We start from the raw sequence: 142,207 nt of genomic DNA, 5'->3' as shown, positions 1-142,207 counted from the left end.
TCTTTTGATTTTCCCATGATGTCAAGCAAAGAGGCACTGAGTTTGAAGGTAGGCCTTGAAATACATCCACCGGTACACCTCCAATTGACTCAAATGATGTCAATCAGCCTATCAGAAGCTTCTAAAGCCATGACATCATTTTCTGGAATTTTCCAAGCTGTTTAAAGGCACAGTAAACTGAGTGTATGTAAACTTCTGACTCACTGGAATTGTGAAACAGTGAATTATAAGTTAAATAATCTGTCTGTAAACAATTGTTGCAAAGATTACTTGTGTCATGCACAAAGTAGATGTCCTAGAAACCGACTTGCCAAAACTATAGTTTGTTAAGAAGATATTTGTGGAGTGGTTGAAAAACGAGTTTTAATGACTCCGACCTAAGTGTATGTAAACTTCCGACTTCAACTGTATATTATGATCAAGGCCAAGATCTACTGTATGTCATAAATCGGGTTTCATTTGGCTTTATTTTGATGAAAAGAAGTTAATAATTCAAAGCAAACTTCGTATCTGAACAGCGTGACATTATTCTACTGACTCGGCAGGAGACCCAGACTGCTGAAGAGGATGATAGGTAGAAGTAAAGGCCCAGACACAAACAACACTGCTGTCTGTGGTAGAAGTAGAGGCACAGACACAAACAACACTGCTGTCTGTGGTAGAAGTAGAGGCCCTGACTCCAACAACACTGCTGTCTGTGGTAGAAGTAGAGGCCCTGACTCAAACAACACTGCTGTCTGTGGTAGAAGTAGAGGCCCTGACTCCAACAGCACTGCTGTCTGTGGTAGAAGTAGAGGCCCTGACTCCAACAGCCCTGCTGTCTGTGGTAGAAGTAGAGGCCCTGACTCCAACAACACTGCTGTCTGTGGTAGAAGTAGAGGCCCAGACTCCAACAACACTGCTGTCTGTGGTAGAAGTAGAGGCCCTGACTCCAACAACACTGCTGTCTGTGGTAGAAGTAGAGGCCCTGACTCCAACAGCACTGCTGTCTGTGGTAGAAGTAGAGGCCCTGACTCCAACAACACTGCTGTCTGTGGTAGAAGTAGAGGCCCTGACTCCAACAACACTGCTGTCTGTGGTAGAAGTAGAGGCCCTGACTCCAACAGCCCTGCTGTCTGTGGTAGAAGTAGAGGCTCAGACCCCAACAACACTGCTGTCTGTGGTAGAAGTAGAGGCCCTGACTCCAACAGCACTGCTGTCTGTGGTAGAAGTAGAGGCCCTGACTCAAACAACACTGCTGTCTGTGGTAGAAGTAGAGGCCCTGACTCCAACAGCACTGCTGTCTGTGGTAGAAGTAGAGGCCCTGACTCCAACAACACTGCTGTTGTTGAAGTCACTATTGTTATTTACTGCTGCTCTTTAATTATTTGTTTTTCTTATCTCTTACTTTTTTTGTACTTTTCTTTTGTTGGTATTTACTTAAAACTGCATCGTTGGTTAAGGGCTTGTAAGTAAGCATTTCACTATAAGGTGAAGAAAAAAAAATCCCTCCCACTCTTTCTCTCTCATGCTGTTGCTTTAATATAATATGTGGAAATGTTTTGCTCCTCTTATCCTCCCTGTTGTATTCGGCACATGTGACAAATACAATTTGATTTGATTTGTCTGTGGTAGAAGTAGAGGCCCTGACTCCAACAACACTGCTGTCTGTGGTAGAAGTCAGAGGGAGGGCAGGGTTGGGAGCCCTGGACGCAGGTCAGGCACAGAGAAGCCTGCATTCCAAACGCAGCTGCCCACTGAATAAGTCAGGCCACCCAGAGGATAAGAGGAGCAAAACATTTCCACATATTATATTAAAGCAACAGCATGAGAGAGAAAGAGTGGGAGGGAAATAAAAATCCTTCTCTGTTTCTCAGACATTCATCAATGCAGTACATTGCCTCTGCATATACAGGTCACCAAAGGTACAGATGTACCTAGTGAAAGACTAGCAGGAAGAGTTAGTGAGACACGAGAGAGAAAGGGAGAGAAAGAAGTGATAGCGTGAGAGAAGTGAGAGACATGAGGTGACAGATGGAGTGAAACTAGCCAGAGGGCTGACAGAGAGGTGACTCTCCAGAGAGAAAGCAAAGGAGGGAGAGAGAGAGTAAAGGAGTGAGCGAGAAAGAGAGAGAAAGAGAGAGAGTAAAGAAGAGAGAGTGAGAGAGAGAGAGTGAGTAAAGGAGAGAGAGAGTAAAGGAGAGAGAGAGTAAAGAAGAGAGAGAGAGAGTAAAGAAGAGAGAGAGATTGAGACCTAGATGTAGAATTATACAGAAAGGGAGAAGTCACAGCAGGTGAGACAGTGAGACAGATCAGGTGTGTGAGTAGCGGAGAGAAAGAGACTAAATCATAAATGTCCTAAATTGTTAGAATAGATTTGTTTCACCTTATTACACACACCAGAGGAAAAGAGCTTCTTAAGAGGAAACAGAGCTGGTGGAACGCGTGGGAGTCGAAGTATGTTTGTTTTTGAGACAACAGGTGTTATAAACAAACACTTGAGAGATTACAGGGGTTAGCAAACACTCCAGAATTTACAATCTTAATCAAAAATACCTGTCACGATAGGTGAGTTGTAATGATGAGGAACAATCTTGCGGCTCTGCCAAAACATCTGCAAATTGACAGCTTGATCGACTCCTGTTCCTATGGAGTGACTTGCCTCTACTCTTGTGCTGATACATTTATGAGTCATACATCTAGACACCTAGCAATAGAGTTGTTTATGTTGATGCCAGTATTGCGATGATATTACTATAACAATATCATAAGTAGCTACTCTGAGCTTGTATTAATAAATGGTTGTGGCAGTAAAGTAGTAGTACTATAATGGATGTGTTGTAATCAGATTAATAGATTTATAATAAGATCTAGTCTTTAAATTAAGCAAGTGACAGACAGCAATCGCATAGCTCTACAACTCATGTAATCAGAAAATTGCTAAAATGCAGAAAGCACAATTTGGTAAATACTGCAAGAGCAGAGCCTGGTGTAGCAGTGATGGGGTCATCTGAGGGGAGGGAACTCAGGTCTGGACACAGATTGGAGGTCATCACCCTCTAATTGAAAAATATATTCCATTCCAACCAAAGTCTTCTTTTGTGGGGGAATCTTGTCCAGGCAAGACGGCAATCTGAATGTGCAAAACATGGTTTTCTCCTGTTCACTGGTATTCACCTGTAATCTCCCCTGGTTGAGTTTACAACACTCCAAAATAGGAATCAATATTATGGAAGTTGGAAAAGAACTGAGTCAGAGGTAAAGAGTCCATTCCAAATAGCAAGAGGAGAAGAAACTGCTTGCTTTTCATGATTGTAGACATTACTTTTAGCTCTTGGCCAGTGGAGAGTTTTATTGAGTTTTAGTATCAGGCATCCACTCAGAAAAGCAGTAGCGGAATCAGAAATTGTCATCGCTGTAGCTGTACTCAAATTTCACAAGATGTATCAAGTGATAGACAGAAAAACTGACCAAAAGCATGGGAACCAAGTGAGTGGCTGTTACAGCCCATCAAAACAGAACTGTGCTCTGTTGGGTATTACACATCCAGAGAAATGTGTGGCTAACTCAGGTTCTCGCACAGGAGAACCTGAATGTGTGGTTCTCCCATAGGAGAACCATTTGAAGAACCCTTTTTGGTTCCAGGTAGAAAGCTTTTGGTTCCAGGTAGAACCCTTTTGGGTTCAATGTAGAACCCTTTCCAAAGAGGGTTCTACATGGAACCCAAAATGGTTCTACCTGGAACCAAAAAGGTTCTCCTATGGGGACAGTCGAAAACCCCTTTTGGAACCCTAGTTCCAGAGTAGCACAGCATAGGACCCACTCGGCTACCATCAACCAGCACCCAAAGGGTTACACCTCATCCTTCATATCGCTTTCTCCAGGCCCTAGTGGCCCTCTGTACTCCCCTCACTCCTCGCCCCTCACCCAGCTCCCTCTCTGAAGTAAGTTATTGGTTCACTTATTTATATTTTTCTGCTTGCTCCAGCAGGTACATTTAATTTCTTAACATTTTATCAATTTTGTTTTCTTCTGAGAATTTGTAAGGGTTTCACTTGGCGACTGCAAGGATAGATAACTCTCAAACCCTTTCACGTACACACATGCAGGGCACATACTCACACACGTGCCACACACACACACATGAACACACCCACGCACACACACACACACACACACACATGAACACACCCACATACACAGTTCCCCTTGCTTTCTCCCTGGGACATGCATTTCCTGGTGGGAGTCGGTCTGTCTCTCCTGATGTGATACAAAACATGTGCAGTTATGAAAATTTCACAAGACATTCACATGGTACTACTCAATTTAAGTTAACGTGGAAACAACCCACTGGGCACACACTGATTGAATCAATGTTCTTTCCATGTCATTTCAATGAAATTACTTTGAAACAACATGGAATAGACGTTGAATTGATGTCTGTGCCCAGTGGGAATCTTTTACACATGTGCCTCCCAGCCATTTCTGCCTGCCGTCATGAACAAGGGCTATGATCACACTAACCTTCTTTTTTCCTGATTCCACTTTTAGTCTTTTCTGCATCCTGAATTAGCTTAAACAAAAATGACGATATAAGCACTCATCCAAAAGGATACTTTGGAAGCTATGATTTGTATAGAATAGATAGGCTCACCTATATTCTCATTGAAATGGGGGGAAAAGGGATTAGCCTACCAACTGGGCACACCACCTCATTTCAACGTGGATAATATTTGGTTGACATGTTGATCAATGTGATTACAACCTCTTTTCACCCACTCAAAATGCTGTTGAATTCCCAATGTGTTACCACTATGATTTCAACCATCTAAAAGCAAAACCAAATTCGAATTGAAAATCTTTTTTTATGATCGCATAAGAAGACATTTATTGTTACAGTAACCTCAAAAGTTGGCCTTAAATGTAAGATGGCCTTAACTGTAGGCTATTTACTGTATTACAAAAGTAATATTGAATTGTGTTTGGTTGACAAAGCAACCAAATATCAACATTTAAAGGAGATGTATCCACTGCTTGGATGGTTCCATCTGAGCTACTGGCTTAATCCCATTCTTTAACTTTTATTTTTGGTTGAGATGGAGATGTGAATCCAACATATCATTTGTTGTATAGCTGACAAGATAATAGGCTATTTACTGTATTGCAAAAGTGATGTTGAATTGTGTTTGGTTGTCAATGCAACAACATATCAAGATTTGAACGAGATGTATTTTCTGGTTGGATAGTTCCATCTGTGCCACTGAGTCTGGCTTTAATTCCAATTTGTCTACAAATGAATAATTGATATGTTGGATTCACGTCTCCATTACAAACAAAAAATGGAGTAAAATCTAAATCAAATCAAATCAAATCAAACTTTAAATGCACTTTAAATACAGGGAATGCTGCTGTTTTACGGGCTCCTAACCAACTGTGCTATTTTGTGTGTCTTTTCGCATTTTTTGTAACTTATTTTGTATATAATGTTGCTGCTACCGTCTTTTATTACCGAAAAGAGCTTCTGGATATCAGAACAGTGATTACTCACCTCGAACTGGACGAAGTAAAAGATATACTTCTCCCCCGAGACTAGGCCCAAATCCCTGTCATTGCGTGAAGAAAAGACGGAGATACAGGGGGCAGAGGTTGGGGTGTCTTGTGAGAATTCATTGGCAAGTGGGTAAACCGCCTCTACCATCAGTCCTATTGGCCAATGTGCAATCACTGGGAAATAAACTGGATGATCTACAATCAAGACTATCCTACCAACGGTACATTTAAAAACTGTAATATTTTATGTTTCACAGAGTCGTGACTGAACGATGACATGGATAATATAGAGCTGGCTGGGTTTTCCTTGCATCGGCAGGACAGAGCAGCTACATCTGGTAAGACGAGGGGCGGGGGTGTGTGTCTATTCATCAATAACAGCTGGTGCGCAACGTCTAATATTAAAGAAGTCTCGAGGTATTACTCGCCTGAGGTAGAGTACCTCATGATAAGATGTAGACCACACTATCTACCGAGAGAGTTCTCATCTATATTATTCGTAGCCGTCTATTTACCACCACATACCCATGCTGGCACTAAGACCGCACTCAACAAGTTGTATAAGCCTTTAAGAAAACAAGAAAATGCTCATCCAGAAGCGGCGCTCCTAGTGGCCGGGGATGCAGGCAAACTTAAATTTGTTCTACCTAATTTCTACCAGCATGTCACTTGTGCAACTAGAGGAAAATTCATTCTACACCACCTTTACTCCACACACAGAAAAGCATACAAAGCTCTCCCTCGCCCTCCATTTGGCAAATCTCACCATAATTCTATCCTCCTGATTCCTGCTTACAAGCAAAAACTAAAGCAGGAAATACCAGTGACTCATTTAATATGGAAGTGGTCAGATGACGTGGATGCTACGCTACAGGACTGTTTTGCTAGCACAGACTGGAATATGTTCCGGGATTCATCCAATGGCATTGAAGAATATACCAACATAGTCACCGGTTTCATCAATAAGTGCATCAACGACGACGTCCACACAATGACCGTACGTACATATCCCAACCAGAAGCCATGGATTACAGGCAACATCCACACTGAGCTAAAGGCAAGAGCTGCCACTTTCAAGGACTGGGACACTAATCTGGACGCTTATAAGAAATCCCGCTATGCCCTCAGATGAACCATCAAACAGTCAAAGTGTCAATACAGAACTAAGAGTGAATCCTTATACACCATCTCTGAGGCTCGTCAGATGTGGCAGGGCTTGCAAACTATTACGGACTACAAAGGGAAACCCAGCCGTGAGCTGCCCAGTGACGCAGCCCCCAGGTGGTAAGGGTAGGTAACAACACATCTGCCACACTGATCCTCAACACTGGTGCCTCTCAGGGGTGGTTGTTTAGTCCCCTCCTGTACTCCCTGTTCACTCACGACTGCGTGGCCAAGCACGACTCCAACACCATCATTAAGTTTGCTGACAACACAACAGGCCTGATCACCAACAACGATGAGACAGCCTATAGGGAGGAGGTGAGAGACCTGGCAGTGTGGTGCCAGGACAACAACCTCTCCCTCAATGTGAACAAGACAAAGGAGCTGATCGTGGACTACAGGAAAAGGAGGATCGAACAGGTCCCTATTAACATTGACATGGCTGTATTGGAGTGGGTCGAGAGTTTCAAGTTCCTTGGTGTCCACATCACCAACAAACTATCATGGTCCAAACACACCAAGACAGTCGTGAAGAGGGCACGACAACACTTTTTCCCCCTCAGGAGACTGAAAAAATTTGCCATGGGCCCCCAGATCCTCAAAAAGTTATACAGCTGCACCATCGAGAGCATCCTGACCGGTTGCATCACTGCCTGGTATGGCAACTGCTCAGCATCCGACCATAAGGCACTTCAGAGGGTAGTGTGTACGGCCCAGTACGTCACTGCGGCCAAGCTTCCTGCCATCCAGGACCTATATACTAGGCGGTGTCAGAGGAAGGCCCAAAAAATTGTCAAAGACTCTAGTCACCCAAGTCATAGACTGTTCTCTCTGCTACCTCCCTTTGTTTTTACACTGCTGCTACTCACTGTTTTTTATCAATGCATAGTCACTTTACCCCTACCTACATATACAAATTACCTCATCTAACCTGTACCCCTGCACACTGACTCGGTACTGGTACCCCCTGTATATAGCCTCGTTATTGTTATTTTATTGTGCTACTTTTTTTTTTACTTTAGTTTATTTAGTAAATATTTTCTTAACTCTATTTCTTGAACTGCATTGTTGGTTAAGGGCTTGTAAGTAAACATTTCACGGTAATACCTGTGGTATTCGGGGCGTGCGATTAATCAAATTTGATTTGATTTATTCATTTTCTTAGATTTATGGTTGAGATGGAGATTTGAATCCAACATATTTATCATTAACTTGTAGATTCCATTTGAAATCATCTACAGCTTGAAAACCTAGGCCTACAGTATATGTATTGTCTATTTTTAGATGAATCCTGAGCTGAATTTAAATAATAGCTGTATTTAAATAATAGCTGTTGATAACTCCCAAAATGCTATATAGGCCTAAATAGCCTCATTGATGATATATGATTGATAAAGTATGGTTACATTTCATTTGCTCTGTTAAACCCACCCTTTGGAATTACTTTGATTGCAACAATTAATCTATTAAGTGGAGATTTCGCAACAATCATTTTCACGATAGCACATTGGTAATAGTCGGTGACAAATATCAAAGCTGAGCTTGGTTAAAACCCTGGATGGGAGACCGAAGGGATAGCTGTAGATAGATCAACTCTCCAGTAGGAGGTGCTGCCCAGCCTATAGTTTTTTTTATTGTAGTGGATATTACGTTGAAGATCTGATGTTTTTTCAAAGGTAAAATTTCAACATATTTTATACAAGGTTTGCCTATATTGAAAATTGGGTACCATGTTACATAATCCTGTGGTTGAAATCACTCTCAAAACAACAGTTGATGGCTTTCCAGTGTATTTTCCAAGTAGATTCCATGTCACAATACGGTGACAAATTAAGTTGAAACAACATTGATTTAAACAGTTTGTGCACAGTGGGTACTGTGTCTAATGTCTTCAGTGAAAGAGCCTGCAGGCGATGCAGATGATTCTAAGTGATGTTTTCCTCCATCCACCCGTTTAATCAGGCCAACTCCAACTACAGATGTGCAGCGGGGATCATGCATGCCCCATCCTCTTGTACACACCTGGCTGGCTGGCTGGCTGTGTGCCCACCAATCCTTGGACTTTCCTCACCTCGGGCTGATAGTACAATATCTGTACAGACAGACATACTGTCACAATAAAACATTTTTTAGGGAGTTATTCACCCAGTCTCTCACCCACATCTGAAAATCCCTACAATATTTGGGCTAGGCTACTCCTTATGTGGTCACTCCCCCACCCTGCATGCATCAGAAAATGTATAGGCCCATTTGAATCCCAGAGAATGATATGCTCTTATTAAGTATATATAACCAAATAAGGGCCTATAACCTACATTAGGCACGTGATGTGGCTCTAAGGCCTACATCTAGTCTGAGAATTCGTCTCACAGATGCAGGCAGCTCTGATAGAATGGCGCCCATTAATGGATTAAAAGCTTTACGTCGTCTTCTGGTTGAGTCACCTACCTCATGCTTTAGCACAGTCAAAGTAGAAGAACTCCCCGGAGAGTTGAGCAAAAAGGGAATCAGAAGATATTTCACTGTGAGCGAGGTGACGACTGTTGATGGCGGGAGTGAATCAGCTCGAAAAGGGAGGGAGAGATCCCAGGTGTGGAGGCTCTCCCGTCTAGCAAATTACCATGGTAAATACTTATCAAGCACTTTCGCAGGGTAAATCATCGTTCCCCACCATGGCAGCGATATGGACATGAGGAGATGCTCAGTAGTTGAATTAAATCCAGCTTCTCTGCATTCTAGAGCTATGGGTTGTGGATTGGGTTAGACAACTAGCAGAGTCACCACTTTGGGTACATCATTAACCTTTTAGTTTTCTACGTGTTTGCATTTGGCACAAATTAACAGCGGCTTTTTAGGTTGTTGTCAGTGCTGCACTGGCCAATAGTCATGGAAACAAACAGGATTTGGAAGGATGGCATTGGCCAAGCGAGACTAGTTCTACACCTAGGCCTAAATAGGGTATCTTTCATTTTAGAGCTTAAGAACCAGTCAAGGCCTTGCTGATTAACCACAAGAATACTAGTCAAGGCCTTGATGATTAACAGCAAACATACTAGTCAAGGCTTTTATGTGTAACCCTCTCACCAGGCTCGAATTTGACTTACGTAGAGTATCTCAACAGCATGGGATGTTAGGTGAGAAGGACATCTCCAATAAGAATCCCTATTGTAAACTATCTAGGGTGATGACAAATAGCGTATTAAGTTCAGATGGAATGATTATAGATTTTTGTTATTGTATAAGGATATACTTTCCCATGCATTCAATTAAATTGAAACAGTAAATGACTCCACCAAGGCAACATACATAAGGTTCAAGATGTGTATTATTACATTTTCAAAGCACCGTATCTCCTGGTGACCAGGCCAGATTCATACTGGGTGTCAGTGAGGGTCTGTATCTCCTGGTGACTAGGCCAGATTCACACTGGGTGTCAGTATCTCCTGGTGACCAGGCCAGATTCATACTGGGTGTCAGTGAGGTACTGTATCTCCTGGTGACCAGGCCAGATTCATACTGGGTGTCAGTGAGGGACCGTATCTCCTGGTGACCAGGCCAGATTCATACTGGGTGTCAGTGAGGGACCGTATCTCCTGGTGACCAGGCCAGATTCATACTGGGTGTCAGTGAGGGACCGTATCTCCTGGTGACCAAGCCAGATAAAGGCCAACAATATCCAACTTATTACAAGGAATGTGCATGGGCTTCATGATGGCAAAAAAAAGCATAAGGTTCTTGAACATTTAAAAACATTGTCAGCAGATGTGGTTGCCTGCAAGCACAACACTTTCCTGCAAGAACTACAATAACTAAAGGAGAAATGTAATATTTAAAGAGGAGCTGGGTTGGGGAGGCCTATGCTGCCACATACTGTAGTAACAGCAGAGGTATAGGCATCCTGATAAATAACAATACGCCCTTTTCCCTTATATCCCAGCACACGGACCAAGAAGGATGTTTTCAAATGTTTTATTGTACCTTACATGGGGAAAAATACATATTGATTTCATTGTATATTCCCCCCAGGGGCAAACCTGGTGTTTTTAGATAGAATTCAAGCTATATTAGATAAAACACAGACAATAACTATTATTTTGGCAGGTGACCTAAATCAAGCGTTCAGCAAGTTAGACAGACATAGCAATAAAAAAGGGAAATTCAAGGAGCCTCCAAAGAGGCTGAATATTTTCATCTCTACATATAATTTACAGGACATCTGGAGATTATGATTCCCAACTGCAAAAGACTATTCCCTTTTTTCTCAAAGTAAGAAAAGCTATTCAAGAATTGACTACATTTTTATTTCCAAAAATGCACTCAACAATATACTGGGTTCTAAAATCCATGATATAGTGATATCGGATCATTCTCCTGTATCATGCTTAATTATACCAACAGAAAATACACTTATTGACAGAATATGGAGAATGAACAGAGCGCATTTTCAAGACCCAAAATGTATTGAATACTGTACGTAAACCAAAACATAAGACCTTAACCATTACAAATATAGACATAGAGGCCAGCGAAAAGCTGTGCCCGACATAATCTGAGATGCTTTTAAGGCGTACATTAGGGGAATAATAATCTCATACTCGGGCAAAAGTTAAATCTGAGTTAGAAATTAAAATGAAAGAAAAATAAATCACTATCTTAGAAAAAGCCCACAAATAAATCTTTACAAGGTAAAGAAGAAAATAAAATATCTGAACAAACTACAGGTTAAACTCAAATAAAGCATACTATTTAATGGCAAATAAACTTGGTAACAAATACACGCCAAACCAGTTATAATTGTAAAAGATAAGGATGCAAATGCTTTAAATAGGAATAACAACGCTATTAATAAAACATTTAAAAGCTTCTATGAAAATTTCTATAAATCAGAATTAAATAACAGTTGGACTGATCCTACAGCTTACTTAGGCTCAATGAACCTGAAGCAACCATCAGCAGATAAAAGATAATCACTAAAAATGGAAATTACCCCAAAATAAATATTAGACACTGTTAAGACATTTGCGCGGAGAAAAGCACCAGGGATGGATGGCTTTCCCATAGAATTTCATTTGATATTCTGGGACAAAGTAGCACCCCTTTTACTCAAATGAAAACACACATGTCACTCAATTCAGTGCTTCAGGTTTCAATGCATCAAACAGTTATTTCAGCTATATTAAAACCAGGAAAATCTGGAGAGTCCCCTGCAGATTACAAACAAAATGTATTAAATACTGTACGTAAACCAAAACATAAGACCTTAACCATTACAAATATAGACATAGAGGCCAGCGAAAAGCTGTGCCCGACATAATCTGAGATGCTTTTAAGGCGTACATTAGGGGAATAATAATCTCATACTCGGGCAAAAGTTAAATCTGAGTTAGAAATTAAAATGAAAGAAAAATAAATCACTATCTTAGAAAAAGCCCACAAATAAATCTTTACAAGGTAAAGAAGAAAATAAAATATCTGAACAAACTACAGGTTAAACTCAAATAAAGCATACTATTTAATGGCAAATAAACTTGGTAACAAATACACGCCAAACCAGTTATAATTGTAAAAGATAAGGATGCAAATGCTTTAAATAGGAATAACAACGCTATTAATAAAACATTTAAAAGCTTCTATGAAAATTTCTATAAATCAGAATTAAATAACAGTTGGACTGATCCTACAGCTTACTTAGGCTCAATGAACCTGAAGCAACCATCAGCAGATAAAAGATAATCACTAAAAATGGAAATTACCCCAAAATAAATATTAGACACTGTTAAGACATTTGCGCGGAGAAAAGCACCAGGGATGGATGGCTTTCCCATAGAATTTCATTTGATATTCTGGGACAAAGTAGCACCCCTTTTACTCAAATGAAAACACACATGTCACTCAATTCAGTGCTTCAGGGTTCAATGCATCAAACAGTTATTTCAGCTATATTAAAACCAGGAAAATCTGGAGAGTCCCCTGCAGATTACAAACAAAATGTATTAAATACTGTACGTAAACCAAAACATAAGACCTTAACCATTACAAATATAGACATAGAGGCCAGCGAAAAGCTGTGCCCGACATAATCTGAGATGCTTTTAAGGCGTACATTAGGGGAATAATAATCTCATACTCGGGCAAAAGTTAAATCTGAGTTAGAAATTAAAATGAAAGAAAAATAAATCACTATCTTAGAAAAAGCCCACAAATAAATCTTTACAAGGTAAAGAAGAAAATAAAATATCTGAACAAACTACAGGTTAAACTCAAATAAAGCATACTATTTAATGGCAAATAAACTTGGTAACAAATACACGCCAAACCAGTTATAATTGTAAAAGATAAGGATGCAAATGCTTTAAATAGGAATAACAACGCTATTAATAAAACATTTAAAAGCTTCTATGAAAATTTCTATAAATCAGAATTAAATAACAGTTGGACTGATCCTACAGCTTACTTAGGCTCAATGAACCTGAAGCAACCATCAGCAGATAAAAGATAATCACTAAAAATGGAAATTACCCCAAAATAAATATTAGACACTGTTAAGACATTTGCGCGGAGAAAAGCACCAGGGATGGATGGCTTTCCCATAGAATTTCATTTGATATTCTGGGACAAAGTAGCACCCCTTTTACTCAAATGAAAACACACATGTCACTCAATTCAGTGCTTCAGGTTTCAATGCATCAAACAGTTATTTCAGCTATATTAAAACCAGGAAAATCTGGAGAGTCCCCTGCAGATTACAAACAAAATGTATTAAATACTGTACGTAAACCGAAACATAAGACCTTAACCATTACAAATATAGACATAGAGGCCAGCGAAAAGCTGTGCCCGACATAATCTGAGATGCTTTTAAGGCGTACATTAGGGGAATAATAATCTCATACTCGGGCAAAAGTTAAATCTGAGTTAGAAATTAAAATGAAAGAAAAATAAATCACTATCTTAGAAAAAGCCCACAAATAAATCTTTACAAGGTAAAGAAGAAAATAAAATATCTGAACAAACTACAGGTTAAACTCAAATAAAGCATACTATTTAATGGCAAATAAACTTGGTAACAAATACACGCCAAACCAGTTATAATTGTAAAAGATAAGGATGCAAATGCTTTAAATAGGAATAACAACGCTATTAATAAAACATTTAAAAGCTTCTATGAAAATTTCTATAAATCAGAATTAAATAACAGTTGGACTGATCCTACAGCTTACTTAGGCTCAATGAACCTGAAGCAACCATCAGCAGATAAAAGATAATCACTAAAAATGGAAATTACCCCAAAATAAATATTAGACACTGTTAAGACATTTGCGCGGAGAAAAGCACCAGGGATGGATGGCTTTCCCATAGAATTTCATTTGATATTCTGGGACAAAGTAGCACCCCTTTTACTCAAATGAAAACACACATGTCACTCAATTCAGTGCTTCAGGGTTCAATGCATCAAACAGTTATTTCAGCTATATTAAAACCAGGAAAATCTGGAGAGTCCCCTGCAGATTACAAACCCATACATTTAATACATTGCGACAATAAAATAATAACAAAACTCATAAGCAACAGAATTGCAAAAATCTTACCAGACATGATACATATTAATCAGACAGGATTTATTTAAAAAATAGACACTTACAAACAAATACAAGAATATGTTTCAGTATAATAGAATATCCAAATGTAGATTCATCAATAATGGCTGTTGATGCCGAAAAGGCTTTCGACCATCTTGAGTGACCTTTTCTATTCAAAACTTTGGAAGCATTCAACTTTCCAGATGAAACTGATTTCATAAAAATATTGTATAAATATCCTAAAGCAAAAATATACACAAATAATACATTATCTGATTAAATATTTTTAGAAAGGGGCACAATACAGGAATGTCCTCTTTCCCCCCTCCTGTTTGTACTGGCAATTGACCGCTTGAAGAAAGAATTAGACAGGACTCAAACTAATATCAGTATTGGTAAACATGAATATAAACTAAACTTATTTGCTGACGATCTCCTGATATACCTGACTAATACCGAAAACTCAATACACCCTTTGTTAAAAATATTTTCAGAATACTCAAAAATCTCAGGATATAAAATCAACGTGGACAAAATTGAAATAATCGCAATAGGAATAAGAAAAATAATAACTCATGATCTACAGCAATCCTTTAAGTGGACCACAAAACAATATTAAAGGATGCTTACTAAGTGACAACAAACAACAACTATATAAAGATAACTTTATCCCATTGCTCAACAACATGAAAGCAGATCTAATTAAATGGAACATTCTCCCCATACATCTTACAGGTAGAATTAACCTCTTTAGAATGGCATGGCTCCCACATTTTTTAAATGTATTTTCGGTAATACCAATTACCCCCAAAAATACATTATTTTAAAAAGTATACTCGACCATAACAGACTTCATATGGGCAAATAAAACTCATAGAATAAATATGCAACGTTTTAAGTCCCTAAGGAGACTGTTTTGAGGTCAAAAGTGGGTGCAACTAAATATTAGGAAGGTGTTCCTAATGATTTACACACTCAGTGTGCATGTTCAAGATAGCATGCATAGGTCATTGCAGGTCTGGGGAGATCTTCACAATTGATGTAATAATCTGTGCAGGATCTCGAACGGAATTAATTACTTGCACTATGTACTTTTAACGTAAACCATGTGCATTTAAATAGTTGAAAGCACAGTGATAGACATTTGGGTGACAACTAAACCATTGGAATTCAGTTGTGCTTTTAGATGGTTGAAAGCATAGTGATAACACATTGGAAATTCAACTAACTTTTGGCTTTCTTTTTGAGTGGGTAAATGTACTGTAGGTTGTAATCTCATGGATCAACGTCTCAACCACACATTACCCAACTATCCACGTTGAAATTATGAAAGGTGAAATGATGAACTACTTCTACTCTCGAGTACTGGAAGCTTGCCTAAACATTTCCTGCAGTTTCTTGTTTTTGTTACCACGGGAGTTATAACGTCCTGATTGGCACGATCACGTTTACCTTGTTATGAAATGGTCCCCTCGGATGACGTGGTGTGCCCAGTGGGTAGTGTTTACTTCAACAAACCCCTTTCATTTTCACTGAAGGGAGTGGCCAGCAGAGACACGACAGCTCTCTGTAGAGTACATAGAGAGACTCACTAGCTGGTCACCTCATTTGATATCTGGCTTCTGACTTAAACAAGGTAAGAGTTTCATGGTAACCTACCTACCAGTGGAGGCTGGTTGGATGAGCTATAGGAGGACGGGTTCATTGTTATGACTGGATGAAATACATTGAACGGAATCAAACACATCAACATGTGGACACCACATGTTTGACTCCGTTCCATTGATTCCATTCCAGCCATTACAATGAGCCCATCCTCCTACAGCTCTCCCTCACCAGCCTCCATTGCTACCTACCTACCTGTATTGTACCTGTATTGTACCTGTATTGTACCTGTATTGTACCTGTATTGTACATGTATTATACCTGTATTGTACCTGTATTGCACATGTATTATACCTGTATTGTACCTCTATTGTACCTGTAATGTACATGTATTGTACCTGCATGGTACATGCATTGTACCTGTATTGTGCATACATTGTACATGTATTGTACATGTATTGTACCTGTATTATACCTGTATTGTACCTGTATTATACCTGTATTGTACCTGCATGGTACCTGTATTGTACATGTATTGTACCTGTATTGTACCTGTATTGTACATGTATTGTACCTTTATTGCACCTGTATTATACCTGTATTATACATGTATTGTACCTGTATTGTACCTGTACTGTACATGTTTTGTACCTGCATGGTACATGTATTGTACATGTATTGTACATGTATTGTACCTGTATTGTACATGTATTGTACATGTATTGTACCTGTATTTCACCTGTATTATACCTGTATTATACATGTATTGTACCTGTATTGTACCTGTACTGTACATGTTTTGTACCTGCATGGTACATGTATTGTACCTGTAGACGTATGCTGTAGTTGTTCATGCTCATAGATACATTGAGTTTACAAAACATTAGGAACACCTGCTCTTTCCATTCCATTTAAAAAAAAATGTAAATAATAATTTAACCTTTTATTTAACTAGGAAAGTCAGTTAAGAACAAATTCTTATTTACAATGACGGCCTAGGAACAGTTCAGGGGCAGAATGACATATTTTTATCTTGTCTGCTCGGGGATTCAATCTAGCAACCTTTCGGTTACTGGCCCAATGCTCTAACCACTAGGCTACCTGTCGCCCCTGACCAGGTTAATTCAGGTGAAGGCTATGATCCCTTATTGATGTCACTTGTTAAATCCACTTCATTCCATGTAGATGAAGGGGAGGAGACAGGTTAAAGAAGGATTATTGACCCTTGACACAATTGATAAATGGGTTGTGTATGTGTGCCATTCTGAGGACAATCGAGAAATGGGTTGTGTATGTGTGCCATTCTGAGGACAATCGAGAAATGGGTTGTGTATGTGTGCCATTCTGAGGACAATCGAGAAATGGGTTGTGTATGTGTGCCATTCTGAGGACAATCGAGAAATGGGTTGTGTATGTGTGCCATTCTGAGGACAATCGAGAAATGGGTTGTGTATGTGTGCCATTCTGAGGACAATCGAGAAATGGGTTGTGTATGTGTGCCATTCTGTGGGTGAGTAGGCAAGACAAAAAAGTGTATTTGAACGGGGTATGCTGGGTTTTTCACACTCAACAGTTTCCCGTGTGTATCAAGATTTGTCCCCCACCCAAAGGACATCCAGCCAACTTGACACAACTGTGGAACACATTCGACACCTTGTAGAGTCCATGCCCCTGACAAATGGAGGCTGTTATGAAGGGGGAAGGGGTGTTCTTAATGTTTGGTACACTCAGTGTGTATTACATACAATGTAGACACATAGCTTTTAAATAGGTTAAAGGTCCAATGCAGCTATTTTTATCTCAATAAAATGTTGGGGTAACAATGAAGTACCTTACTGTGATTGCTTTCATTTAAAATTGTCACAAATTAACAAAATAGCTTCTTAGCAAAGAGTAATTTCTCAAGCAAGAATTTTGTTAGGACTGTCTGGGAGTGGTCTGAGTAGGGAGGAGGAAACTGAAAACTAGCTCTTATTGGCAGAGAGGTTTGGAACTCTTTCTTATTGGTCTACTGATGATGTCACCAGGCAGGCCAAAACTCCATCCCACAAAACAAGCTAAAGGTTTTAGGCGGTCTTTTAAAACAGCTCTTACACTAAAACAATTTCAATTTGACAGTATTATTTCAACCTCATAGTGAGGAAATATTTAATAAAATCTAATTTTTGACTGCACTGTGTCTTTAACATTTATTTGATCTATCATGCCAATACTGGTCCTATTCAATAGGGCACACTGTAGCAAAACATTTTATAACGGAAAACAAAAATTAGCATTTCTTATTGGACATGTTCAGGTAGTCCCTCCCTGTTTCTGTCAGTTTCGTTCTGTATGGTTGGGGGGCAGCAGGGTAGGCTAGTGGTTAGAGCATTGGGCTAGTAAGCAAAAGGTTGCAAGTTCAAGTCCCCCAACTGACAAAGTACAAATCTGTCGTTCTGCCCCTGAACAAGGCAGTTAACCCACTGTTCCTAGGCCGTCATTGAAAATAAGAATTTGTTCTTAACTGACTTGCCTAGTTAAATAAATAAAATTGGTGCCTGTTATTTGCTATTCACTGATGTCATCACCAGGCAGGTCAAAACTCCATCCCACCAAAATAGATAGAAATTGCAGGTGGTTTTTTCAAACAGCTCTTACACTAAAAGGGCATTATCATAATTTTCACAATTTCACAGTATTATTTCAACCTGATACTGTGGAAATATATAAAACACAGGGGAAATCATGTCAAGGCTTTTAAATATCAATTAGATTTTTTTTCATGCATTGACAAGGTGTAATAACGTGAATGAAAACAGTGATTTTCCTGGAGGTCCTAGGATCATTCCCAAAACCAAAATAATTTGCTGAAAAAAATGTTGGGTGCTTACTGCTATTAGCCCATAAAAACGCATTGAACAACAGATTCAATACATGGAACAACAGATAGTCCCCCACAAAATCTAAAGGACGTTTGTTCTGTCCTATTTTTACATGTATTTAACCCCTTATTTTTGTCACTAAACAGTCTCCATATACAGTATACCTCCATTCATTTTTTTCAACTGGTACCGGGGGACCTTCAGACGAGTCTTGCGAGGCCTGTGGGCATCCTAGAGCAAAACAACTGACATGTACGTGTTCGTGAGAGTCCCCTTTCCACAAAGGGGTGTTATTTGTTTGTAGCCAAAACTGTTCGGACGCTACATACAGAAGTTGGCAGATCGGCTGTACCAACTTCAGACGACTCCCAAGATGCTTGTGCGGATCGTAGAGCAATAATAATAGTTTGAAGGCCAAACCGTTCGGACTCTACAGATGATTTTGTGAGAAGACCGTATGGTCTGACAAACATCGCTCTAGCTCTGTCACCTTTCACCGCAGATATGGAAGTGAATCCAATGCAAAAAAAAAATGATATCTCTAGCTTAAACTGATGGATTTTAAATGGGGATTTTTTATTATTATGCTAATGCAATGTCCGTGGTGGCGGGGACATCGAGTCTAGGGGGTTCAAATAAATGTTTCTTTGTGCGTTAGACCATGAGTTCGTTCAACCAGTTATATAACAGTCAACATCTGGAAACCATGAATAATGGAAACAGCCCTAGAGGAAAAGCATAGTTAGGATTTGTAAGCAGATATTATTGTTGGAATGACATTTATACCCATCGTTGACTGACTCCAGAGGAGTCTGATAATTATAACCAGAAGAAGAACTTTCAGTGTACTGTAATTCATTACTGCAATTTCCTGTTTTTTCCCCCATATCAGTCTTGAATGGTATGATAATGTTTCCCAAGCAACCAAACAGGCCATGACAATATTAGAGCATAGAACAGCACAACGACTTGCCAAATGAAGTGCATTGAAAACCAGATAAATTGGTTAGCTGCAGGATCCTCTTCACAATCAGAGGAAACATAAGCACATGTGCTAAAGTCAACTGGCAAAAACTATTCTCCGGTTTGTGGTCTTTGTCATGGCATTGTCATGACAGATGCACCATTGAGAGCATCTTGACTGGCTGCATCACTGCATGGTATGGCATCTGCAGTGCCATCGATCGCGTGGCGCTACAGAGGGTGGTGCAGACAGCCCAATACTTCACTGGGGCCAAGCTCCCTACCACCCAGGACCTCTATATCAGGCAGTGTGAAAGGAAGGCCCGGAAAATTGGTAAAGACTCCAGACACCCAAGCCATAGAGTGTTCTCTCTGCTTCCGCACGGCAAGCAAGCGGTACCAGAGCAACCAGTCTGACACCAACAGGCTCCTGAACAGCTTCTGTCCCCAAGCCATGACTGTTAAATAGCTAACAAAATGGCTACACAGACTGTCTGCATTGAGCCTTGTATTTTTTTTGCACTGACTCTATGCACACTCACAGGACTCTACACACTCACTCACACACACTCACACTGACACTCCAACACACACACACACACTCAATTTGCTCACACACACATAACACGCACACATATTCATACTGACTCTACACACACACATGCACACTCACTCACATAGAATCATCATATACTCTGCTGCTACCCTGTTTATCATATATCCTGATGCCTAGTCACCTTACCCCTATACATATCTAACCCTACCACTCCAGTATCCCTGCACATTGTAAATATGGTATTAGCACTGACTCTGGTACTGACCCTGTATTTAGCAACTGACCCTGGAACTGACCCTGTATTTAACTACTGACCCTGGAACTGACCCTGCATATAGCTTACTTACTTTCTCGTGTTCTTCTTATTTTTATTTCTCGTGTGTTTTTGTTCTCCTTTACTTTATTTTATAGTATAATATTTTTACTACTGATATTGATTACTGCACTGTTGGGAAGAAGCTTGCAAGAAAGGCACTTCACTGTTCTTGTGCACATGACAATAAAACTTGAAACTTTGTCCAAAGTTTCCTGTCAATCTCACTCAATCTTCTTCAACAACATACAGTACATATACAGTACATGTCTGAGTAATTATTTTTGGGTCATAATTTCTCACTGTTTCAATATTCATAATGTAAAAATGAAAGGAAAATATTTGTTATATCAAAGGCGTCCAACAGAATTCAGTAGTGAACTGCTACCTACAAATTAAGAAAGAGTCAACTTCAAATGTTAACATTTTCAGCCACAATGACAGATAACACTTGACTTAACTTTTTGTTCTTATTTTCCGTAGGTTTGACCATGGAGAGTGGAATCCTTATCCGGTAAGGATAAGGATACTACCCTCTATTCATACCCTCTATTCAGTACTACCCTCTATTCATACCCTAATAAAACCCTCAACTCAATCCAAGATCTAAAGGATTTTGATTTTGATTATCCCATCCCCCCACCTTGGCTCAGTTTGCTCTACTGGCTCACCAGCAACATCAACTACATAGACAACAACAACATCATGAAACTAAATTTTGATCCAACCAGAGGAGACTATGGTTCTCATTATTATGGAAACATAGAAAAGGTGTTTCCTTCTCTTTCTAAGAACACTGGACCATACTACTCCCTGGGAAATTTCAAATTTGAAAACTCTCTACAATTCCCAGATTATGTCACTATAACATTTTACCATTCAGAGGGACCTTCTGAGAGGTTACAGAACAACTGATGCAGGCTCATCCTCAGAGTCAGAGAAAGAGGAAACAGAAAGAGTGATCAGAATACATTGATGTTCATCACAATCCACCCAACTGGGGGAGAGGTTCTGCATACGACCCAGATAACACCTACCGCATCACCCCCAACCTCCTGAGAGAGATCCAGACGTTCCAGACCCTCTCAGTGACTGATATCCAAAACTAATACAGCATACATATAGGCCCAACATATCAAATCAAAGACCCCTTGAAGAGATTAGTATTGTTTCTCAATATTATTTATCATAAAAAAATAGATATTGTCAGTAAGTGCTATTTTAATCCTGGGCAACGCCGTCGCCGTTCAGTGAGTAATGAAGTGTGATGATTTGAAGATTAAGCTGGAGGTAAAGACCACAAGTAAAGGGACAGCCAGGATCAGCTGGGATGACATCCCTAAGAAGCACTTGAACCGAGATGTGTTTGTGGTGCTTTATCAGACCAGGCCAGTGAGATACAGCTAGCCAACACCAAGATAATCGAGGCCTCTGGGAACTTCAACACCACTGAAGCGCTGAACCCCGGCCTGCAGGGCAGGCTTCACAAGAGCAAAACCAACTGGAAGAGACAGCAAATTGCCGGTGAGGAGCTCTGGAGAGGTCTTGAGTTTTACGACACCAACAGGGAGATTTCTGTTGTCATAAGAGGTTATGACGCCAGTCTGCAGCTCTATGTTAAAGATAGCAAGGCCAGCGCTCGCCTGTACGTCAGGAACTCTTTCACTGACTAGATGGATGTGTTTAAGAGCTCCTGGGTTGGTTTCTACTCCAATGGAAACACAGGCACCTCTAAGTGTTATACGTGGCAGTGGGCTGTGTATTTCTCCAAGGAAACCCGCTCCGACATACCAGAGTATGATGTGTATGTATATCAGTCTAAGATGACCATGTCTCCTGGCGTCCATGCTAGATTAATACTCTGGAGAAAATCTGGAGAAAAGCCCGTACCTCAGACTGGGAAATACAGAGACCTGCCAATACAAACACTGATGTAAACGGTTACGATGCCAGTCTGCAACTATTTGTTAGAGAAGGCTATGCCTGCGCTCGCCTGTACATCAAGAAGTCCTTCAGTGATTGGATGGATGTGTTTAAGACCTCCTAGGTTGGCTTCTACTCCAATGAAAATAAAGCCACCATAAAGTATGATACGAATAGGTGGCAATGGACCAAGAAATTCTCCAAGGAAATTCAGTCTGACATACCAGACTATGATGCATATGTATACCAGTTTGGTAGGACCATGTCTCCTGGTGTCCAGGCTAGATTCATAATGGTAGACAATGAAATAGCCCGTACTCTACCTTGGAAGAATTAGGGCTCGATACAATCTGTATAGCTGAAGTTCAGCGCTAATGCACAATATATATTCAAAGGTAATTTGCGATTGAGCCCACATATGCAGCATTTACCGTGAATGCCGTCTCCGCGAACCGAACGTTGCTTTAAAATGTATATTGAGCATTAGCGCTTACTTCAGTGATACATGATTGAATAAAAATGTACAGTGCATTCGGAAAGTATTCAGACCCCTTGACTTTTTCAACATTTTGTTACGTTACATTCTTATTCTAAATTGGATTCAATCGTTTTTCCCCCCATCAGTCTACACACAATACCCCATAATGACAAGGCAAAACCAGGTCTTTAGGAATTTTTGCAAATGTATTAAAAATAAAAAAACTGAAATATAACATCTACATAAGTATTCAGACCCTTTACTCAAATCAAATCAAACTTGATTTGCCACATGCGCCAAATACAACAAGTGTAGACTTTACTGTGAAATGCTTACTTACAAGCCCTTAACCAACACTGCAGTTCAAGATGAACAAAATATTTACCAAGTAGGCTAAAATAAAAAGGTTTTCACCAAGGATCTATCTGTACTTTGCTCTGTTAATCTTTCCCTCAATGCTGAGTAGTCTCCCAGTCCCTGTCACTGAAAAACATGCCCACAGCATGATAGTGCCACCACTAGAGTTCAATCTTGGTTTCATCAGACCAGAGAAGCTTGTTTCTCATGGTCTGAGAGTCCTTTAGGTGCATGTTCCTTTTACTGATAAATGGCTTCCATCTGGCCACTCTACCATAAAGGCCTGATTGGTGGAGTGCTGCAGAAATGGTTGTCTTTCTGGAAGGTTCTCCCATCTCCACAGAGGAACTCTGCAGCTGTCAGAGTGACTATCGGGTTCTTGGCCACATCCCTGACCAAGGCCCTTCTCCACCGATTGCTCAGTTTGGCCAGGCGGCCAGCTCTAGGAAGAGTCTTGGTGGTACCAAACTTCTTCTATTTGAGAATGATAGAGGCCACTGTGTTCTTTGGTACCTTCAATGCTGCAGACATTTTTGGGTACCCTTCACCAGATCTGTGCCTCGACACAATCCTGTCTCGGAGCTCTACGGACAATTCCTTCAACCTCATGACTTGGTTTTTGCTCTGACATGCACTATTTTTTAAAACATGTTTTCATTATGGGGTATTGTGTATAGATTGAAGAGGAAAAAACATGTATTTAGTCCATTTTAGAATAAGGCTGTAACGTAAAACATTTTGGAAAAAGTCAAGGGGTCTGAATACTTTCTGAATGCACTGTATATTGCGCATTAGCTTTTACTTCAGCGATACATGATTGAATAAAGCTCTTAGAGGAGTCGCTTAGTGAGAGAGTTGAGCTGTAGCCAGAGAATCAACAGATCTCTAAACCAGTTCCCAACTGGCTCATTCAAACCTTCTCCTCTTTCTTGTAACGTTTTCATTTCTACCTTTTCAACAACAAAAAAATGTAAGCATTAGAATGATTAGAACTTGGTCTTTTTTTAAAGTAACTTACAGTGGGGAGAACAAGTATTTGATACACTGCCGATTTTGCAGGTTTTCCTACTTACAAAGCATGTAGAGGTCTGTAATTTCTATCATGGGTACACTTCAACTATGAGAGACGGAATCTAAAACAAAAATCCAGAAAATCACATTGTATGATTTTTAAGTAATTCATTTGCATTTTATTGCATGACATAAGTATTTGATACATCAGAAAAGCAGATCTTAATATTTGGTACAGAAACCTTTGTTTGCAATTACAGAGATCATACGTTTCCTGTAGTTCTTGACCAGGTTTGCACACACTGCAGCAGGGATTTTGGCCCACTCCTCCATACAGATCTTCTCCAGATCCTTCAGGTTTCGGGGCTGTCGCTGGGCAATACGGATTTTCAGCTCCCTCCAAAGATTTTCTATTGGGTTCAGGTCTGGAGACTGGCTAGGCCACTCCAGGACCTTGAGATGCTTCTTACGGCGCCACTCCTTAGTTGCCCTGGCTGTGTGTTTCAGGTCGTTGTCATGCTGGAAGACCCAGCCACGACCCATCTTCAATGCTCTTACTGAGGGAAGGAGGTTGTTGGCCAAGATCTCGCGATACATGGCCCCATCCATCCTCCCCTCAATACGGTGCAGTCATCCTGTCCCCTTTGCAGAAAAGCATCCCCAAAGAATGATGTTTCCACCTCCATGCTTCACGGTTGGGATGGTGTTCTTGGGGTTGTACTCATCCTTCTTCTTCCTCCAAACACGGCGAGTGGAGTTTAGACCAAAAAGCTCTATTTTTGTTTCATCAGACCACATGACCTTCTCCCATTCCTCCTCTGGATCATCCAGATGGTCATTGGCAAACTTCAGACGGGCCTGGACATGCGCTGGCTTGAGCAGGGGGACCTTGCGTGCGCTGCAGGATTTTAATCCATGACGGCGTAGTGTGTTACTAATGGTTTTCTTTGAGACTGTGGTCCCAGCTCTCTTCAGGTCATTGACCAGGTCCTGCCGTGTAGTTCTGGGCTGATCCCTCACCTTCCTCATGATCATTGATGCCCCACGAGGTGAGATCTTGCATGGAGCCCCAGACCGAGGGTGATTGACTGTCATCTTGAACTTCTTCCATTTTCTAATAATTGCGCCAACAGTTGTTGCCTTCTCACCAAGCTGCTTGCCTATTGTCCTGTAGCCCATCCCAGCCTTTTGCATGTCTACAATTTTATCCCTGATGTCCTTATACAGCTCTCTGGTCTTGGCCATTGTGGAGAGGTTGGAGTCTGTTTGATTGAGTGTGTGGACAGGTGTCTTTTATACAGGTAACGAGTTCAAACAGGTGCAGTTAATACAGGTAATGAGTGGAGAACAGGAGGGCTTCTTAAAGAAAAACTAACAGGTCTGTGAGAGCCGGAATTCTTACTGGTTGGTAGGTGATCAAATACTTATGTCATGCAATAAAATGCAAATTAATTACTTAAAAATCATACAATGTGATTTTCTGGATTTTTGTTTTAGATTCCGTCTCTCACAGTTGAAGTGTACCTATGATAAAAATTACAGACCTCTACATGCTTTGTAAGTAGGAAAACCTGCAAAATCGGCAGTGTATCAAATACTTGTTCTCCCCACTGTATCTATTCAGAATGTGCAAGTGTGTGAGAAATGTACGCTTGCTACAAGGACAATAAGTCCTTTGCAGTAATCACAGATTATCCTTGTATAACATTTTTAAATGCTTTAATAGATTTATTTCACTTTTTAGGTTTTTCTATCTCAGCACTACATGTGTTTTACTCTCATTATAATCATATTGCAATAACTGTTTATCTGATGTTAATTTGTATTTGGAGCATATTTTTATTAAATCTTAAATATCACTTCAGTATCATTTGTGGTTGATGTGTTATTAATCCGTTCATTATTCAATAGATCAGTATAATTTATATTCATTTTATTTAAAAAAGTATAAAATGTTTAACGGATTTCATCCTTTGAAAAGTGAGGCGTGCGTGCGAATATAAAATTATAAGTAGACCCTCTTGTTAAAATACTATAACTGTCACGTTCTGACCTTAGTTCCTTTTTTTATGTCTTTATTTTAGTTGGTCAGGGTGTGAGTTGGGGTGGGCATTCTATGTTGTTTTTCTATGTTTTGTTCTGTTGTTATATTTCTATGTGTTTGGCCTAGTATGGTTCTCAATCAGAGGCAGGTGTCAGTCGTTGTCTCTGATTGGGAGCCATATTTAGGTAGCCTGTTTTCTATTGTGTTTTGTGGGTGGTTGTTTCCTGTGTTAGTACCATACGGGACTGTTTCGGTTGTTTGTTTGTACTTTTGATAATTTGTTCAGTGTTCTGTTGATTTATTAAATATCTCATTATGGACACTTACCACGCTGCACATTGGTCCGATCCTTGCTACTCCTCCTCAGACGAAGAGGAAATCCATTACAATAACAACCTTAGTTCAGCACCGAGAAAATCAAGAGATTTTAGCCTCCTGGGAAAGCTAAAAGAGGCATAGTTCAGCAATAATCCAAGAGATCGTTTTTTTGCAATTATCATTACATTTTCAAGTACAACTTTTCAGATGTTTTTTGTAAAGTGAAGAATGGCTTCCATTTTTTTTTAAATGCAATAACATTTATTTACCATTTTATAAATGACAGTGATTTCATTACGATGTTGTAAAGATAACAGTTCATGTGTTAAAGGGACAGTAGATAACAGTAGATACTGGCAGATTACAGTAGATAACCCTAGATAACAGTAGATAACAGCAGAAAACACTAGATAATGTCGTAGAAATATTTGCTCAATTTGCTCAATGGGGTTTTCTTTGTGAAGAAGGATGGGTCACTGAGGCCGTGCATAGACTTCCGTGGGCTGCATAATATCACAGTAAAGAACAAGTACCCCTTGCCACTCATCAGCTCTGCTTTTGCCCCCCTCCATGGTGCCACGGTGTTCACCAAACTCGACCTCCGGAATGCCTACCATATTGTCCGCATCAGAGAGGGTGACGAGTGGAAGACGGCGTTCAACACACCACTTGGTCACTTTGAGAATTTGGTCATGCCTTTTGGTCTTACTAACACCCCTGCTGTTTTCCAGAATCTAGTCAATGATTTGCTGAGGGATGTGATTGGACGCTTCGTTTTTGTCTATTTAGATGACATCCTGATTTTTTTCCAAAGACACTGAGGCTCACCAGCAACAATTTCGCCAAGTTCTTCAATGGCTGTTGGAGAATAAGCGTTTTGTTAAAGTTGAAAAATGTGAGTTCCATGCTGCCTCGGTGTCTTTCCTGGGTTATGTTATTGCACAGGGACAGTTACGTATGGACGATGCCAAGGTCATGGCAGTCACAGAGTGGCCTGCGCCCTCCAACCTGAAGCAGCTACACCGTTTCCTGGGGTTTGCACATTTTTACAGATGTTTCATTCACAACTACAGCTGTCTGGCAGCACCTATAACCACTCTCACCTCCACCTCCACTCCGTTCCACTGGACGCCTGAGGGAGAGGCAGCATTCCTGGAACTCAAGCGTCGCTTCACTTCCACCCTGGTCCTCACTCAGCCCGACCCAGAACTCCAGTTCATCGTGGAGGTGGACGCCTCTGACACCGGGGTAGGTGCTGTTCTGTCTCAACATTCCCTCTCTGATCAGAAGGTCCACCCATGTGCATTCTTTACCTGTAAGCTCTCACCTGCAGAGAGGAATTTTGACATTGGAAACCGGGAACTCCTGGCAGTTAAGCTGGCTCTTGAGGAATGGCATCACTGGCTGGATGGCTCTGTACCCCCCTTCATCGTGTGGACTGACCATAAAAACCTGTCCTACATCCAGACTGAACTCCTGGCAAGCCAGGTGGGCCTTGTTCTTCGGAAGACTCAATTTCACACTCACTTATCACTCCGGTTCGAGGAATACCAAGCCTGATGCCCTCTCCAGCCAGTTCACCACCGACAACATGGGTACCGAGCCAGAAGCCATTGTGCCATCCACCTGCATCGTTGTCGCCTGAGAGATCGCGTCCCGTATTGGCCAGGCTCAGCAGAACCAGCCTGACCCGGGTAACAGTCCTAGTAATGCTCTGTTTGTTCCAGATTGTGTTCGCTCTGATACTCTTCAGTGGGGCCATTCTACCCACCTCACCTGTCACCCTGGTATGAACCGGACCCTCGCCTTCCTGCGTCAGCGCTTTTGGTGGCCCACAATGGTGAGATGTCCGGGAGTTTGTCTCAGCCTGCTCGGTATGTGCCCGAACAAAACCTTCACTAAACCCACTTCCGTGCTGCTTTGCCCTCTTCCCATACCCAGTCGCCCCTGGTCACACATAGCTCTGGACTTCGTCACTGGCCTTCCCCCATCTAACAGTAACTCTGTCATCCTCACCATTATTGACAGATTTTCCAAAGCGGCTCACTTAATTCCCCTCTCCAAGCTCCCGTCCTCCAGGGAAACTGCGGACCTGCTAGTATCCCATGTGTTTCGTCTGCATGGCATTCCCACTGACATCGTTTCCGACAGGGGACCCCAGTTTACCTCCCAGGTATGGAGATCCTTCTGTTCAGCTCTTGGTATCAATGTCAGTCTTTCATCTGGATATCACCCCCAGACCAACGGCCAGACCGAACGGGCCAACCAGGAGATGGAGACTGCCCTACGCTGCGTGAGTTCTGCTAACCCTTCCTCCTGGAGTGCTCAGCTACCCTGGGTTAAACATGCCCACAACACCCTCACCAACGCCTCGTCAGGTATGTCACCTTTCGAATGTGCTCTGGGTTACCAACCCCCTTGTTCCCCGCCGAAGAGGTCGAGGTTGCGGTCCCCTCTGTCCAGGACCATCTGCGCCATTGTCATCGTACCTGGAGGAAGGCCCGGGCTGCCCTTCTTCATGCCTCCGACAGGACCCAGTCCCAAACCAACTGTCACCGGGCCTCAGCTCCAGTCTACACCCCAGGTCAAAAGGTATGGCTCTTATCGAAGGGCCTGCCATTGAAGGTGGCATTGAAGAAACTTTCCCCCCCGATTCATTGGTCCCTTTGAAATTGACCGTGTTATTAACCCCTCTGCTGTGCGCCTGAAACTCCCAGCCTCTCTCAGGATCCACCCTACCTTCCATGTATCCCTGATGAAACCTGTCTGCTCCAGCCCCGTCTCCTCCTGCAGCAGCTCCGCCACCCCCCGGATCATCGATGACCATCCTGCATACACCGCCCGGCAGCTTCTGGACGTACGCCGTCGGGGTTGTGGCTGGCAGTACCTGGTGGACTGGGAGGGATACGGGCCTGAGAGCGCTGCTGGGTGCCCCGCTGTCACATTCTGGACCCCTCACTCTTACGTGAGTTCCATACCCTACACCCAGATAAGCCCGGTCGGGCGCCAGGTGGCGTCCGTGGAGGGGGGGTACTGTTACATCTGCTCATGCCACACCCTCTTCTTCTCATCCTGGACCTCCCTAACCTGCCACCACTCCCCCAGTGCTCTCCTTTTCTCTCTCCCCCTCTATCTCTGTGCATGTGATTGTGTGAGGAGTCTGCATTTCTAGCTGTTTGTTCCTGCATAGATTTTGTTATCCTGTTGTGCCCGTTTTCCCTGGCCTCACGCTGCTTTTTCTCTCCGCTACAGTCCGTCTGCTCTGACTCTGGTCACTGTCTCCAGTCACTCGTCTCCTCAGTCCTGCTTCTCTGCCCTGGATCCCCGCTCTACTCCTTCATTGAATTCCGCTCCAGACCTGCTTACCCGGTTCCTAATCTCCTTGCCCCCAGCCTCAGCCTCAGTCCGGATTCCCTACTACAAAAAGTTTAATGACATTCGGAGATTTTCAAGTCAAGCCTTTGATACTGGATAAATCTGTAAGGTAGGGAGGGATGTATTTTCTGTTTGTCATGAGCTCGGCTATGGTGGTCGGCGAACCCTCAACCTTCTGGGCCGTAGCCCTGCGTGGCATTGACTGTGCCACAAAAGCATGCTGAAGTGGCAAAGTCAATTTCAATGTTTATAAACACAGGGTCACCACAGTTATTGTTATATGTGATCGTAAACATTATTTTTTAGTTCATTCTATGAGGGGGGAGGGTGTTCCATGTATTTTACAGTACAAGGGGAGGGTCATGTGAAAATATTTGTAACCTTGGGGAGGGGGTGCATTTTTTTATGACACCTTGACACCCCCCAGTAAATTTCGACATGTCCCTAAGCCCATGCAGCCATGCAATCCCCTTTGGTTCAGAGCATGTAGATCTCATGCACTAAATGATGGCAGGTTAGAATGTAAGGATTCATGCCTTTTTCTGCTGGTAGAGGACTGTAGAGTGTTTATGCATGTATTAGCCATACATTGACCCTTCGAGTCCAAAACGGGAAGTTTTAAAAAATGAGGTCGTTTTCAATCCTCCAGAGTATCTCTAATGAGTGGGTAATTATTTAATGCATGAATCTAAGCTGATGTCCTTAAGATTTGTCCTTAAAGCTTTTCGAAATATGATATTTCTCAATTCATAGATTTTGGGGTTTGGCAACGTCTGTCCCCGCTTTTGTCCTGATTAGTGTACTTAATGCACCTGCAATAAAACTGCATCACCCAGTCATCAAACCCATCAATTCTTCTAACATTTCATCTGCTCAGATAAAACTGCATCACCCAGTCATCAAACCCATCAATTCTTCTAACATTTCATCTGCTCAGATAAAACTGCATCACCCAGTCATCAAACCCATCAATTCTTCTAACATTTCATCTGCTCAGATAAAACTGCATCACCCAGTCATCAAACCCATCAATTCTTCTAACATTTCATCTGCTCAGATAAAACTGCATCACCCAGTCATCAAACCCATCTATACTTCTAACATTTCATCTGCTCAGATAAAACTGCATCACCCAGTCATCAAACCCATCAATTCTTCTAACATTTCATCTGCTCAGATAAAACTGCATCACCCAGTCATCAAACCCATCAATTCTTCTAACATTTCATCTGCTCAGATAAAACTGCATCACCCAGTCATCAAACCCATCAATCCTTCTAACATTTCATCTGCTCAGATAAAACTGCATCACCCAGTCATCAAACCCATCAATTCTTCTAACATTTCATCTGCTCAGATAAAACTGCATCACCCAGTCATCAAACACATCAATTCTTCGAATATTTAATCTGCTCAGATAAAGCTGCAGATCAGTGTTGATCTATGTTCCTGTCACGTTCTGACCTTAGTTCCTTTTTTATGTCTTTATTTTAGTTGGTCAGGGTGTGAGTTGGGGTGGGCATTCTATGTTGTTTTTCTATATTTTGTTCTGTTGTTATATTTCTATGTGTTTGGCCTAGTATGGTTCTCAATCAGAGGCAGGTGTTTTTTTTTTTTTTTCTGTGTTCATTTTGATTTATAAAAAATCTATTATGGACACTTACCACGCTGCACATTGGTCCGATCCTTGCTACTCCTCAGACGAAGAGGAAATCCGTTACAGTTCCAGAGAAATGGGTAGGAATTTTGGTAAAAACATGAGCTTCAGATCCCCCAAAAAGTGTAGACATGCAAAAGAATGCACATAGAAAACATTAATTGAAGATTTTTTTATTATTGTATGTAGTTGTTTTTTCACACAGCATTGTACATTTCTCACTCTTAATGAAGAACCACACAGAGCTCACACCTGATTGTAAACCCATTTCACCAGCTAGGAATCGGGCCAGACTGAACTCATGGCCAAGGAGGTGGATGGATGGTGACACAGGTAGGGGTGAGCAGTGCACTGTGTGGCTTAAAACAGCGCTGATGGCTGGGACATTTTGGCATTCCTGAACTTTCTGAAGTTCTAAAAAAACAAATTATTAAAACAAGGATTAATGTTTCTGCTAATCCAGTTGATGTTTCATGTACAACTCAGACCACCTAGAGTCATTCGTTCCTCGCTCCAACTGAAGTATTCATAGGCACTTCAGTGCAATGAGCTTTACTATGTTACATGTATAATTTCTAAGTCTTTCACTGGCCTCAGCCATAAATAACGGGTCCATTTTCTAAATGATGACCATTTTGATTTTAATGGACAGAGCCCAAAACTGTTTTAGAAGGCTGGCAGAGAGGCAGGCAACTGCTCAAGTTGAACGTATTAACCAGCTTGCCAACTGAGGATCACGTTCAAGAAGTGGTCTTACACCATTTCCACAGAGTGCAACAACTCTCAGGAGTGGTGTGATTCAGACAGCTAATCCTATTTCACACGACTGAGAGGGGCTTGGTGGCATTGGCTGAGTAAATGAGCAGTTTGATTCTAATGTGGAACATGATGATCATCATATACCCGACTAAAAATGACCATCAACATGGATATCAAGGTCAAGCTATGGAGGTGCTGTCGTTACTGTTTATTACCTGTGCCAACGCCAGCAACACAAACAGAACACTGCAGAACAACAGGGTTACACTGTTACAGACAGAGAGACTGACAGATGCTTGACCATAATCAATGCATATAAACACTTACAAGAGGAATTACATAAGATCCGATATGTGATGTAACAGGGAAGACACAACCCTATATGGCACAGCCCGCTCTCAAGGAGTATAACAACAAGAGAAAACAAAACCAAACAAATGTATATACATTTTTGGTTTAAAGTATACATACCAACAATAACAAAAACAATCTTTGCACGTATTTGATGGTACAGTGTTTGTTGTTTCCACATAAAAGGAAAAGATGAGCAGTAGTAGTAGTAGACGTAGAGGCATGTTGTCTGTGAGGGGTAGCAGTTGATCGTAACATGGACCTGAGGACAGACAGTGATGGGAATGTACAGTATGTATGGGAGAGTGGCGCTGTCTGTCTGTGAAGAGAAACTGAGGTGAAGGCACATTAAAGCACAGCAATAGTGCAGTGGAACAGACACTCGCCTCGTAGCCACAGGCACAAAAATACATCTCAGAGGCTTGACTACAACACTAATGCTACTGAGAGCCTTAGGAGCCATTGCCGTCTTTCTCTCTCTCTCACTCTCTCACTCTCTAAGTCTCTCTGCATCTACAGTGAGGGAAAAAAGTATTTGATCCCCTGCTGATTTTGTACGTTTGCCCACTGACAAAGAAATTATCAGTCTGTAATTTTAATGGTAGGTTTATTTGAACAGTGAGAGACAGAATATCAACAAAAAAATCCAGAAAAACGCATGTCAAAAATTTTATAAATTGATTTGCATTTTAATGAGGGAAATAAGTATTTGACCCCTCTGCAAAACATGACTTAGTACTTGGTGGCAAAACCCTTGTTGGCAATCACAGAGGTCAGATGTTTCTTGTAGTTGGCCACCAGGTTTGCACACATCTCAGGAGAGATTTTGTCCCACTCCTCTTTGCAGATCTTCTTCAAGTAATTAAGGTTTCGAGACTGACGTTTGGCAACTCGAACCTTCAGCTCCCTCCACAGATTTTCTATGGGATTAAGGTCTGGAGACTGGCTAGGCCACTCCAGGACCTTAATGTGCTTTTTCTTGAGCCACTCCTTTGTTGCCTTGGCCGTGTGTTTTGGGTCATTGTCATGCTGGAATACCCATCCACGACCCATTTTCAATACCCTGGCTGAGGGAAGGAGGTTTTCACCCAAGATTTGACGGTACATGGCCCCGTCCATCGTCCCTTTGATGCGGTGAAGTTGTCCTGTCCCCTTAGCAGAAAAACACCCCCAAAGCATAATGTTTCCACCGCCATGTTTGACGGTGGGGATGGTTTCTTGGGGTCATAGGCAGCATTCCTCCTCCTCCAAACACGGCAAGTTGAGTTGATGCCAAAGAACTCCATTTTGGTCTCATCTGACCACAACACGTTCACCCAGTTGTCCTCTGAATCATTCAGATGTTCATTGGCAAACTTCAGACGGGCATGTATATGTGCTTTCTTGATCAGGGGGACCTTGCGGGCGCTGCAGGATTTCAGTCCTTCACGGCGTAGTGTGTTACCAATTGTTTTCTTGGTGACTATGGTCCCAGCTGCCTTGAGATCATTGACAAGATCCTCCTGTGTAGTTCTGGGCTGATTCCTCACTATTCTCATGATCATTGCAACTCCACGAGGTGAGATCTTGCATGGAGCCCTAGGCCAAGGGAGTTTGACAGTTCTTTTGTGTTTCTTCCATTTGCGAATAATCGCACCAACTGTTGTCACCTTCTCACCAAGCTGCTTGGCAATGGTCTTGTAGCCCATTCCAGTCTTGTGTAGATCTACAATCTTGTCCCTAACATCCTTGGAGAGCTCTTTGGTCTTGGCCATGGTGGAGAGTTTGGAATCTGATTGATTGATTGCTTCTGTGGACAGGTGTCTTTTATACAGGTAAGAAACTGAGATTAGGAGCACTCCCTTTAAGAGTGTGCTCCTAATCTCAGCTCGTTACCTGTATGAAAGACACCTGGGAGCCAGAAATCTTTCTGATTGAGAGGGGGTCAAATACTTATTTCCCTCATTAAAATGCAAATCAATTTATAACGTTTTTGACATGCGTTTTTCTGGATTTTTTTGTTGTTATTCTGTCTCTCACTGTTCAAATAAACCTACCATTAAAATTATAGACTGATCATTTCTTTGTCAGTGGGCAAACGTACAAAATCAGCAGGGGATCAAATACTTTTTTCCCTCACTGTATGTCGGTCACTCTCCCAAATCCCCCACTGTCTCACTTTCTCATTCCCTCCCTCCCTACCTCTCCCTTTATCCGTGGATTTATTTTAGTACGAAAACACTATATCAACTGGGTATGTTACCATTGGGTATGGTAATAGAACGCAAAATCAGACATCTTTGGATATTATTAAAAGCGTTTGGGCCGGGGAGGGAAATATGTGTACAGCTGTACAAACGTAAAAAATTCTGAGTTGGCACGCTCGATAACTCTTGCTGTTTGCTTGTATGGCTTATGCTCATATTTACTTAGGATGTTTCAGTGTGTAAATCAAGGCTTGCCTCTCTCATATCCTCTCCGGTGCTGTCACTCACTTTGACGATCACTAGCATAAGGATCCATTGCCAAGCAGTGAGAAATGACTGCCTATTAAAAAACAACAACAGTCATCATGAACGTCACTGTCCAGATTGGAGAGGGTGTTGGGCTCCACTAATGCCATCTTGCCTGCTTAATTAACACTCAGAATGAAGTCACAGCTACTCCCCTCACCCTGGTCCCATCCATTCTTAGACACTGGTGGCAGATGATGCAATTATTTATTTATTGACCCTTACTTTACCAGGTAATGTGGCTCTCCGTAGCCGATGTGAGTAAGACCTTTAAACAGGTCAACATTCACAAGGCCGCAGGGCCAGATGGATTACCAGGACGTGTACACCCGAGCATGCGCTGACCAACTGGCAAGTGTCTTCACTGACATTTTCAACCTCTCCCTGTCTGAGTCTGTAATACCAACATGTTTCAAGCAAACCACCATAGTCCCTGTGCCAAAGAACACTAAGGTAACCTGCCTAAATGACTACTGACCCGTAGCACTCATGTCTGTAGTCATGAAGTGCTTTGAAAGGCTGGTCATGGCTCACAACAGCATTTTCCCAGAAACCCTAGACCCACTCCAATTTGCATACCGCCCCAACAGATGATGCAATCTCTATTGCACTCCATACTGTCCTTTCCCACCTGGACAAAAGGAACACCTATGTGAGAATGCTATTCATTGACTACAGCTCAGCATTCAACACCATAGTGCCCTCAAAGCTCATCACTAATCTTAGGATCCTGGGACTAAACACCTCTCTCTGCAACTGGATCCTGGACTTCCTGACGGGCCGCCCCCAGGTGGTAAGGGTAGGTAACAACACCTCCGCCATACTGATCCTCAACACGGGGGCCCCTCAGGGGTGCGTGCTCAGTCCCCTCCTGTACTCCCTGTTCACTCATGACTGTATGGTCAGGCACGACTACAACACCATCATTAAGTTTGCTGATGACACAACAGTGGTAGGCCTGATCACAGACAACGATGAGGCAGCCTATAGGGAGGAGGTCAGAGACCTGGCCGTGTGGTGCCAGGACAACAACCTCTCCCTCAACATGATCAAGACAAAGGAGAGGATTGTGGACTACAGGAAAAGGAGGAACGAGCACACCCCCATTCTCATTGACGGGGCTGTAGTGAAGCAGGTTGAGAGCTTCAAGTTCCTTGCTGTCCACATCACAAACAAACTATGATGGTCCAAGCACACCAAGGCAGCCGTGAAAAGGGCATTACAAAACCTAATCCCCCTCAGGAGACTGAAAATATTTGGCATGGGTCCTCAGATCCTCAAAAGGTTCTACAGCTGCACCATCGAGAGCATCCTGACTGGTTGCATCACTGCCTGGTATGGCAACTGCTTGGCCTCTGACTGCAAGGCACTACAGAGGGTAGTGCTTACGGCCCAGTACATCACTGGGGCCAGGCTTCCTGCCATCCAGGACCTCTACATGTATACCAGGCAGTGTCAGAGGAAGGCCCTAAAAATTGTCAAAAACTCCAGCCACCCTAGTCATAGACTGTTCTCTCTGCTACCACACGGCAAGCAGTACCAGAGTGTCAAGTCTAGGTCCAAAAGGCTTCTCAACAGCTTCTACCACCAAGCCATAAACCTCCTGAACAGCTAATGAAATGGCTACCCAGACCCCTCTTTTACGCTGCTGCTACTCTGTTTATTATCTATGCATAGTCACTTTAACTCTACCTACATGTACATATTACCTCAATTACCTCACATTGACTCGGTACCCCCTGTATATAGCCTCTCTTACCGCTGCTTTTACATTTTTTGTTACTTTTATTTCTTATTTTTTACTCATCTATTTTTTACTTAACACATTTTTATTAAAACTGCATTGCTGGTTATGGGCTTGTAAGTAAGCATTTCACTGTAAGGTTATATTCGGCACATGTGACAAATACAATTTGATTTGATGTTGGGAATTTAGCCAGGACACCAGGGTCAACACCCCTACTCGTACAATAAGTGCCATGGGATCTTTATTGACCACAGAGAGTCAGGACATTTTAAAGTCCCATCCAAAAGACAGCACCATATGCAGGGCAATGTCCCCTTCACAGCCCTGGGATCTCCTTAGAGGGAAGAGCACCCCCTACTGGCATTTCAACACCTCTTCCAGCAGCATCTGATCTCCCATCCAGGACCAACCCTGCTTAGCTTCAGAGGCATGCCAGCAGTGGGATGCAGGGTGGTATGCTGCTGGCAGAGATATCTGTAGCACTGATATGCCCAGTAAATATTTATCTCTTTTAAGCATCATGTATTATCTGTGAGAACATGAGTCTTATCTAACATCTCCCTCAAGAAGGGAAAGATGTCGATGAATAAACGACACATTCACAATTCCACAGTAAAGTAGGTCCCCCTTTAACCCTCACCAATAGTATTTTATCTACTTCCCCTCAGGTGGGAGCTAATTTTCCAAGTTCACAAGAAAATGAGTGACGCAAGAAAAAAAAACATTAACATCAGCAAAAGATTTATCAGGCAGAGAGAGAGAGAAAGGCTCAATGTGATGCTCAATGATCAGAGTTGCCAGAGGCTCTATAGTACCCCATCTCCCCACTTTCTCCCTGATCAAACACAGTCAGGAAAAGGATGGCTAAGTGTGATATTGTCTCTCCAAAACTATAACAACACCTAGGGACAGAAAGCATTTGTGAACCTCAGACAGCAGTAAATTGGTTCCTCTCTCCCCTGAGCCCAAACCCAGACGGCCTCAGCACCTGCCCGCTGAGCTATCTGATTTCATTTTTTATTGCTTATTCCGTTTTCCTCGACCATTGTCATTACTAGAATTTTGTCTCATTGTGCCTGTGGTGGATTTTTCAGACCTCCTCAACTAAGCGGAGAATAAGTGGTGTATGAACTAGAGAGGGGAAACAACGGGCCAGTGGCTTCTAGTCTGAAGTGGTGAAGAAGGAAGCAAACAAAGGGAGCAACAGAGATAGGAGGAAGAACTACAGAACTACAAAACAACATCATCCCTCAATCTATCTTTTCTTTAGTTATTGGCTTAAGGCAAAGACAACATAGACAAAGTGGCTCAACCAACAACCCTGCTATCCAAGGGAACATAGCATGATGAAATAAGGGAAGATAACAGAGGAGAGAGAAGATATGAGGCATGGCCCAAAAATCAAAAGGAATGAAATATCATGGTTCCACCAATCATTGGTCATGTTTTCTTTGAGATAGGTGCTGTTACTGGCCTTGGGCGATGTTGGCTCCTCATGAAGAGGGAGAGTGGAGCTGGATGCCCAATCTTGAGGCAGGCACTGGACAGACAGCCACATCGATTCATCCAGACAGACCTTATTAATTCATCCATTTATTTATTTATCTGCACAGCTTGTTCAACTCCATGTGTACTGATGTGAGAGAGAAGAGCTAAGAGATGGGCAGCTAGGACTACTAAAGAACATGAGCAGTCGGAGCAGGAGAGATAGAGATTGCAGAAAAATAATGATGGAAATTAACAAAGGAAAACCGAAAGCATGAAACGGATGTAAGACAGAGTGCCATAGGAGAAAGGTGTGAATGTCCATTTCCTCATTGTGGTTGTTCTTCCCTCAACCTTAAGTCTCCTCATCAGTCTCAGTGCCATGGTGGAGGTGACCCAGTGAATGTGATACTGTAGCTGATCATAAGAGGGGTAGTAGGGGGCTCGTTATACCGGACACCACCAGCCCAGCATAGCAGCAGGCAGCAGCAGCAGGGGCAGCATGGGTGCTGTGTGGCTTGCCGCTCCTCTACGGCCTCCTCGGGTCCCGGAGCCCACACTAGACTTCTCCTTCTCAGAATACAGTGGGATAACATTGAATTCCTGGCTTTCCTCCTCTACCTCCTCTTCCTCACTGTCCTCCACCTGAAAGACAGAGGGGATGTAATATAATAAATAATTTGTTATTAAAGTAACTGCCCAGTGAAAATCACACTTTTAATAGTTCATATTCTGTTAATTCATATCCAAATAATGCTCATCCTATACTCGTATTTGTGGCCAAAGCATAAATTGGAGAAAAACCACATCAAAAACCCCAACTCAAACATGTATCTCAAACGTACCATTTCAAAAATGTTTGCTATTTCCTCATAGAACATGTCATCTCCCTGAGGAGGATGAGTTGGCCAATCAGTGCTCTAGAGGAGGATGAGCTGGCCAATCAGTAGTCTACTCGCGTTAATATTTTTAACGACCGGTATACGCCCACAACATTCCAACACAGAAAAGTTGCTTTTTATTTCATGGAAATCTGGAAACACTGGGCATTTACTTTAAAATAAAGGGAGCAGAACTTGCAGGTAACTACCGCACATTGTGCATGCTGTATCTGCTTGGTAGAACTAAATAGTGATAGTAAATTGGATTCGAAGATCAAGCTTGGAAGAAAATAAGATCCATTATTTGCAGTGAGTAGTCATGAGCTTCCTACCAGACACGAATGGCAACTCAGCATTAAGCAAAACATGTTGTATTTAGGTGTTGAATTCAGAATCCAAAAGGTGTCAGCATCTTTTTTTATTAGAAAGAAAGGTGAGAATCTTGGTCATGGTACTGGATCAACAGAGTGAGAAGTGTATTAAAAAGGAACATCTTGAACCTGCACTCAGGGGGAGGGAGGCTTACAGCCTCTTCACACTTAATACACTAGTAGGGTAAAAAATACCATCGGCTACACATATTACTCAAATGAACACTTGTGTACTTGCTATGTCTTGAACGCTACCGCCGGAGGTAGCGCACGACACTCCCCCGACAGTTGCCCCCTTGAAGCAGGGCAGCGTAAAAAGAATTGTCTCATTGAGCCAACACTCCTACAGTATAAATGGTAAAAGCAGAGCAATGTTTTTGAAACAGCAGCAATGTTTAGACATTTTCCTTATTTTTGAGACTTGTTTTTCATTTGTAACAATGTGTGGTGATTTCAGAGGTGGCAGGTCCTGGAGCGAGCGGTACGGGAGAAATTGTTTTCCTGGGACGTAGAATTGTTCCTGATCTGTTAGTAGGCTAACCTAACCAACTCCAGACCCTAGTTGCAGCATAGGTCATAGTAATAAATCAGCTGTAAAAAAAACTGTTTTATATGGCCTATGATATGGCCTATGATATGGCCTATGATATGGCCTATGATATGGCCTATGATATGGCCTATGATATGGCCTATGATATGGCCTATGATAAGGCCTATGATATGGCCTATGATATGGCCTATGATGGGACCAGATTACTTTTCTAATCAGGTTATATGTTTTTTTTTTAAACGACTGGAAAAACTCCTCGTCCAAGGGAGGATGAAAACATTAAAACCCTTTACACAGACAGAGACAACAATTGCGATCAGACAAAAACAAACAAAAAACGAACAGGGCTGAGCTGGCTGTATGCAGGGTTGCATCGTTAGGTCTTTGATGGGTAATTAAAAAGACACTCATACAGTATGTCATCACTATTGTGTTGATTGAATTAATCAATCTAATAATTATGACACACTCCTCACTATTGTCATTGGTTGCACTGGTTGCACAAGCAGTCATGACATCACCCTGAAGAAGGCACAGTGATGCCGAAACGTTGGTGATTTACCCAATAAATTACTGGGAGTTATATATATATGGAGTGTGCGACTCTCTTTGTTTTTTATAGCTTACGATTGATTAATTCCAGTCAATAACTTTGGATTAAAAAGGCCAAGGTCGCCTAGCCCCCCGAAGTGTGAATATAAACCACATTTGATCAAATTCACATTTTCTCAGAATACAAATAACTGGGCCTATTTTAGGCAATAAATACATACATTTGAAGTCGGAAGTTTACATACACTTAGGTTGGCATCATTAAAACTAGTTTTTCAACCACTCCACAAATTTCTTCTTAACAAACTATAGTTTTGGCAAGTCGGTTAGGACATCTACTTTGTGCATGACACAAGTCATTTTTCCAACAATTGTTTTACAGACAGATTATTTCACTTATAATTCACTGTATCACAATTCCAGTGGGTCAGAAGTTTACATACACTAAGTTGACTGTGCCTTTAAACAGCTTGGAAAATTCCAGAAAATGATGTCATGGCTTTAGAAGCTTCTGATAGGCTAATTGACATAATTAGAGTCAATTGGAGGTGTACCTGTGGATGTATTTCAAGGCCTACCTTCAAACTCCGTGCCTAGTTGCTTGACATCATGGGAAAATCAAAAGAAATCAGCCAAGACCTCAGGAAAAAAATTATATGTCTGGTTCATCCTTAGGAGCAATTTCCAAATGCTTGAAGGTACCACGTTCATCTGTACAAACAATAGTACGCAAGTATAAACACCATGGGAACACGCAGCCGTCATACCGCTAAGGAAGGAGACGCGTTCGGTCTCCTAGAGATGAACGTATTTTGGTGCGAAAAGTGCAAATCAATCTCAGAACAACAGCAAAGGACCTTGTGAAGATGCTGGAGGAATCAGGTACAAAAGTAACTATATCTACAGTGAAACGAGTCCTATATCGACATAACCTGAAAGGCCGCTCAGCAAGGAAGAAGCCACTGCTCCAAAACCGCCATAAAAAAATCAGACTATGGTTTGCAACTGCACATGGGGACAAAGATTGTACTTTTTGGAGAAATGTGCTCTGGTCTGATGAAACAAAAATAGAACTGTTTGGCCATAATGACCATTGTTATGTTTGGAGGAAAAAGGGGGAGGCTTGCAAGTCGAAGAACACCATCCCAACCGGGATGCACGGGGGTGGCAGCATCATGTTGTGGGGGTGCTTTGCTGCAGGAGGGACTGGTGCACTTCACAAAATAGATGGCATCATGAGGGAGGAAAACTAGGTGGATATATTTAAGCAACATCTCAAGACATCAGTCAGGAAGTTAAAGCTTGGTCGTAAATGGGTCTTCCAAATGGACAATGACCCCAAGCATACTTCCAAAGTTGTGGCAAAATGGCTTAAGGACAACAAATTCAAGGTATTGGAGTGCCAATCACAAAGCCCTGACCTCAATCCTATAAAACATTTGTGGGCAGAACTGAAAAAGCGTGTGCAAACAAGGAGGCCTACAAACCTGACTCAGTTACACCAGCTCTGTCAGGAGAAATGGGCCAAAATTCACCCAACTTATTGTGGGAAGCTTGTGGAAGGCTACCCGAAACGTTTGACCCAAGTTAAACAATTTAAAGACAATGCTACCAAATAGTAGTTGTTATCAGTAGGCTACAGTTGATCAGACTGAATCACAGACTAATTGTGCAAGTTGGCAAATCATGAGGTTTTTTATTTTATTTATATTTTTGGTGGCGGGTATGGGCTTCCATATAAAAGAGCTTGTCGTGGTGAATTCACTTATACCCATGTTTTCAGTCACAATTTGCTTTTACCACATGTAATGACTTGTAATGACTTCATTTTACCTTTATTTAACTAGGCAAGTCAGTTAAGAACAAATTCTTATTTACAATGACGGCCTACCCCGGCCAAGCCGTAACCCGGACGACGCTGGGCCAATTGTGCGCCGCCCTATGGGACTCCCAATCACAGCCGGTTGTGATACAGCCTGGAATCAAACCAGGGTCTGTAGTGACACCTTTAGCAATGAGATGCAGTGCCTTAGACCACTGCGCCACTCGAGAGCCCCATATTAATCCAAATGAAGCCTGGTTTGTTGTAAGGTAGGCCTACTGTACTTTTCTATTCGTGTGATCAATCAATCATTCATTTTTGATAGGCTAACCGTACTTGATGAAGGCCGTCATAGTAACGCCGTGCTTTTGTCTTGAAGTTAAAATGTAGAGTGTAGCCTACAGACAACAAAAATAAACCCTTTAATTGTCTGCACATACATGCTTTGAATTGTTGCATTATTGAAGAGTGTAATATGGTTAGGTTGCATTATTCAATAGTGTAATATGTTTTAGAAGATAAGTTTCTGTCATTGTTGAATAGTTTGTGCTTACTGGCTAGTGACTACCGTGATATTTACAGTCAATTTGAGCTGCATACCAAGAATGTTGTGTTGCCAGCGACAACGAAAGGTAAGGCAAGGATGTAATGTGAATTGAAAAGTAGAATTCTCTTTCGCCACCCCGCTCCTCAGACGCTCCTTCATATCTTGTTGTGGGAATAGAGACTTAGAGGTTAGCAGTAGAGAAGAGAGGGAGGGATTGGAACTGTGTAAAGGAGAGGAGAAAGGGAGTGAGGAGGATTAGGATGGCAAGAGAAAGGAGGATAGGAGACAGATGGGTGTGAATAAATGAATATCAACAACTCAAGAGGATTGATGCTCCCTCCTGCAAACACCTCTGCCTAATCCTCACACACTGTGAGAGAGAGAGGGAGTGTGAAGAAGCTAGGGACAGAGAGATAGTGAGAAAAAAGGTAAGGAGGAAATCCTGGGTCTCTGTTCAATGCGTCAGTAATGTGTTGACTGTGAGCCTTGTGTTGAGACAGATGTGTTGGGAGTGTATCTCAGGTCAGGTCTGTGAGTGAGCGTTGACACTCAGGCAGCTCCGTTGGCGCTCATGTCACACCGTGGGTCATCATGCAGTTCACAGAGCATCCCTGACCCAGTGAGAACCCACTTTAGAAAAACCCACGGAACAAGCTTTTTGTCCACCATTGTTTTTAAGTTAGTGTACAGCCATTATGCAGACTGGGTTTGGTAAGGCAATGAAGAGTACTTACACTCACACTGTTGCGTTCTGATAAAATGTTAACGTTGACATTGATCTTGTCCTTGTCCTGAAAGATGCGTGGAGAGGGGGTGGCTGATGCGTGGTGACGAGGGGGCAGGGTCGTGCTCTCCACAGGGCGAGGGGAAGAGCCACCCAAATAACTGATAGCATTACCTGAGACAACAACAGACATCATCATTATCATCACCATCATTATCATCATCTCCATTCATCATCACCATATCATCATCACCATCCATCATCATCACCATCCATCATCATCACCATCCATCATCATCACCATCCATCATCATCACCATCCATCATCATCACCATTCATCATCACCATATCATCATCACCATATCATCATCACCATCCATCATCATCACCATCCATCATCACCATCCATCATCACCATATCATCATCACCATCCATCATCACCACCATCCATCATCATCATTATCACAATCTATCATCATCATCATCATCATCATCACAATCCATTATCATCACCATCCATCATCATCATCATCACCATCCATTATCACCATCATCACCATCCATCCATCATCACAATCCATCATCACCATCACCATCCATCACCATCACCATCCATCATCATCACCATCCATTATCATCACCATCCATCATCATCACCATCCATTATCATCATCACCATCCATTATCACCATCCAAAAATCATCATCACCATCCATCATCATCATCATCATCATTGTCACCATCATCACCATCGTCGTCATCATCATCACCACCATCATCATCATCACCATCATTATAATCATCGTCATAATCATCACCACCATCATCATCACCATAATCATCATCGTTGCCATTATCATCACCATAATCATCATCGTCAACATCATCACCTCTATTTTACCCACTGCTGATGATGCAAATGTCCTCAGAATTATTCATAGTAGTCATGAATTCATTAATCAACTGGGCATTGAACCCTTAAAGGTGGGGGGGTTAATGGGTGTGTTCACTCGTGTGTGGGGCAAGCATTTGTACATTCCCTCTGCCTAAACAGTACACAGTTACAGCCATTCACCCTTCTAGATAACTTGAAACCGTCTAAGCAGGTCTTGCGTCTTGAAGTCGCCTAGGACAGCTAGTGATAGCCAACTTCCTTCGCCAATTAGCTTCAGCTGGCTGGTGTGCGATCGTGGCAAAGTTGGTTTAACATTGGATAGTCTATCTCTGGGGCTAGTCAGGTACCGTCAATGTAAATGAGACAGTGTTTTCATATTGCACATCTTTTGGTTGTCTCATTAAATCCTTTAAATATTTGTATATGAATTTCTACAATGTATAGTTGGTTTGAGGTTTTCTTAGAAATTTGGAGCTATTGACATTTAAAAATATTGTCCCATGTACATTGTGTAATTTACTTATGGTCCCTAACGAGCTCCATAGGGATATCTTATGTCAAACCAAATTGACCATGGGCATTATGATCCGGTCGTATACAGCTGCACTCTGAATTGATTATTATTTGGGTGCTGCCAGCTGTGGGCATGTGGGCAGGATTGAAATAAACCCAACCAAAGGAAAACTGTCACGGTACGCTTCATTCTGTAAGGTACCCTTCATTCTGTTACGGTACCCTTTATTCTGCTACGGTACCCTTCATTCTGTTACGGTACCCTTCATTCTGTTACCTTCATTCTGTTACGGTACCCTTTATTCTGCTACGGTACCCTTCATTCTGTTACGGTACCCTTCATTCTGTTACGGTACCCTTTATTCTGCTACGGTACCCTTCATTCTGTTACGGTACCCTTCATTCTGTTACCTTCATTCTGTTACGGTACCCTTTATTCTGCTACGGTACCCTTCATTCTGTTACGGTACCCTTCATTCTGTTACCTTCATTCTGTTACGGTACCCTTTATTCTGCTACGGTACCCTTTATTCTGCTACGGTACCCTTCATTCTGTTACGGTACCCTTCATTCTGTTAAAGTACCCTTCATTTGGTTACAGTATCCTTCATTTGGTTACAGTATCCTTCATTTGGTTACAGTACCCTTCATTCTGCTACAATACCCTTCATTCTGCTACAGTACCCTTCATTCTGTTACAGTACCCTTCATTCTGTTACAGTACCCTTCATTCTGTTACAGTACCCTTCATTCTGTTACAGTACACTTCATTCTGCTACAGTACCCTTCATTCTGCTACAGTACCCTTCATTCTGTCACAGTACCCTTCATTCTGTTACAGTACCCTTCATTCTGTTACAGTACCCTTCATTCTGTTACAGTACCCTTCATTCAGCTACAGTACCCTTCATTCTGTGACATACCATTTTTTCCTATCATCTTATACATCTCAGTTTTGGACGAGACTGACTTTATGACCAAATTGAACACAATTTGTTTTTACAATTTACTACTTGTAGTACATTTTGACACTAGAATAAATACTTCTGACTCATATCGATGCCACATAGGCCATTTTTCAATACGAGAAGTTGCTTTTTAGGGGCAGTCCCTCTTTAATAAGGCTTGGCAATAATTCAGTTATTTACCTCAGTTGCATGCTCAATATGTAAAATCATATGTGAATAAAACATTTTCATTTAACAACGCTGTCCATCAACATTTGTAATTAAGCGCTGTACTACAGTATACCATACAGAAAAAGTAAGCAGCTCTCTAGGGCTACTGGGCTACAGACCGCCCGCTAATGTATTTGTGTCATCTGCTGATTTCAAGTAGGCTCACAGGACCAGTGCTCTTGCTGCAGCAGCCTGTAGGGGGTGTCATTGTGGGTGGGTGGGTGAGGGAGGGAGTATGACTCACGCAGACAGACGTTTCTGTGGAACATGTTCATGATGTGCAGACAGTCCTGCCATTGGTTCCCACTTCCCTCACAGGTGCACCACTGGGACACGTCCATACTGAGATTGTTGGCATAGTTGGGGGTCATGATGGTGCCTGGTTGACAAAGACACACACAAGAGCAGGTTGGGTTCACAGAGATGTGTCAGCAGACCTGACTTCCATACGAACATGGAACGTATGATGAAAAGCCAAACAAGCCCATTGGCAATGAAATGAGTGCCTACCTACACCTTAAGGTTAGCAAAAACTAACAACAATGACCTGATTAAAAGGCCCTTGGAGTCAACTCTGCACTTCTTCTCTAACATTGTTCCTTCCTTGTGTTGTTAATCCCTCTTCCATCCTCTCCCTCCATCTCCTGTCTGCCTCCCCCTCAATCCCTTTCTCTCTCCAGCTCACCTATGAGCCCGGCGTAGGCCTTAAGGCAGACGGCTCCACTGTCTCTCATGCAGCCAGAGGGAGAATGTGACGAGGGCTGGCAGTTGTGCTGGAAATCAGCCAGCCGAGATCTGATAGACACACACACACCACCACACACACACACACACACACACACACACACACACACACACACACCAACACACACACACACACACACACCAACACACACATTCACACAAACACACACCCATACACAAACACACACACACACCAACACACACATTCACACAAACACACACCCATACACAAACACACAAAGGGAGAAAAACATAATTGTACACAGGTGCCAATACTGGGTTGGCAACTTGGCAGTGTAAATTTCTGAGGGCGTCTTTACAATTATGTTTTTTGGATGCAGTACCTAGCGAAAGGCAGAATCTGAAGCACATGAAAGCATAGAGGAGGAGAACGTTCCAGCTTGGAATCGTGTGAGCACCCGCAATGTTTCTTAATACACATTTTTCAAAACATTGACCTGAAACATGAGACTCGAGGTGCTGCAATATTATTCTGAATATTAGATTTTTCCTGTATGTATATGTATGTATATATACTGTATATCTACAGTGGGGAGAACAAGTATTTGATACACTGACAATTTTGCAGGTTTTCCTACTTACAAAGCATGTAGAGGTCTGTCATTTTTATCATAGGTACACTTCAACTGTGAGAGAAGGAATCTAAAACAAAAATCCAGAAAATCACATTGTATGATTTTTAAGTAATTAATTTGCATTTTATTGCATGACATAAGTATTTGATACATCAGAAAAGCAGAACTGAATATTTGGTACAGAAACCTTTGTTTGCAATTACAGAGATCATACGTTTCCTGTAGTTCTTGACCAGGTTTGCACACACTGCAGCAGGGATTTTGGCCCACTCCTCCATACAGACCTTCTCCAGATCCTTCAGGTTTACGGGGCTGTCGCTGGGCAATACGGACTTTCGGCTCCCTCCAAAGATTTTCTATAGGGTTCAGGTCTGGAGACTGGCTAGGCCACTCCAGGACCTTGAGATGCTTCTTACGGAGCCACTCCTTAGTTGCCCTGGCTGTGTGTTTCGGGTCGTTGTCATGCTGGAAGACCCAGCCACGACCCATCTTCAATGCTCTTACTGAGGGAAGGAGGTTGTTGGTCAAGATCTCGCGATACATGGCCCCATCCATCCTCCCCTCAATACGGTGCAGTCGTCCTGTCCCCTTTGCAGAAAAGCATCCCCAAAGAATGATGTTTCCACCTCCATGCTTCACGGTTGGGATGGTGTTCTTGGGGTTGTACTCATCCTTCTATTCCTCCAAACACGGCGAGTGGAGTTTAGAGCAAAAAGCTCTATTTTTGTCTCATCAGACCACATGACCTTCTCCCATTCCTCCTCTGGATCATCCAGATGGTCATTGGCAAACTTCAGACGGGCCTGGACATGCGCTGGCTTGAGCAGGGGGACCTTGCGTGCGCTGCAGGATTTTAATCCATGACGGCGTAGTGTGTTACTAATGGTTTTCTTTGAGACTGTGGTCCCAGCTCTCTTCAGGTCATTGACCAGGTCCTGCCGTGTAGTTCTGGGCTGATCCCTCACATTCCTCATGATCATTGATGCCCCACGAGGTGAGATCTTGCATGGAGCCCCAGACCGAGGGTGATTGACCGTCATCTTGAACTTCTTCCATTTTCTAATAATTGTGCCAACAGTTGTTGCCTTCTCACCAAGCTGCTTGGCTATTGTCCTGTAGCCCATCCCAGCCTTGTACAGGTCTACAATTTATCCCTGATGTCCTTACACAGCTCTCTGGTCTTGGCCATTGTGGAGAGGTTGGAGTCTGTTTGATTGAGTGTGTGGACAGGTGTCTTTTATACAGGTAACGAGTTCAAACAGGTGCAGTTAATACAGGTAATGAGTGGAGAACAGGAGGGCTTCTTAAAGAAAAACTAACAGGTCTGTGAGAGCCGGAATTCTTACTGGTTGGTAGGTGATCAAATACTTATGTCATGCAATAAAATGCAAATTAATTACTTAAAAATCATACAATGTGATTTTCTGGATTTTTGTTTTAGATTCCGTCTCTCACAGTTGAAGTGTACCTATGATAAAAATGACAGACCTCTACATGCTTTGTAAGTAGGAAAACCTGCAAAATCGGCAGTGTATCAAATACTTGTTCTCCCCACTGTATATATATCATATTTTCTGAATATAGACTTGCTTTTAATTATTTGTTACTTTTATTTCTTATTTTGTAGGTATTTTTCTTAAAACGTAATTGTTGGTTAAGGGCTTGTAAGTAAGCATTTCACTGTAAGGGCTACACCTGTTGTATTCGGCGCATGTGACAAATTAAATTTGATTTGATTTGACTTGATAAGAACACTGGGACTTAGAGTCTGCTAGTCAAACCCAGTTGTGTATTCATAATTCCCATCTAACACCTCTCACCTGCTCGACAGGCATACTCAACCCTACAAAACACCACTGAGCAGCCAGTGGAATAAAAACACTTTAGCCTGGGTTGGAGTCATCGCAGAGCTTTATCAACGTATCATTGCTCCTTATTATTCTGGATGTTATCAATGATGAAGATTAGTGAACAACCTCTTCCCTGTAGGGAACTCAAACCTATTTGTACTGTAACTATTTATCTGAACCTCTTGTGCTGAGAGGATTGCAAACATTCAAATGGTTGATGAAATAGGTACATCCAGTCCTCTCCGCCTCTAACCTCACACTCTATAACCTATTTGCATTGTGATTATAACTGTTCATGTGCCTCGATACAGGACTTAATGTGGAGTGGAAAAGTTTAGCCTGATGTCACACACCTCCCAGAAACCATGTTTCCCCAGCCAGCTCAGCTCACCTACACAGCTCATCCCTGGCACAGTAGCCCTGCAGGCTGAGGCAGTTGGGTTTGCTGTCTCTCTCCTCATACGAACACGACGGTACAATGGTCTTCCGCCGGCGCTCCCCACAGAGGGCATCAGAGCAGGGACAGAATAGCAGGGCGAAGCTGTACTCCTCTGGTACCCGCTCCAGGAAGCGCCGCAGCGCCCGGTGGCACTTCTGTCTGTTACAGCTGCCGTCGGAGCCCGGAGCCCGCTTGGTGCAGGCCACAACATACTCCGACCTCAGAGAACCACACTTCTCATACAGACCACAGTCCTGGGCTGCTTTCAGACACTGGTTCTGCCCATCCAGAGGAAGAGAGGAGGCTGGGTGGAGGGAGGAGTGGTAGGGTGAGGAGAGGAAGAAAACAGAGAGGAGAATGGAGGAAGGTGGGGTTTTGGGAAAAGGGGCAATGAATAAGAGAGAAAGGAAGACACAATCATAAAAGACATGATTCTGGACATCCCAGACTGTCCTAGTCATTATTCAGAGAGGAGGCAGATAAGAGCGAGCTGTGTAGTGACGGGAGTGAAGCAGTACCTGCCATGATGGAGGCCATGCGTGACATCTCTATGTGCCTCACAAACTCCACCTCCAGATCCTCATACGGAGACACCTCGTACTCATCATACACTGCAGCAACAACACAGAGAAAAACATCTCACATACACAGAGATACAATGAAACACATAAAAAGACAAAAAACACACACAGTGAAACTCACCAGCGAATCTGACGGTCCAGTAGACCCTGAGGCACAGCTCCTCCCGGCGGGAGCCGCGCTGGCACTTGCAGGCCTGGAGGGGGCGGTACTGCTGCAGGGCGCTCTGGGCCTCCAGACACTCCCCCCGGGCGTCTGGGCCCAGGGGCGACACGGCCTCCTCGGCAGCACAGTACTCCAGCACCCTGTACACTGCCGTACAGTCCTGATCCTGTACACAGCCTCGCTCAGCCTCCTGACAGTCTATGGAGCCTGACAGCACGCTGCCTGGAAGAGGTGGAGGATGGGGAACATGATTATAGCTGGTCACCAGTGGTCCTGATCAGCTATTTTTACAGTTTCGTTCTGTCAGTTAGCACCTGTTTGACAAAGAGTTTCAGTGCTTATTTGGTGAAAAGCAAGAGCCTCACGTCAGAGATGGAGTCGAGTGACAGTGTACAAAACACTTTAGAGTATTGATTTTGTTCTGTGAAGAACTGACAGCCCCATCAGTTGTCAGGATAAAGGCCAGGCAGAGTCACAGACTGAAGAGGTTAAGTAAAAGAGTGGATAGCAACGTTGTTTAATTCACAACTGTCCATTTTCAGTTAAGGGGAACTTCAATTCAGCTCATTCGTGGTAGTATTGAAATAGTTTTTGCCAAGTGGCAAATGCAGCTTTTCCCCAGATGGTTTTAAAGGTCCGACTACAAATGGGATCCGGATTTGCAGCTATATCCTCATTCAACATGTTATTCAGACTCTTTCTCTCTCTTGCTCACACCCACACATACCTGCAAACAAACAAACCATGTATATAGCTATAGGCCCACACACACACACACACACACACACACACACACACACACACACACACACACACACACACACACACACACACACACACACACACACACACACACACACACACACACACACACTAAGGGGCATCCTGATTAAATGGTCACACGCTTCAATTAAGCCCATGCTGGCTGGGAGTGCACAGTACAGCTGAAATCAGATTCCAGTGGCGTGTGGTTACAATCACAGACGCCCCATGAGGTCCACATCTCAATCGGGCAGGAGACACATCAAAACCAGAGGGATACGGTCCATCACTGCAGGCAGGGGACCCTCGCAGACGAGGCTGGCAAGGCAAGCGCTTAAACTCTGGATCTCCCACCAAGATACAGGACCACGAGCCATGTAACGTTATATGGTAATGAGATCAAGAATGTAAGTGTAACGGATCATATTAAGGACACCAAGCACTTAAATACATTAATATTAAACTAACTGCAAAATGTGCATTTTTATGAACATCTAGAACGCCATATACATCCTAATGAAGCACAGTCAATTGAATAAATCACATGCATTCTAAGCTCATTTGATAGGTTGGGGAATATGGAGTCCTGTGGGGCAGCCAGCATGTTCATACAGATAAGAGCGCTGCCCTTTTCAAAGTCCTCTGGTTACAGAGAGAAGTTATTGAATAAATTGAAATGTGAAGAACATTAATTCCCAAAGAGTTTAACGCGTTAATTTGGAGAAGACATTGTTATTGTTGTCTTTTAGCTACTGCCATGTTCATGTCCCCATGAAAAATGTGGTGGATGAGGAGTATTAGGAAATGTGGCACACACACACACACACACACACACACACACACAATGACACCTCATAATAAAGTAGAATCACAGAAAAGCAGGCATGGCCCCCGGCTTAGGTTGTGCAATTTAACAGCCTGCCAGTAATCTCCATTATGGACAGTGGTTTGTTCATTACTCTCCACTCCAGCATGTACTGGCTGACCAAGACCAAGATAGACACCATCAGCACCTTTTGTTTCAGAGGGCCTATCTTAATACACAAACACATCATTACAACCCATATCAGGTACAGACCAGCTCGGTTAAATCTTGTCAGGCAGAGAAGTGATAATTATGGTAATGACTTGAGTGTTCTTTATTGACACAATGATGAACAGTCGCCACGCTACATTGGTCAGTTTCACTGACGACAAAATGGGTGGAGGGAGGGAGGAGTGTGATGGGTGAAAGGTAAGGCGTAAGAGGAAAGGACTGAAAATCTTAAGAGTGAGGAGGAGAGATGAATACCTGTGGTATGTAAGGCTTAATGCGCTCTATTGATTTCTCAGTGGGGCGAGTTATAGAATTTGTGAGGCAAAGCTGATGGCTTTCTAGCTCAGTGACCCGCTTGAGGTTAATGTCATAAGAGCAGCCACGAACCACATATCAACACACACACTGTTCCACATCATTTGAAGTTCACACACATTTACTTATTCATCCATTCTCCCCCATACACAGTAAGTTAAACACACAAAACGCCTACACTGCCTAGTCACAGAGTAGTTCTGCAACCCGTCGATTCCACCATCTAGCTTCTCTCGTCTACAACAATTCCTTAGGAGGCATCTTGGTAACCATTTTGGAAACATGGAAACACTGGAGGAGTTTCAGGATCTAATATGCTCAGTGCACATCAGTCTTGTTGTTCTGGTGTAATTGAGGGTTGACTATTGGATAATAACTGCTACAAACATACGGTGAAAGAGAAACAAAATGAAAGAAATTCGCTCAACTTTAGTGAACTCTGTAAAGTGGTTATGATGACAAACATGTTGGGAGGGTCCACTTCAGAGGTTCCCACTCCCGGGGTTTACATATCACAGGGCTACAAGGTCAGCCCAGTATGAGGTTTCAAAAACAACTCTTTGCCGTGGGGAAAGACATAGATATACAATAATGAGCAGAACAAGCAGTACTTCCTCTTATAGCAAGCCTTCAAATATCTAGGGTGAGTTGAGTTATTTTGTTTAAAAAAGAAAAGCAAAATAAAGTAATTAAACCTGTAGACATATACAAAAAGGTAGAAAATGTTTTGTCATTTTGACCTGAACCATAAGTACGTTGAAAAATGATTGAATGAAAAAGCAAACAGCATCCTGAAATCACTGATCATTAATTGTATTTTACAGGCAAAGCCAAGATGGCCTATTTGCTTATTCATACCGACAAACAAAGACGGAAGGATGAAGATAAGAGGGACAGAGAGGAGAGAGAGGAAGGGTAAAAAGATAATTACTCCTTTACTTTGTGTTCCTAACGGTCTTTAAAAAAAGGGGAGGAAATATGCAATGATTAGTCAGATGAAAAGAAACATGAAAATGCATCTACTGGGATTTGTGGAAGTTGGTCTTGTGCTCTTGTAAGTGTTATACATACAAGACTTGTAGTTTTAATAAGACTGGCCAAGACATGTACAGCAGCCCTTGATAGGGCAGGGAATGACGGGTGCATCTTGTGGGGGGGTCATACACAGCCAAATACTGGCACACACTCACAAGAGCGCACAAATACTCACCTAGGCCTAAACTGTGAGCTGTGTGTGATGTGCACAAATACATACACGCAAAGATGGCAAAACATCTGTCAGAAAACACCTGATGCACAAACACATACAAATCCAAGACACACACACAAGGTACACACACACACACTCTCTCTCTGGGCTACCCTCCCAACCATGGATAGAGCTCTGTGCCATCTGCTCCTGGAGTTCCAAATCAAGGTTATCAACAAAATACACACGCAAACGTTCCCTCTATCGACTGAATGCCTGACTGACTGTATGTATTTTTCTCTCTACTGGTTAACTCATTTTCAAACATCTGCATTTATTGGTTTTACACACCATGTCAACATTACTGCCAGCTGCCACCCAGTTTGTGACTCAGTGGTGTCCAAGAAGTCTTTGATGGCACTCTTTAAAGGTGACATGATTCTGTGTATCAATCTCCAGAGATTAGTGCATATTGTACATGGCTCCTGGTAGCGTACAGTGAAGTAATCGTATCACAGTGTGTGTGTGTGCGCCCCACCAAACCAAGATTTGACATGTCCTGTCTGCGATAGACAAAGGGGTTTACGGATGGGATTTTTAGTCACTACGGCTGCGTTTAGACCGGCAGCCCAATTCAGATGTTTTTTTAACTAATTGGTCTTTTGATCAATCAGATCAGCTCAGAAAAATATCTAATGTTTAAAGATCTGATGTGATTGTTCAAAAGACCAAATAGTGGAAAAGAAGATCAGAATTGGCCTGCCTGTATGAATGCAGCCAGATTACTGTTTAACAACAACAACAAATAGATACAAAGGAAGTCCTCATCGGATACGATAGACTAACATAAGCAGCAGCAGCAGTGTGTCCACTTTTCTGTAACAGGTTTGACTTTAAGAGATATTGACAAGACACACTTACAGTATGTTGTTGTGGTGTTATTCTGACGGTGTACTGAGGTGGTAGTGTTGTTGTGGTGTTATTCTGACTGTACTAAGGTGGTAGTGTTGTTGTGGTGTTATTCTGACTGTGTACTGAGGTGGTAGTGTTGTTGTGGTGTTATTCTGACGATGTACTGAGGTGGTAGTGTTGTTGTGGTGTTATTCTGACTGTGTACTGAGGTGGTAGTGTTGTTGTGGTGTTATTCTGACGATGTACTGAGGTGGTAGTGTTGTTGTGGTGTTATTCTGACGGTGTACTGAGGTGGTAGTGTTGTTGTGGTGTTATTCTGACTGTGTACTAAGGTGGTAGTGTTGTTGTGGTGTTATTCTGACTGTGTACTAAGGTGGTAGTGTTGTTGTGGTGTTATTCTGACGATGTACTGAGGTGGTAGTGTTGTTGTGGTGTTATTCTGATGGTGTACTGAGGTGGTATTCTGACTGTACTAAGGTGGTAGTGTTGTTGTGGTGTTATTCTAACGGTGTACTGAGGTGGTAGTGTTGTTGTGGTGTTATTCTGACGGTGTACTGAGGTGGTAGTGTTGTTGTGGTGTTATTCTGACGGTGTACTGAGGTGGTAGTGTTGTTGTGGTGTTATTCTGACTGTGTACTGAGGTGGTAGTGTTGTTGTGGTGTTATTCTGACGATGTACTGAGGTGGTAGTGTTGTTGTGGTGTTATTCTGACGGTGTACTGAGGTGGTAGTGTTGTTGTGGTGTTATTCTGACTGTACTAGGTGGTAGTGTTGTTGTGGTGTTATTCTGACTGTGTACTGAGGTGGTAGTGTTGTTGTGGTGTTATTCTGATGGTGTACTGAGGTGGTAGTGTTGTTGTGGTGTTATTCTGACGGTGTACTGAGGTGGTAGTGTTGTTGTGGTGTTATTCTGACGGTGTACTGAGGTGGTAGTGTTGTTGTGGTGTTATTCTGACGGTGTACTGAGGTGGTAGTGTTGTTGTGGTGTTATTCTGACGGTGTACTGAGGTGGTAGTGTTGTTGTGGTGTTATTCTGACTGTACTGAGGTGGTAGTGTTGTTGTGGTGTTATTCTGACTGTACTGAGGTGGTAGTGTTGTTGTGGTGTTATTCTGACAGTGTACGGAGGTGGTAGTGTTGTTGTGGTGTTATTCTGACGATGTACTGAGGTGGTAGTGTTGTTGTGGTGTTATTCTGACGGTGTACTGAGGTGGTAGTGTTGTTGTGGTGTCATTCTGACGGTGTACTGAGGTGGTAGTGTTGTTGTGGTGGTGTTATTCTGACGATGTACTGAGATGGTAGTGTTGTTGTGGTGTTATTCTGACGGTGTACTGAGGTGGTAGTGTTTTTGTGGTGTTATTCTGACTGTACTGAGGTGGTAGTGTTGTTGTGGTGTTATTCTGACGGTGTACTGAGGTGGTAGTGTTGTTGTGGTGTTATTCTGACTGTACTGAGGTGGTAGTGTTGTTGTGGTATTATTCTGATGGTGTATGGAGGTGGTAGTGTTGTTGTGGTGTTATTCTGACTGTGTACTGAGGTGGTAGTGTTGTTGTGGTGTTATTCTGATGGTGTACTGAGGTGGTAGTGTTGTTGTGGTGTTATTCTGACTGTACTGAGGTGGTAGTGTTGTTGTGGTGTTATTCTGACGGTGTACTGAGGTGGTAGTGTTGTTGTGGTGTTATTCTGACTGTACTGAGGTGGTAGTGTTGTTGTGGTGTTATTCTGATGGTACTGAGGTGGTAGTGTTGTTGTGAAGAATGCGTACTTTTATTTAACCTTTCATTTTGACAGGGACTCGATGCTGAGACCAAGGTCTCTTTTCCAGATAAGCCCTACAATACACATCAAAATACAATATACTCATTAAAACTATACACAATAAAATACATATACACAATTAAATCAACATTATTATACACAACACAAGAAAAGCAAACATGGGGGCCTCCCGGGTGGCGCAGTGGTCTAGGGCACTGCATCGCAGTGCTATGCTGCGCCACCAGAGTCTGGGTTCGCGCCCAGGCTCTGTCGCAGCCGGCCGCGACCGGGAGGTCCGTGGGGCGACGCACAATTGGCTTAGCGTCGTCCGGGTTAGGGAGGGTTTGGCCGGTAGGGATATCCTTGTCTCATCGCGCTCCAGCGACTCCTGTGGCGGGCCGGGCGCAGTGCGCGCTAACTGAGGGGGGCGGGTGCACGGTGTTTCCTCCGACACATTGGTGCGGCTGGCTTCCGGGTTGGAGGCGCGCTGTGTTAAGAAGCAGTGCGGCTGGTTGGGTTGTGCTTCGGAGGACGCATGACTTTCGACCTTCGTCTCTCCCGAGCCCGTACGGGAGTTGTAGCGATGAGACAAGATAGTAATTACTAGCGATTGGATACCACGAAAAATTGGGGAGAAAAGGGGATAAAATTTTTTAAAAAAAAGAAAAAAAAAGAAAAAAAGAAAAGCAAACATAATCATAAAAAACTGACACATACTTCAGTAAAAATGTCCCCTAAGTGTATTGTCGATCATTCCAAACATAAGGTGCAAGGAAATTAAAGGCTGAGATACCTTCCTCTCCAGACACCAAAGGAGTCTCCAAAGTTAACCAACCTTGTGAACGGATTTGATAACTTGTCATTTCAAATCTTAACAGTGATGTTAGGGAAGTCTGAAGTTTGTGGAGCAGGACTTTGTAAACAAAGGTGGTAGTGTTGTGAGGTTATTCTTCATTTTAATTTTTGTTATTTTTACCCCTTTTTCATGGTATCCAATTGGTAGTTACAGTCTTGTCTCATCACTGCAACTCCCGTACGGACTCAGGAGAGGCGAAGGTCGAGAGCCGTGCGTCATCCGAAACACAACCCAACCAAGCCGCACTGCTTCTTGACACAATGCCCACTTAACTCGGAAGCCAGCCACACCAATGTGTCAGAGGAAACACTGTGCACCTGGCGACCATGTCAGCGTGCACTACACCCGGTCCACCACAGGAGTCGCTAGTGCGCGATGGGACAAGAACATCCCTGCCGGTCAAACCCTCCCCTAACCCGGACGACGCCTGGCCAATTGTGGGCCGCCCCATGGGTCTCTCGGGCGCGGCCGGCTGCGACACCGCCTGGAGTCGAACCCAGAATCTCTAGTGGCACAGCTTCACTGTGATGCAGAGCTTTAGACCACTGCTCCACTCCGGAGGCCCCACATTACAACTGGGTTAACCGTATTGGTGCGTATGGTGTTTGCATTTTACACCAGTGACCCGGGTTTGCGCCCCACTCCCGCTGTTTGCTATATTGGTGTCAGAAGTGAGATGGTGGCCATGGGCCCATGGGAATGCACAGCCCGGGTTGTATGTGGGGGCTGAGTTTAGTGGAAGCACGGGAACGTGCCTTCCCATTTGGAGGGATTCTAAGTTTGATTCAAGCATACTTCTAACTTTATTATATTGATCTCAGAGTAGGGTAGTGACTGATGACCAGATCAATGAACAATGACAACGACAACAACATGGTTTATTGTTCAAGACAAATTTTAATCATTCCAAGAGAAACGTCCTGAACAAACACAGCAATTTGAATACTCTGATTGAAATATGTGAATGTTGAAGGGATGTGATTTATGATGATTTATTGGGTCATTATAATGCATTCTTCACAGGGCTGTATTTATAGCCACAATCTAAACCATCAGTCTGGCAAGAGCCTGATAGCAGGGCTACCAAATAAGTTTGTTTTGGGGTAGCAGGTAGCGTAGTGGTTAAGAGCATTGGGCCAATAACTGAAAGGTTGCTGGTTCAAATCCACAAGGTGGACAAATCTGTCATTCTGCCCATAGCAAGGCAGTTAACCCCAACAACTGCTCCCCGTGAGCCGATAACGTGGATGTCGATTAAGACAGCACCCCCCCCCCCTCTCTGATTCAGAGGGGTTGAGTTAAATGCAGAAGACACATTTCGGTTGAAGGCATTAGGTTGTGCAACTGACTAGGTATCCCCTTTCTCTTTAAGTCACAATAAGAGCAGGCCTCATGGCAGAATGCAGTTAAATTGTTTTATAAACTGGGTGGATCGAGCCCTGAATGCTGATTGGCTGAAAGCCGTGGTATATCAGACCATATACCATGGGCATGACAAAACATTTATTATTACTGCTCTAATTATGTTGGTAACCAGTTTATAATATAGAAATAAGGCACCTCTGGGTTTGTGATATATGGCCAATATACCACAGCTAAGGGCAGTGTCCTAGCAAGAACAGCCCTTAGCCGTGGTATATTTGCCATATACCACACCCCCTCGGGCCTTATTGCTTAATTATACCAGCCTTCTGGTTCACACCTTTGTGATAATTTGTCTTGGAAGAGCATGCCAGTGGTTTTTCCAATAACATCACAATTAAGTAAGGTAGGTGTATAATGTTGGTATCTATCTGGTATCTATCTGGATCGGTAAAACAACGCCATGAAAACAAGACAGAAAAGCACTGTAAAACGGTTAAAGGATGAGGCAGAACACTTGTTCCTGTCTGGTTGTGTAAGGATAAGAGCAGGATAAAACCTTCAAAATGATGTCATCGAGCTATGGTCATAACTATATCTATAACCATAGATCACCCCATCTCGCTCTCTCGCATGCCTTGATTTAAGTGCTTCCGTTTCAGGTACAGAGTCTTGGTATGAAAGATGACGTTTTATAGGACCAGCAATTAAATATATAGCTCATTTGTCACCAATAGAAAGAAAGGACACATACATGAGTTTCGTAGACATGGAATATGCTAAATTAAAATGAGCACAATAGTGAATGGAATTTTGTATAGGCATCATGAACTTGAAACTAAGGACAACACTTTATGCAATTCTTAAGTGACTTGCAATTTCCTTAAAAAAACATGTAACACTTATCCATATTACTCCTTAAAAGAGTACAAATTATAAAGCTTATTGATATATATAAAAAAAAATGGGCGACTGGGCTTATGTTAAATTGATATTGGTTTAGCTAAGACTAATAATCGGCCTAGCCTCCTGTAGATTATTCATATTGTTTTACTATAAAGGATTGTCAATACTCTAGCCAGGCCTGCATTGTTAAAAAGTCAAGTAAAACCATTGTAGCCTATTTAACTTTTTGTCTCATCCAATGAGTGCTTTCTGAACCAACGACCTGCTATATTTAGAAATAGAAGCACCGCATTTATGATCTCTGGAGATCAGTTAGAAAAAAGAAGTCCCCTGACCGACTGTCCGTCGGTTGAACCCCTATATTCGAAAGTGACAGACAATCAGAAATGGTGTTAAAGGCTGTTACAGCGGAACAGTTTAGGAGAGACTGGATTTTCTTAACGAGGTGTACATGGAAGTGCAAAATGCGCTGGGTAATTTTTTATCAATTCAGAATACACTAGTACAAGATGGAGAAAAAAATACTATTTGTGGCTGAGTGTGTCGAATTTCGCTTACCATGACTGAGGACATTCATAAGTATTCCAAGGACAATCATCATGCACGGCATCAGGTAAGAGAGGTCGGGGGTTGGGTACTTCATAGAGGTACTTGGTCCTCGCGCTCACTGACCCGCCGCCTGCAACATCCAGCCACACCGAGTTTGTCCCAGGATCGACTGAAACAAGGTAGCCGATACTTGCAAATGTGTGACAATTCCTAAACCTGGACTCGCAGGAATGCAGTGATTGCAGTTGTCACGTGTTTTTTTTAAGAGAGGGTGGCAGTAAAATAAATTACATGTATATTTTGATTAGCCTGCAGTGGTCAAGAATACTCAAAAACCCGTGCAAGCGTTCCGTGATCTTGTGTCACCACCAATTTAGAAAAATGTCCCTCCAAAGTTTCCAGAAGCTGTCAAGCGACACAGAGGCCAGTCCACTTTAATTCGTTTTGAATAATTATCAATTGCACTTATGTCGCCTTGCGTCGTCGGTCCTTAGTTGCGCTTGCAAGAGTTGAAAATAGATTAGTCAGACTGCATGGCGCATCTCAAACATCAAGCAGTGTTGTGATTGGCCCCCAAGTAAATGTAATTAATACACAGACAGAAAAAGTGTGCATAGCCATACCCCGATGTGCAGCCTGGTCTCATAGACTAGACTTAATATAGTAAATGTAAATCCGGGACACTCAAATGTGTATGATATGTTACATTTGGTATGCTTGCATGAGACAGATAGATACTTAAGGCAAAAACTAAAGTAGGGTGGTTGGTCAAGGTGGGCGTATAACGGGAACATCTAGCAACCCAAAGGTTGGGAGTTTGAATCTCACCACAGACAACTTTAGCATTTTCTCAACTACTTGCTACTTTGTAGCTACTTTGCAACTACTTAGCATGTTAGCTAACCCTTCCCCTAACCCCAACTATTTTAGCCAGTGGTGAAAAGTACTTAAGTAAAATTACTTTAAAGTACTAGTTAATTAAGTAGTTTTTGGGGATATCTGTACTTTACTATTTATATTTTTTACAACTTTTACTTTTACTCCACTACATTCCTAAAGAAAATAATGTACTGTTTACTCCTTACATTTTCCCTGACACCCAAAAGTACTAGTTACATTTTGAATGCTTAGCAGGATAGGAAAATTGACTAATTCATGCACTTATCAAGAGAACATCCCATGTCATCCCTATTGCCTCTGATCTGGCAGATTCACTAAACACAAATGCTTTGTTTGTAAATGACATCTGAGTGTCAAAGTGTGCCCCTGGCTATTCATTAAAAAAAATTAAATCAAGAACATCATGCCGTCTGGTTTGCTTAATAAGGAATTTGAAATTATTTATACTTTTGATACTTAAGTATATTTTAGCGATTACATTTACTTTTGTTCTGAAGTACATTTAAAATCAAATACTTTTAGACTTTTACTCAAGTAGTATTTTACTGGGTGACTTTCACTTTTACTTGTCATTATCTTAAAGATACACTTCTTGTTAATCCAGCCGCTGTGTCAGATTTCAAAAAGGCTTTACAGCGAAAGCAAACCATGCTATTATCTGAGGATAGCACCCAAACAAAGACAGACAATCGTAATTCAACCCGCCAGGCACGACACGAAACTCAGAAATAAAGATATAATTCATGCCTTACCTTTGACGAGCTTCTTCTGTTGGCACTCTAATATGTCCCATAAACATCACAAATGGTCCTTTTGTTATTAATTCCGTCGTTATATATTCAAAATGTCCATTTATTTGGCGTGTTTGATCCAGAAAAACACTGGTTCCAACTCGCGCCACATGACTACAAAATATCTCATAAGTTACCTGTAATCTTTGTCCAAACATTTCAAACAACTTTCCTAATACAACTTGAGGTATTTTTTAACGTAAATAATCAATACAAATTTAAGACGGGATAACTGTGTTCAATACCGGAGGAAAACAAAGTGTAGCGAGCTTTTAGGTCACGCGCCTCTATCAAACAGTACCCTTCACTCGACCCTCTTTCTGGACAGCTTTACTTCTTCATTACCCAAAAGAAAAACATCAACCGCTTTCTAAAGACTGTTGACATCGAGTGGAAGCGATAGGAACTGCAAGCAACTGCCTTAGAATTCTAGATTCCCAATGAAAACCCATTGAAAAGAGAGTTGAAAAGAGAGTGACCCCCCCAAAAAAAATCCTGGATGGTTTGTCCTCGGGGTTTCGCCTGCCAAATAAGTTCTGTTATACTCACAGACATATTCAAACAGTTTTAGAAACTTCAGAGTGTTTTCTATCCAAATCTACTGATAATATGCATATCCTAGCTTCTGTGCCTGAGTTTACTTTGGGCACGCTTTTCATCCGGACGTGAAAATACTGCACCCTAGCATAAGTGGTTATGGTATCTTTATTTTTACTCAAGTATGACAATTGGGTACTTTTTCCACCACTTATTTTAGCTAACCATTTCCCCTAACCTAACTTCTAAACTTAACCCTAACCTTAGTGTTAGCCACCTAGCTAGAATTCGTACTATCATACGATTGTACGTTGTGCAAATTCGTAACATATAATACAACTTTTAATTCGTAACATATCATACGAAATAGGTGATGGACATCCACAAATTAATACATACCATACGATACGTAACATATCATACTAAATGGAATGGCTTGGATTTATATACAGAATAATACAAAATGCTCTGAGACCCGGTTGCAGCGTGATGCACAATGATGCTGCAGGCCTGTCTGTGTGTGTTTACTTAAAATAATGCTACACATTTTGTTATAACTGTAATTACACTAGAGGAAAACAGATGTACCTCCATACTTCATAGAGGATTGAGTAAGCTACATATGTGCTTCAGCATGATTAGCTGGAATTCTTTTATTTTTTTCATCCGACCAAAGTACTCCATTGCGCATGCATATATTGTGTACAGTATGTTTGGAGAAAAATATTTAAAATATGACGAATCGCAAACCAGTGTCTGGAAAACGAATTGCCGGAAAGACATGATTACTACACCTCAAATATCCACCTCACACACACACACTAACTGACTGAGTAACATGATTCTCACACACTTCAAATACTTCGACAGACTACAGTGTCTTTCCATGTCATTTCAGGAAGCCATGACATTCACCATCTCAGATTGTTGCTGTAGTTAGAAACAGATAAGCATGACGGAAACATTATTTTGTTGAAATATAATTTGATCTGAGAAAGTAAACAAATTGATTGCACCCAAAAAGGCAATTTTAATATGATAGTACCTAACATCCAACTTGGACAACATTTTTTTAAACAATGAGTTAGACATGAAGAATCCAAAGTGGTCAAAAGCCATCCACGATCCCCCACACCAATCCCACCCAAACAAAGCGTATATAGTATCAGTTCTCTATGTTTGACAAGTAGTATGGCGCTGCAGCTCAGAGTATTGAATCCAACAACTTCAATGACTAATCTCTCTGAACAGGGGGGGGGGGGGATATCACCACTTCACTAAGAATGCATTACATAGTATGAAGAAACAACACTCAGAGCCACAGCTCTATACTACTTGCCAAACAGAGAATCGAGACGATATATTCATTGTTGAGGTGTGATTGACATGGGGTGTGGGAGTTTCCGTGGGTGGTTTTTGACCATTTCTTTGGATTCTTCTGGACTGTCTAACTCATCGTTAGAAAAAAAGTATGGTCCTAATCAGATGTTAGGTACTATAATAATTGAATATTATATGAATCCTATAAATTAAAAATTGCCAATTTGGGCACAATCAATTAGCTTAATTTATCAGAGATAAAGTTATATTTCAACAAAAAAATGTTGCAGGAATGATAATCTTATCGGTTTCTAACAGAAACAATTTCAGAACAATCTGAGATGAAGGGTGTGTAAATACTTTTTCTTGTGCTTTTTGAGGTGGAACTACCATACAGGATTATCACACCACTGCCACCAATCAACTAGTGATTGAGGTGTAACAGCAAGAGCAGGGCTTGAACCTCTTGGCAGAGGCCATAGTAAAATCGTACTTACGGGATGTCTACAATTATTACAAACATGATGGCCTTCTCTATTGAAATGTAATTAGACCCTGCAGAAAAAAAAGAAAAAAACTAGCAAATTGTAGTCAGCTATTAGGTTGGATTTCCTCTCACTGTTAGCAGTTGGGCTTTTCAACTGGGCTTCCTGCATATTGTGCTGATGGACAACAACTAATCTCTCCATCACCGCCACAGTAATAATGCCACTTTAATAAAATGGAATGGATCACTTCACTTTCCCTACTGCTCCATTCTGGACTGCAGGGCATGTGGACCAGGGATTAAGCAACTCTCAAAATCCATTGGTTCAGTGGAACTCAGCTTGTATATTCCATACATTACACGATGCCAAAAAGCACTATTAGACAGTCATGGTAGCCTACAGGATGATTTTGTTGAGCAGGTGGCTTTTGAAAGCTGCATCTTGAGACCCCCAATTGGACATAAAGGTTGATAACATGTGATTTCTTAATTCACAATCCTTTCCACCAATATCCTCATCTCCCCACTCAACATGGCCGTCCTCTCACTGCCTAGCCTGGGACTCGGAGTTGTTGCTGCCAGTGACTTTTGGCAGCAATCAGGGATCAGAGTATGTAGGCAGCCCCATAGGTGGTATTAAAAACCCACAAAAAGTTCTGACTGCCAAAAGGCCCACCACTCCAACAGCCAGCACCACTTCATTCCTCCTGGGACAGGTCTGAAGTCTGAACCATGGCCATTCCCACCCTATCCGCTTTCAGCATAGCCAGATCCCACTTTCTGGGGCCTGTGAAATCCCACAGTTCCGCATTACAGCTGCTGTGCAAAGAAGAGGGGGAGGGGCTTTTAACAGAGGGGCATAGAGTTAACCCAGCTGTGTTGGGGGAGGAATCACAGCTGCAAACTAGACACACCTGCAGCACTGGCAGGGAGGGATCAGGACTAAGCATATTCACAACAAAGCCTCTTCTAAAATACCACTCAAGATTTTTCTCCATTATGTTATGGTTTCTACAGTCCAGGGACCATTTCATATGATACCCATTAAAATAGTTACATTTTGTTGTGTTATTTAATTATACATCATTGTTAATGCAGCAATTCATTTTCAACTACCTGACAATCAAAACATTAAAAACTGAGTTATTTAACAAATATTAAACCTAAACTCCAAGGTCATTCACCCTGGTAAAAAAAAGTGTTTTTCAGAACAGTTAAAATAAAATCATGATTCATGATCCCCAATAATAATACAAAATATATATCCATGATTGACACGGGAAATAATGCCACCCTTTCTGCTCTACAATGTGGAAATGAAATTAAGGCAATATCAAAAGCTGAAAAATGAAAACCCTTAACCGGTGGACTCTACTGTAATTAAAAGACACTACAGTGAGATTAGTGGATTACATATCCTGTTCAACTGGCAGGCAGTAATGAATATGCGTGGACAGTGTTATTATTCATGGCCATCCAAAGAAAATAGACAAAACTAGGCAGCAGTGATCACATATGCACAGTTTCCATGGCAGCATATGAAAAAGGTTATATTTGGAAAGCTATCAAACAACAAAAGGCCAATTTGTTATCACATACGTTCTTTTGACAAAGATAATTAAATTGACAATCTCCAGGTCACCGTTTGGACTCAGCTGTCACTGAGTGGCTGTTCTTCTCCTGCCCCCCCCCCCCCAACATGACTGCCTCAGAGTTTGAGTTTGACGAGAGTTTGAATGTGGTGGCGTCTGCGGCGCTCCTCGGCCAAGGCTCTGCCGTGTGTGCGGCACCGCAGAAGCTCCTCTCGGTGGTCCTCGTGGTGCATGGGGCAGTAGGACTGGGGCTCACAGTGCTCCTGACAGACACACAGACAGAGGAGACCAGGGGAGTGAGAAATAAACTGACTACAGCCTAGCCCAACAGACCACAGTCCATTTCTGTATTGTCAGGTCCATACCTGGTGAGAGTGGTAGAAGTCTCTGTAGCCACCCTTGAGGACATAGAGCTCAGGGTAGTGCAGGGCTGGGTACTCGTTCATACTGCGGTCCACACTGCGCAGGAGGTGACACCTACAGAGTGAGACGGACACTCGCTCATGAGGAAGGACTTAATCTCAAATGGAATACATGCAGAAATGCCTAATTTCTGCTGATTTCACTCACTCACTCTCACTCACTCACACACACACACACGTGACTGAAAGGTCTGCATGTCTCACGTTCTGGGTGCTCTTTCAGAGGAGAATTCACAGTGCAGCACTAGCACAAGCCTCTTATAAGGAGAGTGGGCTTTTAGCCTCTGGGATAGCAGTTGATCCACTGCCTTGTCTGTGTTGGGAAGGCTCAGCGCACCCTGCAGGTGAAGTCAGGGATAACACTACCTCAGAACACAGTACCATCTTCCACATTGAGATAAAAAAAAAACAGAACTGTCCAGGGACTTATTCTGTTCATCTCTCACCTTAATGTGTCCTCCCTGATACTCATATGGGTAGCGGCAGTCCACCACAACAAAAGACTCAACCAAACAGCTGAACTTCCCTTCCAGAAGAGCACTCATCTGGGACAATGAGAGAATTGCGTTTTTTGTTGTTACAGGAAGAGCAATTATATTAACATGCACTGTTTGGCACACTACATATCATTGGACTTACTGTGTCAACCGTGATGTACTTCAAGCCTTGATGTCTCCCTGTCACAGTGGGTAGGGCATGCACCTAAAATGCAACAGTCATTTTAATTCACAGGACCATGAGATTGTGAAACTGTTTTTAGTGTGGATAACTAGTTGTAGTCTCAATATACTACCTTGCTGAAGTCTCCAATGAGTTCTGCATTGATCCAATCCCCACCCAGCTGCTGCTCCACGTCACACAAAGAGTGGGTCCTCTTATGCAGGTGCTGCTAGTGAGCGGAATACGAGTCAGAAGAAGAACTACCACCCCCCACCTTCACAACCCTCCTCCCGCCCCCACTACCTTCACAACCCTCCTCCCCCATACCTTCATAACCCTCCCCCCATAGCTTCACAACCCTCCCCCCCATAGCTTCACAACCCTCCTCCCCTACCAATATACAGCGTAGCACCCCTGACCCACCGTTACCCTCCTATCATTGTTGATTCCAGCCCCTTGGTCTCCCTCTCCCACCTCCTCTGAGACGGCGGAGAAGGTGCAGTGTCGTTTGAGTGGTCGGGGATTGGCTGGGGAGGGGGAGGTGCGTTTCAGTGGACGTGCCAACCGCTCTGGCATGGAAGGAGATCGGAAGAGACGGCGTCCCCCCTGGCGACACACTGAAACCTAGTGAAGGTACATTTCCTGTTACTCCTCGCACCCAAGTAAAGTTCAAACCAACTGCAAGTTTGTGGATGTGAGAAGAGGAGACTTACAGAGGAGAGATCCACTTCCTGGTTCATGAGGGGTTCAGACAGCAACTGTGCCATGCTACATGACATGGCGACAGCAATAGAACCCTGGGGGAGAGAATGGACATGAGGAAAGGGCAGGGCAGTGGAGATATTCAAAATAAAGGAGTCATGTTGAAAGACAGAAAAAAACATAAGTAGTAGTAGGAAGCATTAAAGATGTAGCAACCGAGATTGAACCGTGCATTGAATACAGGAGCAGGAGTCACACTGGTGCAGACCTCGCTGCATGAACTGTTCAGTGACATGGATTAACAGAATGGGACAAGAGGTAAAGACATCAGTCTATGAGATGCAAATCACCTCATCAGCTTCCTGCTCCAGGATTTCCATGAATCCATCTACATCCCCTGGGGAGTGCTGGGTTCGGGAGGGAGGTGCAGGGAAGATAGGGCTCCCCAGGGCACAGGGCTCACCATCACCTTGGAGCTGGGAGTCTGGAGCAGGCAGCAAACACTCTGGCTTGCCCTGCACTCTCTGCCCTGGGGCCACCTGTAAAAAAAATTTTTTTACAGGTGTAATAATTAATAATTGTATTTCAGGTGAGAGAGAAAGAGAGAGAATGCGTTGAGTAACTCCTCAAAAACACATCCACATGCAATTCTCTGTTACATGCAACAAGAGGTAGTCTCTAGAAAGACGGGTTGCCTCCCACAATGTTACCAATGAATGTTCCAGCATAGTGCTGTTGCTCTAGGTCTGGAAGTCACATGGCTATACAAGAGCAAGAGGTGAAGAAAATTGAGCAATCGCATACTGTCATCTAGTGGCCATAATTGAATAAGCCACAAAGGGCACTGAGCTGTTACTAGACACTTATTTAAGTAGGCAAGTCAGTTAAGAACAAATTCTTATTTACAATGACGGCTTACCGGGGAAAAGTGTGTTAAATGCCTTGTTCAGGGCCAGAATGACAGATTTGTACCTTGTCAGCTCGGGGTTTTGATCCAGCAACCTTTTGGTTACTGGCCCAACGCTCTAACCACTAGGCTACCCCCTTTTTGATTTCACAAGTCTTGTATGGCTCTGGCACCCCAATGGTGGAACAAACTCCCTCACGACGCCAGGTCAGCGGAGTCAATCACCACCTTCCGGAGACACCTGAAACCCCACCTCTTTAAGGAATACCTAGGATAGGATAAAGTAATCCTTCTAACCCCCCCCCCTTAAAAGAGTTAGATGCACTATTGTAAAGTGGTTGTTCCACTGGATATCATAAGGTGAATGCACCAATTTGTAAGTCGCTCTGGATAAGAGCGTCTGCTAAATGACTTAAATGTAAATGTAAATGTATGGTATATGCCCTTGAGAGGTGCAATCTCTGATGGCACAATTGAAATAGGGTATTGTAGTAGAACAGCACTGGACAGCATTTGCATGTGAATATAAGTTAATCATGCATAACCATGAATGTGAAAATACATCCGCTCACATTCTCCTTGTTACTGAATGGACGTTCACTGGGGTGAAGCTTTGGACTGCTACACAGCAACCTGGGCTAAGAGACAGAAGAAAGAGTGTGTTAATTAAATTCACACTGAGATGATCATACAAAACCCATTGATATGGAGAGTAAATCCATAGACTGTTCTTTACCAGGAAGGACTGCAACGTCTTCATGCGACTGTTCCAGGGAACAAAGGAGAACATTACTTTGGATGATGCAGGTAGCAACACAGTACCACTGTCATCCACAGGGCCCATGGGGAGCAGATACTCATCCCTCCACAAATGATAACAATCATATTTGTGTTTCCAGAATGTTTGGAGTATGGGGCTTGCAATGCCAGATTTGTGGGTTCAACTCCCGGGGCCACCCATACGTAAAATGTATGCATGCATGACTAAGTGTCTGCTAAATGGCATATATTATTTTAAACACAGGGTTCAAGTTGGTGTTCTTGAAGGTGAGAGGAATAAGCCTGGTACCTTGGTGCAGGAGAGTCCAAGGCCACTGGAGAAGTAGGCTTGTCTGCAAACCAGCAGGAAATAATGTGCAAATAAAAATGGTGAGGACGGAGTGAAAACAATATGTTGCGATGGGCTCAAAAATGCAATAACAATCAAAGACAAACAAAAGTTTAAAAGCAGTGTCAACTGAAATTAAAAATGGTGCAAAAAGTAGCTGAAAGTGAAAAGCCTCTGCTACAGTACCTACCTAAGTTGGTGGAGAGAATATGCATTGCACACCAGCATAGATAAGATAGTCACACTGAACTTCTACCCAGTCAAGAGGAGCCTGGTTCCTCCCAAGGTTTCTACCTTGGGAGTTTTGCCTTGCAATTGTCACCTCTGATTTTTCTTTGGGGTGTCCCCCTGGGTTGCTTTTTTTGTTGTTGTGAATGAATATACCTACGGTATGTAAAAAGCATTGCTCACCTTTGTGTGGTGATCCCTGTGCAGCGGCATCGTCTACACTCCCAGTGCTGAGGTTGGACAGGTCCAGACATCTCCGAGGAGTGTCACTGAGTAATGCAGGTGATGCATAAGATAAACATGGGTAAATATAGTAGTATAAAGACCATGGGTGTGGTATATTTCTGCAAGGCATTTTGGACTCTCAATCCTTGCCTAATCTTATTCACAATCCATGTAAACATGGCACATGATCATGGCAGAGTATGAGTGTCAGATAGCCACCCACACATGAAATCAGCTAGCCAACAAATGTAGTTCGAGGATAGATAATAGCTTTTACCCTGTGTGAAAGGCGCTGAGTCCCGTAAAGCAGTTGGCGAGTTCTGACATTGGGGAGGCATGGTAGTCCGGTGAGTGAGGGCCAGTCATAGATAAACTGTAACCATCCATCAGTAGGCTACGTGGGAGGGGGGGGAACACATTATGTTGTTAGCTAAATATTTTCATTAGAGCAGACCTACATCAGTTAAACGTAGATAGATACTGAGTGATGTAGTTAGCTACCGTTAGCTAGCTAGCTACTGTAGATGTTTTATGTTGTCTAGCTATTTAGCTAGCTAGCTAGAGATTATTAGCGCGCTAACGTTACTATAGCTTACTCATCATGACACATAATTATTACATACGAGGTTAGTTATGTTATCTAACCAAAAACTATACATAATATAATATATGTAGCTAAATAACTTACGATTCAACAATATCCGTAGACAAATGGATTTTAAATGTGTCGCCAAAGAAACAACCAATGGCATGGCATTAAACGTCACTTCCGTGTTGCCGACTCATCGATTTGTCAGTCAAAATCACTCAAATCAAAAATGTGTCAAACAAAAAGTTTTACAATGTAATGTTATAAGCTAATGGTCAAAATATGCATAGGCCATTTCAGGCAGTGCTGTCCAATCTCTAAAATGTGCAGTCTTGTGTTTGTTAGAGACTGTCACAAAAGAAGCAATAGACTATCATTCTATACTGAACCAAAATATAAATGCAACATGTAAAGTGTTGGTCCCATGTTTCATGAGCTGAAATAAAATATCCCAGAAATGTTCCATATGCACAACAACAAAAAGCTTATTTCTCTCAAATTTTGCAAACAAGTTTGTTTACATCCCTGTTAGTGAGCATTTCTCCTTCATCCAGTTGACAGGTGTGGCATATCAAGAAGCTGATTAACCAGCATGATCATTACTCAGGCGCACCTTGTGCTGGGGACAATAAAAGGCCACTCTAAAATGTGCAGTTTTGTCCCACAACACAATGCCCCAGATGTCTCAAGTTTTGAGGGAGCATGCAATTGGCATGCAGACTGCAGGAATGTACACCAGAGCTGTTACCAGAGATTCGAATGTTCATTAACTACCATAAGCAGCCTCCAACGTCATTTTAGAGAATTCGTCAGTACGTCTAACCGGCCTCACAACCGCAGACCACGTGTAACCACGCCAGCCCAGCACCTCCACATCCGACTTCTTCACCTAATCGTCTGAGACCAGCCACCCGGGCAGCTGCTGAAACTGTGGGTTTGCACAACCGAAGAATTTCTGCACAAACTGTCAGAAACCGTCTCAGGGAAGATCATCTGCGTTATCATCTTCCTCACCAGAGTCTTGACCTAACTGCAGTTCGGCGTTGTAACCGACTTCAGTGGGCAAATGCTCACCTTCGATGGCTACTGGCATGCTGGAATAGTGTGCACTTCATGGATGAATCCTGGTTGCATTTTATTGATGGCAATATGAATGCACAGAGATATTGTGACAAGATCCTGAGGCCCATTGTCGTGACATTCATCTGCCGCCACCACCTCATGTTTCAGCATGATAATGCCTGGCCCCATGTCCCAAGGATCTGTACACAATTCCTGGAAGCTGAAAATGTCCCAGTTCTTCCATGGCCTGTATACTCACCAGACATGTCACCCATTGAGCATGTTTGGGATGCTCTGGATCGACGTGTACGACAGCGTGTTCCAGTTCCCGCCAATATCCAGCAACTTCCCACAGCCAAAAGGAGTGGGACACCATTCCACAGGCCACAATCAACAGCCTGGTCAACTCTATGTGAAGGAGATGTGTCGCGCTGCATGAGTCAAATGGCGGTCACACCAGATAAGAACTGTTTTTCTGATCCACGCCCCTACCATTTTTTAATTAAGGCATCTGTGACCAACAGATGCATATCTGTAAACTCAGTCATGTGAAATCCATAGATTAGAGGCTAATTTATTTATTTCAATTGATTGATTTCCTTATATGAACTGTAACTCAGTCAAATCTTTGAAACTGTTGCATGTTGCATTTATTTTTTTGTTCAGTGTAATTCTGTGGGTAGAAGTTTCTACATCAAGGATGAGCAACTTTGATGGGGGTGGGGGCCACAAAAAATCCTACATATTTTGCCATGGGGTGTAGAGAAAATGTTGCTATTTATAAGCTACAGTGTAGTGTGCTGCAATTCCACACATTTTTCCACATTTGCCATCAAAAGGTGGGCACGGGCCACCAGTCGCACATCCCTGCTCTGAACTCTAGCAGGAAGGAAAGGTTCAGGTAGGGCTACAGTCTGGTCCTCAAATCAAATGAAATTGTATTTGTCAAATACTTCGTAAACAACAGGTGTAGACTAACAGTGAAATGCTAACTTACGGGTCCTTTTTCAACAATGCAGAGTTAAAGATTAAAAAAAATAATAGAAATAATGACAAGGAATAAATACACAGTGAATAACGACTAACAATGACAAGTAAAAAAATAACATGGCTATATACAGGGAGTACCAGTACAGAGTTGATGTACAGGGGTATGAGGTAATTGAGGTAGCTATGTACATATAGGTAGGGTTAAAGTTACTAGGCAACAGGATAGATAAGACAGTGGCAGCAGTAGGTAGTCATTTGATTAGCTATTTAGCAGTCTTGTTTAGCAGTTGTATGGCTTGGGGGTAGAAGCTGTTCAGGGTCCTGTTGGTTACAGACTTGATGCACTGGTACTGCTTGCCGTGCGTTATCAGAGACAAGAGTCTATGGCTTGGGTAGCTGGAATCTTTGACCATTTGTATAGGCCTTCTTCTGACACCACCTGGCATAAAGGTCCTGGATGGCAGGGAGCTCGGCCACAGTGATGTTCTGGGCCTTACTCATCACCATCTCTAGTGACTTGCAGTAGCCATACCAAGCGGTGATGCAGCTAGTCAAGATGATCTCAATGGTGCAGCTGTAGAACTTTTTAAGGATTTGAGGGCCCATGCCAAATCTTTTCAGCCTCCTGGGGGGGAAGAGACGCTGTCGTGCCCTCTTCACAACTGTGTGGGTGTGTGCGGACCATGTTAATTCCTTATTTATGTGGACACTGAGGAACTTGAAGCTCTCTACTTGCTCCACTACAGCCCCATCGATGTGGATGGGAGTGTGCTCGCCCCTCCGTTTTGTGTAGTCCACAATCAGCTCCTTTGTCTTGCTGACGTTGAGGGAGAGGTTGTTGTCCTGGCCTCCTCCCTATAGGCTGTCTCATCATCATCATCATCATCTGTGATCAGTCCTACCACCGTTGTGTGGTCAGCAAACTTGATGATGCATTATGGGTGGGTCTTAGGGGGCCTTGTCTGCCCTACCGTACCTTCTTGCCCATTCAAATAAAATTTTGAAATATTGATCATTTATTTGACCGCGCCAACAGAAAGACGCATCAATCTTAGTTTAAGTATCCGACCGAGCGAAACAGCGCCCCTCTGTCTCAGTATGTGTAGACCATATCTGGCCAGAACAAGTCAGTTGAATGAGCCGTTGGTTTCCATAGGCGGGCACGTTTTTCACCTTTGTTTTGTTGTTGATGGGTGTTATAGTAAAGAACCGGCAGCTCGTGAATTTCAAGTTTGGAAAAGCTTACAATTTATCCTACCATTTCTAACGATCTGAGTGCCAGTTATGATTATTTTTATATATGCATTTTCATGGAACAACTTAATTTCAATAATACAATTTACGTTTCTCAAAATCTGAAGTAAAATATAAAAATGTCTAAATTAAAATTAATCTAAGGCAAGAGCACCAACCCCTGCCATATGGACACATTGATACACTTTGATCCATCTTCAACTAAAGCCTAAAGCCGACAAATAAAAACAGTAGAAAATACCCTGATGAAAATTCTGTCTCTTTCAATCACATTCATCTCTCTACTCCACCTGTCTGACTTCCTTTCTATCTTTCTTGACTTGAGCTATTGCTAGTGAAGTGCAACATTGTTTTAAATCATCAACTGGGTCCAGCCTGAATTTGTCACTATAGCGAACTTGCAACATTGTATCAACTAGCCTATTCCGGGAACTCTGAGTTTCCCACACCAGTGAGCTCAGGACAGCTGTTTTTTTTAGGAAGTTTTCGCTGGATATATGGAATCATCAGATCAATATATTTTGCTCTTTCACACCGAGGCTTGGTGTTGGAAAGATTTTTCAAATACTGAGGAACTATCATTGCCAATGGATGTAAAAAACAAACAGACTTTGTTGATTTACTGTGTGAGATGAAGAAAAAAATATTGAGAAGCTCATCTTATTAGTGGTGGACGTGGGGAGTTATGACAACCAGAAATCAGACATTGCCTCACACTAGTACATGGGAGTATGGCTAGATGGTACAATGTCCTTCTCTCAGCACATATCAAAGCTGCAGGCTAAGGTTAAATCTAGACTTGGTTTCCTCTATCGTAATCGCTCCTCTTTCACCCCAGGGGCCAAACTAACCCTGATTCAAATGACCATCCTACCCATGCTAGATTACGGAGACGGAATTTATAGATCGGCAGGTAAGGGTGCTCTCGAGCGGCAAGATGTTCTTTACCATTCGGCTATCAGATTTGCCACCAATGCTCCTTATAGGACACATCACTCCACTCTATACTGGTCATCTCTGTATACTCATCGCAAGACCCACTGGTTGATGCTTATTTATAAAATGATCTTAGGCCTCACTCCCCCCTATCTGAGATACCTACTGCAGCCTTCATCCTCTACATACAACACCCGTTCTGCCAGTCGCATTCTGTTAAAGGTCAACAAAGCACACACAACCCTGGGTCACTCCTCTTTTCAGTTTGCTGCAGCTAGCAACTGGAATGAGCTGCAAAACACACTCAAACTGGACAGTGTTTTCTCAATCTCTTCATTCAAAGACTCAATCATGGACACTCTTACTGACACTTGTGGCTGCTTCGCGTGATCTATTGTTGTCTCTACCACACACTGCCCAATAGTGTGTGTACCATGTTTTGTGCTGCTACCATGTTGTGCACCTGTCATGTTGTGTTGCTACTGTGTTGTTGTCATGTGTTGCTGCCGTGCTGTGTTGTTGTCTTAGGTCTCTCTTTATGTAGTGTTGTGGTGTCTCTCTTGTCATGATGTGTGTTTTGTCCTTTTTTCTTATTTTTTTTATCCCAGCCCCGGTCCCGGCAGGTGGCCTTTGCCTTATGGTAGGCCTTCATTGTAAATAAGAATTTGTTTTGAATAAATAGTTAAATAAGAATCACATAAAAAAAATGGGCACTTTCCTACTTTTGTATGCAGCAGGCCTACTTCTGTGCGTGCTCAGGCGCACACACTCCCTCAACATTATTAGGACAGAGAAACCAGACATTGTTAAAGCATTCCAGCAAGGGAAACGGCGCCCCTCTGTCTCAGTATGTGTAGACAACGTATCTGATGCTGTCTGGACCAAAAGAGTCAGAATTGGAAAAGATAGTTAGCGGGTGCATAGTGCACTGTCAGGATGCTGGATTGCCCTAAAGTAAATGGATGTTTTGCCAACATTATATAATTACTCCTGTCTAAATAAAATCATTCAAAATACTTCACCAGGGAGGATGACTTAGCCTACACTCCCGACCTCGATAATCACCAAACCTCGGTGGGAAAGACCAAAATATCACGAGTGCATTATAACTGCTGTATGCTGCAAATACTGCGTCCAAAATAACACTTTTTTTACTGCAGTAATTTTGATATGACTGCGTCCAAAATACCACAGTCAACTGCAGTTAGTGCACTTTTACTGCAGTTTCAAAACTAGCTTTTTTGTACGGGATATATCCAGTGGAAACGTCATAAAAAACACATGTCTGTCCTGAGCTCACTGACACAGGAGACTGAGCGCCCGGAATAGGCTGGTTGATAAAAATGTCAAATTTGCTAGCGACAGCTTCCGGCGAACACAGTGAATATTTATTAGAATGTTGCACTTCAATAGCAATAGCTCAAGTTAAGACATATAGAAAGGGAAGTAGACAGGCAGAGTCGAGAGATTAATGTGATTGAAAGAACCAGAATATTTTCTACTGTTTTTATTTGTTGGCTTTTGGCCTATGTATTTTACTTAGTTGACCATATACGTTATAGCCCTACTGCTGCAGTGGACATAGGCTATCTCTGAGTTCTATGCTCTTATTTCTTTAGCCGACAATGGATCACAGTGTATCAATGTGTCCATATGAGGCTGGTTCTCTCGGCTTAGTTGAATTTTAACTTTTCAATTTTTATAATTTGACTTCAGATTTCTATGATTAACCACGTGACAATGATTTTGAAACGTTATTATTGAAATGAAACTATTCCACGAAAATGCGCAAATAAAAATAATCATAACTGGCACACAGATCGGTTGAAATGGTAAGATAAATTGTAAGCTTGCACAAACTTGAAACTCAGGAACTGCCTATGGTCTTTACTATTACATCCATTTAAAAAATGGTGAACCCGCAAGCAAGCCTGTGCACACATAGGAGGTCCCGTGAAAAAATTTGCCACCTATGGAAGTCAAAGGCCATTCACACTGATTCGTTCTGGAGCATGCCCTGTGTTTGATTGATGTGGCCATGCAGTCGTGGGTGAACAGGGAGTGCAGTAGGGGACTAAGCACACACCCCTGATGTGTTGTTGCCCACCCTAACCGCCTGAGGGCGTCCTGCCAGGAAGTCTAGGATCTAGTTGCAGAAGGAGGTGTTCAGTCCCAGGATCCTGCGCCTCAAGGGGACTATGGCATTGAATTCCTGAGCTGTATGTAGTTCATGAACAGCATTATTACATAGGTATTTTGTCCAGATGGGTGAGGGCAGTGTTGGTTGCAATAGATATTACATCATCTGTGGATCTGTTAGGGCGGTATGCAAATTGGAGTGAACGGGTCCAGGGCGAGGGTGTTGATGTGAGCCATGACCAGCCTTTCATGGCTACAGATGTGAGTGCGTTCTGGGCACGGGACTATGGTGGTCTGCTTGAAACAAGTTGTGTACTAAATATGTTTATTTATTTTTTCTTTTCATTGTCAAATACACTGGATAGATGCAGTGAAATGTGTTGTTTTACAGGGTCAGCCATAGTAGTACAGCACCCCTGAAGCAAATTAGGGTTAAATGCATTGCTCAAAGGCACATCGACAGATTTTTCACCTTGTCAGCTCAGGTAATCGAACCAACAACCTTTTGGTTACAGGCCCAACACTCTAACCTCTAGGCTAGTCTCCCTAGGCCTAGGCAGAAGGACTGGCTCCCACATTAACAACGTTACAGGTTGGGCCTCCTGAGTGGCGCAGTGGTCTAAGGCACTGCATCGCAGTTGCTAGCTGTTCCACTAGAGATCCTGGTTCGAGTCCAGGCTCTGTCGCGACCGGGAGACTCATGGGGCGGCACACAATTGGCCCAGCGTCGTCATTTGCTCTAGCGACTCCTGTGGCGGGCCGGGCACATGCACGCTGACACGGTTGCCAGGTATACCAGGTGTTTCCTCTGACACATTGGCTGGCTTCCGGGTTAAGCGGGCATTGTGTCAAGAAGCAGTGGTTGGGTCAAGAAGCTTGGTTGGGCCGTGTGTTTCGCACGGCCTTCGCCTCTCCCGAGTCCGTACAGGAGTTGCCGCGATGAGACAAGACTACCAATTGGATACCATGAAATTGGGGAGAAAAAAGTGTAAAAAAATGTAATTAAATTAAAAATAAGAAAAAAAATATTATACTAAATTATAAAATAAAAATAACAAATAAAATAATGTTACAGGTTTAAAATTTCCGAGACTGACCCTGTACAGGCCAAGGCTTGCACATGTGTCTATATGCATCTACTTTTCTCTCTTTCAGAATCTGTCATATTCAATATTTAGCATCATATTCAAATAATAAAAACAACTAAAGATAAATAAATAGCCTGAGCTAGGAGGATGTGTAAGTCTCCATGACAACGACCACACCACGTGATTTTAAAAAAATGGAAAAGGGAGATAGGGCAGCCTTTTTCAGTGCTGCAGAGCAGCAAGTTATACTTCAGCGGTTTGAGGACCTAAAACATATTTTCAATCACAAAAATAATACAACTGCTGCTGGTAAAGCGAGACAGGCAGCATGGCAGAAAATTGCCGATTCAGTCAACGCGTAAGTAACGTTAGCTGCCATATAATTTAAATACAGTACCCAGTGAGTGTAGCTAGCTAACTAAGTTAGCTAGTGATGAATTGGTTGATAGCTCTCTGGGTAAAGTGGGCTGACTAACTAGCTTGTTACTCTAGTTACGTTCAGTAGTTAGCTAGCTACAGTACAGTCTGCCATGAATGGCTTTTGTAATTCCTGTCTGATAGCAAATTTAGCTAACTAAGTTAGCTGTCTGACCAGCATCTTCGAACAGCTAGTATAGCTAGCTAGCTAACCTTATTCTAAAGATAACGGTAACTGTTAGGGTTACTTGCTTTCCCTCATCCATCTCATCTGTGGTTATCCATTGAAATTGCAAGATGTCAACCTATGGCTTGCGACAACATTGCAATGTCAAGTCAAACAGTCAGTGGAGATGAAAGTTACACATAAACACAAAGTAAACAATCCAGTTTTTGGATAGACTATTTGTTGTGTGTAGAGAAGATGTTGTAACTACTCATTGATTCAGATTAAACTATTTCACCTACCTGACAGGGTTAATCCATCTGGAGTAAAACGAAGTTGGCTGCAGGTCAAGGTGAAATACAAGAACATGGTACAAACAGGTGAGCTGCACAGTCTGTGCACTGCCCCACACTGTGACGTTTTGTCAAGATACTAATTTACAATGTAATCTCTCATTCCAGCCAAAAAAGCAGATAGGCGGAAGACCAAGGAAGGCCCACTGCAACCTGTCTTTTCTGCTGCAGAGGACCTGATGGCTGAAACCCATAAATTCTGTTCCACTATAGACAGTATCACAGAGGAAACCTCTTCCACAGAACTCGAGTCAACACTCTCCTGCTCAAACTTTGTGAGAGGCAAGTCTAATCCATTGGGATCACCACTGCGTCTTTTTAGATCCAGCATTGACCTCACCATTTTTTTAACACGAGCATTATACATTTGCAGTGCTAGCAAACCGCATGACATCAGAGGAGATCACAGCAGAATCTGGGTCCGAAGTGTCATTGAATAATGTGAGTTGTCCAAGGCTACAGAAAACATTCAAGCAGTTGTTTCTCAGCCTAACGTACTTTTGTTAATTTGACTACTTTGTATGTTTCAGGTACCAGTCGTATACATTGACAATGCAGAAGAAATCACGTCAGATTCCTCTATACATGAGGTAGGCCTAATATGGTTTATTCAGAAGAGATGTGTGGCTGGAAAATGTTCATCAAGTGGAATTTGTTAAATTAATGTATTTGATGCGTATACAGTTATTATATAAAGTGAAAAAGTATTCTGGAAGTGGCCTAATCAGTTATCAGACCTCATTGATAAAGATAATGGCCTAAACATTACACCTCCGTAGGGTCCAGGCATAAACGAGGCCACACCATCCACTTCCAAAACATGGGACAGAGAGGTAAGATTACGCAAAAAAAAAAAAAAAAGTGTTTGCCATGTAAGGTCTAATTTTTCTACATTATGAATACAATATACTGAGAAAATTATGGGTGTAATGGCAGCCGTTAATACAAATTATGCATTTGATTAAATCTCAATGTTTTTAAGGGGGACAAACAAAGAAAGCCCTCAAATGTCAAAGTGAAGGACTTGTATATGAAATACTTGCAACAGGAGATTGACTACAGGAGATTAAAGATGCAAAAGATGTCTTTGGAGATGAAATTACTTGAGAAACAATTAAATGTAAGTTCCACAACATAATGTTTACAAGATTTCATGTCACAAGCAGCATCATGTTAGTAGAATTGTAGGATAGTTAAATAAACAATCAACTTAGAACTTTTGCATAAACAAAGTCAAACTTGGTGGTAAAAGGCCCAGGATTGGGGAAAACTAACAGGATAGCTGTTCAGAATGTAAATTAACCTAAAACCATCCACATGACTTCAACAACCAGTTGTCATATTTCTAATTTAACAAATTTTGGATTAATTCATGAAATTTCTATCAACCTTCGCTCATGTTTACATGTTTCTCTTTTCTTTGCAGTCATGAACGGAAATGAATCATGCGTATGTACAGTTATTGCAATCTTTCAGTTTTACTTTTTGAATAAATGTTCCTTCCCCCCCAAAAGTGTCAGATTCCTTCTTCCGATACCATTTACTGATCTCTGGAGGGCATATCTCTGAAGTGGTGCAGTGTCTATACGTAGTCAGTGGCCTTTTCTCATTTGGGCAAAAGTCTACCCTCCTCCCGTGACCCAGAAAGAGGTCGAGGAGTGTGTTAATTTGTTAGTAGGCAAACGGAAGTCTGTCCTCCCCTCCTCAATAGCCTCCTTTTGGCGAGGAAGCACAAGTGTATCCCACCGGAGTCCTTTACAGAAAAGTTTTGACATCTGCCACACCCCCTATGAATCACAGATTGTTTTCTCGAATCAAAGCATGCAAACATTTAAAAACAATATGCTATCCTTTTATCTATAAAATAGCTTGCACAACTAGCTACATTTATCACGTCATACATTTTGGGATTCCACCCTGTAAATGTAATTTGCCTGATGATGCATGATTGAAGGAGTCATTTCATACAAGCACATTTTCACATCTCATTAGCTTTTAACTTTTTTAAAAGGAGGCCAGAGAGAACGGAGGATATGGGATCCAGGAGTTGAGCAAATCCAATTGAGAAAAGGCCACGGTGGTTCAGTCACTTAGGGGAGAAAATGTAATTGTGTGAAATTGTCATAACACTTGGCTGCATGACACAAAGAGCTGAGCAGCAATGTTATCCCTGATTGCTGTACCATCTTGGTAATCACAGTGAACAGGCTCTGGGTTTTTCCGGGGCATCCAACTGAAACAGGGTGGGGCCTCCTTACGAATGATTGCAACGTTATGAAGGACCATGCATGCCACTATTATGTCACACGCTCTCTGTGGCGACACTCTGAGACCCTTCAAACAACCAAATCGGGACCTTAACGTGGTGAATGTTGTCTTAATGCATGCTCTTGTCTCGTACAATGCCTCGTTGAAGCAGCTCTCTGCGCCTGGTTTAGGATTCAGGTATGGCGTCATCAAGAATGGAAGACAGGGATAATCATTGTCAGCCACAAGCTGCCCATCAAAACAACCTGAGAAGTAAGGGAGGTAAGAGACATGCTGAAATCATAGAACTTGGAAGTTGTAACATTTGTCATTGTGTAATGTTGTCACCTTGCTGAAACTGATGGTACAGCACACTCTTTTGGAGTATGTGGAAGTCATTCACAGATCCAGGCCACTTTGCCTCAATGTTTGTGATGAGACATTGCGAATCACAAACCATCTGGAAAAGATTTACAATGCAGTTAGTTTTCAAATGAGATTCTCTGGGAATTTATTTTTTTAATATAGAATTTCTTTATCACAGTTAAGTATTTACACCTTCCCCAATATTACCTGCACATTTATGCTGTGAAATGATTTCTGATTAGTATAATCAGATACCTCTGGTCCTGAAGGCGCTTTGATTGGTATGTGAGTGGAGTCCACCACACCAATTACATTAGGTAGTCCTGCAACGATCACAGGCGTTGAATTATTTAGCTAGTTTACAGTTTAATTTACTAATACTAACAAAAGCATTGGCCTACTATGAAGGAATACATAACCTGCTATTCTATAAAAGCCGTCTTTAACTTCTTGTTGAGAGCAATGACCAGGGAACTTCACGAAATCAGGGAGAATTCTAGCCAGTGCGATGTATACTCTCCGTATGGCTCGACAAACTGTGGATTTGCTCAAGTTTTCAGCGTCACCGACTGCATGCATATATTCTCCACATGCGAAAAAATGTAAACCGATGCAGAGTGTTTGCATCACTGTAAGCGCACAGCTGCGGAGTGTATCGTTGCTCAATGAAGGTGTCAACAGATCCGCCAGGTATACTATACAATGAGACGAGAAGTGATACCTCTCGTTAATGTATTCTTCGGAAAAACTTAGAGGATTTTGTCTGTCTTTGAACAAACGCTTAGTTCGTATTGTTTTTCTCACAACTTGTGCCCCGATGTCAATTGGATCTCGTAAAAAAGGGCACGCCATCGTTCAAAGCAAAATTTGTGGATGGAAGAAACGTTCATTTGTTTTCTGTGCTGACGGAATATCCGGAATGACATCTTCAAAATAAAAGCCCCCAAATTAAAAAGCCATAGGATCCGATTATAGAATTGTGAATTCAACAACAAAAAATCTATTAACTGTAATAATTGTGTCAACTATTAAAACAATCACAAATTAATAATGGCAATAAAAATATATATATTTTCAGTTTGTTTTCCCATTCACTTCAGTGTAAATACTCTCACTTGAGTCCAGAAATAGTGGAAGATTAGCTAGCTACATGTTATCCCCCCCCCCCCCCCCCCAGGTCCCTATGAGGGATGTATTTTGAGTATTTGTAAATACCAATGGCATGAATAACTTACATGAAATTGAAATACTGTTTGTCTCTGAATATGTAGTGGTAGTGATTGCATAAAAGTTTAAATCCTCCCCTCTTTGCATGAGCAAGGAAAGCTGTGGTGACTGAATGCAATCAACCGCTTTGGCATGATCATCAATGGTTTTTGCTCTCCGCTGTTATTGAAAGGAAATTGCGTACTTACGGTTATGATTAGTGGACAACAATACAGTGCCTTCAGAACGTATTCATACCCCTTGACTTATTTCACATTTAGCTGTGTTACAGCCTGAATTAAAAATGTATTAAATATTTTTTTCCCCACCCATCAACACACAATATCCCATTATGACAAAGTGCAAACATGTTTTTAGAAATGGTTGCAAATTTATTGAAAATGAAATACAGAAATATCTAATTTCCATAAGTATTCACACCCCTAAATCAACACTTTTAGGAACACCTTTGGCTGAGATTACAGCTTTGAGTCATCTTGGGTATGTCTGTATCAGCATTGCACATCTGGATTTGGGGATTTTCTCCCATTCTTCCTTGCAGATTTTCTCAAGTTCTGCTAAATTAGATGGGGAGTGGCAGTGAACAGCAATCTTCAAGTCTTTCCACAGATTTTTTTTATAGGATTCAAGTCTGGGCTTTGGCTGGGCCACTCAAGGACTTTCACATTCTTGTTCTGAAGCCATTCCAGCATTCCTTTGGCTGTATGCTTGGGGTCATTGTCCTGTTGGAACGTAAATCTTCACCACAGTCTAAGGTCGTTTGCACTCTGAAGCAGGTTCACATCAAGGATTTGCCTGTATTTGTCTCCATTCATTGTTTTCTCTATCCTTACCAGTCTCCCAGTCCCTGCCACTGAAAAGCATCCCCATAGCATGATGCTGCCACCACCATGCTTCACAGTAGGGATGGTGTTAGATGGGTGATGTTGTGCCTGGTTTTCTCCAGACATAGCGCTTTGCATTCAGGCCTAATATTTAAATGTTTGTCTCTTCAGACCACAGAATATTTTGCCTTATGCTCTTGAGTCTTTCACGTCCTTTTTGCAAACTCCAGGTTTGTTTTCATGTGGCTTTTTCTCAGGAGTGGCTTCCGTCTGGCCACTCTCCCATAAAGCCCAGATTGGTGAAGTGCTGTAGAGACTGTTGTCCTTCTGTTCTCCCATCTCAGCCAAGGAACTCTGTAGTTCTGTCAGAGTGGTCATTGGGTTCTTGGTCACCTCCCTGACCAAGGTCGTTCTTGCCTGGTTGCTCAGTTTGGTCGGACAGCTAGCACTAGGCAGAGTCTGGGTAGTTCCATATTTTTTTTAATTTCCCAATGATGAAGACCACTGTGCTCTTGGAACTTTCAACACTAGAAATATTTTTTAACACTTCCACAGATATATGCCTCATCACAATCTCAGAGATGTACAGTACCAGTCAAAACTTTGGACACACCTACTCATTCAGGGGCTTTTATTTATTTTTACTATTTTCTACATTGTAGAATAATAGTGAAGACATCAAAACAAGGAAATAACACATAGGGAATCATGTAGTAACCAAAAAAGTGTCAAACAAATCAAAATATATTTTATTTTTGAAATTCTTCAAAGTAGTCACCCTTTTTATTGATGACAGCTTTGCACACTATTGGCATTCTCTCAACCAGCTTCATGGGGTAGTCACCTGGAATGCATTTCAATTAACAGGTGTGCCTTGTTAAGTTCATTTGTGTAATTTCTTTCCTTAATGCATTTGAGCCAATCAGTTGTGTTGTGACAAGGTAGGGGTGGTATACACAAGATAGCCTTATTTGGTAAAAGACCAAGTCCATATTATGGCAAGAACAGCTCAAATAAGCAAAGAGAAACTACAGCCCATCATTACTTTAAGACATGAAGGTCAGTCAATCTGGAAAATTTCAAGAACTTTGAAAGTTTCTTCAAGTGCAGTCGCAAAAACCATCAAGCGCTATGATGAAACTGCCTCTCATGAGGACCACCACAGGATAGGAAGACCCAGAGTTACCTCTGCTGCAGAGGATAAGTTCATTAGAGTTACTAGCCTCAGAAATTGCAGCCCAAATAAATGCTTCACAGAGTTCAAGTAACAGACACATCTCAACATCAACTGTTCAGAGGAGACTGCGTGAATCAGGCCTTCATGGTCGAATTGCTGTAAAGATACCTACTACTAAAGAACACCATTAAGAAGAAGAGAATTGCTTGGCCAAGAAACACGAGCAATGGACATTAGACTGGTGGAAATCTGTCCTTTGGTCTGATGAGTCCAAATTTCAGATTTTTGGTTCCAACCGCCGTGTCTTTGTGAAACGCAGAGTATGTGAACGGATTATCTCCGCATGTATGGTTACCACCATGAAGTATGGAGGAGGAGGTGTGATGGTGCTTTGCTGGTGACACTGTCTGTGATTTATTTAGAATTCAAGGCACACTTAACCAGCATGGCTACCACAGCATTCTGCAGCGATACGCCATCCCATCTGGTTTGAGCTTAGTGGGACTATCATTTGTTTTTCAACAGGACAATGACCCAACACACATCCAGGCTGTGTAAGGGCTATTTGAACAAGAAAGAGAGTGATGAAGTGCTGCATCAGATGACCTGGCCTCCACAATCACCTGACCTCAACCCAATTGAGATGATTTGGGATTATTTGGGGCGCAAAGTGAAGGAAAAGCAGCCACCAAGTGCTCAGCATATGTGGGAACTCTTTCAAGACTGTTGGAAAAGCATTCCAGGTGAAGCTGGTTGAGAGAATGACAAGCGTGTGCAAAGCTGTCAAAGGCAAAGGGTGGCTACTTTGAAGAATCTCAAATATAAATTATTTGTTTAACACTTTTTTTTTGGTTACTATGATTACATATGTGTTATGTCATAGTTTTGATGTCTTCACTATTATTCTACAATGTAGAAAATAGTCTAAATAAATAAAAACCCTTGAATGAGTAGGTGTGTCCAAACTTTTGACTGGTACTGTGCGTACAGTTCCTTGGACTAAATGGTATCGTTTCTACTCTGACAACTGTGGGACCTTCTATATAATAACAATTTTGGGGGTGCTTATATCTGTCCTGTTGCAGGCAAGTGTGTAATCTAAATGTTGTTTTTTGCCCGCCTCCTAACTCCCCGAGACACCCGCAGGGAGTGGGGTCACAGTAAAGGTAGCCATTGTACAGTGCCCCTGGAGCAATTAGGGTTAAGTGCCTTGCTCAAGGGCACAGTGACAGATTATATATTTTTGACCTCGTCAGCTCCCGTATTTGAACCAACAACCTTTGGTTACCGGCCCACGCTCTAACCTTGCGGCTACCTGCCGCACGACAGGTGTGTTTCTTTCTAAATCATGTACAAACAATTGAATTGGACTCCAATCAAGTTGTAGCAACATCCCAAGGATGATCAAAGGAAATTGGATGCACCTGAGCTCAATTTGGAGTGCCATAGCAAAGGGGTGTGAATACATCCATATTTCTGTATTTAATTTAATACATTTGCAAAAAAATATTCTAAAAACATGTTTTCACTTTGTCATAACGGGGTATTGTGTGTAGATAGGTGAGGGAAAAAAAGATTTAATCCATTTTGAATTCAGGCTGTAACACCAACAAAATGTGGTATAAGTCAAGGGGTATGAATACTTTCTGAAGGCACTACATGTGTCATAATTTGGGCCTTGTTGCTAAAGTGCATTTGTCAGAGCAGAACAGATGTTGAGGATTAGGATCATGTGTCAAATAAAGCCACTGCCCCCATGGCTGCTCCACGGGGAACCCAGCAGTGCATCAAGACCGTCGACCGAGGTATGCAGTTCCGTTAGGAAAGTCTTCCAGTTTCCTAGAATTAGCTGACAGAATGACCGTGCGAATGCCTGACCATCCATGAGACATCTAACTAATAAGGAGGGGGAGCAACCTTGCAACACCACTACATAGTACACAACACTTGAGATTAAGTAACATAATTGTAGTACAGTACTATTGATTCTGGGCCTGCAAATTATCATTTTTTAAATTCCAGATACTAAAAATGCTTTTTATTCTGCATGTAAAAACTATAGATAAATGTTTTACTTTACAGAGTTCATGCATAAAGATAATACATATAATTAGAATATTGCATTATCGGGTTCACAATGCTTAAGTTCACATTCAACTAGCACCATCTTGTATAAAAATTGCTTTGAAATGAATAAAAACTAAATACATTATCTTTAGTAAGAAAAATTGAATCTGTCCTTTAAAAATTGCTTTCATACAGGAATACTTTTAGGCAGAAAACTTGAAAAAAGGGCAAATACAGAAAGTTATGAAATCAGTTTAACTTGTTTTACCCCTTGTGTAAGTAAAACATCCAAACCCTGGTAGTTGTCCAACATGCACAAAACAAAGAAATTAAGCATAAGGTTGGAGGGATATTGTTGCCGCATGTAGCCGACAAACCAGGTCTTGAACCCTAACCAAAACATTCTCCAGGCCTATCTTTCATTGTAGCTAACATAATTATTTGTTTGAAGTCATTCCATCTAGTTGATGCGGGTGCTGAAATGTCTGATTTTAATATTAAAGCAAAATTATAACTTGGTTTAATTTTCTACTGCATTGAGCCGGCTCTGACGCTGCTGTCCCGTAAAGAACACTTCACAGTTTGTTCTTCTTCAATGTTTGCGGTTGGTCCATTTCTGACCTGTCGCCACTGGCAGTGAAAGGGATTCTTTGGTTAACTCTTTTCCCAATAGTCTCCACCTGGAAAGGACAAAACAGTTACTTTGGAAACTGCTGGACTGTCTATTACTCAACTTTTTTCAAATACTAAATGGGACTCACTAAGCATGCTGCTGTGAATGGATCTTTGGCTTTTTGTCAGCACAGCCTTCCAAAAGCAAAGACAACCTTTTTTTTGGTCCTAGGGTGTTTTCATAATCTCATCAGAATCCTAGACATTGTTCACGTCTTACTGTAGGATGACAGGTAGCCTAGCGGTTAGAGTGTTGGGCCAGTTCGAAAAGGTGAAAAATCTGCCGATGTGCCCTTGACTAAGGCACTTATCCCTAATTTGCTCCAGGGTTTGCCATACTACTATGGCTGACCCTGTAAAACAATACATTTCACTGCACCTATCTGGTGTATGTTACGAAACATATTTTTACTGTGGCCGTGGTTACTTGCCTGGAAGCCAATATGCTGGAGTTGGTCGTGCAAGCTGTCCAAGATCCTTCTGCCGTCAAAGATGAAGGCAGGTTTCAGCATGGCTTTATGGATCCTCTCATAGTCCAGCTCCTGCAATACAAATATAGACTTCATGGTTTACATTGAGAGCTCCCTTTCATCATTGAACAGTGCAACTACGGTATGTCATTATATAAGTGGCACCAAAATCTGTGTGGCCAGTCATCTCCTTGCCATTTGATGAGTGAGTAGTTTAAAAATGTAAATACACACCGTGAACATATCCCACTCTGTGCAGATCACAATTGCATGGGCATTCTCACAAGCCTTGTATGGGTCTGTGACGATGGTGACTAGACGAGAAACTAGGATGAGCGAGGATAAACAAGGATTACTTCATGCATATAAATACAACTTTTTCACACAATTATACAACAAACATTAATCCCATCTCATTAGAATGAGCAAAAAAAGTATCCCACGTTATGGCAACTAACACCTAACACAGAGAGAACAGAACACCCCTTGAAATATCATTATGTATTCAATAAAGGTATTCATGTTCATCTTCTTGATGATTTACTATTATATTAATTTACAGAAAGAACACTGTGGCTACCTGTTGCAGTGTCATGTCTTTCTGAGAGTGTGGGCTTAGTCAGGTCCTGCATGATCTGCTCAGCTTTAACCTTTGGGTCATAGATGTGTAGACAGGCTCCCTCCTCCAGCAGGTAGCGACTGATGTAGATACTAGAGGATTCCCTAAAAACAAAATGCACACAAGGATATGAGTATATAAGCTTGGAGGGGGCAACAGGACAATACGCTCAGAGCTTTGGATGTAAGCAGATAAATATTTTAAATGCCCCTCCATACCTTGTATCGCCAGTGTTTTTCTTGAAAGCGAATCCGAGCAAGGCTATCTTCTTGTCTGTCACTGTGTTGAAGAGGCAGTTGATTATCCGTGAGGAGAATCGTTTTCGCTGGTAGTCGTTTATCTCTATAACCTGGGAGACGCAACAATGAGATGTTCAACATTTGTCATTGTGATACTGTATTTTACTGACCGTAAAACAATAAAGTGTTACAGGAATGTCTTATCAAATGAGAAGCGAGTTCTGTATTGCACTACTTTGAGTTGATGATAAAAGCCCACCTGTTGCCAGTATCTTGCAACCTCGGGTAAGTTCAGCGCCTCGCATAGGTACACAAGATTGAGAACGTCTTTCTGGAAACAGCTGCCACCAAATCCTGTGAAACAAACACAGAATGTATCATGACTGAACTCATCCACTCACATCCCACTTTTCCATAACTGAAACCCAATCACTCAGTCATCCAATGATCTCATCCAACCACCCAATGATCTCATCCAACCACAACTTAACTGTTACTACCCCACAACTCAACCACTCCAGCCTTGCTTCTCTCCCACTCACCTACGCTGGCCTTCAGGAAGCGGCTGCCTATTCTCTGGTCTGTCCCAATGGCATGCGCCACCTCCTCCACATCAGCACCGGTTACCTCACAGAGGGCACTGATAGAGTTGATGCTACTGATACGTTGGGCAAGAAAGGCATTGGCTGCCTATAAAAAAAAAAGGAAAAACCAAGGATAGAGAAGTGAGCCAATGAATAAAGGCAGGAAACATTGCAGGAGGTGTCTCAGATCGTAACACTGCTGACCTGAGATTGTTATACAGTAATGTACAGAAGGACATAGAAGGACATATAAATACCAGCTTGGAAAGCTCAGAAGACCAGGTATTGGTGGTGATGATCTTGTTCTTGGGGACCCAGTGTTCATAGATGCTCCGCAAGGCCTGAATAGCATGTTGGCCCTCAGGGGTCTCATCCCCCCCAATCAATACCCTGTCTGGATTCTTCAGATCAGTGATGGCTGTTCCCTCAGCAAGAAACTCTGGGTTTGAGAGAACCTGCAGGAGAACAAGATCATACTTTTAAAGACCTGAAGACATGGCAGGTAGATGAAAGTAGGCGTTTGATACGCAGTCCATCCACACATGCAAGCCTGTCCCCTGAAATCACCTGGAAGCTGAGGCTACTCTTGGTGTTGGCATTGAAGATGCGGCGGATGCTCTCAGCAGCACGTACAGGAACTGTGCTTTTCTCCACAACAATCTTACAGCCACTGGAGACATCGGCAATGCGCCGGGCACATGCTTCTATGTACTTCAGGTCCGCTGCTCGACCCTTACCAATCCCAAATGTCTTGGTAGGCGTATTGACCTGGCAAAGGAAAGGGGAAATGTTTCAGGTGGATTCAATCATGGATCTTTCTCCATCACTGCACTTTGGGCGGCAGGTGGTTGGAGCATTTGGCCAGTAAACTAAAGGTCACTAGGTCTGCTCGGGGATTCGACATGGTGGAAAATCTGTCTGTGTCCTTGAGCAAGGCACTTAACCCTAATTGCTGACCCTGGTCGTGACCCCCAGAGGTTGTCTTAGGGGGAGATTTAAAATAAATAAATAAATAAATAAAACGTATGAAGTAGGACAAATATAAGCAACCACCAAATTATTACTATTACCTTCAAAGAAAGCAAAACTGAAACACATGTGTCAACAATACTTCCAATGAAAGCAATTGACATAAGAAAGGAAAGTGTTGAAAAGGAGTATTTACAGATATGAAGACCAGGTCTGCATTTTTTATGGCCTCATCAATGTCTGTGGAGAAGAAAAGGTTGACCCCGCGACATGATTCCACCACTTCCTGGAGTCCAAGCTAGAAAGAGAGAGAGGTTGTTAGAGCACAAGTGTCAAAAGTATCATGAGCTCAAAAGTCATGTGGCCAAAATGAATGACTTTACGTGGCAACACTAGTAGCTGGAAATATTGGAAAGACCAATACAAGTTAGGACAGATCTTTGAGAAACCTGGATATGAATGAGTAATACAGTTTTACTTAATTTCCTGCAGTTGAGACAAGTTCTACTAGGTTGAGATCTGTTCCGATAGTTTCTTGTACTAATATTGTCTCCCACTCACCTCAAAGATGGGAAGGCTATCAGAATTCCAGGCACGGATGCGGTCCTCGTTCACGTCAACCACGGTAACCGTCACTTCAGGGCACATCTGTGCGATGACGCTGCAGGTGGGACCGCCCACGTAGCCAGCCCCAATACAACAGATCCTCCTCACCTCCATCATTCTCCCTCTCAAGGAAGAAAATACAATCATGTAAGACGGGGGTCTACATACTAATTTTTTCAATGGATTGAGTGATAAAATAGCAATTTTTCCCCCAACATTTCAATTTAACAGAAACTAAGCAAATACAGATGGGCCTGTCATTTATTTTAACTCCTGGCGCTACTGACATCCTTTACCAAGCAGGGTGTCAATTACATACAGTGCATTCGGAAAGTATTCAGAGCCATTGACTTTTTCCACATTTTGTTAAATTACAGCCTTACTCTAAAATTGATACAATAATTTCCCCCCCTCAATCTACACACAATACCCCTTAATGACAAAGCAAAAACACTTAAGTTAAAAAATATATCACATTTACGTAAGTATTCAGACCCTTTACTCAGAACTTTGTTGAAACGCCTTTGGCAGCGATTACAGCCTTGAGTTTTCTTGGGTATGGTGCTACAAGCTTGTAACGTTCAAGTCTGGGCACTGGCTGGGCCACTCAAGGACATTCAGAGACTTGTCATGAAGCCACTCCTGCGTTGTCTTGGATGTGTGCTTAGGGTCGTTGTCCTGTTGGAAGGTGATCCTTCGCCCCCAGTCTGAGGTCCTGAGCAGGTTTATCTGCCAAAGAGTTCAATCTTGGTTTCATCAAACCAGAAAATCTTGTTTCTCATGGTCTGAGAGTCCTTTAGGTGCCTTTTGGCAAACTCCAAATGGGCTGTCATGTGCCTTTTACTGAGGAGTGGCTTCCGTCTGGCCACTCTACCATAGAGGCCTGATTGGTGGAGTGCTGTAGAGATGGTTGTACTTCTGGAAGGTTCTCCCATCTCCACAGAGGAACTCTGGAGCTCTGTCGGAGTGACCATCGGGTTCTTGGTCACCTACCTGACCAAGGCCCTTCTCCCCCGATTGCTCCGTTTGGCCAGGCGGCCAGCTCTAGGAAGAGTCTTGGTGGTTCCAAACTACTTCCATTTAAGAATGATGAGGCCATTTTTGATATCCTTCTCCAGATCTGTGCCTCGACACAATCCTGTCTCTGAGCTCTACGGACAATTCCTTCGACCTCATGGCTTGGTTTTTGCTCCGACATGCACTGTCAACCTTTATATAGACAGGTGCTTGCCTTTCCAAATCATGTCCAATCAATTGAATTTACCACAGGTGGACTTCAATCAAGTTGTAGAAACATCTTAAGGATGTTCAATGGAAACAGGATGCACCTGAGCTCAATTTCGAGTCTCATAGCAAAAGGTCTGAATACTTATGTAAATGAGGCATTTCTGTTATATATATTTAATCAATTTTCAAAACTTCCTAAAAACGAATTTGCCTTTTCATTATGGGGTATTGTGTGTAGATTGATTAGGAAAAACATTTATTTACTAAATTTTAGAATAAGGCTGTAACATAACAAAATGTGGAAAAAGTCAAGGGGTCTGAAGACTTTCCGAATGCATTTTCTTATAACTTGCCGTAATAGTAAAGTTTACAACAATAGTAAAGTTTAGTTTGTCATGGTGTACAACATTGGAATCTAAGAGCTGCATTGCAGTGTACAGTAATCCCTCGTTTATCGCGGGGGTTACGTTCCGAAAATGACCCGCGATAAGTGAAATCCGCGAAATAGAAAACTTCTTTTTTTTTTACAATTAGCAACTATTACATGTATACAAATACAGTGACTCACGTGTAGGCCGTTTCACTGCTCTTCAGACTGGGCCGCTGCATCCTGACTGCGCTCTGCAGTGTTCTCTTCTTCTGAAGCCCGCGGTGCAGGTGTGTTTGTTCGGGAGAAGAGCATAGTGATAGGCAGCTGTTGTCGCTCTTTTTTCTTCTTTGCAAAAAGATCCTTGTACACCGACATGCCACCATCGATTACGTTGGAGAACTGTAATGAACGGCTCATCAAAGGGTCCCATTCCTCAGCTACTCGCTTAAGTTAAGTGGCCATTCGCACCATGGTTGCTAAGCGACCAAGCGTTAGTCCTTCCTTCCTTCCTGGCCAACTTAATGTAAATTTGCCAAGCTGTTTTATGTACGTACACATAACTGCACGAGACGACAAAATGATAGCACAATTCGTAGCATGTTTTGATACAAGAAGCGGGAGTGAGTTTTTAGCGAATCAGAATGCAGAGCACAATGCACCAAAAAAAAATAAAAAATGCATTATGAAAATCCGCGAAATAGCGAATCCGCGATAAGTGAACCGCGAAGTGGCGAGGGATCACTGTACCTTAATAATTATATAAACAAAGTAATAAACTGTCCTTGTGAGGAGGGAGCATCACGGTCATAGCCAAGGGAAAGCCTCGAAAATATATATTTTTTAGACCAGCACATGGTTTCAGTCAAGCCTTTGAGTTTGTCCTTTCCCAAGGATGTCTGGTATCCAGCACGTCATTGAGAAGGGCTCCAGCCTTGAGGTCAAAACGTTGGCAAGGTTCTGACCGGGATTTTTTAACAAGGTGGTGCTGCTGAATATGGCTGGGGTGGAGGCCCGAGAGATTTGTGTTTTTGAACACCTGCCATTTCCTGCAATCTAGAGCAAAAGAAATTGCCTTATCATGATAAGTAAAAAATAAATATATGTTTTACATAGTGGCACAGCCAGTCCAAAAGATGGCACAGTGCCTCTCATTTTTTGGGGAGAACCCTGGTTGGCTTTATGTGCTGTGCTATTTGAAAGTCAATACTGACTATCAAAACTAAAATTATTTTCAAAGCATAATCTGAATGTTTCATGGCAATACCTTCAATATTGAGTTGGATTCCCCAGTGGGTATCAATGGAATAAAAAGGAATTCTGTGTAGCAAATTAAGCCACCTCTATTTGACCAGTTTTCCCCTCACTCTACCTATGCTGCCACGCTGTCTCTAAATCACAGGTGTCTCTATGTGCAGTCAGATGGAACTTCCTGGGACTACTGTCAGTCAACACACGAGCGTGCGCACACATAATTGGCCCCTAGCCCTCCACCGCACTAGATACAAATTATACATTATTCCCAACTTTTACCGTGTACAGGATCTGCCAGATATGAGTATAAACATGCGCAACTGGCCACCGTATGCCCTTTATCAGTAGTAAATCAGATATTTATTTGTAATTTTTGTTTTATTTAACCTTTATTTAACTAGGCAAGTTAGTTAAAAGAACAAATTCTTATTTACAATGTAGGTCTACCCCTAACAACACTAGGCCAATTGTGCGCCGCCCTACGGGACTCCCAATCACGGCCGGTTGTGATACAACCTGGAATTGAACCAGGGTCTGTAGTGACACCTCTAGCACTGAGATGCAGTGCGAAATTGTGAACCAATTTGAACCACACCCACACTCGGGAGACCAATCATCACAGTAACCAGACCAATGTCAAGAATCTTTAGAGGGATGATTAGGAACAGATCTGGATATTGAACGACCAAAAGAAACCAAACCTGAAAATGATTCAGTGAATAAAACTGCATTTCACAATCAGAACCCCTTTTGTGGCCGGTGAGGAACCAATAACCCCAAACACACAACAAAATCTACAAAGAATGGTTAATTGATCACAAAAATCAATATTTTACTATGGTTATTTGTCTCCGGACTTGAACCCCACTGAAAACCTGTAGTATGAATTGAAGAGTGTAGTCCATATGCGCAGGCGAAGGATATCAAGGATCTGGAAAGATTCTGAAGGGTCTAAGATTTCTCCCAATGTGTTCTCCAATCTTTAAGAAAAAAGCTCAGTGTGGTTGTCCTCGTAAGTGGAGGGTGCTGAACTATTGATTACATGACAGACTCTTAACTTGTTAAACAAAATCTTTCTCGGGGGAATTGTATAAGTATAAAATAACTTTTTTTGAGCATACAATATAGCCACTGTAGCTCAGTATTTGTATTTATTTTATAGTCTTATTTCAACATCTTTATCAAGGGATCCAATTCCCTGAACCAACTAGAGTCTGTAACGTATAGACGTGTGGGTTTAAAAAAACTTCCCACACGGTAATTTAGAGGGTTTAAAAGTTGGCCAAATTGGAGCCAACACTTCGATGTTATTTGCTAGCTAGTTACCTAACCGTATCTCGGTAACTTGCGCCTGTACACCAGCCACCTATAATTTATCCATACCTGTTATTTACATGAATGTATCCCCATCTAGTCGATCATCAATGTGTTTAGCTAGCTAACGTTACAAAGCCAAATTGGATAGCTTATTTTTTAGGGGCTAACTAGCTAGCCCACTAAACACTTACCAGTGTTTAATGATGGGTGCGCTGTTCAACCGAATACAATTTCACAGACTATCAACCACGTTAAAGTGATTCCGTTGTATTTTCTTCCAGGGGTATGATTGCTGGTCTGTGGTGATGATGATCAGAAGTGGTGTAGACGCTTGCTCCAGTGAAAAGAGTTTGGTATGCTGAGTGCCACTGTGAGACTTCTATCTAAATCTCAAACAGGGGGCGGGGTTTCACATTCCTTTAACATCACATCCCCACTGATGCTTACCAGAAATGTGTTAATTTAAAAAGACGCAACCATTCAGTCTATGGCACAAAGTTACAGAAGTTCATATTATACAATTTATTACAGGGTAATTACATTATGCCAGTGTGTGGCTGAACAATCTTGTTGTTCGAAGGGGTTTAGGATTTAGTTCTTTGAGATCCAATTCATGTAGGCGAAGTATTGATTGCCTATCACTAGTTAGTACATGGGTGTGACAAACATTTGCAAATGTAATGAAAATACATTATTTCACATATTGAGTATTATGTATAAACCTTGGAGACAAAACATGAAGCTGAGCAAAAGACAACTATAGCAGAAGGAATTTGATGAGATTTGTCTGGGAGAGGTGGTAGGAGTGTACTACAATCTATTAGTCCAATGATAATACAATTCCATCACACTGACGGATGAATGGAGAACAGCATAGAAAAGCATACAGTGGAATTTGTAACAGTGTCACAAAAGCAATCCACTCATCGTAATGATTTAATCATAAACCCCGAGGCACAACCCAGCTCAATTTGAGACCAGACATGCACAGACCACAGCTGAGGGTGTCCATCCCCGTTGTTATTATAGAGCGAGTAACTCAGCTGGGTGGAGAGAAAAAACAGTACGTCTCATATCCTGTTATTTTTATTCTATATTTTTCTTTCTGCATTGTTGGGAGGGGCTCAAAAGTACGCATTTGCAATTAAATGCCATGGGAATAGTCTCACAGCCCAATCGTAGTCTCTCATTCCATACACATTATGGTAATATTATGCTAAGAAACCGTGGTGCTGTTCAATAAGGATATTCTAAGACACTCATTGCTGACGTGTTACCGTGCGGGGTAATTTCACTAGTCCGTCCCCCCTCAGCATCATGACTGCTGTCTTTGTGCTATGTTCCTAAGGAAACAAGGCGAGGGTCCACCCACTCGTCAGATTAAGTCATACCCAGCTCCCCCAAATCGTTACTAACCCAGGAAAAGTTAGGAGTCATTACACACCATCAAAGCACTCTACTCATTCACTTCCCTCTATCCACCCTCAGGGCAAATGTAATTACCTTAGCCTACTTTTAGGTGCCCCTTTGTCCTAAGTAGAGAGCAGTGCTGGAACAAGTACCCAATTGTCATACTTGAGTAAAAGTAAAGATAACTTAATCGAAAATGACTCAAGTAAAAGTGAAAGTCACCCAGTAAAATACAACTGGTGTAAGTCTAAGTTTTTAAATATACTTAAGTATCAAAAGTATTTGGAACTGCTAAAATATACAGTACTTAAGTATTTAAAGTAAATGTATAAATCATTTATAATTCCTTATATTAAGCAAACCACATGGCATAATTTTCTTATTTTAATTTACATCTAGCCAGAGGCACACTCCAACAGACATAATTTACAAATGAAGCATGTGTGTTTAGTGAGTTCACCAGCTCAGAGGCAGTAGGAATGACCAGGGATGTTCTCTTGATAGGTGTGCGAATTGGACCAATTTCTGTCCTGCTAAGCATTCAAAATGTAACGAGTACTTTTGGGTGTCAGGGAAAATGTATGGAGTACATTATTTTACATTATTTTCTTTAGGAATGTAGTGAAGTAAAAGTAGCCAAAAATATCAAAGTACAGATACCCCCAAAAACTACTTAAGTAGTACTTACAAGTATTTAAAAAATATATATAAGTCAGTAAAGAACAAATTCTTATTTACAATGTTAGCCTACACCGGCCATACCCGGACGATGCTGGGCCAATTGTACGCCACCCTATGGGACTCCCAATCACGGCCAGTTGTGATACAGCCTGGATTCGAACCAGGGTGTCTGTAATGATGCATCAAGCACTGAGATGGAGTGCCTTAGACAGCTGCGCCACTCAGGAGCCCTTATTTTTACTTAAGTACTTTACACCACTGGTAGAGAGTATCCACTTGACACCCCATTCTTGAGAAACATCTGTTCTAGTTAACATTGGTCAAACTTCCCTCAAAAAAGAGCAGTGTAGATTAGAGACAACTGAAAATTTGCTTTACGATGCCACCTTAACAAATTCTGGGCCATGTAATACAAACCAAGATGGTGAGACGCTCTGTTGAGGGAGCCTTATGGAACCATTAAAATGCTGTTGTCCTGTAGATCCCAGAGTTTGTGTCCTCTAAGGACTGGTTGTGTCAGTTTGTCTATCTGCACAGACAAAGCTCTTGGAATATGTCTTCTATTCTGGCACTGCTCTCTTTAGTACTATTGGTCTCCAACAACCAACAGAACACCACACTTCTGCCATCACTTTACATGGTCCCTAAATTGTAAATAATATTTTGTACAAGATGCCAATGAGTGGTATACTTTAAAAACAGGACATCAATCGAATCAAATGTCAAAAGTTAACATTTTATTTCCATGTCTTTTTAAATGATGTTATGCTGTACATTACATACATGTGCATGATGTCATGCGCACAATACTGGTAATAAGGCAAAGATACTACAGCAAACCAGGCCGAGGGGTTTCCTCTTGCAAGACGAATCTGAACAGTGACACTTGACCTCTGACCCCATAAGCAGCCCCAGACTCTTCCTTGATCCTGAGTTCCCATAGCTCAGCTCTCCAATGGCAGAATCCAACCAGATCTATGGGACTAATTTACAAGGGCTCTAAATGTAATGTTTTTTACAGCATAACATATGTTTACCTGGGATTGCACCAGACTTTTGAAGAGTCATGTTTCAGGAGAAAAACACACTGCAAGCAGTGGATGAAACAGGCTGTTCTCATCTCCAAGGCTATGCCCCAAGCATACGCCATCTAAAGCTTCCACTCTGCCAAGATGCCTCTTTCAACAGTGCCGGCTGAGAAGAGTTTATTGGTGCAATGGCCAGGAGTTGTTTGACCAATAGCACACAACACCTCTGGCGACACATGATGGGCATGACTTCCAAAAGTATCTTTTAATCACTGTCGCTGTCACTGTCTCCTTCATCCTCTTCTTTCTCTTCCTTTTTTGCCTCAGTCTCTTCCATCAGTCCAGAAAAGAAATCATCCCCACCCCCATAGGCTTTCTTGCTGAGGGACTTGAGGTTTCCATCTTTCTTCTTCCTCTTCCGGTAGTCACTGACTGTCATGTCGCGGAGACTTGAAATGTCCCAGAACTTGATCATCTGGTCGTGGGCACAGCTCGCCAGGAAACGTGAGTCGCGAGAGCGGGCAATTTGCTCAATAGGCTCCCCAACATGCTGCCCTATGCAGCCCAGTACCCGATTGGGCAGGAGGTTTATGGCACTGTCAAGAGGGAGAGATAGATTCTAATTAGTCTAAGTAAAAACTTCAGTACTGTATCACTGAAAACTAAAAATGGTCCTAAGGAAAAATCAAGCCATGTCATAAGTATGTTTGGCATACTCTTGCCCTCTATAGGAGATTTGAAGAACAACGCCTTGCAAAAGAATCTCCCTCAAATCTGTGCATTGCATGTTATCATCTAATGCAGATGACAACGAACTTAACATACTACTTCTAAATAATTAAAGTCTACAAAACCATTCAACTCTTTAGATCCTAAATAAAATCCTAAATAAAATCCAACTGAACACTTACCGTATAACTCCATCCATGGAGGCAGCACACAGTATACTGTCTGTAATGGGAACAATGCAGTCCACAGATTCTGCCTTCACAGCGAAGCGGTCACTGGTGGCTCCAAAGCCGTTCCAGTTGAAGATGTACATAGTCCCTTCACTGGAGCCACACACCACCTTCTTCCCTCGCTGTGTGATGAGGCAGGGAACAGTGGACAACTTAAGTTATTGACTCTGAACGTTTTTAGATAATGCAATGATTTCAAGTGTCTCAGCCAGTAGACTAGCCAGTCCTGAACCTTCAGATAAAGAGGATGAGACACTCACTTTCATAATGGCCACCGAGGTAAGGTCCCCGCTCTGGAACTCTGACAGGAGCTCAAATCGCCGCCTCTTGATGTTGAAGACCCCCATCGTCCCATCACCACTGTGACATAAAACATAATTCATGTCAGTTGACAAGTCACATCTGTACATGCTAGTCTCAATGAATAGAGCCACTGAAAACCCTTATTCAATTTTCGATCCCCATCCCGTGTCTGAACTGAACTCTTACCTGGAGGTGAGTAGCATTCTCTTGGCCTGGTCAATAGCAATGCCGCTGATATAGTCATCATGATGCTTCAGGTCCATGAACGATGTGCCCTTCCTCATGTCCCAAACCTTCAGTGTCCCCCCATCATCCCCGGTGGCGAGCACATTCTCATCCACCAGCAGCAGTGCATTGATTGGGACACTAGTCAAATATGGGTGAAGGTGAGGAACACAGTCAATGCAACCACAATAGTGCAATACAATCATTAGGCTCTCTCAACAGAACATGGATCAAGTGAGGGTGTAGAAAAAAAATTCAAAGCCCTAAACTAATGACATCAATGGACTAGAGAGACTTTACCTGTGGGCTTTGGCGATGCGTGTGACAAGTTTTCCCCCTTCCACATCCATGAGATGGACTGACTTGTCTTTTGAAACGCTGAACAGTTCTACATACACAGAAAAGTAACTACTGGTTGATGTTTAACCATTTAAAACATAACAGACAGAAGGGCCCAGCAAGTTGTGTTGACCAACATGAGATGATAAAACTGTATCACAAGCAAAATAAATGCAAGGCAACCAAACCCTACCAGTGATCACACTTACTCTGTCCATCATGAGAGAAAGCAACTTCCCTGCAGGACTTGAGATGATGTCCAGACGACCATAGCTCCTTGCTCTCCCCCTCTGTGCACGAGTAGGAGTATCTGGGGATGCAAAACAATGACGTTCACTTCCACAATGGCACTTACATTTATGTAAATGTTCATAAGCATCACAGGTGGTTATATTTCTTACACGTAAATATCACCGTCAATATCCCCGGCAGCAAAAATATCTTGTTTTGGATGGAAGGCCAATGTGTTGACAATTGCGTCGAGTTTGATGTCCTCTGGCGTTTCACGTATCCTTGGCTCTCTTGGTTCCTCTGCCGGTTCGTCTTCCTAGGAGAATATGATAGAGAAAAGACTACTATATTAGGCTGTCATTAAATGTGATGATACCGAAGCACATTAGGCGTGGAGAAGCCTTATAACCTAGTTGCATGCATGATTGTTAATTACCTCAGAATCTTGATCTTTTTTCAAATCATCTTTTGTTTCCTCTACCGACTCATCCTATAGAATGGGATAGAAAAAGACTGTCAGATTGGCTTAACAAAATAGTTGAAATGCGGTGATGTACACATTCGGACTAGAGCTGAAGCATGTATGAATGGTTAGCTAACTTAGCTACCCCGGTATCTTCTGTTTTCAAATCATCAGAACCAGTCATTATCGAAATAGCCCCGACTTCCTGAATAATGTAGGCAAAAACAACACCATTGATAAGTCACAATCACGTTTAGCCATTGACAAAAACTTGTATAAAGAGGGCTAACACCAGAATTGTCGTATGGTAAAGATACTCGTGGTCTCACCAAGGAAGCCGCCATTATGCTTCTGTAGACGTCAACCAAGCCAAAGATGCATTCAAACACGCAAATTTTACAACGTTACTAACGTTGCGAAATTAACCAAAACGTTGCAAAATTAACCAGGCATACCCTCGGTTGGGCCAAAAGCGGACAATGCCCATTAGGGCAGCAACAAACGCAAACAGAAGGGGGAAAACATATTTAATAAAAATACATTCAGCTAAATAAATGTATATAGCTAGTTACACTGAAATAAAACATTACATTTTTTTTCGAATGACTCCAACACATAGACTGTAAAAAGCTCCAACGACTGCCACACGAGGTCTCCCTCCGCCAAATCCTACACAATTTTATACTGTTGCAATGGTGGATTACTTCCCTTTGCTCCTCGTGTAGCCTACTGCTCAACAGATCATGGGTCCCCAGATCAAGGTTTTTAGTGACCTTAAGCAAAATTAGATTTTTGGGCCCAACACCTTGTGACATCAACCATTGATCTCGAACGGTCGCTGGGTCGAAACCCCGCGCTGACAAGGTAAAAATCTGTTGTTCTGCCCCCGAGCAAGGCAGTTAACCCACTGTTCCCCGGGCGCCGATGACGTGGTTGATTACGGTAGCCCCCGCACCTCTGATTCAGAGGGGTTAGGTATCCCCTTTTCCCTTTCCCTTTATTTCTTGCAGACACCCATTTGGGTCACGGCGCCGTGTGACTGACTGCGGTTCTAACCAGGATCTCCTGTGCGCCACAAGTCTGCTGAGCTAAAGGCAAGGCATCCTCTCAGGGAGCTAACACAAGCCTTCAGGTCTCAGACGGACGAGGTTAATCACCAGAGCGTTATTCACCGAACAACCTCTGTTAATGACTGTATAGTGGGTGCACATTTGTGTTTTTGCCCTAGCAGTACACACCTCTCCACAGGAACAGGATTAAGAAACACTTATGTAGCAAATGGTGGTGGGAGAGTGTATATTTCATTAGCGAGAATTAGAATTGATTTATTGATTAATTGATTGATTGATTAATGTTGATCACATCTCTGAAAAATAGCTGCCATGAGAAAACACAATGTGGATATTATTATTATTATTATTTTATTATTATGTTTGTATTCTGTTTAGGCTATCTTCATTTGGAAGTATGATATAGCCTACACCTGATAGGCTACCCACATCCCCCCAATAGAATCCCCATACTTTAACGATGACTGCTTCTCCATCCTAGAGGGGGAGAGCAACAATTTCCTGGCCCAGGGACACGTACTAGTCTGTGGCAAACTAAATGCCAGAACTGGACAAGAACCTGATACCCTCAGCACACAGGGGGACAAACACCTACCTGGGGGGACAGCATTCCCTCCCCCATATGCCCCCATAGACACAACTACGACAACATAACCAACAAAAACGAGTCACAACTCATGCAGCTCTGTTGAACACTGGGTATGTACATACAGTGGCTTGCGAAAGTATTTACCACCCTTGGCATTTTTCCTATTTTGTTGCCTTACAACTGGGAATTAAAATGGATTTTTGTGGGGTTTGTATCATTTGATTTACACATGCCTACCACTTTGAAGATGCAAAATATGTTTTATTGTGAAGCAAACAAGAAATAAGACAAAAAAACTATAACTATAACTATTTATCCCCCCCAAAGTAAATACTTTGTAGAGTCACCTTTTGCAGCAATTACAGCTGCAAGTCTCTTGGTGTATGTCTCTATAAGCTTGGCACAACTAGCCACTGTAATTTTTGCCCATTCTTCAAGGCAAAACTGCTCCAGCTCCTTCAAGTTGGATGGCTTCCGCTAGTGTACAGCAATCTTTAAGTCATACCACAGATTCTCAATTGGATTGAGGCCTGGGCTTTGACTAGGCCATTCCAAGACATGTAAATGTTTCCCCTTAAACCACTCAAGTGTTGCTTTAGCAGTATGCTTAGGGTCATTGTCCTGCTGGAATCAGTTAACCACCTAACCTGAGGAACTCAATTTAACCTTGCGCAATACCCTATATGCAGTTGCACCCCTAAAAACTAAAAACATTTGTCATAAGAAACTAGCTCCCTGGTATACAGAAAATACCCGAGCTCTGAAGCAAGCTTCCAGAAAATTGGAACGGAAATGGCGCCACACCAAACTGGAAGTCTTCCGACTAGCTTGGAAAGACAGTACCGTGCAGTATCAAAGAGCACTCACTGCTGCTCGATCATCCTATTTTTCCAACTTAATTGAGGAAAATAAGAACAATCCGAAATTTATTTTTGATACTGTCGCAAAGCTAACTAAAAAGCAGCATTCCCCAAGTGAGGATGGCTTTCACTTCAGCAGTAATAAATTCATGAACTTCTTTGAGGAAAAGATCATGATCATTAGAAAGCAAATTACGGACTCCTCTTTAAATCTGCGTATTCCTCCAAAGCTCAGCTGTCCTGAGTCTGCACAACTCTGCCAGGACCTAGAATCAGGAGAGACACTCAAGTGTTTTAGTACTATATCTCTTGACGCAATGATGAAAATAATCATGGCCTCTAAACCTGCATACTGGACCCTATTCCAACTAAACTACTGAAGAGCTGCGTCCTGTGCTTGGCCCTCCTATGTTGAACATAATAAACGTCTCTCTATCCACCGGATGTGTACCAAACTCACTAAAAGTGGCAGTAATAAAGCCTCTCTTGAAAAGGCCAAACCTTGACCCAGAAAATATAAAAAACTATCAGCCTATATCGAATCTTCCATTCCTCTCAAACATTTTTGAAAAAGCTGTTGCGCTGCAACTCACTGCCTTCCTGAAGACAAACAATGTATACGGAATGCTTCAGTTTGGTTTTAGACCCCATCATAGCACTGAGACTGCACTTGTGAAGGTGGTAAATGACCTTTTAATGGCGTCTGCCTTTGATACCATCGATCACCACATTCTTTTGGAGAGATTGGAAACCCAAATTGGTCTACACGGACAAGTTCTGGCCTGGTTTAGATCTTATCTGTCGGAAAGATATCAGTTTGTCTCTGTGAATGGTTTGTCCTCTGACAAATCAACTGTACATTTCGGTGTTCCTCAAGGTTCCGTTTTAGGACCACTATTGTTTTCACTATATATTTTACCTCTTGGGGATGTCATTCGAAAACATAATGTTAACTTTCACTGCTATGCGGATGACACACAGCTGTACAATTCAATGAAACATGGTGAAGCCCCAAAATTGCCCTCGCTAGAAGCCTGTGTTTCAGACATAAGGAAGTGGATGGCTGCAAACTTTCTACTTTTAAACTCGGACAAAACAGAGATGCTTGTTCTAGGTCCCAAGAAACAAAGATATCTTCTGTTGAATCTGACAATTAATCTTGATGGTTGTAAAGTCGTCTCAAATAAAACTGTGAAGGACCTCGGCGTTACTCGACCCTGATCTCTCTTTTGACGAACATATCAAGACTGTTTCAAGGACAGCTTTTTTCCATCTACGTAACATTGCAAAAATCAGAAACTTTCTGTCCAAAAATGATGCAGAAAAATTAATCCATGCTTTTGTTACTTCTAGGTTAGACTACTGCAATGCTCTACTTTCATGCTATCCGGATAAAGCACTAAATATACTTCAGTTAGTGCTAAATACGGCTAATAGAATCCTGACTAGAACCCAAAAATTTGATCATATTACTCCAGTGCTAGCCTCCCTACACTGGCTTCCTGTTAAGGCAAGGGCTGATTTCAAGGTTTTACTGCTAACCTACAAAGCATTACATGGGCTTGCTCCTACCTATCTTTCCGATTTGGTCCTGCCGTACATACCTACACGTACGCTACGGTCACAAGACGCAGGCCTCCTAATTGTCCCTAGAATTTTTCAGCAAACAGCTGGAGGCAGGGCTTTCTCCTATAGAGCTCCATTTTTATGGAATGGTCTGCCTACCCATGCGAGAGACGCAGACTCGGGCTCAACTTTTAAGTCTTTACTGAAGACTCATCTCTTCAGTGGGTCATATGATTGAGTATAGTCTGGCCCAGGAGTGTGAAGGTGAATGGAAAGGCTCTGGAGCAAGGAACCACCCTTGCTGTCTCTGCCTGGCCGGTTCCCCTCTCTCCACTGGGATTCTCTGCCTCTAACCCTATTACAGGGGCTGAGTCACTGGTTTACTGGTGCTCTTTCATGCCGTCCTTAGGAGGGGTGCGTCACTTGAGTGTGTTGAGTCACTGACATGGTCTTCCTGTCTGGGTTGGCGCCCCCCCTTGGGTTGTGCCGTGGCGGAGATCTTTGTGGGTTATACTCGGCCTTGTCTCAGGATGGTAAGTTGGTGGTTGAAGATATCCCTCTAGTGGTGTGGGGGCTGTGCTTTGGCAAAGTGGGTGGAGTTATATCCTTCCTGTTTGGCCCTGTCTGGGGGTATCATCGGATGGGGCCACAGTGTCTCCTGACCCCTCCTGTCTCAGCCTCCAGTATTTATGCTGCAGTAGTTTATGTGTCGGGGGGCTAGGGTCAGTTTGTTATATCTGGAGTACTTCTCCTGTCTTATCCGGTGTCCTGTGTGAATTTAAGTATGCGCTCTCTAATTCTCTCTTTCTCTCTTTCTTTCTCTCTCTCGGAGGACCTGAGCCCTAGGACCATGCCTCAGGACTACCTGGCATGATGACTCCTTGCTGTCCCTTGTCCACCTGGCCGTGCTGTTGCTCCAGTTTCAACTGTTCTGCCTGCGGCTATGGAACCCTGACCTGTTCACCAGACGTGCTACCTGTCCCAGACCTGCTGTTTTCAACTCTCTAGAGACAGCAGGAGCGGTAGAGATACTCTTAATGATCGGCTATGAAAAGCCAACTGACATTTACTCCTGAGGTGCTGCCTTGCTACACCCTCGACAACTACTGTGATTATTATTATTTGACCATGCTGGTCATTTATGAACATTTGAACATCTTGGCCATGTTCTGTTATAATCTCCACCCGGAACAGCCAGAAGAGGACTGGCCACCCCTCATAGCCTGGTTCCTCTCTAGGTTTCTTCCTAGGTTTTGTCCTTTCTAGGGAGTTTTTCCTAGCCACCGTGCTTCTACACCTGCATTGCTTGCTGTTTGGTGTTTTAGGCTGGGTTTCGGTAAAGCACTTTGAGATATCAGCTGATGTAAGAAGGGCTATATAAATACATTTGATTTGATTTGGAAGGTGAACCTCTGTCCCAGTCTCAAATCTCTGGAAGACTGAAACAGGTTTCCCTCAAGAATTTCCCTGTATTTAGCGCCATCCTTCAATTCTGACCAGTTTCCCAGTCCCTGCCGATGAATAACATCCCCACAGCATGATGCTGCCACCACCATGCTTCACTGTGGGGATGGTGTTCTTGGGTGATGAGAGGTGTTGGGTTTGCACCAGACATAGATAGCGCTTTCCTTGATGGCCAAAAAGCAACATTTTAGTCTCATCTGACCAGAGTACCTTCTTCCATATGTTTGGGGAGTCTCCCACATGCCTTTTGGCGAACACCAAACGTGTTTGTTTATTTTTTTCTTTAAGCAATGGCTTTTTCTGGCCACTCTTCTGTAAAGCCCAGCTCTGTGGAGTGTACTGCTTAAAATGGTCCTATGGACAGATACTCCAATCTCCACTGTGGAGCTTTTCAGCTCCTTCAGAGTTATCTTTGGTCTCTTTGTTGCCTCTCTGATTAATGCCCTCCTTGCCTGGTCCGTGAGTTTTGGTGGGCGGCCCTCTCTTGGCAGGTTTGTTGTGGTGCCATATTCTTTCCATTTTTTAATAATGGATTTAATGGTGCTCCATGGGATGTTCAAAGTTTCTGATATTATTTTATAACCCAACCCTGATCTGTACTTCTCCGCAACTTTGTCCCTGACCTGTTTGGAGAGCTCCTTGGTCTTCATGGTGCCCCTTGCTTGGTGGTGCCCCTTGCTTAGTGGTGTTGCAGACTCTGAGGCCAGGTGTACAGGTGTATATATGTATACTCAGATCATGTGACAATTAGATTGCACCCAGGTGGACTTTATTTAATTAATTATGTGACTTCTGAAGGTAATTGGTTGCACCAGATCTTATTTAGGGGCTTCATACCAAAGGGGGTGAATACATATGCATGCACCACTTTTCCATTTGTAATTTTTTGAAACAAGTTATTTTTTTCATTTCACTTCTCCAATTTTGGCTATTTTGTGTATGTCCGTTACATGAAATCCAAATAAAAATCAATTTAAATTACAGGTTGTAATGCAACAAAATAGGAAAAACGCCAAGGGGGATGAATAGTTTTGCAAGGCACTGGTGTCAATGTTAGGCTTCAAGGGGACTCCTATGGTAGGTACACATATAGCTCATCACTTGGCAGTAGTACTGTAGGCTACTTTATCACTGACCTCAATCCAGAGTCTCTTATAGCATTCACAGTCAGTCCACTGACACCCCTATCAGATCACAGCAAAATCACACTCTACTTGAACAGAGCTTTGCTCAATCATGAGGCATCAAAGCCAAAGGAACTGAATAATATTAAGACATGCAACAACAAATTCAATCCCTTCTAGACAATTTCACAGACAAAATGTTTCACTGTAATAGTGAAGGTGAAAACTTAGAAAACCTAAACAGGGAAGCTGAGAGGTCAAATATACTATCAAATCTAAAAATGTCAAGCAGACAACCTAAGAAAATTAACAACAATGACAAATGGTTTGATGAAGAATGCTAAAACCTAACAAAGAAATTGAGAAACCTGTCCAACCAAAAATATAGAGACCCAGAAAACCTCTTTGAATCAAATCAAATCAAAGTTTATTTGTCACGTGCGCTGAATATAACAGGTGTAGGTAGACCTTACAGTGAAATGCTTACTTACAGGCTCTAACCAATAGTGCAAAAAAGTTATTAGGTGAACAATAGGTAGGTAAAGAAATAAAACAACAGTAAAAAGACAGACTATATACAGTAGCGAGGCTATAAAAGTAGCGAGGCTACATACAGACACCGGTTAGTCAGGCTGATTGAGGTAGTATGTACATGTAGATATGGTTAAAGTGACTATGCATATATGATGAACAGAGAGTAGCAGTAGCGTAAAAGAGGGGTTGGTGGGTGGGACACAATGCAGATAGCCCAGTTAGCCAATGTGCGGGAGCACTGGTTGGTCGGCCCAATTGAGGTAGTATGTACATGAATGTATAGTTAAAGTGGCTATGCATATATGATAAACAGAGAGTAGCAGCAGTGTAAAAAGAGGGGTTGGTGGGGGGGGGGGGTGGGGGGGGGCACACAATGCAAATAGTCCGGGTAGCCATTTGATTACCTGTTCCGGAGTCTTATGGCTTGGTGGTAAAAACTGTTGAGAAGCCTTTTTGTCTTAGACTTGGCACACCGGTACAGCTTGCCATGCGGTAGTAGAGAGAACAGTCTATGACTGGGGTGGCTGGGGTCTTTAACAATTTTTAGGGCCTTCCTCTGACACTGCCTTGTGTAGAGGTCCTGGATGGCAGGCAGCTTAGCCCCAGTGATGTACTGGGCCGTACGCACTACCCTCTGTAGTGCCTTGCGGTCAGAGGCCGAGCAATTGTCGTACAAGGCAGTGATGCAACCAGTCAGGATGCTCTCTATGTTGCAGCTGTAGAACCTTTTGAGGATCTCAGGACCCATACCAAATCTTTTTACTTTCCTGAGGGGGAATAGGTTTTGTCGTGCCCTCTTCACGACTGTCTTGGTGTGTTTGGACCATTCTAGTTTGTTGTTGATGTGGACACCAAGGAACTTGAAGCTCTCAACCTGCCCCACTACAGCCCCGTTGATGAGAATGGGGCGTGCACGTTACTCCTTTTCCTGTAGTCCACAATAATCTCCTTAGTCTTGGTTACGTTGAGGGAGCGGTAGACAAGTGAAAATGATGGTCAGTAAAGAAAACTTTAAGCTCGTCTCTCAATTCAAAAAATCGTGACCATAACTTTGCCCCTTGATAACCAGCGCACTTCTGTATGTTGTAAAAGCGTTACATGGTCGCTGCCCATATTATTGCATAATGCAGAATATACCGAGAGTTCGGGCGCCCTGCTTTAACAAAGTTAACCATTTTCACTGTAGTGTCCAAAACGTCTTTCAAGCTGTCAGGCATTCCCTTGGCAGCAAGAGCCTCTCGGTGGATGCTGCAATGTACCCAAATGGCGTCAGGAGCAACTGCTTGCACACTCGTTACCACTCCACTATGTATCCCTGTCATGGCTTTTGCGGCATCAGTACAGATACCAACACATCTTGACCACCAAAGTCCATTTGATGTCACAAAGCTGTCCAGTACTTCAAAAATATCTTCTCATGTTGTCCTGGTTTCCAGTGGTTTGCAGAAGAGGATGTCTTCCTTAATTAACCCCCCATAAACTTAACGGACATGTGCCAGGGAGCTGTGCCAGGGCCGCCACGTCTGTTGACTCATGCAGCTGTAACGCATATAATTCACTGGCATGTATGCGAAGCAGTAATTGTTTCAAAACATCTCCTGCCATGTCACTGATGCATTGTGAAACAGTGTTGTTTGATGAAGGCTGTATAGTTTTTTGGGCCTTTTCCCCCAGAATTGTCCCAGCCATATCTGTGGCAGCAGGAAGAATTAAGTCCAATAGTATGGGGCTTGCCTGTCCTAGCCAGTCGGTAGCTCACCATATAAGATGCTTCTTGTCCCTTCTTATTATTGGTATCTTTTACTTTTGTAAATGTCTTACTCCTCAAAAGTCGTCTTTATTCTCGCAAAAAAACCTCCTGTGGCTTATTTTTCTAATTGTCATGTTTCATTTCTAAATGTCTGCACAAGAGTGAAGATTTCCCGCGAGAGAGTAACGGTTAATGTGATTGGATGTTAATTATTTGACTATGCTACCTGTATTTGACATTGTGTTGTTATTTCGCTGAACACTAGATGGTTGAATTTTATTTTTGGCAGTGAAACGAGGCTACTCAGGCGAGAAAAAACCTCACCCAAATGTATAGCCCAGTTGGAAAATGTACTGTTTGAAAATCACAGAAAACTATACATACCTCGGCCTAAACATCAGCGCCACAGGTAACTTCCATAAAGCTGTGAACGATCTGAGAGACAAGGCAAGAAGGGCCTTCTATGCCATCAAAATGAACATAAAATTCGACATACCAATTAGGATCTGACAGACCTGGCTCTCAAGAGAAGACAGGCTATATGCACGCTGCCCAAAAAATGAGGTGGAAACTGAGCTGCACTTCCTAACCTCCTGTCAAATGTATGACCATATTAGAGACACATATTTCCCTTAGATTACACAGACTCACAAATAATTTGAAAACAAACAATTTTGATAAACTCCCATATCTATTAGGTGAAATACCACAGTGTGCAATCACAGCAGAAAGATTTGTGACCTGTTGCCAAAAGAAAAGGGCAACCAGTGAAGAACAAACACCATTGTTAATACAACCCATATTTATGTTTAACTATTTGCGCATCACTACTATGCTGTATATAGACATAATATGTATTTATTACTTTAATGTTTACTGTAAATGTGTTATTGTTTATTTCACTTTTGTTTATGATCTATTTCACGTGCTTTGGCAATGTAAACATATGTTTCCCATGCCAATAAAGCCCCTTAAATTGAATAGTTAAAATACAAGGACTGGTGAAGGCACTAGGACCCAGGACCTTTTGTTTTGCCTTTTGAATGCCACTCTACTAGGAGGCGGGTGTTGTTGGGAAAGAGGTAGGCTGTCTGTCATAGAGGTTACTATCATCAGTTCGTGATAATTAGCGGATTTTGATGACTTGATAATGGCAGAGGTGTTATCAGGCACATGATATGTTATAGGCTTTTGCTATTCGGCAAACACTGGCGGCCGGACAAGGTCGAAAAACGGAAAAATAGACCACGCATCTAATTTACACCATGGCTACTGAGTTGACCATTTCAGAATCAGCAGTCCCGTTGAGTGAGCCCCATCAGGTTGAAGACGAAGAACATTGGCTGTATGGGGGTGAATATACAATGTATCCACATGGATACACAAGGCATGCGCTAAACAGTTCCTTCCCTCAGATGTTGATCAAGATTAATTGAGACAGTTAACAAACGCACAACACCAACCACCGGCTTCACCGATGATGCTCAAAACACATAGGAATTCTGCGCATCGCACATTTTTGCACATCTAGTGGTGTCTTTTTTGTGGAGTGTTTTGATTTATCTTAGGATGCACACCTAAGATGATTTTATCATGTACATTTTCCCCTGCAAAATCTGCAGTATGGTTTGGCAGCTCAGCCCAAAACAAATTAGCTCCAAAACGCTCTTGTCTTAAATGCTAGGCGACTGGCAGTAAATGCATCGACCTTCAATCATCATGTCATCTTTTCTTAGGGGAAAACACCAAGAAACAAAATGTCCCCGAGGGTTTGCCGGGGTAAGAATGTATCTTTCCTGCTCACTTGATCCTCTCACCCAAATTCACTCAAGGCACATGATGTTCCAAATATTATTTGACATGCTATTACAATGTAACTACAATAATTTCCCCCTCTGCTTATTAGGCCTGGTGACTCCCTTCAGCTGACTTCAATGGGCAATACCGAAGAGAAGGATGCTGCATCACAGGCATGGCATGGGGGCAATATCATCTACATTTCTTATCACATAGATAAATAGTTAGTTCTAAAACGTTTTCACAATGTAGGCTAAAGAGTTCCCAATGTATCTTAACAGCTGTTGTAAGTTGTTACATAATAGTACACCCGGTGTTATTAGTTGCATACCAATTCTCTCTGAGAAAATAGATATTCCTAAACCTCTGATGGTTCATTCATACTGTAACACAGCGATGAGATCCAACCAATAGAAATAGAGGAACCTCTCATAGGCAACCAATGAGGTGTGTGTTGGTTTACGTAATGGTGCAGGTGTGAGCGTTCATTTTGTAGTGTTAACCCTATCAGTCCCGAGACTCCAGCAAAAATCTGCTTATCTGACTTTCATTTATCTGCATGTCCAGACTTTATATTTAGCCTCACAATGATGTGTTGTACCATTTTATTTTCAGGACAACCAGGGCTATAAGTAGAACACAAACCTATTTTACATAAACAGTTGTATTCATGCGTTTTATTGACAAATGTCAATAAAAAAACAAGGTCCGTCAAAGCAAAAATTTGATAAAAATTTATTTATATGAATGCTGTAATTACAGAAATGGTTTGCTTACTGGGAAATGAATATCCAACTTGTCAGTGACAACTGTTTGGAGTTTGGAGTTCATGACAGCAACTATATGTGAGCTTATTACAGTATTATAGACCCTATGTCCCGGGATTTCCTATGATCTATGTAGAAGAACCCCTTACCTTCTAACGACTCTTCCCTTACAAAAACATATTGTAGTTAGAGTGCTGTATAACTGCAGTATGCTGCAAATACTGCGTCCAAAAGAACACCGTTTTTTTATTGCAGTAATTTTGCAGTGTAACTGCAGTTAAAGTGCAGTATAAAGGCAGTTCAGTTATTTTGCAATTACTGCGTCCAGAATACCACAGTCGACTGCAGTTACTGCACTTTTACGGCATCTTCAAAACTCCAATCTTTGTAAGGGTTGTGTAGCTTGTTAGCGTCACAGAGCAAAACATGCTTGTGTTTGTGAGAGTCATCTTTTCATAGATAGCTTTTAATAGTTTGTAGCGTAAACCATTCGGACCATTCGGGATCTGCCCTTTTCTCAGAAACACCGCTTTAGCTCAGCCCCCGTTAATCACACAGACTAATGGTTGGTATCTACGGATGCAGAAGAAATAGACTAATCCAATGGTACAACCTACTGTAGCTCAAACACACAATGTTTAAAAGGGGATAGAAGTCCAAAATGGGCAACTCAACGGGGTTAATGTTACTATGCTTCTCCCTTTTTTCAACAGGAAGCCAAAGGTACTGAAGGTGAAGAGGAGGAGGACAGTGACAGTGATGACGATGATGACGTCAAGGTCACCATTGGTAACATCAAAACTGGTGCACCTTCCTACATGTAAGTGTACTTGCGCATCCCGAGAGACAGTTGCTTTTCCAAAAAACTGTGTTAAGTCAGAGGGTTAAATACAGAGCCTTCAGAAAGTATTCACACCCCTTGACTTTTTCCTCATTTTGTTGTGTTACAGCCTGAATTTAAAATTGATTACATTTAGATTTTATGTTACTGGCTTACACTCAATACCCCATAATGTCAAAGTGGAATTATGTTTTTAGACATTTTTACAAATTAATACAAAATTTTAAGCTGAAATGTCTTGAGTCAATAAGTATTCAACCCCTTTGTTATGGCAAGCCTAAATAAGTTCAGGAGTACATTTTTATCTGTAAGGTCCCTCAGTCGAGTAGTGGATTTCAAACACAGATTCATGGTTTTCAAATGCCTCGCAAAGAAGGACATCTATTGGTAGATGGGTAAAAAAGCAGACATAGAATATCCCTTTGAAGATGATGAAGTTATTAATTACACTTTGGATGGTGTATCAATACACCCAGTCACTACAAAGATACAGGCGTCCTTCCGAAGAGGAAGGAAACCGCTCAGGGATTTCACCATAAGGCCAGTGGTAACTTGAAAACAGTTTCAGAGTTTAATGGCTGTGACAGGTGAAAACTGAGGATGGATCAACAACATTGTAGTTACTCCACAATACTAACCTAAATGACAGAGTGAAAAGAAGAAAGACTGAACAGAATAAAAAATATTCCTTAACATGCATCCTGTCTGCAATAAGGCACTAAAGTAAAACTGCAAAAAATATGGCAAAGAAATGAACGTTATGTCCTGAATACAAAGCATTATGTTTGTGGCAAATCCAACACCACACATCACTGAGCACCACTCTTCATATTTTCAAGCATGGTGGTGGCTGCATCATGTTATGGGTATGCTTGTCATCAGAAAGGACTAGGGAGTTTTTTTTATAAAAATAAAATGGAATAGAGCTTAGCACAGGCATAATCCTAGAGGAAACCCTGGTTCAGTCTTTTTTCCAACAGACTCTAGGAGACAAATTCACCTTTCACCAGGACAATAAACTAAAACACAAGGCCAAATATAGTTGTTGCTTACCAAGATTACATGTAATACTCCTAAGTGGCCTGGTTACATTTTTGACATAAATCAACTTTTAAATCTCTGGCAAGACATAAAAATGGCTGTCTAGCAATGATCAACAACCAACTCGACAGAGCTTGAAGAATTTAAAAAATAATAATGTGCAAATACTGTATAATCCAGGTGTGCAAAGCTCTTACAGACTTACCCAGAAAGACCCGCAGCTGTAATCTCTGCTAAAGGTGATTCTAACATGTATTGACTCAGGGGATTGAATACTTACGTAAATTAGATATTTCAGTATTTCATTTTAAATACGTTTGCAAAAATGTCAAAAACATGTTTTCACTTTGTCATTTATGGGTTATTGTGTGTAGACAGGTGAGGGTAAAAAAATTATTGAATACATTTTGAAATCAGGCTGTAACACAACAACATTTGGAATGTCAAGGGGTGTGAATACTTTCTGAGGGGCTGTGTATACTGCTGTAATGAATAATAATGACAGTATCACACTTGATTTAAAATCTGGGGGACTAATGAAGGCCACTGGATACATTTTTAAAGAAATCTTTCTGAATCTCTGCAGGGGAACGGGCATGAACCTGAGCTTGAAACCAGCTCGTGGCTATGCCTCAGCAGCAGCCAGTGAGTGAACTCGTCCTGTTTTGGGGGATTATTTAAGGTGGGCAATAATGGTTTTATTGTATTTGTTGACTAATTCATGATGTTACTGTTTTGCTACAAGTTAAGCTGCAGCCCAAAGGGATAGATATAGAGACACTAGGGGCCTTCAATGGTGCACCAGTTGTGGAGGTGGAAATGGACATCTTTGAGGACAAACCATGGAGAAAGCCAGGTAAGGGATTTGCTTACGTATACTGAACTGACCGTTTGAATCTTTGAAATAAAATTGCTGCAGATTGTTACAACATCAATTCATTATTTTGTATGTTGTTCTGTCTCTAGGTGCCGACCTCTCAGACTACTTCAACTATAGTTTTAATGAGGAAACATGGAAGGGATACTGTGAGAGACAGCGCAGACTACAGCTTGGCCTGGAGCCCAGTGCTCCTCTCAGTTTTGAAAACAAGATAACAGTGAGTCCTCAAAACATTGATTATACCAACTTCTCACACTACTGTAAAACTTTGTGTTTGTCTCCAAACAGTGATGGTTAAGAGTAATGAACCTTTAAGCTAGAATCCTTAAATTATACAATAACAAAGCGCCACCCTGCCTCAGTTTTGGTAAAAAGCTGAGAGATGGCCCTGGAGAAGTGTAACCACTCTCAAATTCATAGACAAAGCTACAAAGTTATTATTACAAATTATATTTTTAACAATGTTTTCAGGCTATGTAGTATTTGTTTACATTTACATTCTTTACAAACACTGGAGTGAAACAAGCTTATATTTTGGGTTCTGATAGGGTATGACAGTTGAACTAAGCTCATGAGGCATTTATAAGTTATATTCTTCAAGAATGAATGGGTATATACAGTGCATTCAGAAAGCATTCATACCCCTTAACTTTTTCCACATTTTGTTGTGTTACAGCCTGAATTTAAAATGAATTCAATTGAGATTGTTTTTGTCATTTGTCTACACACAATACCCCATAATGTCAATGTGGAATTATGTTTTTAGATATTTTTACAAATTAATAAAAAATTAAAAGCTGAAATGTCTTGAGTCAATAAATATTCAACCCCTTTGTTATGGCAAGCCTAAATAAGTTCAGGAGTAAAATTGTGCTTAATAAGTCACATAATAAGTTGCAGGGACTCACTCTGTGTGCAACAATTGTGTTTAACATGATTTTTGAATGACCACCTCATCTCTGTACCCCACACATACAATTATCTGTAAGGTTCCTTAGTCGAGCAGTGAATTTCAAACACAGATTCAACCACAAAGACCAGGGAGATTTTCCAATGCCTTGCAAAGAAGGTCACCAATTGGTAGATGGGTAAAAATGTAAAAAAGCAGACAGTGAATATCCCTTTGAGCATAGAGAAGTTATTCAGTACACTTTGGATGGTGTATCAATTCATCCAGTCACTACAAAGATACAGGCGTCCTTCCGAAGAGGAAGGAAACCGCTCAGGGATTTCACCATGTCAATGGTGACTTTAAAACAGTTCCAGAGTTTAATGGTTGTGATAGGAGAAAACTGAGATGGAGCAACATTGTCGTTACTCCACAATACTAATCTAATTGATAGAGTGATAAAAAGAAAGCCTGTACAGACAAAAAATATTCCAAAACATGCAGGTGCTAAAGTAATTCTGCAAAAAAATGTGGCAAAATAATTCACTTTTTGTCCTGAATTCAAAGTGTTATGTTTGTGGCAAATCCAATACAACACATTACTGAGTACCACTCTTCGTATTTTGATGCATAGTGGTGGCTGCATCATGTTATGGGTATGCTTGTAGTCGTTAAGGACTGGGGAGTTTTTCAGGATGAAAAAGAAATGGAATGGAGTTAAGCACAGGCAAATCCTAAAGGAAAACCTGGTTCAGTCTGTTTTCCACCAGACACTGGGTGATGAATTCACCTTTCAGCAGGACAATAACCTAAAACACAAGGACAAATCTACACTGGAGTTGCTTACCAAGAACACGGTGAATGTGTCTGAGTTACAGTTTTGACTTAAATCTGCTTGAAAATCTATGGTCAAGACTTGAAATGGTTTTCTAGCAATGAACAACAACCTTGAAGAATTTTGAATAAAAAAAATAATAATAATTGGCAAATATTGTACAATCCAGGTGTGCAAAGCTCTTAGAGACTTATCCAGAAAGACTCACAGTGTGTAATCACTGCAAAAGGTGATTCTTAACATGTATTGACTCAGGGGTGTGAATACTTATGTAAATAAGATATTTCTGTATTTAATTTTCAATAAATGTGCAGACATTTCTAAAAGCATGCTTTAACCTTTTCATTATGAGATGGGTGAGAAAAATAAATATTTCATTAATTTTGAATTCAAGCTGTAACAAACACAACAAATGTGGAATAAGTCAAGGGGTATGAATGCTTTCTAAAGGCACTGTATCATTAATTTATAAGTCAAAAAATGTATGTAGCAATTAATGATTCTAGCTTTAATCATCAAGAAAGACAGGAAATATAGTTATGTGAACTGAAATAAAATAGACTGGCCCAGCCAAGGAAAAGCTGCTGTTTTCTGTGTCAGATTTCTCATCCCACACTTAAATCAAGAACAGACCCCACTGGATTTGGCCCCAAGTCAAATAATACATTAATAATTCCATTGGTAATAATATTACTAATGTTAATATAAAATAATAGTCTATCTTATTTCTAAATGTGATACAGTACTAACATAGATTTGATTATATTAACAGGGATATTTTGCAGGTGGGAAATAATTGGACAATTGTTTTATTTTCGAGGTTCAGCAGGGAAGGGCAACCACTTTAGAAAAGGATACCGAACCGCCTTCCATCAAGCCTGATTACAAGCCAGATTTCCCCCCTGCTTCAGTCCTGGCCCTCGCCGCCAACAGACTGAAGGCAGGACCCCCACCTAACAGGTAAACATGTAAGAGGGATTCAGACTGTTAAACAGCCATCACTAACAGAGAGAGGCTGCTGCCTACATACAGACTTGAAATCATTTGCCACTTTAATAATGGCACTTTAATAATGTTTACATATCTTGCATTACTCATCTCATATGTATATACTGTATTTTATACCATCTATTGCATCTTGTCTATGCCGCTATGTCATTGCTCATCGATATATTTCTATGTAAACTCAGCAAAAAAAGAAACGTCCCTTTTTCGGGACCCTGTCTTTCAAAGATAGTTCGTAAAAATCCAAATAACTTTACAGATCTTCATTGTAAAGGGTTTAAACACTGTTTCCCATGCTTGTTCAATGAACCATAAACAATTAATGAACATGCACCTGTGGAACAGTCGTTAAGACACTAACAGCTTACAGACGGTAGGAAATTAAGGTCACAGTTATGAAAACTTAGGAAACTAAAGAGGCCTTTCTACTGACTCTGAAAAACACCAAAAGAAAGATACCCAGAGTCCCTGCTCATCTGCGTGAACGTGCCTTAAGCATGCTGCAAGGAGGCATGAGTACTGCAGATGTGGCCAAGGCAATAAATTGCAATGTCCGTACTGTGAGACAGCGCTACAGGGAGACAGAACGGACAGCTGATCGTCCTCGCAGTGGCAGACCACGTGTAACAACACCTGCACAGGATCGGTACATCCAAACATCACACCTGCGGGACAGGTACAGGATGGCAACAACAACTGCCCAAGTTACACCAGGAACGCACAATCCCTCCATCAGTGCTCAGACTGTCCGCAATAGGCTGAGAGAGGCTGAACTGAGGGCTTGTAGGCCTGTTATAAGGCATGTCCTCACCAGACATCACTGGCAACAACGTTGCCTATGGGCACAAACCCACCGTGCTGGACAAGACTGGCAAAAAGTGCTCTTCACTGACGAATCGCGTTTTTGTCTCACCACGGGTGATGGTCGGATTTGCGTTTATCGTCGAAGGAATGAGCGTTACACCGAGGCCTGTACTCTGGAGCAGGATCTATTTGGAGGTGGAGGGTCCGTCATGGTCTGGGGCGGTGTGTCACAGCATCATCGGACTGAGCTTGTTGTCATTGCAGGCAATCTCAACGCTGTGCGTTACAGGGAAGACATCCTCCTCCTTCATGTGGTACCCTTCCTGCAGGCTCATCCTGACATGACCCTCCAGCATGACAATGCCACCAGCCATACTGCTTGTTCTGTGCGTGATTTCCTGCAAGACAGGAATGTCAGTGTTCTGCCATGGGCAGCGAAGAGCCCGGATCTCAATCCCATTGAGCACGTCTGGGACCTGTTGGATCGGAGGGTGAGGGCTAGGGCCATTCCCCCCAGAAATGTCCTGGAACTTGCAGGTGCCTTGGTGGAAGTGTGGGGTAACATCTCACAGCAAGAACTGGCAAATCTGGTGCAGTCCATGAGAAGGAGATGCACTGCAGTACTTAATGCAGCTGGTGGCCACACCAGATACTGACTGTTACTTTTAATTTTGACCCCCCCTTTGTTCAGGGACACATTATTCCATTTTAGTTAGTCACATGTCTATGGAATTTGTTCAGTTTATGTCTCAGTTGTTGAATCTTGTTATGTTCATACAAATATTTACACATGTTAAGTTTGCTGAAAATAAACGCAGTTGACAGTGAGATGACGTTTCTTTTTTTTGCTGAGTTTATATATTCCATTCCTTTACTTAGATTTGTGTGTATTATGTAGTTGTTGTGGAATTGTTAAATGACATGTTAGATATTGCTGCACTGTCGGAACTAGAAACACAAGCATTCCGCAACCATTGCAATAACATCTGCTAACCATGTGTATGTGACCAATAACATTTGATTTTATTTGAAGAAAACCTGTTAATAAAGTTATGCTTAAATATGGAAGTAATAACCTCTACATGTTCAAGCATCACACCAACTCAGTCTTGTCTCCCACAATATTCCAATGTTCCAGCTTAACAGTATGTATACAACGTCAGTTTGGCATAGAGGAAAGGGCGGAGTTGGGACATTCGGCTTTCTTACGTCACTGCCTTATCCGCTTTTTGCGTTATCAGCTTGTTGCCCTAACGTAAACATTCCCGGACACAAAATAGTAGCTAGCAAGATGGAGATCACAGGGGTTCTTTTTAATGGGTGCATTTCGCAAGTGGCTAGTTTGCATCAACCACCTTCACTAAAACCACTGCAAAGGTTTTGCCTGCAAACTTTGGTTTCGAATCGTGACATTCTGGCATATCTGCCTCGTGATTTATTGGCTTTAAACATTTTTTTGTCTCAATCATTAATCCCAGACCAAGTGCTGTTGCTGCCCTAGGTCTGGGATCTCCGAGACTAACTCAGATCTGGTACAACATTTTCCTCAAAAGAACTGGATTGTAAATAGCTACGCTTGTTAAATACTTATTTTACACTTGGTAGAGAAAGCATGTGAAGCATAAATGGCTCCTGACTGCAGTGAGAGAGAGTACAGATGTCTGTCATCTCTTTCTGTAGGAAATTGGGTGGAACTATTGATGTGATTGGTGGACAGACAGGAGCCATTCGCCGGGTTGAAGGCCGAAGGAGGGAAATGCAGGAACAGAATCCTATCCAGGTTAATCTGTTCACACATTCAGTGATTTTATTTGATGAAGTCAAAGATGACTGCAGGCTAAGGAGTGTAAGACACACACCTACACCTATTGTTCTGCATCATTCAATGTTCTCAACAACTCTGCAGGTGCTCGGAGACCATGGTAACAAGGTACAACCCTTGGTTCCACCAGCAGGACCTCCCCCTCCTCTTCCAATGGGTATGCCCCCACCACACTTCCTGCATCCTCCTCCACCAGTATCTGGTATGCCCCCACCTCTTCACCCCCCAGGTAAGGTATCATCCTTTATCCAGACCATGAATGAAAGCATACCAAATGCATAGTCTTGTGATATGATAAGGAGAGCCATGAGAAATTATAACATAATGTTATAATACCTTTACATGTTTGGTCTCATTCTCAGGTATACCCCCACCTTCCATTACAGGTACGTTTTTATAGCTGGACCACAAAACTGTGTAGTCCTTAGTTTCTCAGAGGATGCAAGAGAAATGCATTTTTATTGTAGTATGATAATATTATACAACATGCTTTGAAATGGCTGTAAACATACATAACCATTCATCTAGAAATGTAATCTGAATGTGTATGCTACATAGTTATACTCAAGATCAAATATTTGTTGTTTGGTGAGGATTACATACTGCTTTTCCCCTAGGCCTGTTCCTACCTCCCCTTGCTCCTCCCCCTACCTTGATGATGCCACCTGTGGATAGGTATGTGAGAGTCAGTAGACTAATTAAAATATACTAATGCATTAATAAGGCAATACGTTCAGACGCTGCTCTAAAGCCACATTTAATAGTCCTGTATTAGCAGACCAATATAGCAGTCTGTAGCGCATGCTAAGAAATCTTTCTGAAACAATTCGCAGCACCCCCACCCCCAAAGATCTTCCTGCAGCTCTACTATGGACTGCAGTGAGGCGTCAGAACTTCTGTTTCATAAGCAGTACCAGTCAGAGCCTCTCTTTACTCTGCCGCGTTTGTGTGAATGTTTAAGTGATGGTCTTAATCCTGACAATTTGTCCTTCCCTGAATTACAGCAGTAGAGCCCCTCTTCCTTTTGGATACAACAGTGGAGGTATGTATCGTGGTTACCTGGCAGGTTCAAAATACAATTGTCATGCCTTATGCTCCACACATCAAATAACTTCCTCTTGTATTGCAGTTAATGCAGTGTATTTTCTTTCAGAGTCAAGCTTCATTAGCTACCCTCCAGTCTCATCATCACACATGCCTTGGGGCTCTGTGCTGGAGAAGGGGGGGGAAGACAGAGGACGAGGGCATTGGGAGTACCAAGGAAGTCATAGAGAAAGAGAGAGAGAAAGGGATCAAGAGAGAGATCATACTCCAACCACCAGCGAATATAAGTGCGTAAACAAAGAAAAAATGTTAAACAGTATAGATACAGATCCATTTGCTTATGTTTTGTGGTGAAATTGAACCTTTCGCATGCCTAAACTTTCTCTCATCTGTCTTGATATCTGGCCTAGTGAGGATGACCGTTACCACTACTACAGCCATGATCGAGAGAGTGAGCGAGAATTTGAGCACAGTTACCTTCATGTTCATGACAGCAGCGGTAGGCGTAGCAGGGAGAGGGAGGAGCATCAGCGAGACAGACGCCATCGTGACAAGGAGGAGAGTGGTAAACACAAGTCTTCCAAACGGTGAGGGAAAGTTAGTATTGTTAGATTGAGAAAAAGGAAAATGCAGTAGGACAGAATTTGTGGTTTATTTCAAATATATCATGCACACTGGTTAGGTTTTACTTTACTGGCCTACATTTACGAGATTGATGAACATAAGCTCCATTGATAAGCTTGTGGTTCTTTTTAACTAGCAATGTGTGGTTACTCACTTTAAGTTAAGATAAACGCTTACAAAAATGTTAACAGAATGATATTATATTATGAATTTCCTTACAGCAAGCAGCATGATGATGAGGGGGAGGGGCATCGCAGACACAAACACAAGAAAAGCAAACGCAGCAAAGAAGACAAGGATGTCCCAGAGGATATGTTGGGGCGTGGGGAAGAGCACAAGGACTGAAAAAAGCAGAACATTGCGGCTCCATGGCTAGATCTTAATCTTTGTAAAAAGAAAATGACCATGGCTAGACAATTTTGATTTCTTGTAAGGAAAAATGTAATATGAAATGTCCATTTCAAGTGAAGTGATTGGAATCAAGAAAGAGATTCCAATCTAATGGCTTCTTAAGTTGTTTCAATGGTGTGTAGCCTAAAATACAAGTGTAATCATACTAGAATTATGATTTTTACTCATGCATTGATCATGGACATTGTCAACTGCATCATTACATTGTCCAGATTCATAATTGTCACTGTTAGGACAGGCCCCATCTTGCTTTGTCATATTGTAAATATATAGAATGTAATTTCTTTGCCAGAAGCCATTTCAAACACTGTGTTGATACCACTTTTTCTATAAAAAATATTAGTTGATACAGATATGTCATTATGTAGATTAGATTCAAACTATAAAAATGTGTCCTATCTTCTGACATTCTGGCACAGAGTAGCAAGGTATAATATAATATAATACTGTATACTGTCGCCTCTCTTTACATTAAACAAAATCCTGACCTGGGCTTTACTATTTTTTTGTGATCTGTGACCATCGACCACTTAAACTATGCGTAGCGTAGTTTGTAATTACAGTAGCGTTTGAGGCCTTGCTTTATTGCATGGATCTTTTCCCACAATTCACCCAATAAAAATACAGCAAATTCACATTTTGGCTATGTCCAACAATTGCATGTAAAGTAGTGGTGATGAACCGTCAGGTCATGGTACTGTAGACTTCTCATTTGACATTTGTTACATTTTGAAGGATGCGAAAGAGAGAGAAAGGGATCAAGAGAGAGATCATACTCCAACCACCAGCGAATATAAGTGCGTAAACAAAGATTTTTTTTTTAAACAGTATAGATACAGATCCATTTGCTTATGTTTTGTGGTGAAATTGAACCTTTCGCATGCTTAAACTTTCTCTCACCCCTTATTACAAAGGCATTCGGGGGAGGTAGAAGTTGCACCTTCCACTGATACAGGGTCAGATATATTTTAGGTCCCATTGATTGTTGAGATTAAGGATGGGTATGACGATCTAATCCTAGATCTGGGTTGTCACAAGTTACCACAGCCACAAAATCGTAAAAATCGTAAAAATTCATGAAAACAAAATGTTCCTTTTTTCTCTTCAGTTAAGGTCAGGGTTAGGCATAAAGTTAGCTGTGTGGTTAGGATTAAATCAGATTTTAAGAAGATACATTGTAGACATAATTATGGTTTTGTTCTTGTGGTAACTAGTGACGACTCTAAATCTGTGATTGCGGATATTTTTTCCTCTGCGCCTATCGTCAGATGACAATGGAATATGAGTTCCCGCTGTGTCTCGCGATCTGCTGAATTCATAAAATTCCTACGCGTCTATAAAATCGGCCATTTCGTGGTAGGCCATCCGCTGTTGCAGGGCAAGTGTTCTTCTGTCTGCAAGTCAATTTATAACATCGCACAATGAATGAGACCGCAGTTTCATTTGCCAAGGATTTCTTGGCTGGTGGCATCTCTGCTGCCATCTCCAAAACGGCGGTTGCTCCCATCGAGAGAGTCAAGCTTCTCCTTCAGGTAGCTATTGGTCCATGACTAGCTAAAGTTATGCCGCCTCTGCTGCATGGCAAGCATCAGCTAGCTAACTTAGCTATCTGTTATCACTGGCTAGAGAAATGCACGCTGCTTATCTTCCTTGCGGTAACGTACATCTAGCTAGCTATGTCTTTTCAATGTCTTAAGACTATTATATTGATTTGATATGTTTAATAAACGCAGGATGGTTATCTAGCATCTTCTGCTGGTTGTCATAATTCGAGGTCATGAGATGTTTCAAATGACCTACACGCTAGCCGGCTGGCTAACGCAGTAAGTCATTAGCACAGGTTGGCTAGCTCGGCCACACAATGCTAACGTTAGCTAGCTAACAAAGCCAGGGCCAGTCTATGACATTGGGCAATTCCTCTTTCTGGATGGCACCTGATATAGTTATTTACACAACTCATTTACATTTAACAATTTAGTTACGTTACTCGACTAACTAGCTTGGTTTCGTAGTAAATCATACCAGTAAAATATACGTTATCACGACTTGAACAATCGAGCAGTTGGGTAGGTACTGCAGCCACAGTGGTAGAACTGAGGTTAAACTAAATACTTGGCTGGCATTGAAAGTCTGCAGGGTAATTTGACCGGCAAACCGTAACCACCAAGTGTTGGTCTGTCTTGTTCAATTAAATAGTTGATGCAAATCGTTAGCAACCAGAAAGCCCTGATTTAAGCAGGTGGCAAGGTCGAGTTGAGCAGAGCTCAGGGATGACTGCAGGGCAGAAAACGTCAGCTTTACCAGCATGCATTTAAGGGTTTATTTATTTTATCATATAAGTGTAAATCAAGTGTTCTCCTATTCTTAACAGGTCCAACATGCCAGCAAGCAGATCAGCAAAGAAATGCAGTACAAGGGTATCATAGATTGTGTTACCCGCATTCCAAAGGAGCAGGGCTTCCTTGCCTTCTGGAGAGGTAACCTGGCTAATGTCATCAGATACTTCCCCACCCAGGCCCTCAACTTTGCTTTCAAAGACAAGTACAAGAGTGTCTTCCTTGACGGTGTAGACAAGCGAAAGCAGTTCTGGAGGTACTTCGCTGGCAACCTGGCCTCTGGTGGTGCTGCAGGAGCCACCTCCCTTTGCTTTGTCTACCCTCTTGATTTTGCCAGAACTCGTCTGGGAGCTGATGTCGGAAAGGCTGGTGCGAGGGAGTACAACGGTCTGGCAGATTGCTTGGCGAAGACGTTCAGGTCTGACGGTATGAGGGGTCTGTACCAGGGCTTCGCAGTGTCTGTCCAGGGCATCATCATCTACAGAGCTTCATACTTCGGAATTTATGACACTGCTAAAGGTATAGACTTTAACACTGATAACATCTTTTCACAGAAAGCTGTTGGTGTCTGTCGTTTTGTGCGATATGTAATATTGTGTGGTATGTAACAGGTATGCTGCCAGACTCCAAGAACACTTCCATCTTAGTGAGCTGGGCAATCGCTCAGTCTGTAACTGCTGTGGCCGGCCTGACCTCCTACCCCTTCGACACTGTCCGTCGTCGTATGATGATGCAGTCTGGCCGTAAAGGAGGTGAGTTTTCCTCGTCACCCAAACCGTCCAGTGTTGCCATGTTTAAATGGTTAGGGAGAAATTGTACATCTGGAAGACTAGGAGAAACATGCAATTCCAAATACAACTAAATTGGCATTATGTCCTAACTTGCGTCAACTTTTTTCTCTCCAGCTGATATCATGTACTCTGGTACCATGGACTGCTGGAAGAAGATTGCTCGTGATGAGGGTGGCAAGGCCTTCTTCAAGGGAGCCTGGTCCAATGTTCTCAGAGGCATGGGTGGTGCCTTTGTGCTGGTCTTGTACGATGAGCTAAAGAAAGTCCTTTAAATTATTGTTTTTTTAACATCACTGTTGAATTTACATTAAATGGCTAAATGTAACAACTTTCCACTCCTATGGATCCTGCATTCTGCCTTATTTATGTGAACCAGCTAGTGGTCTGCTACTAGTTGAGGGTGGCGGCTGTAAGTTGAGCATTTTATCTTTCAAACGTTCCATTCTCATTTACCAATGTCATTCCTGTATAAGAAACCTCAAATACTACTCCTGTCCTCCAGTGGGTATGTTTCTAACCACCACTTGAATAAATTCATTATAATGGACAAACCTACACTGGAATGATGTCAGTAGTGTTTTTTTTTTAATGGGGGGGGGGGGGCTGCAAAGTTAACTGTTCTATTGGTATGCAGGTTTGTTGAATGTCTGGGTTTCAGAGATTATGGGAAATGTGCACTGATTGGATAATCAAGTGGATTACACCACTTACAGCTATAGTTGTGTGCTTATCAACTACTTAGCCTTATCGCCTACTTAGCCTTTGACTTAAGGCTATGGTTATAGTCTACTACATTTAAAATGAAATTACTTTACCAGTGTTTTTGCATGTAATAAACTGTTCCAGGATGTTTTCATTAGATGGAATATGAAGATTTTGAAAGATCAGGAGACTGCAATGTAAACTGACAACCCTTTGCATGAATTTGCACTACCTGGTTTAACTGGTCTGTTGCCCTACGCATAGTCATACATGCTTGGATTTGAGTTATGGCGTAATGATCCAAGAAGTGAAATATAGTAGCTGACAAGTTTGAGATGTCTTAACATAATATTTAGTTTGTGCCACTGGTGTCCGGTGCCTTGTTGGCTAGTCTTGCCATAGGCATGTTATATGATCCCAGCACACTCCATTTTGGCTTGTGACAGCAGTTCTCATTTCTACAGTTGGAATGTAGTTCAACTTCTGTCCACATTTTATGGTATATTTTACTACATTAAAACAAAAGGAGTCTGGTGGGAAATCTGGTATAGTTGCCTTACATATGGTAGGCAAAGTGTCCTCTAGAGTAAACAAAACTCAATGTCCTGCTTCCCCCATGACTAAAAGACATTGGGAAGATCTTCCTGACGAACTCCAGAGCTGGTCAGGCACTCATGTGTAGATGGATCTGGACAGTAAGGTATTGAAATAATTATCTGCCTTAAAACAAATAGCATACAAGGTGGAACCATGAAATCTGGACACAGTGGACAGAAATTACATTTTAATACCGTGTGTAGACATATTTCTGACAATCAGAATATGGATAACAGGACACAACTATAAATGAGGTTATAGTGACGTAAAATAATTAGGATAGACTTTAGTCCCCAATTGAATGAAGACAAAGCAAATGTATCACAAACGGCTGCATGATACTGTACCTTTAATCAGTAAAACTTTTGTATGGAAAGTACTTTTTTCTAATACAATATATATTAATTATGCAATCAAAATACTTTTTCCAATGAAAGCGGGTGATGCAATCTGCTTCGGTAGAATCAAAATGGAACTATCTTGGGAGCATCTGTGACACCAGCATACATGGGGCAAGGAGCAGCAGAAATCCTTTACTGGCCATCCCTGGATTTCCACCTGTAGCCAGACCAATGCCCTCTGATCCTGAGACACAAGATACAGTAGAAAGAGGTCAGCACAGACCCATGGAAGAGAAAGTGAGATGGATCATAATCTAATTTACTGTTGTACATTCACACCCACCTTTGATCAAAGTTCCTGACCTGATATTCAACCAGTAGACAGTGCGCTGTTGGGCTACAGTGGCCCTGAAAAAAAAGTGCAATGCAGATTAATGAAAGGTTGCCTGTCAAAGTACTGTGTGAGAGAAACAGATTTTTTTCACTGACTTTTGACTTAAATTGGCATATAATTTAATGGTAAATGTACCTTTATTCTTTTAATGTCATGTATTATAAGAATTCGTTAACATTGTCATATCATTTGTGTAATACGTGCGGAGCAAAACGGATCATCTAGTTTTATAGACTCACAAAGGGTTCAAGATTAGATTTAGGGCTCTATTCAATCTGGATCGCTGAAGCCTAAGGGTTGCGCACTGGAAATGTAAAGATTATTCCCGATTGAGCAGACATATACAGTCTTTACCTTGAATGCAGTCTCCGCTAACGCATGAACATTGCTTTTAACATTGTCTCTGGAGGTAGTGGTCGAGATTTAGCAAATACGCAAGTTTACATTTGAGTAATGTGTGTAGCCAATGGTATTTTTACGAAAAGTGTAGTAAGGGTGATGAGACTCTAAACTTAATAACGTAACGCTGAACTTCAGCTATACAGATTGAATAGAGCCCTTGGTGTTATGTTCTTACATGAAGTAGATAGTGTTGGTGTTGTTGGGTGGTATCCAGGTAAACACAGTAGTGTCGTCTTTCAAGTTAGTATTGGCATGGGTGATGGCACCTTCTTTATTTCCTGAGCACTTGGAGACACAATCATATTTGTCAACCTCTTTCTAGAATGTTTAGTTTACTCATGGAATTTTCACCCCAATTAGGTTACACATGGGAAGCTATTAACTTACCTGCAGGAATTTGGTATCTGGAGGAGGAAGTTGCCAACTTCCTAAAGCATTAGTGCTAGTGCTGGCTGCCGATCGGGCCTCCAGAAGCACGCCTCTGTAGTTTGTTCCAGTTATGGTCACTTATGGGGAGATACACCAACAAACAGTACAGAGTAATACAAATGTGCCATTGCGTTCCTCTTCATCTGCAGAAATGTGGTATCTTGAATCAATGTTAAGGCATGATAACAGAAAATGTAAGAAGCCTCAGACACACTACACTGTCTTACCCATCGAAAAGTGTCTAGTTGTGACCATTGTCAATGGCCTGCCTTATCCCTTCCACTATGAATTAATAATTGTTATTTTTAACACAACACATTTTTCTAATTTGTGAACTATTTGTTAGGGTTATTTCATAACATCAGCAGAAGTGTTACTGGTCCGATCAAATTAGAAATCACATCTAGTTCCTTGGGCATGTCCAAAGCTGTAAGGTGTAGGTAGGATGTCCAACATCTTACCTGTAATGGGCTGGCCAGTCTGAAGGGTCCTGGTGCTGGTGAGGATGGTGTAGGGTGCTGGGGTTGGCTGTGGCTGCACCCCAGTGTGGCGAGGAACCATGTCATCACAGGCGGAGGTGGGTGCACCGTTGGGAAAGCCAAAGCAGGGAGAGATCCCTTGTAGAAGGACCAGACTAAACATCAACAGCTCCATCAGGTCAAGTCAAAGTAATCCAGCACAGCAGCACTACGTACAGAGGGCAGGTGGGGGAAGAGTGGAATGGGAGCCTTGAATCAAGAGATGGTCTTTTGAGGCAAATTACTGCTGAGTCACTCATGCACATGCCTGTCCACTAACAGGGGTGAACCCTTGACATGCGCAAGAGCAACAGTCCCCATATTCTACCCCCCCGCCCCACAAAAAAAGGTTTATCCTCTTCTTTTCATGGCAAGACAAAGCAACTCTTTCTTCTCCACACACTGCTGTGAAAAATTACAATTTTTCTCACCACTCGTGCACATGCCCGTGCACCAACAGGGGTGTCAGGTGAACCCTTGACCACGCGCAGGAGCAACAGTTCCCCATTCTATTTCCCCCAAAAACATGTTTTTCTTTTCATGGCAAAACAAAGCAACTCTTTCTTCTCCACATACAGCCATGAAAAATAACAATTATACTCACTGGACTCGTGGCTTGATGTCAAATTCTCTGAACTGCAATGGAAAGTTATTGTGCAATGTGACCAAGTTAACTATATTTAATCTCCTAGTCATGTCATCAACAGCAAGCTTTTACACCATGAGTAGCTCTAATCTATGGATTACTGACCATTGCTCTGGATGAGTCGATTAAATTACTTTGCTACTTGTGGAATATCTCTCAAGAATCAACTTTTTCCAGCAAACGCACTCCATGTAGCAAAATGTTATAAACATAATGGTAAAAGAAAACAGCACCTCATTCAGAATAGTCCTGAAAGGGTCAGACAGTGAGCTTTATTAGGTGTCAAGTGTTTTATTAAGCACTTTAAACCAAAAGAAACAATTTCATAAAACAGATGTTTTCCTATGAAAGTGTACCTTTATATCCTCCATTTGAACACCTGGTTTATGTTGATATATCTCAGATTCAGGTTTACAATATAATTCATGACATCATGGTCTCATTTCAAGGTTTTATTTACTGCCCAGAAAGCGCACAGCTTGGTTTCCCCTCATCGGAGTCAACCACTAAAATAGACATAACCAGTAGACACAGAACCCTCTACAGTCAAATTCAACCGGACGGCTCGATTCAATCTGTAGCGTGATTGACACTTAAAAGGCAACATGTCTGCGTTCGCAGAGACAGCATATACGATAAATGCTGTATGTCAGCTCAATTGGAAATTACCTTGACATTTCAAATCGCACTAAAGCGCTGAACTTCAGCGATACGGATTGAATCAAGCCCTTAACCTAATGAACAGAATGAGTTCTTATCAACAGTCTCAGACATTTCAGTGATGACAACCAGTAGGACCATCAGTTTCTTTTGCGTTTGTGTTTCTTCTTTTGCTGGGAGCATCTTTTCTTCTGAGGGCCTTGGTCTGACTCCAGGTTAATACTGGGCCTTGTGACTGCCTGTCTGTTGTTCTTTATTAAGTCCTCCCGAGCAATTGGCTCAATGATGGCACCTAACTGGGTGACGACCTTTGGCGCTGTGATCTTCTGCACTGTGTTTTGGGTGTTCCAGGTGTGGCCAACAGGAGAACGGATGGTGCGCTCGAACTGTGTGGGGTTCTCAAATGGGAACGGTAACTGACACACCTGCAAGATATGAAGAAATTAGAAGTTAAACCAGAACTCATTGTCATACTTTTTCTTTGGGGGGGGGGGGGAGACCATCCTCATCTGACAACCTCATATCTTTGTTTTAAATAGTACACGAGCTAGGTCACCTGGTGTGCAGCAATGGAGGAATCCCGCTTCTCTGCGATTATGATGTTAGGGAGCTTTTGGTCTTGCCTTGGTGGAGGTGGAGCAACTTTTACCCGGAATCTTAAGTAGACGAAAAAGCAAACAATGTTAGGGGGACAAACTCAAAAATACCTTCACTAAGCCTGCATGATACTACTTGGAGCAGTTTGTCAAAAGACCACAATTTAATGCCTTTGCCATCTACTTACCTCTTGCGTTTGCTACGAGAAGGTTGGAGACCGAGGCCCCCCCACTCTCCCCATCCAGGCAACGTCAGGTCAATAACCTTCGGCCTTCCTGCCTCCTCCTGTTTCCTTTTGTCCTTCAGGAAGTCGGAGATGACATCATCCCCTGCAAAGGCCTCTTTAATGATGATCCTCTGTTCCTCCTTGTCCTGAGATGGCAAAACATGACAGAAAAAGAAGAGTTTAATTTCCCAGGTAACAGCATAGGATACGTAAAGATCTTTTTGCAGGAAGGTGAGCTAATGGTGCATTGAATCCTCCTGCAGATCGAAGGGCGCTCGTTTCAGATGCGCCTTGAAAAATACATGTATTGGTCTTTGAACTGTGTCCCTTACCTCAACATCCTCGATAGCTGTTGGAGCCAACGGCATTTCGATGACCTTTGCTTCCTTGGTCAGAACCTCATTGGGATCAATCATTTTCTTTCTCTTTCTCTTTTTGTCTGCCTGTTGAGTTGCAGACTGAGTGTCTGTTTCCTCTGTGCCCGGAGTCTGGGTGGTCAGAAGTGCTGTGTCACTGGCAGAGATGTCCTGACTGAGCAGCTCCACATCCTCCAGGGTCCTAACCCGCACCAGGCCCTCCTCCAGCAGGGCAGGGCTCTCCTCCTGGCCTGCACCTGGGCTTGCCTTGGGCTGGTCAGCTGGAGGCTCCATGTGGTTCTTCACTAGCCCATGGAACAGGCTGGTGAAATTTGAGAGCCCAGCCTCCTCATCATCAGAGATCTCTACAGCCTCTTCACCATCTGAAATCTCTACAGCCTCTTCACCATCTGAAATCTCTACAGCCTCTTCATCATCGTCAGAGATGTCTAAAATCTCAGCTTTCTTCTCATCTGGAGTTTGAATGGAAAAGGAGTTGTACTTTGTGAGAGACAACACAAACACAAAACCGGGAACTTGTCCCAATGTCATTTCACTCCTGATCACGATAAGAAACTAATCTGCAAAGACCTGATGCTACATTGTGACACACTATATCAATCACCTTACCGTCATTCTCCTCCATAGACATAGGTGCAACCTCAACATCTTCAGTTTGACGCAATTTCCGCCTCTCCTCAAACCCTCTTAAAAGTGATTCTTCTTCAGTTTCCTCCATCTGCTCCTCATCCTCCTCTTGGTCGTCCCATCCTTCCCCTGGTTTCCCCACTTCTCTGGGCCAAACAGGAGGATCTAAACGGTTGCTTTCCTCCTGCATCATAGGCTCTGTAGAAAGCTTGCCTCTCATCCATGGATTCACCTGGTCCAGTATGGGCTCTACGTCATTCACAAAGTCTGGCAAGGTCTCTGCTGACTCCTCTTCATCCTCCTCATCTTCGTCAGCAGGGATTACCAACTTCTGGGTCAGATCTTTGTTCACTTCCAGCTGTATTTGCATGGCTTTTCGAGCCTGGGGACAAAGAGAAACCAAATTAGTCTCCAATTTATTTCTGTCTCATGACACATACCTATGGCGATATATTTCAAATATAGAATGCAACTTTTAAATAAAAATCTGTCTGTAAATTTGCCCGTATATACACATTGAACAAAAATATAAACGCATCATACAACAATTTCAAAGATTTTTACCGAGTTACAGTTCATGAAAAGGAAAATCAGTCAATTGATATAAATTCATTAGGCCCTTATACAGATATGCATCTGTTTGTCACATATACCTTTAAAAAGAAGTATGGGCGTGGATCAGAAAACCAGTCAGTATCTGGTGTGACCACCATTTGCTTCATGCAGCACGACATCTCTTTTGCATAGAGTTGATCAGGCTGTTGATTGTGGCCCGTGGAATGTTGTCTCACTCTTCAATGGAAGTGCGAAGTTGCTGGATATTGGCGGGAACTGGACCACACTGTCGTACACGTCTATCCAGAGCATCCCAAACATTCTCAATTGGTGACATGTCTGGTGAGTATGCAGGCCATGGAAGAACTGGGACATTTTCAGGTCCCATGAATTGTGTACAGATCCCTGCGATATGGGGCCGTGCATTATCATGCTGAAACATGAGGTGATGGCGGTGGATTAAAGGCACAACAATGGGCCTCAGGATCAGGATTGCTGTACATTCAAATTGCCATCGATAAAATGCAATTGTTGCCTCCCAATTGGCGCCGTAGTCTAAGGCACTGCATCATAGTGAAGCTGTGCCACTAGAGATTCTGGGCTCGAGTCTAGGCGGTGTCGCAGCCGGCCGCGACGGGAAGACCCATGGGGCGGCGCACAATTGGCCCAGCGTTGTTCCGGGTTAGGCCGGCAGGGATGTCCTTGTGCACTAGCTACTCCTGTGGCGGGCCGGGCGCAGTGCATGCTGACATGGTCGCCAGGTGTACAGGGTTTCCTCCGACACATTGGTGCGGCTGGCTTCCAGGTTAAGTGGGCATTGTGTCAAGAAGCAGTGCGGCTTGTGTTTCGGAGGATGCACGACTCTCGACCTTCGCCTCTCCCGAGTCCATACGGGAGTTGCAGCGATGAAACATGACTAACTACCAATTGGATACCACGAAATTAGGGAGAAAAAGGGGTAAAAATAAAATAAATAAAATGCAATTGTGTTCGTTGTCCGTAGCTTATGCCTGCCCATACCCCACCGCCACCATGGGGCACTCTGTTCACAACGGTGAATTCAGAAAACCGCTCGCCGACACAACGCCATACACATGCTCTGCGGTTGGACATACCGCTAAATTCTATAAAACGTCGCCTCCAACATCTTATGGTAGAGAAATTAACTTCTTATGGCTAGGGGGCAGCATTTTCACATTTGGATGAAAAGCGTGCCCAGAGTAAACTGCCTGCTACTCAGTCCCAGTTGCTAATATATGCATATTATTATATTGGGATAGAAAACACACTGAAGTTTCTAAAACTGTTTGAATGATGTCTGAGTATAACAGAACTCATATAGCAGGTGAAAACCTGAGAAAAATCCAACAAGGAAATGGGAAATCTGAGGTTTGTAGTTTTTCAACTCTTGGCCTATCGAATACACAGTGTCTATGGGGTAATTTCGCACTTCCTAAGGCATCCACTAGATGTCAACAGTCTTTAGAACCTTGTTTGATGCTGAGAGGGGATTGAGTAAGGTCTCTCCCAGAGTGCCACGAGCTGACCATGCACGTTCATGTGAGAGTTAGCTTGAGTTCCATTGCATTTCTGAAGACAAAGGAATTCTCCGGTTGGAACATTATTGAAGATTTATGTTAATAACACCCTAAAGATTGATTCTATACTTCGTTTGACATGTTTCTATGAACTGTAATATGACTTTTCGGCTGAACTTTTGCCTGGACCTGCCCACGCGTCGTGAGTTTAGATTGTGTACTGACCGCGCGAACCAAAAGGAGTCATTTGGATATAAATGATGGACTTTATGGAACAATTCAAACATTTGTGGGACTGGGATTCCTGGGAGTGCATTCTGATGAAGATCAAAGGTAAGCGAATATTTATAATGCTATTTCTGATTTATGCTGACTCCAACACGGCGGATATCTTTTTGGGTTGTGTTGGTCTCTGAGCGCCGTACTCAGATTATTGCATGGTTTGCTTTTTCCGTAAAGTTGATTTGAAATCTGACACAGCGGTTGCATTAAGGAGAAGTATATCTTTAAATCTGTGAATAACACTTGTATCTTTTATCAATGTTTATTATGAGTATTTCTGTAAATTGATGTGGCTCTGTGCAAATTCACGGGATGTTTTGGAGGCAAAGCCAAATGTAAACTGAGGTTTTTGGATATAAATATGAACTTTATCGAACAAAACATACATGTATTGTGTAACATGTTGTCCCGGGAGTGTCATCTGATGAAGAATATCAAAGGTTAGTGATTAATTCTCTCCATTTCTGCTTTTTGTGACTCCTTCCATTGGTTGGAAAATTGCTGTATGCTTTCTGTGACTAGTTGCTGACCTAACATAATGATGTTCTGCTTTTGCCGAAAAGCTTTTTTGAAATCGGAAACTGTGGTTGGATTAACGAGAATTTTATCTTTAAAATGGTGTCTAATACTTGTATGTTTGAGAAATTTGAATTATGAGATTTCTGTTGATTGAATTTGGCGCCCTGCAATATCATTGGCTGTTGGCGAGGGGCTCCGGTTAACATTAAATTCTCTAGCAACAACTCTGGTGGACATTCCTGTCAACATGCCAATTGCATGCTAGAGTGGCCTTTTATTGTCCCCAGCACAAGGTGCACCTGTGTAATGATCATGCTGTTTAATCAGCTTCTTGATAGTCCATCCACCTGACAGGTGTGACATATCTTGACAAAGGAGAAATGCTCACGAACAGGGTCGTAAACTAATTTGTGCACAACATTTGAAAGAATTAAGCTTTCAAAGGCATATGGAAATTTTTTGAAACATGGGACCAACACTTTACATGTTGTGTTTATATTTTTGTTCATTGTAGTTTCACAGTATGTCATGATCCAAAAGCCAAGGAGTCATCATTAACGAAAACAGATTAGCAAATAAATGCAAGATAGCTTTTTTCTGGTTAATACAGCACATTTTACAAACACGTGGTCGAATATGTTTTTGTGAATGTGACATTTGTGACTCCACAGATTACTTTTGTGACCTGCATTTTACATATTTGAAACTGCCATTACATTTTGACTGCCATTCCATATTTGTGAGTTGTATTTTACGGCTCAGTTTGTGCAGATTAAAAGCACAGCATCCATATTAGGGCTTCCTCAGCTGGGATCCTTCTGGCAAAAGCAGTGCCCACAGAGCTGGAGAGGGCTCCATATTTGACAGGTCAGAGGTCAGCCCTCACACACACACTTTTTAATGAAAAAACAACATAATTTTAAACTAGAAATGAAATTGCCATCAACTTTGGTGACTGATTACATTATGTAAGATTGATAAAGAGTAGTATAAACAATATTACCGTTTGACCACAGTTAGCATGTTTACATGCACACCATCTTTGCATTTTCTCATGTGCAGATTATATTGATTTTAGCCACGAAAAAAATATTGGTATCTTTGTGACACTACTTATATTTTAAACATTTTGATAAATTTCTTCTCCATATGATACCGCTCTTTTCTGAAAACACTGGTTCTCTCAAACTGCCCAATACATTTAAAATATTTTTTGCTAATAAAATATTGCGACTGGTAGCGTAATATCTTTTAAACAAACATCTAAAAACAGTTTAAAAGCACATTACCCCATCATCATATTTTGCCATGATGGCCTTGGACTTGGCCCATTTGCCACTGTTCTGGTGCTTCAGAGACATTCGTTCCTGTGGGAATAGAGATGAAACAGAAAAAATAAGCAGGTTTAATGCTAATAATCACAGTTTATTCTTAGGTTCTTTCAAGTTGTTTCCATCACTCTCTCCTCTCATGTAAAGGTCTCACAAAGCCTACTACCTTCATTCTTGACAGTTCCATCTTCTTCAGTTCCTCCAAGGCAGCAGCAGGGTCTGTCTTAACCATTTCATCAAACTGTTTTAGATACTCCTTACGCATCACTTTCTTCTGTACCCTGTGGTATCTGGGGAAGAAATGGGAATGTTATTCATCATGTAGTGCCTCTGATGTTCCCTTGCAGTGATGTTACAGCAATCACATGCCACCTTCCTTCCACCATCTCAGTTAATAAACCTCCTCCTGGATCAGCTCATTTCCTTTTACTTCGCATTGCTCATCCTCCAGCAGAATTTACAGCTACAGAAGTTAGGAATTTCTTATCACCGCACAATTTAGGAAAATCAATACAACAGTTCACTTTTGTAGTGCAAAATAAATAAAGCGTCAAGCCCTCGTTAATACAGGGTATGTAATACATGGTACGTATATATCAAACCCTCATTAATATAGGGAACTACATGGTAAGGATATATCAAACCCTCATTAATATAGGCAACTACATGATATGGATATATCAAACCCTCATTAATATAGGGAACTACATGATAAGGATATATCAAACTCTCATTAATATAGGGAACTACATGGTAAGGATATCAAACCCTCACTTTTTGCTTTTTATTTTTTTTTCCCTTTTGGCTTTCGCTTCATAATAAGACTGTAGTACTCTGGTTTTTTGGAGTTCTGCCCGACGGATCTTGGCCTGCAAAAAAATGTAATAATGTATTATATATTGGTTGTAGATATGTGACAACCAAGAACCATTTAGAAAAACTCCCCAATTTGTACATTGTTGTTTTTCAGTACATTGTCCGTTTTGTCCACATACAGAATGAAGTCAATATCAGTAGTGCGTGCAGGCCTTTGTCCTTGCCCAGCACTAACACACCATATTCAGCTTATTTTACACATCTGACCACATACTGGATGTCATGCTTGAGGCGGGGACTCACCTCCTCCAGACTCATGGCCCTGAGAGAAGCCTCCTCAGTGGGCGTCAAGACAGGGTCATGGAGAGGCTGCTTGTTCATGCGTAGGAGGCTGAATATCTCCTGTTCTAGGGGGGTTTGGGCCTTGAACATAAAATATGAATCTGAAATTAGTTTATAATCATGTTACACAAACAGAAAACTCAAAAGGATATTTTTACACCCACCTTCCATCCAGCCACCACCTGCTCTATGCGTTTGGGGCCAGAGGGCTCCTGGTTCAGTGGGAAGACCAGCTGCTCTGCCTTCTGGTTCTGTAGGACCACACTCTGCCAGCGAGACACCTCTTTTGACGTTTTCTCAAAAGCCACTTCTCTTTGGATCTGTACAAGAATATTTGTTCAATCCTCTGAGTCGTGAACAGTGGCCTGCATTCAAGACTAGACATCCTGCCCCTGTCGGTGGTCTTACCTTTTCTGTCTCCTTCCTGGTCAGGGGCGTCTCCAGGGTGCTCTGGTTGTGTTGAAGGTTCTTCAGCTGCTTCTTCGTCTTGATTAAGGCACTGGGGGTCTTATCCAAGGTTCCAATGAGGTCAGACAAATTTATTTTGTCTCCTTCACCTGTCAGTCATGACACGCGGACAGACATACAGTTCAGACTCAGCTTATTGTTCAAACACATTTTGGATTTCCATCACGGTTCCTGGATCCTGTCATTTAACTTTCACAAACTAACTGACAAAAAACCTTGATAAAAGCACAAGGCATTTTCAAATAAGTAAATCAGGTACATTTAGCATCATTTACCTTCAGCATTGACTGTGAATTCTGACACCTGAATGCTTGCTTCAGACCGTTCAGTAAGCTTCTTCCTGATCGTGAAAACAATGCACATCAGACAAAGAAATGGATCAAACATGACTACAAAAGCAATACAAGTAAAAATGTAACATTACATACTGGTGAATAATATAATGAGTTGGTGGGCCAAGTTTGCCAGTCCTCATTTCTCCTGTATAACTCCAGAAGCCCAACTCATCTAGGAAGGTACTATAGCAGCACAATTTTCTGACATCTCTCACCTCTTCTTCCCCCCAAGCGAGCTGATGGCCTCCAGCAGCTTGCAGTGTTTCCTCTCATCATCACTGCCTCCCTGTATCAGACAAAACAAACAGCAGGGCCCTACATTCGTCCATTGTACTCACATATGCACGTAAATATTTTGCAGTGCGATCTGGAATTTTCATTTATGAGCACCAGTGAGTGAGAAAATGAAGGATTCTAGCGTTATTACCTGTAGACATTTTTTGCATACTCCTAAATGTATTTCTGTATGCCTACATTTTCAACTTAGGAGCAAACATGCTCCTTGTAAAAAAGGTCAGTATAGAGCACTACACTGTACCCAAAATGAACCGACCAATCCAGAATTCATGTGCTTTGAAAAGTCAGCTCATACTGATTCTCAATATAGTGACCTCCTCTTTCGTGTTCTTCCTGCATGTTTCAAAAATTCCAAATAGACAGATAAGCTACTTATTATTGCTCAAGATAATTACTGCAGGTGTGTGTGTGTATGTGTGTGTATCCTACCTCATCCTCACTAGCACTAATGTTGTCATCTGCCAGTGCCCGTTGAAGCTCCTCATCATCCTCGTCATCCATCCCCTGGACCACCATCTCACGGGAACTGGAGTGGGGGACAAAAGAGCTACCTGTTACTTTGCACTTAGTTATCTTTTTATTCCATCAATATTTGACTAATCTACCAAAGACCATCATCATTAGCCCCTGGAGTTCTGTGCAACGTGTAGTTAGCACACACACGTATGTGGACACCCCTTCGAATTAGTGGATCTAGCTATTTCAGCCACACCTGTTGCTGACAGGTTATAATAATCAAGCACAGAGCCATGCGATCTCCATAGACAAACATTGGCAGTAGAATGGCCGTACTGAAGAGCCCAGTGACTTTCAACGTGGCACCGTCATATGATGGAACAACTCAGCTTGTCAAATTTCTGCTCTGCTAGAGCTGCCCCGGTCAACTGTAAGTGCTGTTATTGTGAAGTGGAAATGTCTAGAGCAACAGCAGCTCAGGCGCGAAGCGGTAGGCCACACAAGCTCACAGAACAGGACCACCGAGTGCAGAAGTGTGTAGTGCGTAAAAATTGTCGGTCCTCGGTTGCAACACTCGCTATCGATTTCCAAACTGACTCTGGAAGCAACATCTGCACAAGAACTGTTCATCCGGGGCTGCATGAAATGGGTTTCCATGGCCAAGCGATCACCATGCGCAATCCCAAGCGTCAGCTGGAGTGGTGTAAAGCTTGCTGCCATTGGACTCTGGAGCAGTGGAAATAAGTTCTCTGGAGTGATAATCACGCTTCACCATCTGGCAGTCCAACAGACTAATCTGGGTTTGGTGTATGCCAGGAAAAGTGTGGAGGTTGTTATAGCAGCAAAGGGGGGAGCCTTTGTTTACATATCTTGCATTACTCATCACATATGTATATACTGTATTCTATTCTACTGAATTTTAGTCCGTTCTGCTCTGACATCGCGCGTCCATAGACATATAGTCTTAATTCATTCCTACTTAGATTTTTGGGTATGTTGTGCAATTTGTTAGATATTACTTGTTAGATACTACTGCACTGTCGGAGCTAGAAGCACAAGCATTTCGCTACACCCGGAATAACATCTGCTAATCACGTGTATGTGACCAATAAAATTTGATTCGAACTCCATAGTAATGCCCATGATTTTGGTATGAGATGTTCGAAGAGCAGGTGTCCACATACCTCATGTAGTGTAAGAAATAAGTGCGACTAATTACTTGAAATTAAAGGTCGAGAGCCACTGATGGTGCCAAATACACCAAATCACGTTAGTTAGCTAAAATTAGCGATTTGGCTAATATCATTGTATGCTGTAGCGTTAAGGTTTTCCTTCACTGGAACTAAGGGGCATAGCCCCAACCATGAAAACAGCCCAGACCATTATTCTTCCTCCACCAAACTTTACAGTTGGTACTATGCATTCGGGCAGGTAACGTTTTCCTTTGGTGAACCAGGTAGCTAGTTAAAACGCAAAGGTTAGCTACTTAACGTAATTTTGTGTATTTGGCACCATCAGTGGCTCTCGACCTTTCATTTCAATTAATTAGTCGCACTGTAAAGAATATCAGTAGAGGCCCGAGTTATTGAAAATGTGAGTTCAGTGCACAAACCTTGTCATCTTCATAGTTTCTCCACTCTTTCGTGTAGCTTTTGACTTGGCCATGTTGACTCGAAACTAGCTAGAAACACACGTGCAATGCAAATGCCGTGTGGGAGTGAAGTCTGTCGTACGCTGTCGTAAAAGCGCGTGCGACACAGCTGGCATGTTCGAGGACATCAATGCTGCGTACTACGCAGTTGGCACTCGTGGCCCAGATCTGCTGAAATTGACAAGTGTGGGTAACTGGGTATTTGGAGCACAGGTAGAACAATGAGGTTAGTTGTAAAAAAATATTTGCTTGGAGTGTCTGAAAGTTGGCGTTGCAAAAGAAGTTGGTGGATCAACAGCGATGGGTGTAACACAAAAACAGCAACAAAATGGCTGAATCAACAGTGATGAGTAGCTTAATGTTTACATATCAGGCTAAGAGATCTAACGTAGTAGGTTAGGGTTAGGCTGAGCTAAAAATGCTACAGTTTTCAACAATCGACTAGTCATGCAGACCAATCAGCCACGCCACAAACGGTCTTGAGTGACAACAAATCTGCCCAATTAGCTGATTCGCTTTCCATACACCCACTTCTCTTGATCCTCCCACTTCTGTTGACACGGCCACTTACAGACACACTCCATTTATGCAGTTACCCATGACCCGAAAAATAATGCCAGGCTCTAATCATGACCATCCAGTTAATCTTTTTTAAAATAAAAATACAATTATTTAACGAGGCAAGTCAGTTAAGAACAAATTCTTATTTTACAATGACGACCTACCCTGGCCAAACCCTCCCTTAACCCAGACAACACTAGGCCAATTGTGTGCCGTATGGGACTACCGATCACTGCCGGTTGTGATACAGCCCGGGATTGAACTAGGATCTGTAGTGACACCTCTAGCACTGAGATGCAGTGACTTTCGAAGGCAGTGAGATGCAGTGCCCTT

At 42.1% G+C, this 142,207-nt stretch overlaps 10 protein-coding genes across 20 annotated transcripts; 3 read left to right on the top strand and 7 right to left on the bottom strand.

The window, feature by feature from the left end:
- Positions 1 to 37,127: 37,127 nt before the first annotated feature.
- Positions 37,128 to 61,176, bottom strand: LOC139551832 (GDNF family receptor alpha-4-like). 2 transcript variants are annotated; one of them, XM_071363196.1, is made up of 8 exons: positions 60,629 to 61,176; positions 50,935 to 51,198; positions 50,751 to 50,843; positions 50,185 to 50,536; positions 47,289 to 47,398; positions 46,848 to 46,982; positions 44,026 to 44,189; positions 37,128 to 39,213 (listed from the first exon to the last, which is right to left on the bottom strand). In XM_071363196.1, the coding sequence occupies exons 1-8, from the start codon at positions 60,711 to 60,713 to the stop codon at positions 39,016 to 39,018; spliced, it is 1,401 nt and encodes a 466-aa protein (XP_071219297.1). In that variant the 5' UTR covers positions 60,714 to 61,176; the 3' UTR covers positions 37,128 to 39,015. The 2 variants fall into 2 exon arrangements, with proteins under 2 accessions (XP_071219297.1, XP_071219298.1); XM_071363197.1 differs by having other exon boundaries at positions 44,032 to 44,189.
- Positions 61,177 to 65,707: 4,531 nt separating this feature from the next.
- On the bottom strand, positions 65,708 to 71,303 carry LOC139551831 (M-phase inducer phosphatase 1-B-like). 3 transcript variants are annotated; one of them, XM_071363195.1, is made up of 15 exons: positions 71,187 to 71,303; positions 70,776 to 70,892; positions 70,457 to 70,542; positions 70,007 to 70,049; positions 69,674 to 69,701; positions 69,510 to 69,575; positions 68,381 to 68,569; positions 68,042 to 68,125; positions 67,752 to 67,952; positions 67,462 to 67,554; positions 67,308 to 67,370; positions 67,115 to 67,213; positions 66,873 to 67,006; positions 66,612 to 66,723; positions 65,708 to 66,509 (listed from the first exon to the last, which is right to left on the bottom strand). In XM_071363195.1, exons 2-15 carry the CDS (start codon positions 70,883 to 70,885, stop codon positions 66,363 to 66,365), a joined length of 1,455 nt encoding a protein of 484 aa, XP_071219296.1. In that variant the 5' UTR covers positions 70,886 to 70,892; positions 71,187 to 71,303; the 3' UTR covers positions 65,708 to 66,362. The 3 variants fall into 3 exon arrangements, with proteins under 3 accessions (XP_071219296.1, XP_071219293.1, XP_071219294.1); XM_071363192.1 differs by having other exon boundaries at positions 66,236 to 66,509; positions 67,462 to 67,557; XM_071363193.1 differs by lacking the exon at positions 71,187 to 71,303 and adding an exon at positions 71,000 to 71,018 and having other exon boundaries at positions 66,236 to 66,509; positions 67,462 to 67,557.
- A 7,412-nt stretch (positions 71,304 to 78,715) lies between these two features.
- LOC139551830 (uncharacterized) lies at positions 78,716 to 81,005 on the top strand. 2 transcript variants are annotated; one of them, XM_071363191.1, is made up of 8 exons: positions 78,716 to 78,914; positions 79,449 to 79,519; positions 79,601 to 79,774; positions 79,866 to 79,933; positions 80,023 to 80,082; positions 80,272 to 80,325; positions 80,475 to 80,612; positions 80,919 to 81,005. In XM_071363191.1, the coding sequence occupies exons 1-8, from the start codon at positions 78,718 to 78,720 to the stop codon at positions 80,922 to 80,924; spliced, it is 768 nt and encodes a 255-aa protein (XP_071219292.1). In that variant the 5' UTR covers positions 78,716 to 78,717; the 3' UTR covers positions 80,925 to 81,005. The 2 variants fall into 2 exon arrangements, with proteins under 2 accessions (XP_071219292.1, XP_071219291.1); XM_071363190.1 differs by having other exon boundaries at positions 78,717 to 78,914; positions 80,475 to 81,005.
- LOC139551828 (putative nuclease HARBI1) lies at positions 80,075 to 83,007 on the bottom strand. The gene is made up of 4 exons (XM_071363189.1): positions 82,525 to 83,007; positions 82,313 to 82,428; positions 82,088 to 82,199; positions 80,075 to 82,005 (listed from the first exon to the last, which is right to left on the bottom strand). Exons 1-4 carry the CDS (start codon positions 82,955 to 82,957, stop codon positions 81,614 to 81,616), a joined length of 1,053 nt encoding a protein of 350 aa, XP_071219290.1. The 5' UTR covers positions 82,958 to 83,007; the 3' UTR covers positions 80,075 to 81,613.
- Positions 83,008 to 87,356: 4,349 nt separating this feature from the next.
- On the bottom strand, positions 87,357 to 96,103 carry LOC139551827 (UDP-glucose 6-dehydrogenase-like). Of its 3 annotated transcripts, none has more exons than XM_071363187.1 (13): positions 95,916 to 96,095; positions 93,904 to 94,209; positions 91,515 to 91,683; positions 91,150 to 91,251; positions 90,552 to 90,752; positions 90,242 to 90,439; positions 89,943 to 90,090; positions 89,660 to 89,754; positions 89,380 to 89,510; positions 89,123 to 89,265; positions 88,777 to 88,868; positions 88,504 to 88,614; positions 87,357 to 88,080 (listed from the first exon to the last, which is right to left on the bottom strand). In XM_071363187.1, exons 3-13 carry the CDS (start codon positions 91,674 to 91,676, stop codon positions 87,976 to 87,978), a joined length of 1,488 nt encoding a protein of 495 aa, XP_071219288.1. In that variant the 5' UTR covers positions 91,677 to 91,683; positions 93,904 to 94,209; positions 95,916 to 96,095; the 3' UTR covers positions 87,357 to 87,975. The 3 variants fall into 3 exon arrangements, with proteins under 3 accessions (XP_071219288.1, XP_071219289.1, XP_071219287.1); XM_071363188.1 differs by having other exon boundaries at positions 94,119 to 94,209; positions 95,916 to 96,054; XM_071363186.1 differs by lacking the exon at positions 93,904 to 94,209 and having other exon boundaries at positions 95,916 to 96,103.
- Positions 96,104 to 98,530: 2,427 nt separating this feature from the next.
- wdr55 (WD repeat domain 55) lies at positions 98,531 to 102,607 on the bottom strand. Its single transcript, XM_071364555.1, has 10 exons — positions 101,693 to 102,607; positions 101,509 to 101,568; positions 101,337 to 101,390; positions 101,071 to 101,216; positions 100,879 to 100,979; positions 100,631 to 100,718; positions 100,292 to 100,471; positions 100,063 to 100,162; positions 99,755 to 99,924; positions 98,531 to 99,439 (listed from the first exon to the last, which is right to left on the bottom strand). Exons 1-10 carry the CDS (start codon positions 101,705 to 101,707, stop codon positions 99,109 to 99,111), a joined length of 1,245 nt encoding a protein of 414 aa, XP_071220656.1. The 5' UTR covers positions 101,708 to 102,607; the 3' UTR covers positions 98,531 to 99,108.
- An 8,766-nt stretch (positions 102,608 to 111,373) lies between these two features.
- On the top strand, positions 111,374 to 123,572 carry LOC139552643 (pre-mRNA 3'-end-processing factor FIP1-like). 5 transcript variants are annotated; one of them, XM_071364552.1, is made up of 16 exons: positions 111,374 to 111,673; positions 112,057 to 112,099; positions 112,227 to 112,290; positions 113,598 to 113,704; positions 115,353 to 115,411; positions 115,512 to 115,622; positions 115,733 to 115,863; positions 118,197 to 118,330; positions 120,860 to 120,959; positions 121,086 to 121,230; positions 121,364 to 121,387; positions 121,619 to 121,676; positions 122,006 to 122,043; positions 122,155 to 122,332; positions 122,456 to 122,632; positions 122,891 to 123,572. In XM_071364552.1, the coding sequence occupies exons 1-16, from the start codon at positions 111,586 to 111,588 to the stop codon at positions 123,012 to 123,014; spliced, it is 1,581 nt and encodes a 526-aa protein (XP_071220653.1). In that variant the 5' UTR covers positions 111,374 to 111,585; the 3' UTR covers positions 123,015 to 123,572. The 5 variants fall into 5 exon arrangements, with proteins under 5 accessions (XP_071220653.1, XP_071220651.1, XP_071220650.1 ...); XM_071364550.1 differs by having other exon boundaries at positions 118,191 to 118,330; positions 122,009 to 122,043; XM_071364549.1 differs by having other exon boundaries at positions 118,191 to 118,330.
- A 722-nt stretch (positions 123,573 to 124,294) lies between these two features.
- On the top strand, positions 124,295 to 126,762 carry LOC139551825 (ADP/ATP translocase 2-like). The gene is made up of 4 exons (XM_071363184.1): positions 124,295 to 124,612; positions 125,452 to 125,935; positions 126,028 to 126,168; positions 126,322 to 126,762. The coding sequence occupies exons 1-4, from the start codon at positions 124,502 to 124,504 to the stop codon at positions 126,477 to 126,479; spliced, it is 894 nt and encodes a 297-aa protein (XP_071219285.1). The 5' UTR covers positions 124,295 to 124,501; the 3' UTR covers positions 126,480 to 126,762.
- A 916-nt stretch (positions 126,763 to 127,678) lies between these two features.
- LOC139551826 (putative defense protein Hdd11) lies at positions 127,679 to 129,989 on the bottom strand. Its single transcript, XM_071363185.1, has 5 exons — positions 129,534 to 129,989; positions 129,031 to 129,149; positions 128,819 to 128,928; positions 128,191 to 128,255; positions 127,679 to 128,091 (listed from the first exon to the last, which is right to left on the bottom strand). Exons 1-5 carry the CDS (start codon positions 129,724 to 129,726, stop codon positions 127,982 to 127,984), a joined length of 597 nt encoding a protein of 198 aa, XP_071219286.1. The 5' UTR covers positions 129,727 to 129,989; the 3' UTR covers positions 127,679 to 127,981.
- Positions 129,990 to 130,673: 684 nt separating this feature from the next.
- Positions 130,674 to 141,872, bottom strand: LOC139551824 (U3 small nucleolar RNA-associated protein 14 homolog A). The gene is made up of 15 exons (XM_071363183.1): positions 141,275 to 141,872; positions 139,636 to 139,732; positions 139,125 to 139,195; positions 138,850 to 138,914; positions 138,515 to 138,663; positions 138,271 to 138,426; positions 138,068 to 138,187; positions 137,723 to 137,817; positions 137,115 to 137,238; positions 136,907 to 136,984; positions 132,706 to 133,105; positions 132,052 to 132,548; positions 131,681 to 131,865; positions 131,453 to 131,552; positions 130,674 to 131,321 (listed from the first exon to the last, which is right to left on the bottom strand). Exons 1-15 carry the CDS (start codon positions 141,325 to 141,327, stop codon positions 131,037 to 131,039), a joined length of 2,475 nt encoding a protein of 824 aa, XP_071219284.1. The 5' UTR covers positions 141,328 to 141,872; the 3' UTR covers positions 130,674 to 131,036.
- Positions 141,873 to 142,207: the final 335 nt, after the last annotated feature.

Source organism: Salvelinus alpinus, chromosome 24, assembly GCF_045679555.1.
Source record: "Salvelinus alpinus chromosome 24, SLU_Salpinus.1, whole genome shotgun sequence".
Lineage (NCBI taxonomy): Eukaryota > Metazoa > Chordata > Actinopteri > Salmoniformes > Salmonidae > Salvelinus > Salvelinus alpinus.
This window is presented reverse-complemented; position numbering and strand designations above follow the sequence as displayed.

Bases quoted from the DNA above. Each gene is read 5' to 3' on its own strand.
- LOC139551832 (XM_071363196.1), bottom strand. From the start codon at position 60,713: ATGAAGTACCCAACCCCCGACCTCTCTTACCTGATGCCGTGCATGATG. The intron at 51,199-60,628 runs GTAAGCGAAATT...CACCTCTTCCAG, and splicing joins TATGAATGTCCTCAGTCATG to GCAGCGTGCTGTCAGGCTCC. The intron at 50,844-50,934 runs GTGAGTTTCACT...TTGTTGCTGCAG, and splicing joins CTGGACCGTCAGATTCGCTG to TGTATGATGAGTACGAGGTG.
- LOC139551831 (XM_071363192.1), bottom strand. From the start codon at position 70,885: ATGGATGGTTACAGTTTATCTATGACTGGCCCTCACTCACCGGACTAC. The intron at 68,126-68,380 runs GTGATTTGCATC...TCTCTCCCCCAG, and splicing joins TGGAGCAGGAAGCTGATGAG to GGTTCTATTGCTGTCGCCAT. The intron at 67,214-67,307 runs GTAAGTCCAATG...TCATTGTCCCAG, and splicing joins AGTACATCACGGTTGACACA to ATGAGTGCTCTTCTGGAAGG.
- LOC139551830 (XM_071363190.1), top strand. From the start codon at position 78,718: ATGACAACGACCACACCACGTGATTTTAAAAAAATGGAAAAGGGAGAT. The intron at 79,775-79,865 runs GCAAGTCTAATC...ATACATTTGCAG, and splicing joins CTGCTCAAACTTTGTGAGAG to TGCTAGCAAACCGCATGACA. The intron at 80,326-80,474 runs GTAAGATTACGC...AATGTTTTTAAG, and splicing joins CCAAAACATGGGACAGAGAG to GGGGACAAACAAAGAAAGCC.
- LOC139551828 (XM_071363189.1), bottom strand. From the start codon at position 82,957: ATGGCGTGCCCTTTTTTACGAGATCCAATTGACATCGGGGCACAAGTT. The intron at 82,429-82,524 runs GTTATGTATTCC...TGATCGTTGCAG, and splicing joins CGGCTTTTATAGAATAGCAG to GACTACCTAATGTAATTGGT. The intron at 82,006-82,087 runs GTGACAACATTA...CTTACTTCTCAG, and splicing joins GTACCATCAGTTTCAGCAAG to GTTGTTTTGATGGGCAGCTT.
- LOC139551827 (XM_071363186.1), bottom strand. From the start codon at position 91,676: ATGATGGAGGTGAGGAGGATCTGTTGTATTGGGGCTGGCTACGTGGGC. The intron at 89,755-89,942 runs GTGAGTGGGAGA...TTTGTTTCACAG, and splicing joins CTTCCTGAAGGCCAGCGTAG to GATTTGGTGGCAGCTGTTTC. The intron at 88,081-88,503 runs GCAAGTAACCAC...TGTCCTTTCCAG, and splicing joins TCCAGCATATTGGCTTCCAG to GTGGAGACTATTGGGAAAAG.
- wdr55 (XM_071364555.1), bottom strand. The intron at 100,980-101,070 runs GTAAGAAATATA...TTGCATCCCCAG, and splicing joins ATTGACGGTGATATTTACGT to ATACTCCTACTCGTGCACAG. The intron at 100,163-100,291 runs GTAAGAGTTCAG...TTTATGTCACAG, and splicing joins AGAATGCTACTCACCTCCAG to TGGTGATGGGACGATGGGGG.
- LOC139552643 (XM_071364549.1), top strand. From the start codon at position 111,586: ATGGCTACTGAGTTGACCATTTCAGAATCAGCAGTCCCGTTGAGTGAG. The intron at 122,044-122,154 runs GTATGTATCGTG...ATTTTCTTTCAG, and splicing joins TTTTGGATACAACAGTGGAG to AGTCAAGCTTCATTAGCTAC. The intron at 122,633-122,890 runs GTGAGGGAAAGT...ATTTCCTTACAG, and splicing joins AAACACAAGTCTTCCAAACG to CAAGCAGCATGATGATGAGG.
- LOC139551825 (XM_071363184.1), top strand. From the start codon at position 124,502: ATGAATGAGACCGCAGTTTCATTTGCCAAGGATTTCTTGGCTGGTGGC. The intron at 124,613-125,451 runs GTAGCTATTGGT...TATTCTTAACAG, and splicing joins GAGTCAAGCTTCTCCTTCAG to GTCCAACATGCCAGCAAGCA. The intron at 125,936-126,027 runs GTATAGACTTTA...GGTATGTAACAG, and splicing joins AATTTATGACACTGCTAAAG to GTATGCTGCCAGACTCCAAG.
- LOC139551826 (XM_071363185.1), bottom strand. From the start codon at position 129,726: ATGGAGCTGTTGATGTTTAGTCTGGTCCTTCTACAAGGGATCTCTCCC. The intron at 128,256-128,818 runs GTAAGAACATAA...CTTTTTTTTCAG, and splicing joins ACCAACACTATCTACTTCAT to GGCCACTGTAGCCCAACAGC. The intron at 128,092-128,190 runs GTGGGTGTGAAT...CTTGTGTCTCAG, and splicing joins GTCAGGAACTTTGATCAAAG to GATCAGAGGGCATTGGTCTG.
- LOC139551824 (XM_071363183.1), bottom strand. From the start codon at position 141,327: ATGGCCAAGTCAAAAGCTACACGAAAGAGTGGAGAAACTATGAAGATG. The intron at 139,733-141,274 runs GTTTGTGCACTG...CCCCCACTCCAG, and splicing joins GAAACTATGAAGATGACAAG to TTCCCGTGAGATGGTGGTCC. The intron at 137,818-138,067 runs GTGAGTCCCCGC...ATTTTTTTGCAG, and splicing joins GGGCCATGAGTCTGGAGGAG to GCCAAGATCCGTCGGGCAGA.